The following is a 144,179-nucleotide window of genomic DNA, read 5'->3' as shown; positions in this document are numbered from 1 at the left end:
CTAAAGACTTTTTTCATTCTGCATCTCTTCACTTCCTCCTTTGGGACTGTAATAATTACTACAATCACTAGAGGGCACCGCCTAGTAACACATGTAAATATGGGCTATAATAAGTTTGTAGTTGACCTGAATGGTAATTTTTCTGATGAGGACGGGCTCGTTTAGTCACACAAACCACGTGGTTAGGGTTAGGAGAAGGTCATGTTTTGGCTTGACACAGCTGGAAATTGTCTTCATGTCTCATCAAACACATTGGATTTTATTGAGACAAACAAGCCTGGAATATGTCCCGATGTCTAGTTGAAAATATCCAGTGGTGTCATGCTAACAAATGTTAAAACGCCGTCTTGAACACTGGTCTCTGGCTTGGACGTCGTCTTGCATGTATAATATTGATTTGCAGGTCAGAGGATGCATCTCGGCCATTTTGCTGAAAAGGGGGATGTGTCCCCCCTCAAATTGCCTACTGCCTATTGGCTGCCTAAACTCGGCAACTCATGCAAAAACAATCTAGATGGATAAATAGCACTACAGATAAGAAGAAAATTATGTTGTACCAGTTTCCCCCTTTTTCCTTAAAGTGGTCTTAAAGGTTGTTAAAATCATCATATTTATTAAATATTTAGTATCAGCTTGTACCAACGGTTTTCTTGAAGCTACATTATTTTACACAGAGTGAAATATTCCAACCAAGGACTCAAGGACTTAAGAATATTATGGTGTTATTAGGTCTCTTGTAGAAATAATTTCATGCACTTTTCCCAAAATTTTAATCAAAGATATATGATATCTTTGTAAAATTTTGAACGGAGTGTGATTGCAGCCAGAAATGCTCCTTTTGACGAACAGCCTGCAGTATTTAAACATCGCTATGGAATCAGTTAGACAAAGGAACAAAGTCTGCAGGCTTTCAAATGTAAATGTGACATCAGTACACAGCTTGGCCAACAGACTCTGCATCTGTTACTACTGTTTCAAGCATTTCAGTTTTTGGTTTTTAATATATGAATCCCTGGAAAGTGGTATCAATACTGACTGTATCATCCTGAAATATATTAAGCTGATAGAAAGCACTTCAAAATAGTTTGAAAAGCCCTTATTGCTCTTGGCTTTATTCTGAATCCAACACATCCTCCACGTGGCCTTCGTGAGGGACACAGGCTCTAAATGTATCGGCTGCAGCTTATCAACTTCTCATTATGAGTCAATAAAGGCTTTATGAGCCTTTTTTTTGGAGTTTCCTGGATCTCTCCCTCCTCATTACTTTAACATCAGAAAAGCAGCTCACAGGCTTTAAGATCTCAGTAAAATATCTGTTTTAATGGATAGCGGTGAAGTAGAAGAGCACGAAAGTGTGAAAAGAAGAAGAAATAATCTGTGCTAACTTTTTATTGTTGGTGATTAAAGGCTGACTTTAGACTGTTTACCAGTCGTGAGTTTCAAACACAAACATATGTGTTGAACTGTAATGCATCATTCAGTTATGAGACATCTGGTTATGATGCTCTGGTCACTGTGATACGAACTGGGTTACTGTGACATCAAAACATCCAGTATTCATCATTTATTTTTTTCTTTTATGTTTGCAAAATGTCTTTTAGGCGCCTGAATTTGAATTTTGACATCAACGAAAAGCCTTTTGGACAAAATAATCCTTTCTTCAAATCACAAAGCTGTTGACTGCATGTTTGTCATCCTGTTTTCCTGTGAAGTGTTGTGTTTGTGGGCAGGCACACACCTCAGGTGGCACAGGAATTATCTGGTTTATTAATGAACACTAAGAGACTCGGTTACAGGGCGTCGAAGGAGCGTGTAAACAGCTTAACTGGACTGTGGCCAACAGCAAGGTTATTCTCTGCATGGGGCCAAAGGACGAGTTTGTGTGATTACTTATGATTCAAGCTAATAATACAACAGAGATGGGCATGTAAACACCTCCTTTAATTAGGTGTGAGGGTTTGTTTGTTTGTTTGTTTGTTTCCCTCAGGGAACAGGAGAACAAGCTAACAACACATCTCTGACATTCTCTCATGAAGGTACTTTAGTTAACATGTTAGCAAACAGACTTAGGCCTACACATGAGGCACACAGAGCAGCATTAGCATGTATTTATTTGGAGTTATGTTTCTGTCACCCAATGAGCATAATTCTACTCAGGCTGCATCCAAATCTCCACCCTCCGGACCTGCGGACTGTCATCACCTCATGTCTGCGAGTGCCTGAGACCAAAAGGCAAATATACCGCTGATACACAGGCCTGAAGTCTACAGAAATAGAATTAATTTGCTTACTTCTATAACCTTTACGTCTACATACATTATGTCTGTATCATGATGTGTGTTACTCCCCAAACGGACTCTCTGCGAGTCTTCAACAAAGTCCACTTGAGGACTGAATAAATTGTGAGTTTGGACAGCTAGGGTCAGTCCAGACATTCGGACATTTGGATGCAGCCTTACTCTCCTTGTAGCTCTTTTTTGGCCTCCACCAACTCATGAAAAACATACTTGGCTCTTTAGCTCCTTGATAGTTGACTTTCTTCCTGAGCGTGGGGCTAACTTTGTCCGTCATGTTGTGCTTGGCGGGTGAGTTTATGATTAAACTTTTTTTGTTGTTGTTGATGAAAACAGCTGCCAGCTGTGGCTTGAAATACAGTTCATGACAGCAGGAAAAAATTAACCACACTGTTTTGGATGTGCCAAAAAAAAAACCTGGCTAAAAGCTGCATAGAACAACAGTTTGGTGATAATTCTCTTCTGAAAACAAAAATACAAGTTGGACAGTGTGCTGGAGTTGGTAACACTTTAAAATAGCGATCATTAGTAAGTCCTTTATAATACATTAGTTAATAATGAACAAATCATGAACAAAACATTAATAAACCTTTGTAAATGATTAGTTAATACTAAATTAACATATCACAACCATGTTGTAAGTCATCTACAACTGATTAGTTAATCATGAAACATTCGTGAAATAATCATTAGTAAATGTTTACCTAATGATATGTTATGTAATGAAAGAGGTCTGTTCTTCATCTTTTATAACTCATGTGTAAATGTGTTACTGTTTCTGGCGACTTATATAGAAAAAAGATCACCAGATTTAATGAGGAAAAGTCACTGCGATGCTCAGCCCTCCTGACTGAGTCTTCAGTGAACTGATCCACGAGTGGGAGCCACACAGGGTCCGCTATTTACTGATGATGGTTATGTGATGTCATTTAGAGTCACTTTTCACGATACATGGTGGGTCAGGATCTCAATCACAACACTTCATAACAGCATCCATATGATTATAAACAGTCAGCGGATACATTTTTAGATTTACTTGAGGAAACATGTACAAAAACACACAGATGTCAACGTTATGATGTGAACCGTCACGGCTCTTTTGGTTCAGCAATGCTTGGATCAGTGTTAACAAACAAAGGTGGCGTAGAGGCGAGCCTTCAGTGGGGCGATATTGCATCATCTCTGTGTGAAAAGGGCTAATGTATAGACAGGACATGTGACAGGTGTGAGCCTGTATGTAGGCAGGTGTGACCAGACAAGGCAACTCGTCAACTGACTGACAGCTCCCACAGGTGATTGGCTTCTCCTGGGTGACGGCACACGATAGAAGGAGCCAAAATGTTGCTGAACCTGTGTTAGGTAACACTCACCTTCCTCTGCCACCTTTGACTTGTACAGTATGACAAACATTTTGCCAGGCTGAAGACTGCTGTTCATCACGATTTCTCCTGTTTGTTTTAGTACTCAAGGTGAAGCCGGCATAATGTGTTTATTTTGATTTCATGTATTTTAAACATTAGCATCATAAGGATTCGTTTGGAGTTGTGCTTCCGTCCACCCGATGATTAGTCAGACAGTTGATTTTCTTCATCAGGATTGGTGCTATGCATGCAGTGTTTATGTGCTGAAAACAGCTATCTGCTGCTGCTGAGAGCATTGTTAATTAAGGGATCAGACTAAACCATACATTCAGCGTGCTGTAAAACTACAACAATGAGTTAAAAGGTTCATAGAGTTGGGTGATAATTCTCTGTGGGTTTGTCACAACAAGCAGCCCTTTTTACACTAATCCGTCCTTTCCTCTGTCTGAGGACTGAGCTGAGCTACCACAGACATTTCTGTTTACACTTGATTTGGACGAGTAAACCCTGATTTTCTTCACGTTTGAGGCTCTGTATGAGTCATAGCTGATTTATTCGCAGAGGTTTTTTTGGACAAACACAGACATCACTTCATGTCACATGTTCCTCAGCTGCTTTGGATGACTAATACTGAAGAGTATGTTCATCTACAATATAAAAGACAAATACCAGAATGATGAGCGCACACCCTGACAAACGAGACACGCCTCAATGTGGTCAGCTGTTATTTGTGTCATCTCAGGCGTTGAGTGATATAGGCTAAAAAAAAACATGTGCATTGTTATGTGATGTTTGTTTTTCCTTTTAGGATGCTGGCAAACGGACAGCATCAAACATAATGGCTTTGAATTATTGTGCCAACCAGCATTTTTAAAGGCTCCAGTCCATATATCTGCAGATTCTCTCTGAACTGACTGATGGTAGCAAACACTTTTTGAACCATAATTCAAAAAGAGGAATTATCAAGACGACATCCAGGACAGTTAAAAGATACTTTGAAAGTTGAGTTGTCACCATCCAAAAAAAAGAGAAATCGACTGACTTTCAAAAGCGAAGAAGTGAAAGTGGTTTCAGTCGCTTCTATGGGTTTGATGTGATTTAAGAAATATCAGGAAAAAGCGACGTGTCACAGGAACAAACAGCTTTCAGATTATTAACATCTGACAAATACAAAGTCGAGCCAAGAATGAGTCCTTTGAGGACAAAGTCTGCGTGTTTTAGTTCAGATAGCACCTCATTTATATTAACCATCTGCTCAGTCATTATAACCGGAGTGATTCAAACTGTCTAGCCTATTAAAGGGATCATATGTGGCTTTCTGGATAATTGAATAAAAACCACAACCCAAAATGTCTAACATCATCTGAATCACACTTAATGGTACGTATACAGTAATTAAAATATACATATATATCCAATGTTAATATAATCCTGTTTGATATCATAAAAATACATTTACAAAACTCAAAGCTTATGATCATATTTAATCTGTGCTAATATGTTGCAAACTGCAAAACATCATTGAACAACACTTTGCTTTACTATTTGAATGCTAAGAAGGAGAATTTGACATAAATTTCATAAAAAACAACATTAATGAATGGTAAATTTATAGTGAAGTAAACTTTAGTTAATAGTTTTTTCACTGTTAACAAATAATGAAATGCGTCATAAACCATTTATTAAAGCAACATTATGTAAATTGCACAAAATGCAAATTTCTGCATAATATTGCTTTAAAGGTAGAGTGTGTAATATGTAGCGGCATCTAGCAGAACAGACTTGGCAGAAATGGAATATAATATTAATAAGTATGTTTTATTTAGTGTATAATCCCCCAAAAATAAGAGTCATTGTGTTTTCATTATCTTAGAATGAGCCTTTTATATAAAGATAGGGAGCAGGTCTCCATCCTCGTAGGTCGCCATGTTGCACTGCCATGTTTCTCCAGTAGCCCAGAACGGACAAACGTGGCACTAGCGAGGGCTTTTCGCATTACGCGTCGCTGCTGTAAATGACTGGGTTGGAAGCCGAAGAAGAAGAAGAAGAAGAAGAAGAAGAAGAAGAAGAAGAAGAGCGAGTGGCTGCAGTTTCCTGCCAAACAATCTGTATTGTGAGAAGTTCTCCCACAATCTGATTAAGGATGGATGATCATACTTATTTTGTACAAGAAAAATCACAGGAGTGTGAATCATCGTCAAAGAAACAAAAACTCCAAGACGCTAAACGAGATCGGGACAAGTGACAACATAAAACAATAATAAACATTGAGTGTTGCAATCTAGAGCCTCACCGCCAGATGCCACAAAATACTGGATATATTACAACTGCACCTTTAAGCAATTGTAAAGGTTTTTTATAAAAATTGGTTGCAACTTTATAATGACCATCCAAATAAAGTTTATAAATTAACTACATAGGATTAGTTGCAACCTCAAGCAACATTATGTAGAAATTGTAATTTTGTGTGATTTGGCGCCCCCCACAGTTTCTGAGTGCAATGCTACTGTTGTAAATACAAATCAAGGTCTGACACCATTCACTCTATTGCAAGACACTGTGCCATCAAAATGATTTAGAAGCTGTTATTTTAAGGTTAAAGTTACATAATGTTACTTTAACAACAAGAAAAGCTTGATAAATTGACAACAGAGCAGTTTATTGTTTGTTAACAGTGAAATAACTATTAACTTAAATTTGATTAACTGTAAATGTACCATTTATTAATGATGGTTATTATAAAGTGTTACTGATGCAACATTTTGCAAATATGGCCAAGATGTTTTAATTAATGTTGAAACTAAAAGGCTATAATAATATCAAAGACCTCTGTGTGTCTCTGTTTCATATTTATTTAAAGGCCAACTAAAGTTTCTAACAGGAGCTGAACTTTCAAAAATGCAAGATTAAGAAAATGTCTCGGGGTGCCATGGTAATTCTGTTTTAATATAATATGTCATTTGTAATCTTATTTTTAAATGTTTAGTTAATTAAGCCGAGCAGGGTTTCACATTTAAATTCAAATGCTCACAGAAGTCACATAAATTAAGATGTATTATCCTAATAAACTGTCACAGTGATTAAATGACCCATACATAATGCAGAGTGTTGTCTTTGCACCTAAACTGAAGGGATAAACAATTAAAGGGGGCTGAAGTTTTGAGGAGGCGACTCTGTGTGAAGTCTACTCGATTACAGGAGACTGAATGACCAGTTCATGGGCAGTAGGAAAACCCAGCGTTTTACAGTTTAATAGTCAGTCTTCACCTTATGTGTTTATTTTGCTTTCTTATTATTTATTTATCAAATTATTGTTTTCCCCTCCAGCAGTGTTAAGATGCTGCTGATGCATTTTCTACCACTAGATGTCAGCATGAACCAGCACCTTTACCTGTGATCATTGACTGCTCAATATAGACTGACCTTTTTAGAAGTTCGATGGCATCATAATAAACTAAATGAATCACTGACTTAAAACAGTAAAGGGAGGAAATGGGACAAACCTTCAGGATGAGCAACAGAAAACAGATGCTTCATGCAGGACAGACAGGTGCGGCAGCAGTGGAATCATAATGCACAGAAGAAGCAGAAGTACAGCGTTAAAAAAAACGGCAAAGTTGCAACACTGAAAAGTACAAGAAATACAAAATTGTGATATTAAATCTAGAGCAGGGCCAGACCACAGAGGACTTTATGTATAAATAAAATAAAGCACATTTGTGCAAAGCGACTGTAGTACTGAGAGGAGCAATACAACAGATACATTTTGCATTTAGGAGTGTTCCCTTGGCAAATATAGTTCTTCTGCCCTCAGCCTGTGTGTAGATGCACGGCTATGCAGTGAGCTACACACACTCCCACTAAAGGTTGAAGACGAGGAGTTGGCCTTTAAATTTTTTACTTGAAACACTATCGACACTGTGAGAACTGTGTAGGATTATACTCAATGAATTCAGTGATAGAGGTTAAAGCGCATATCAGAGGAGGAATCTAACTTTTCATACCCTTCCAAGACTGTGAAAATCTCCAAATCTGAATTCTTGCTTTAAACATTTCTGATAAACTGAAGTAGTAGCAGTCTGATACACTGAGTTAGGGTTCATTTAGGGGTTGTAATAACATCTCCCACTTCTTTAGCCTTAAGTCCTTGAAGTATCTAGAAAATAAACTTAACATAACAACAAAAACTACATTAATAAAAACGTTGGCTACAATTCTTGAATCAAGATACAAAAACAGAAATGGACTCACTATTGTAGATTGAAGCAGGGAGGGCTTTCTCAGAGCAAAAGAGCAGCAGCAGTGAAGGCAGCCTGATCTGAGGGGTGGCAAGTGGTCGTATTTTAAAAATAATATTGGTAAGAAGTAAGGGGAAGAGAAAAAAAATCATAAAATGTATTTTCAGTTTCCACAGATGAACAAAAACAACTTGAAAAATATTCAAAACTACCTGTCTTTTTTCAAATTTTTTACCCTTTTTTAACTGATTTGAAAAAAGTAGACCACCAGAATATTTTGCTCGCTTGCCTCTCCGGGCTTCCATACGAAACTGAAAGGAAAGGCTACTGAGGTGGGGTTTTTTTTGACCATGTTACCTTGGACAGTGAAATACACAATAATCTCTCCTTTGTTTTGATGATAGTAAAATCGTCACACCTAAAAAGGAACAAAAAAAAGGTCATGCGTGATAATTGGTTGTCAGAATGGCCCATATAACCTCTATAATGCTCAGTGCTTGGCATCTGTTCTGCCAGCGACATAAACATGAACTCAGCTGAAAATAATTCCTCTGCTAATCCAAAACAGTTAAAAACTAATAATAAATTCAAACCAAGATTTGTTTTCCACTCAGTTTGTTGCCTCCTGATAACAGAGACTACTTCACAGATTCTGATTGCTAGTGTTTGGGACGCCTCCAAGGACAACACAGTTTTACAAGGTTATGAATACTGTATGATGGCGGTCTGTGATTCTTCTAAAGCTGAGTTTGTCCTGTGTTGTAGAAAGATGAAGAGCAGATTCTGCCAACACCTCCTGTAACAATGTCTCTTTGTGCAGCAGCTCCACCGCCTCATGCTTTTTGACACGAGTGCATGTTATGCCTCTCTGAATGAATCCAGGAACATTACAGCCTGTTTAGTTCACTCCAGTGACCTGAAAAGTCCCAGAATCTGACCCAATAAAACACATCTGACGTAATGGAACAGGATGTTTGCAGAAAGACTGTGCTATGAGGTAAAAACGCAGTAAAACAATAAGTCATAGCGGATTAGAATTAAAAACTTTCCTGCACCTTTATTTTAAAATCAAATCTGGAAAGATCCTGGCTTCTTTCTGGGAATAATTTAATAGCTTAATACTATGAAGTTAAAAGGATTTATGGATTTACCATTTTTAATGCCAAAAATATGGATGAATAAACGCTGTTGGCAGCTTTTTGGAGCTGCTATTTGTTTGCCAAACAAATGTGCTTGAAATGTTAGCTGCACAGTTGTGGATTCATCAGATCAAGATGATTTTCAGTTACTTGATAGTTTTAATTTACGCCAATTGGCATATAAACCCTGCTGTGCAGTGCTATGAAGGTCGTGGATGGATAGTTGGGTTAAACAAGCACAGGGTTTTCTCCCAGGATGTTGCTGTTTGTGTCTAGTGTCAAAGCAGTAATGTAGCAAAGTAAATGTTAAAAATGCCAAATCACAGTGTTTTCCTAAACATAACCAAACTGCAAGCGTACGTGATACACCTGTTGGTGGTATGCTGCAGGGGTCATGCTGTTTTGGGAGTCACTTCCAATCAAGTCAAGTCAAATCATGTCAGTTTCATTTATATAGGCCAAATTTGCAATCACATTGCCTCAGATTGCTTTACAATCTGCACAGTGTACGACATCTTCAGATCCTTCCAGAAAAAAACCTTGTAGGAAGAGTAGGGAAGAAAAAATGACCTCAGGAAGAGCCACAGAGGAGGGATCCCTCTCCCATGATGGACTGATATACAGATTACAATGACAAAATATCTGATACAAGTAGATTATATAAAGTAAATGTGAAGAATATGGCTCCAGGAGGACGAGTGAGCACGCCTAGTTGTTGCCATGTGGTGCCTGAACCACACCACTTCCTCTCCACAATGGTTACAGAGGAAGTGTCAGTAATTGCCCACATAAATTATATTGGTTTTACAAATGTCAATAATTCCATTAAAAATGAGTAAAACTAATAAAAACTTCGACACAGCCTGAGCCTTTTCAACACAACATCGCCGCTCCGTCCACACTGAAATGGAGCAGAAAAACTGAAACCTTCCACAGGAATGACATCACCATCAAGTTATTAGCTGAAACGTCTGCTGCCCTAGAATCCAGACTCACACAGACTGTGAGACAGCTACAGGAAACAGGCACAGAAATAACACATCGCACACATAAGAATCATCAGGCCTACGAGGAAATATCCTGAAAGACACACAAAGGATTTCGCTGGAATTAATTCCATTGTTCCTTTGACATTTCTTGGACGCTCCGTGTGTCCAATCTGTGTTGGAAATGGTTCACTTGAAACAGGTCGTTGATGTAATCCGTGAGATTGTTCAGCCTTCCAAGACACCACTGTCTGTTTTTGTCTGTATGTAGACATCATATTTTACTGCACTGCAATGTGATTTGCAGAAAGCCACCAATTACATGGTCTAAATTGGGCTGAAGATGCTCCCGTGACTGAAATTGCTTATGAAATATATTGATTCTTTTTGCATCTGCAGATCTTCTATTACTTTTTTGTCTGCCACTTTTTTGCAGACATTTTCCCCTCTTTAATGGGACTTTTTTCTTGGCTACACAAGCCTCACACTTCTTCTTGAAAAGCCTGAAATAAAGAGCACTTTCACATATGTTTGATTTGCCAAAATGAAAAAAAAAAAATGATGCAGTGTTTTATTACAGTACATCTACTCTGACATTTGACTACTAACTATTAATACAAAGACATGCAGAACTGGGGTTGGTGCACATATAAATCTAAACAGAAGGCCCCAGCCAAAAGCAATTACTGTTGCAGGTTAAAATGAAAAAGAGGCTTGCCAGACGCCGAAACAAAAAAGTATGCAATCTTTGTTTAAGCGTTTTCTGCATGTGGAACAGCCAACAACACTTTGTGTGGTAGAGTGTGTGATACCGAAATCATGTGGTCACAGGCTCAAAATACATGATTGTGTAGTGAAACAACTGTGCAATAATCATTTTAAACTAAGAAAATATAAAAAGTTTGAAAAACACACACATCCAAGCATGTTAAAGACTAGGTGCTGGACTTTATTTTTTCTTCAAAGCAACAAAATGTAACTTCCTGAAGAAATATGGTTGATTACTGAGTCTTAATACTGAGTATTACTTGGTGTCCAACCTGAGCCACCCTGTTTTCAAGTTAGCCAGGGGCTGAACCAGAAGTTACCCAGCTAGGCCAACAAAGTCCTCAGTACACACACTCAACATTGTGGAAGATCCAGGTTATTTTTATCCACGGCAAGTCAAACGTTTTTGTCTTCATTTGCCACTTTGCAGTTTTCATAGGATTGAACAGGGCTCTGTCTCCGATACTGCATCCAGTTCTCATGATACATCCGTGATCAACCCTCCCTTTGTTTCTGCAGCCACGGTCAGGCTGAGGGCTGCGTGGTTGTGACATCACAACCAACCTGTCATCCATAATATGGGATCTTTAATATACAATTGCATCCAAAAAATACACATACTGTATAATCCCAAGCAGACCTTAAAGTAAATTGGATAAATTAACGTCATGTAAAAATACATTTCAGTCTGCTCCAGCCAGGACGTGTAAAGAAGGGTTGCGGCTGGTATTTAAATACAGTCAGTGCTTTCATATGTTTATTCAAATAACCCCAATAATTGTACTATAACAATAAAACAACATTGTAAAAGCGGTCTGTGGTTCAGTATTTTTGCTCCCAGTCAAATTTAATACCTTTGGTATTATGGAAAATGTGTCTCTTTCCACCAGCAGCATTTGCCCTGTTAGAGATGTTCATGATTTCTGAACGTTTGAGCCCATATTAGCATTTAATAGGTGTCAGAAGCCACGATTAAAGCTGTGGCCAGTTTTTGTAGATTTACAGCGACGTGGAAGAGAAAGGCCACTGGCTAACCTCGCTATAATCTTTGATCTTCTTCTACAATACCTCAGTGTTCACTTCATGGATTATATGCCCGCTGATTAGATCATTCTACATAAATGTCCTTTTGACATGCCCAGATAAAACCCAACGTGTCCAGGAAATGTCTCAAAGGCTCAATTTTACTTCAGAATCTGGAGTCATTCACTGCTTTGGTGACGAATGGAAAGAGCTGCATAATCAGCACCTCCTCAAGTTCATTGTGGGAGAACAGAATTGGAAAACCTTTGTTTCATGACACCGAAACCACAATGGGCTGACCTCATACGCTCCTTTTTATAGTTACCTTGGAATCATAGTCCACATCATTCAGCTGTGTGGCACTAAAAGGCCTTTGACTATCAAAGAGTGTTTACAGCTAGGTTAGAAAGGTATTTTACAATACCATCGAACTCCTTTAGTAAAACAGAAATAAAAAAAAACAACCACGACTAAATCCAGACACCACAATATCCATTAAACAAACCATGAAATATAAGACTTTAACATGCAAGCTACATAAAATAACATGAGGCATGATGTAAGGAGTTTAAAATAAGATTACTGAATGACCATTCAATAAAAAAACGGTTTAATAAGGTGCTCAAACTCATGAGAGCTGCAGCACAGATGTTAAAAACATCGTGTTTAACATATAACAGCCGAATGTCCAGATGGAGCCAAAGCCTGAGACATTTAGAAAATGACGCTACCGCTTGGTCAAAGGCAGCTTTTTCACACAGATCTTATGTAACTACGATGGAGTATTCAGTGCGTCATTGACCATTTACTCTGAATAGATGTCCAACCACGACCAGGAACAGCAGATCTGTGAGGATTTCTCTACTGAAGTAATGGTGACACTTCACATTATTACAGTTTGGACTTACAGTTTGGATAGCGGTTCAACCAACATATTACCAAAAACATTACAGAGAAAAAGTGTAAGGAGTGGATTAAATCGTCTAGTTGGTTAGGCTAATGTTAGCAGCTTTGTTGTGTTCTGTTCTTTGCTCTTTACATACCAACATGATCAGAAACAGCCAAATATCAGTCAGTCCTCATCCTAAGAGCTTTTGCCTTTGTAGCATTAAAAGGGAAACATACTTAGCATAGAAGGCATAACAAGATGATAACAGTAACAATTTCATTCAACGAAATGCTGAGGTATAAGCCTCCTGTAATCTTTTTCTTTTTAAGTTTTCTTGCACCTCTAAAAATCAAAAAGGCCTTGTGACCCCCCATGCAGCTTTGGCGACCCCTAGTGGGAGAAAGGACCCCCAGGTTGGGAAGCAATTAATCAAGAATCCATCAGGGGCCTTGAGAATCACACCCTCCCTGGCCTACTAATTAGTCGGTGAAAATTTTAAACAAGAATAACACTAGGGAAAGAGGAGCCCTTCACACAGCAAAAAATTCCATCTCAGTCAAATACAATGTGGGCATTAATAGTGTTGCTCACAGGCAGACAGCGGCGGGATGGGCTCATTCCCGTGGCCTGGCACCAGCGCAGACAGTCAGGATACTCACAGAGCCTCAGCCACCATTCATGTAGCAGCACGATCCAAAGATTACCGCACTGGTTACGCTGTCTTGCCAACTACCACACAAACTGCTTACAGCATATGGAAAGCATGCGTGCACACTGAGCTAAAATAAGTGACCACGTGGCAGAGATTCAAGAGGCACTCAACAACTCCATTGTGCTGCGTTTGAATGGAAGTTTTTAAAATCAGGATTATATACATTGTCAGCTCTAATCACGGTGTTTTAGTAGCTGCAGTGTTTTATTAGTGGCTCTACAATAATTCCACTCACACTTGGTGTATAAAAATTTCTCTTAAAGAGTCTGATCTGCGGTCCAAGCAATTTCTAAATTAACTCCTGGGGTTGTAAAGAGGCATTCAATCAGCCCAAAGCAACAATTATTCCTTCTCTGTGTTGTCATGCTATTAGACAAAAAAACAAAAGGAGAAAAAATCTGAGCAGTTCATAAAATCATCTTTCAACCCACATCTAAATGACTTCTTAATTTGGGGAGTCATCTCGATTAGCGACGCAAGAGCTCTCTTGTGTGTAAGCGAGCCAGTCAGGAGTGTAACAGTTAAGTTTAAGCTCTTGGCACAGACCTCCTCCTCCTGTGACCTTTACCTGAGGCTAATAAGTGTTCTTGTGTAATTACAAGCTACAGACCCCTGCGCCGAGGCAATAAAAGCATAAGCTTCATTAAAGGGAAGCCATGGCTTCTTTCAGGACCTTCAGCACTAACTTGACTCTTGCCTTCCTTCCACTGAAACACTGGCCAGACAATGATTCTTTTGACAGTGTTCTGAGTCATGTGGGAACAGTTAATCCTGTATTTCAGTAAATATGTGACTGCCCAATACAAAAGGGAGCAATAACAGTTATTATTATCATGGTTTATATTATCTAATTTAGTTCAGTCTTCAGACAGATTTGCAGAGGATTCCCTGACTGCGAATTGTTACTCATTATCTGTCAGCAGGGGCAGTGTATTCAAGAAAATAAAAGTTTAAGACTTTTCTCAAGTGATACCTGCACGCCCTGGGTTATTATTTCGCAGACAAAAACATAATTGTTCAGCTCCACAACGATCAGTTGTTTTAGGAGCAATCAACCAAGAACTCCCTGACCAGATCTATCTTTATCCCAGAAATAAATGGTTATACCAGTTTGAGAGACATGGTCTGACCCAGAACCTCCGCGAAGCATTGATAACCCAGCTCATTGAGAAACAACACGAGAGTGTTAACTAAGAACAATCATATTCTCATCATAGTGAAGGTTTTTATTTTCCTCAGAGACCATGTGTTCAAAAACCAATCTTTGAATAGCAGGAAAATACATGGACACAAAGCGGAAAACAGGTTGTTTTTGTGACACAACAGAAAGTTGACATTTTAGAGATACGCTGTTGTCACAGAACAACAACACTACAAACACATGATAATCTAATAGAATATAATGTATTACCATAGATTAATCTAACCAACTGTATGTAAGTATATAAGTAGTTAAATGAGCTCAACCTTCAACATGTACAGCAGTAAATATACATATGAATGCAGCAGTACTATTCAGGAGCAGAGGTATAGTAGCAAAACACTGGCAGGAACCATTTTACTACACTATGAGTATTGTCAAAGTTGCCCAGGTAATGTAGGTATGTTTGTAGGGGAAGTTACAGAAGTAACGCAGTGATTTTAACCTAAACCATGACCATAAACCATAACCAACTAGTTTTAGTGCCTAAACCTGACCAATCTGCCTCCATATGATGAAGATCCAGTATGTGTGTCGCTATTATGGATGGTTATGTTACCTTGGGTACATGGTTACTTTATACATTTTTGCGGGAGACGCTGACAGCTGACATGAGGAGGTGTTGGTTCAGACAAATTGTATTATTCATTCATTCAACACAAAAAAACACAAAACCTCTCAACCAAAGGTCCATTTAAAAGGTGTTCTGGAGATTTCAGTACATGTTCAAATTTCCACTTTTCTTGAAATATTAATCCCGACTGCAATCGTGGAGAATGAAAGTTCATTTTTGAACCGCATTGGCAAGCTCTCCCTCTACAAGGTTGATTTAGTTGCTGTTTTCTGTGGGTTTTTTTTACCTTGTCCAAGGTCAAAAATAACACCATTAGTGTCTTTGCAGTGAATGAAATGCAAAAACTGCCAACTCCAGAGGCCAGGTTGGCAGTTCAGCACCTGTTGGCCTGCTGACCCTACAGATGGGCTGAACATCTCCCATAAAAGTTAAATATTAACACTACTCTGTGAGGTCACCACCTGAATTGAGGACACAGTCAGATACAATCCCTGTCAGCGTGGAGCAGCTTCAAGCATCACCAGAATGTGGAAAACCTCTCTGAAGTAAAAGAAACATGCACAGTTCAGGAGGTCGAGAGGCACCAACTGAATCTCATTCAGCTCCTCTCCAGGTGAACAGCTCTCACCGATGGAGCCTTCGGTAATAATGGGGAATTTGGAGGAGTGTGCTCAGGGGAACAGTCTTATTGATCTGGATCATTGTTCTCAGACTAAGTGCTGGAAATGAATTGTGTAACAAAAGTCCCAGTGTTCAGAGCTCTGAAGACCGCTGAGGCAAATGTTGGAGCCACTGTGCAATTGTTTGGCTTCAGAATACATTGACTGTTTGGAGATATGTTAACATTTTCATTTTAACATGATTGTTGACCTTTTAATATTTCGGCTCAATGACTTGTTTTGGACAAAGTTGGCAAGACAATGCAACTTGTGGTACAGGATAGAAAATTCAATCGACATGAACATTTTGGATAAGAGGAGCTGCTGTAACCATTTCTCATAAACATTTATTTTGTGTATCGATCAAACATGACACAACAACTTAATCAGTGAGCTTAAATTGAAGGTAAGAAGTTTCTTTAATATGGACAGAGCCAGGCTAGCTGTTTTCCCCAGTCTTTATGCTAAGCTAGGCTAATCATCTCAAAGCTCCAGCTAATAACGAATGCTGCAATTTATTGTACTCAAACACGGCAGCCTGCTCAGTGGCCCTACACTTCTAAGTCTGATGCTGTGGTTACCCCTCTAGCTTCACTTCCTGAAGAGCCCCTCTGGTGCAGTAGTGTAAAGAGCAAGATAAGTCCACATTGGGCTTCGGTCGGGGTGGTTGGATTGGTCATGCATTTGACTTTCCATCTGCAGAATGTGGTTCACCTCCTGCTGGTGGCCAAGAGTGAATTGTTTTAAAGTTAACTTACATAAATTACATAACTTCCTTTATGTACTTATGTAACTCACTGACATTACATGACTGAATGTAGTTATTTTGACCCAAAGTATGATCTTTTTTTCCTAAACCTAACCAAATAGTTTTGGTGCCTAAACCTAACCAAACCGCAACATTTGACAACATTCATAAAGTCCAAAAGTCATAATATGTCATAATATGTTAACTTATTGCTAGAGGGTTAGGTAGAGCGTCATACCACTAACCAAGCTGCTGTATTAGACGGGGAGTTGGGAGTGTTGATACGCAGACTTTGGGGAAAAAAAACTACACCTGACAAGGAAAAGTGGAAGGGAATGGTCATTAAAGTCGTAAACTTGGCCAAGATCCACGTGTAAGTTTGTCAGCATTAACACAGCTAACGTCTCAGCGATATGGCGGCACTCAAAGTGAATGGTAAGAAGAATTACGTTTGTATGAGTTTTTACTTTTTGTGGTGTTTGTGTTGTGAAACGTGCTGTAACATCTTTGTAGTTGCCATTTCCAACATCAACATCTGTGCTGCAGCTCTCATGATTTGTTGTTTTGCCAGCATGCGGTACTAGCCTTCTTCTGCCTCTTTTAAATTCTGTTTAAATTTAATCAATTTATTCAATTAAAACGGACTATTATCGTAGATTTTTTAATTATTATTATTATTATTATTATTATTATTATTATTATAATTGACTTACCAAACAAACATCAGTTTGCTGCCGTCCATGTTTTCCCAGAGCAGATGCACTGGAACACATTTAGATCGGAAGTCGGGGAAAGTCGGAACTATCGACTTCTAACTTACAGCAGATTGCAGCATTATTGCACAGACATGAGAGTGGTATTGATCTTCTCATATAACTCTCGGCGAGACAACAACATCGAACTATTCTTTCAATGCTACCATCCAGTCTGTTTGAACACAACTGTTCCAAAGAAATAATCATTAACAGGTTCTTGAGTGAAGCCACAGTTAATAAAAGCTTTGACTCATGTGCGCACGCTGTCTTTTAGCTATTCTGTGGATGTTACTCTACATTTCCAGAAATCTGATTTTACTGAGGTCAAATGTAACTTTTAGAGCTTGCTGCTATTTGTAAGTAATTGTGTCCGTTTTGTGTTCAGGCATCATTAACCTATCTGCTGTGGTTGCTGTGGTGACAGCATGAGTGTGCAAAGTATGCTAATAAATACAACCAAAACAGAAAGCTGCAGGCTGATGAGGAATACAGATGTATCCTCCTGCACTTGAGGCCAGAGCATTTAGTTACGGTGTTAAACTCCTCGCACACATCAGGCTGAATCAGCGAGGATGGAGGTCGCTGATGTGCAGCCATGTTTCATACTGCAGTCTACTGTAATTGCACCCTGAATTTGGCGTCAACGTGTGTCAAAAGTGGTATGAAGATAATTTTGCACTTACACAGTACCTCTACTTTCTTGTGAATCAGTTTTCAATCGTCTATGAGTGTGGTCTTAACCTGATTTGAAGAAAATTGATATCCATGTTTTTTTTTTTACGTCTGGCCTCGATGAAAAGCCGTTTGGCTGAGATTTAGCCCGCCTTTCTGGACATACTGCTGCTCTGGAGATTTTCACGCCTGTCTCTATCGCAGCCTGTGATTTACACAAAGCCCTCGATGCAATATGGTCCATGAGTCATTTCTGTTTGTGTCCAAGTGATTCTATGGTCCATATCAATCCTCCCAACACGCTGCCAGACTGATTCACCGTGGTTAACTGAATCATCTCTCAGTCAAACCAATACTTCTTCCATTCTTCTCTTTCAAACTGCGTCTGTGTCCAGGACTCTGACTCATCTCTTAATCTTCACCTTATACATTGTGAAAAATCCCTAGCTTCCCAATGCGTTGGATTAATCTAATTGTTTGCATAGCTGGTTGAGTGTTGTTTATAAACACTCATATTCATCCTATGTTTTATATAAATGAGATTGAGTGTGTATGGATCAAATTCTGTGTGAAAATGTGGATGATTCATTTTGAATCACAGCTCTGTCTCTCCAGCATTGGTCATCTTCCTCCTCACAGAGAAAAATGAATTTGCGCTGGATCTCTCGAAAGCATCTGTCAAAGCTTGGCCATTGTTTAAAAGATGACACAATACTACTATGTGGGGGTTTTTTTTGTTTTTTTTTGCATTACCCAATTTTATCCCAATTTGGAACAAACACTGTGGTCTTTGCTACTGCGAACAGGACACAGCACAGTGGAAAACTTGGTATCTTGAAGGTTTTATGAAGTTGGATAGATCTCTTGTCTTTCTTTGCTTTTCTCTTTCAGTTTCTTTTCTCGGATCCTTTCATACTCTGAGAGCAATCAAGCAACCCAGCTGTCAGAATAAATGTTGGCAATGTACGTTTCTGCCAAACCACTGATATGTAAAAACTTTAAGTTTCTTTATGATGCAACTTTTACATTTGCATTACATTTCTTTTGATTCAACTTTCATTCCTATCTTGTGACAATGCTGTGCTTATACTCTGGTTAGGTTAGGCACAAAAAAACACTTGGTTAGAGTTAAGAAAAGATCACGTTTTGGCTTAAAATACCTGTTTTGGTCGCCACAAACAAGTCTGGAGATGTTCCAACTTTTTGCCGCCAATACACGGTGTCACACTTACAAATGTGGAAATTCTGTGTTCCCTCATCAAAAATATCCAGCAGTTTCACACTTTAAAATGTTGAAAAGCTCCATCACCATTGCCTCCAGCTCCAGAAAAATACTTGCCAACCCTCTTGCTATTCCTAGGAGACTCATTTTTCAACACCCTCTCCCGGTTTCCTCCTGGGGTCACAATTCTTCTCTGTTTCTCCCAAATTTATGACCATTTTTCCCCTTTTAGTTATCACAAACCGTTTCTAGCACTGTACAGCATGCAGTCTGCTGTACTGTTGCACCTCATCCTCCTCCTCAGTGAGAGATGGAGAGAAGAAAGAACATATCAACAAATTTCAGACGCCTTGGAGAGAAGACTTTCAGTTTCATTGCATAAAGTTTTAAAGGAAAGGGGCTGTAAAATCTGCTTCACCTTTTTTTATGTCAATCATGGGGGTCACACCACGTAAATCCTCACCTAGAGGCTGACAAACAGAGGGCAGTGGACAGACTCTCTAAGGGAAGGTGCAAAAAATGTATGAATTAAATTATTCTGCGTTGTTTTCTGAGAATTCAAAGTAAAATCAAAATGTTAAATAAAACAACATAAGTATGTCATTGCATTTTTTATTATTGTGTTGCAAATTGATGAAGGTTCTCAGTCATCCAGGTCATGGTCATTCTAAGTGCTGTATTGTAGACAACTGGACTTGTTTCAGTGTCTTGAAGACGTCTCACCTCTCATCCAAGAGGCTTCTTCAGTTCTGACTAACTGGAGGGGAGCTGCAGGCTTTTAACCTCTGTGTGGGAGTGTCCTTACTGAGTCGTTAAGGACACGTGTGAGCTCTGAGTTTCAGAGTTGTTAGGGCCACTTGTTGACCCAACCAGCCTTCATGTGGGTTGCTAGGGCTAGGTGAGCCCAGGTGTGAATGGTTGTTAAACTGTCTGGGGAGAGAATTCACTCTACTGCATTGTAGGTGGGTGATTAGTAATGTCTTAGGCCTCCTCCTCTGCTCAGAGACGGCCGTTCCAGTTTGACATAGATGGAGTCTTTTACTCCTCTTTCAAACCACCTGTCTTCTCTGGACAAGATGTTTACATTGTTGTCCTCAAAGGAATGATTTCTCTCCTTCAGATGTAAGTGGACAGCAGAGTCTTGACCTGAGGAGTTGGTCCTCCTGTGTTGTGCCATTCGTTTATGGAGAGGTTGTTTCGTCTCCCCAATGTACAAATCTGTGCAGTCCTGGCTGCATTGAACAGCATAAACTACATTAATCTGCCTATGTCTGTTTTTTTTTGTCCTTAGGATGTACAAGTTTCTGCCTCCGCATGTTGGTAGATTTTCAGTGAACCGGGATATGATGTTTATTAAAGATCCTCCTGAGTTTCTCAGATGTTCCAGCGACATAGGGAATGACGATGTTGTTAGGTTTTTCTCGTCTCCTCCTCTCTGTGGCTCTGGATCTTTTAGAAGTTTTGACAAATGTCCAGTTTGGGTAGCCACAGGTTTTAAGTGCTCCCCTGGTGTTCCTTCTCCTTCCTCTGTCTTTGTGGGTACAGTCTCAAACTGTCCAAGAAGGGCAAACTGTCTCCTCTGACACCCCCCCCCGTGTGAACTTGATGTTATTTTCCATGGCATTTATATGGAAGAAGTTGAGAGCAGAGCCTTGATTACCTTCACAGGAACGGCTCCTAGCCACTGGTTCGGGTATGTGGATGACACCTAAATCAGAGCAAGGGAAGTAGAGGCCTTCACAGAACATATAAATGCTGTGAACAAAGTTCACACGGGAAGATGTCAGAGGAGACAGTCTGCCCTTACATGGTGTCTGGTTGTTAATGCAGCCTTGGCAGAGCCTGATAGAAATGAGTTGGTTCAAAAATTCGATTTTCCATTAACTTCCTAACCTCTGAGGGCAGAGGGCATCGCATTTGACATGGAGGTAACACTCGACACAGAAAGCTTCACGAGCATTATCATATACAGTGCTACACTTTAAACCTACTGAAGTCCTGCCAGCAGCAGGTACAGAGTTAAAGTCTGAGTCTTCAATCAAACATAAAGATGCAATCCTTCATGATTTGTCTTCTCAGTCCAGTCCAGCTGATTGTGGCTGTTTGAGGATGTGCGATTAACAATACATACTGTACACAACTTTACTGTATACTATCTGCCAGTGCAGGAAATTGAAAAATGCCAAAAAAAGCATCTTTGATGTTACAATATAAAACCAAAACCTTGACGATCTTTACCTATCTTTAGCATTTCACAAACAATCTGAGCATAACCATACAAAAAGTATCTCTTCTGATTTCCTCTTCTTGTAGTGTGTGGTTTATTTTACTCTGAAGAGAACCTGGCAGAAGAACTCAAACGAGCTGATGCAGCCAACAAAATCAGTTATATAATATTTATAACTCATATGGAACCTTTCAGTGAAGGTACATTAAAGCTTTTGGATGCTCCCATGTTATTCAATCATTGCTACAAGCTGTCTTTAGCCCGATGCACTGATGTGAACTTTCACACATCAGGTCGACATTAAAATTAATCCTGGCTCAGAAATATCAGCAACTTTTTTTCAAACGGGGAATTACAAATTCACTGATCCACACATTTTGGGACTGCAGCAAGGTTTGGTGTGGTGTAAAACATTGGTTCTTAGAGTTATAAGGGTGATATTTGATTTTAAAACCGTCAATTTACCTGTTAGAGGATACAGTGAGGTGTCTTCGGAGTTTGATTACTCTTTTCTATTCTCTTTTTTCCCGATTATTTGAACAAGGAAAAAACAATGGCCATTGAAAAGAAATGTTATTCAATTATAAATCATATGTGGTGATGTATTACAGGCATTAACTACAGAGAAACTTGGCCTGTATGCTTAAACCTGGTTTGAGGTATTTAGTTTGTGTTTGTTTTCTGGCCTTTGTTTGTTTTCCTTGTGTCTATCTATCTATCTATCTATCTATCTATCTATCTATCTATCTTGTTAAAATGTGCAGATGGGCAATAATGCCACATAGGACATGGCAGTTATCAGAATCTACCTTGTTGAACTTTGATTTGGTGAAGGAAAAAAAGATTGGCTGCTCGATAGATAGACTCAATAATAGATCAATGGATTGGAATGGTATTCAAGTTGTTGTTGTTGTTATATGAAATACTTAGGTTGAGTCGAGCTTAGTTTTTGAGATGTGGGGTAAATTTGTGTTGCTGTATGTTATTTTTTGTTTCCTGGTCTTGTTCATCATTAAGATTATGGTTTGTTGCTGAGACATCTAAAATAAAACTTATTAAAAAACCTCTGCTGGCTCTTTGGATCCCAAACCTCTAAACACTCTTAATGAATATGTGGGATGCCTGCAGGAGAGTTACGGTTATTAATCAACAAAAACATTTAACCCTCTGTGAACGTCAAAACACACATGCTCATAGCTTGTGTCACTTCAGACATGTACACTTCAACTTTGACTCCATCCCCTTGTTGACTTTTTACAAAGTTTGACTTGTGCCAGTGGTTGTGGTTGTGCCAGCTGGCGCACATAAAACAGCAATCAGCAAATTTGGCTCTTGGGACTTGCTGGTAACTGTTTTCATCAGAACTGCATCATAAAGTTGAGTTGTGCTGAGTTAACAGGCTGCTTTGTATGTTTATTTTTCCAAATTTCCTGTGCTATGACTGAGGTAGTGCATTATTTATGCTTCATAAGTTAAAATACCACAAGGTCCCTGCAGTCATTATGTACTGAATGAGACATGTACCGAAATGACGCCACCCGTGACTGCATATGCAGAGCATTATCATTTTATGAATGTAGTTTTCCTGATGTTTCAGGCTGCGGCTTTGAGATGGAGAGAGTTCACATCTCAGATCTCCTCTACTTTAAGAAAAGCTATCATCAGTAGTATGCTTCTTTCCCTTTAGAGTAAATTCATTCTGCAAACACCCTTGTTTTTTATTCCATTACTCATATTGTTCAGTGGCTTCCCTTTACAATAACAAGAATCATTAGATAAACTGAGGATACAGTGTTTCAAATCAACTCTATCAAAATCAAGACATCCTTTTGGTTACAAGGAATTTATCTCAAAGCTGCTACCAATTTAACTACAAACGTTCCTCCATGTTAAGGTCCCTCCAGTCAATGTTGTGTCTTTTATAGCAGTAATTGTGTAGTTAAATTGTTGAAGTCACCGTTGGACAGAGTACAAGGCACATTATGTCTCCAATCACGCAGAGGAAGACAAGTGACGCAGGACTACTTCGACTGCAGCCAAGCTTTAAAATCTCCTAATAAATAGATTTTATTCTTAAATGTCTGAAAGTTCTTCCATTGCTCTTTTAACTGAGTAGTTTCTTCTTTGTAAAATGCAGTCGTCTTATTAAATTTCTACTCCTGGAGCTACTAACGAGGATCCGGCTTCCATTCAGTTTCCCCCTGCAGCGTGATATACTGTATTTTCTTTCTTACATTCTTCATGAGAAAAACAACCCAGTGCCACTCGCAGATAAAGCTGCTGCTCTGCTGAAGTGTTGGTTGGGATGTAATGAAAATGCAAATGACATGAATTATTTGGTAATAATTGAAAGTAATGTAAGTGGAGATATGATGTAAATTATGCGCTGTGCCTGGTAATTAACTTTCAGTTGGGCTTGTTTCTGGACTTGGAATCTGAGCGAGTGGTGGTAAAACACAAAAACAATAAATTATATCATCCTAAAGTGTTTTGAATGGAATAGAACAAATTCTTACAGCAGCCATTTTGCTGTGACTTGAAACTTGAATGCTGTTAAGTCGTATAAAACATAAATAAGATGGAATAAGACAGATGGCAAAGCAGCCATCTTGGATTTTAATATCAGGAGAATAGGAAAGTAGGGCGCACCGCACCAAACCAACTTTAGGGGGCGTTCAAGTTGAAAATGCAGACTGGAAATTCCGACTTCAAATGAAACGCACTATGACACTAATATCAATAACTTCAGAGGGAATCTGCTGGTTATCAAAGACAAGAAGTAGTTCGTATTTAACCTCCTGTGAAAGCATGTCATTCAGATAGGCTATCTGTTTGGCCCTGGTTCTAGTTTTTGTGTTAAGCTAAACTAAGATAACCGGCTACTGGTGGTAGCTTCATATTGACCGGTATATACATGAGAATGGTATCTCATTTAAAGTATAATACGTAAGAGTTCTGCATTGAATTGTGTAAAAAATTCAAATTATTATATATTTTATTTAGTTGTGTACATAAGTTGGAGAACGATACTGAATTTAAGGTGAGATAAACTTTGAAACATTATCTCGTCTGTGAACGTTTGTGCTTGAGTTACATCAGTTGGATTTTCATCAGCATTGGTGGTTGTTTAATGCTGTATATATCAATAGGGAAGTGAGCTTGATTTGAAAATAAATACATCTGTGTTTATTTGAGTTACTCATGCAGTGTTTATCTGCTGTAATCCGGCTGTTTGGCCAGATTACTTTACTGTACACTAGCCGTGCGCTTACGTTAGAGAGCAACGGCACACATAGAGGCTGTGTGGATAAATTAAGGACAACTCTCAATGAATTCAGTAGCCTACTCACCAGAGACTCTGCTTCTCCCACTTCTTTTACCCTACATTTCCCCTCCAGCTCCAGTTGGCAGTCAACACTACAGTAGTCTACATAAACACCCGAAGACAGTGTTCAGTTTCGTTTTCTTGGCAAACATGTTTTGTTTTGATAGAGGTCCTTCTAGTGGCAGAATTTACATAATGAATGATTAACTCTTAGCCAGAAAGGAAACAAGAACTGTTCCCTAAATGTCGAACTTTAGCAATGCTAAGCTAGCTACTAAGTGTGGCTGTTAATTGATCTCATGAAGAATAAAATATGAAGTTGTGTGTTCAGGCTGAAGTCATCGCTCCTCACAAGCAAATAAATGAACTCCAGCGGCCTTCATTGCAGTTTTATGTGGAGTGAATCATGTTTGGCATCTGAAGATTTTCCATTAAATATTATACGGCACTTGGAAATACAGTGCACAAACAAAAACCTTAATTTTCTCTGAAAATGTTGAAATCTGAATGCATTTAATTTCTTATTGGTCTCAACAGAAATAATGACGAAACACCCGCTGTCTTAAATCCAGCTCTTTTCTGGCGTAAGGAGGAGTTCACATGTGGTTCACTGTGGTGAAGTTTTCTCTGTTTCTTAAAGATCAATCAAGCCACACATGTGCTCGGACACACTGCCAGGACAAGTCCGTGCTTTTCTGTCTATTAGTCAGAACTGTCTCTGTTTTACACAGTGAGTCAAAGGATATGAGCTAGCATGAAAAGATGCAGCTGCCAGTGACTGTAGGGAAGAAGACCTTGATTTGAAACAGACAAGAACTTGGAAACTTTCGGGCCAAAGCACTCATAGACTGCCATGTTTTTTAAGATTTCAAATAAAACCCCAAATGTCTGACATCTAGAAGAATATCTGTGCGTATCAATATAAAACTCTTTTCATCTTTTGATCATAAAACACCTCAGAGGTTACACCTGGAGGGACGAGTTGATCCAGACCTCGAAACATTAAAAAGCCAGGATGGTCCGAGAAAGACTTAAAACAAAACGATCAAATACATGAATGTCATTCTCTGTTCTCCAATGTTTTTATCCTTAACCAATAATTTGTCGTGGTTCATTGGTTTCAATGGATGTTTTAACAGAAGATCTACTGCATCAACATATAATAATTCTTAGAAAAATATATCAAGCATGGAGAAATTTCTTCACCTGACAAAGACATTCAATTAGCAGTCACAAACCATACTAATTAAATATGTTGTGTTTCAAATTAATTACCACCAAAATAAAATAACATCTTCAGAAACATCTTATTTTAATCCTGCACATCTCTCAGGGACGGCAATTAATTTTCCTCATAAAACAAACAAGTTAAAATCGTATCTTGCAGTAAACATCCCCAAAGTGAAAAAGACCTATAAACATCACTGAGAAAGAGATCAAAAGTGGATCCATATTAGCACATTAAGACAGAAGTTCACAGCAGAACCACAGCGAAAAGAACACATGACATGTACTACACAGTTTTCTCGAGCAAAACTGAATTACCAACCATTCTGCAATGTCTTTTGTAATGACACGGATGTTGAGTATGCAGACAAATGGATTTGTTCTTGGCCCATTATCTTTGGCTGAAATGAAATAACTTCATTAGAGTGGCGGGCATACTGTGTGCCTGGGCTGCTGGACCTGAAGGAGATTGACACAAGGAAAGACACGGAAAGGAAGAAAATAAAAAATATGGTTTGAAAAAATTTGGCAGTAAATATAACCCAAGGCAAACAGCAATTATTGTAAAATATATTAGAATTCAGACGTGCATACAAAAACAGGTGTGCTGCATGTGCAAACGCTAACAGAGCACACAATGGATACCAAGATTTAATTCTGCTTTCCTAACGATTCCCAAAATTCCTTAAATATTTAGTATACAAATATGGCAATATATGACATGAAGCGATATGAAACATAGATAAAAAGGGCAAATTCTGAATCCCTCTGATTGATCAGATTAGATTCAGATCACCTGTTGTGCAGGGTGTGGAGACCCAATCCTAGTTAATGAGTGAGAGCAGCTTGGGGCCATTCCCCACAAAGAGTGTGACAACGCCCTTTTGTGAAGGCTTAAGAGAGTTGGGGAATTCATAGCTCGAGTTTTTCTGATTCCTTCCATGCCAGACTGCAGACCTCATCGTAACAGATTGTCCAGCTGAAACTCTGAAAGCACTGTTGAGGCCCTGTTGAGATTTCATTGCTGTCTTTGGTCTTTCTGTTTGAGGGAAATTTTGAGCCTTCTGTAATCTAGTTGAGGGACTATGCAGTCACCATTCAACCGGGTTACCAGCATTACGGCCGTGCAGCCTGCAGGTTTCTTTTGTCATTGAGCCTCATTGAACCCCTTTATACCCATTTTTTCCAATTAATTTAATTTGGGAAACTTTTGAAGGGAGGCTCTGGGAAGAAATGTATTTTATTATCATTTGAGATTTTGGATTTCCAGTAAATACTACTTTTATATTGTCGTGTGTTGTTAATTGAATTTCCTTGGAAGAGGCAGAAAGCTGCATTCATGTGGTCCTCGGATGATTCTGTTTCCCGAGTTGGGAAGTTGTTCTTCCGTCATGTCTGAATGCGGTTGCAACATAGCCACCAAAAAGAAGTAGTTTCCATTTTATCTCTCAGAGCGTTTGAACATGTTGACAGCTGGTTCCAGTATTTGAATGACAAGGATTGATAGATACTATACTGACTATACAATACATGACTATTAATAATTACTAATAGTAATTATTAATGTTAAAATTATTAATTAAATCAATAAAACAGGGCATTCCCCTGGAATCAGAGACCAATAACCAGACCGGACAACAGTCTGAGCAGAAGTGTTCACTTTAAAACATATTATATTTAGAATTAAAGGAACGGTGAAGGAAATGAATCTGAGCACTGACCGTCACAACCAGCAGCTACCAAAAAGCATGTGCACAAATAATCACAGAAAACTGCTCTGTGCAATATAATAGAATTTATTAATATTAGCAAACGTCCCTGTTGCTCACAAATTCCGACTTGAAGCACATGAACACACCGAAGTCGTAAGAAAGACTTCCGTACTCAGGAAGTGGGACCGTCTGAGGAGGACATAGTGCAGCATAAACACAGAGTGCAGCTGAGGCTAATGGAAATGTCATTAGCTCTGAAGGTATTTGGCCATAAACAAAAGTCTTGGACAAAATAAAAATTTGATCTGATGATAGGGAATCACCAAAGTCAGCTAGCATACTGAAAAATCACAGATTTGTTGCAGTGCACATGCTCTGCCAAAGTGTGCGCAGGATGATGGCTGGAAAAAAAAGTACATGGTAAACTGCTGCGAAAACAAAAAATCATGATCCAACACATCTGTTCATATGGGACTAAGGCTATATTATTCATTCTGCATACTACAGTTACACAAGCCCAATGTGAAGGCTGGAAAGCATCCAGGGATTCTGTCAATGACACTCACATAAAAGACTAACACTAAACCAACAGGATGGCCGACATTTATCATAGCTGTAAGAGGAGAGAACCTCACACTTGTGCTTTAACTCTCACCAGAGCAGAGAGACGCAAAAATTGATAGGAGAGTCGTCTTTACAGATACAAAGCACATTCTGCTTTACAGATATATAGTTTGAGGCTCCTCAGACAAGGCCATGCATCTTCAGCAGTGGCTGTCTCCCTGCTGTATTATCTAAATCCTCCCTGGCCGGCAATCTGTCGGGAAATACAATAGATTCGCTGACTAGGAGAAACAACTGATAATGAAAAAGGATAAGAATGAATATTGGATTTTTTGTTACATTTTACAAGGTCTGAGCGCACATAGTCAGTGGGCCTGAGTTGCTGCACAAACTCCTAAAACTCCACATGATGTATGATGTCACTGCCACCATCCAGTAGTCGCTGGGAACGCTGGGTCATCATTTCTCTGGTTAATGTCTGGAAAAACTTTGAGGCCAACTGTGACATAAGGGCTCAAAGTAAGTGATGCTGCAAGAAATGAAGCCAAAAACATATTTTATTGGATTTGTGTCTAATTAAGTGAGGCAGGGTGAGCGTGGCAGAAATTTCAGCAGACATTTCACAATATACAAATTACTCTGTAATTTACTCTGAGTGCTGGCACAAGTTGTTACATTCTCCATTCAAATTAAAGCAGATGACACATTTATGTCAATTTTTCTTTCCATTTCAAATTCCACTCTCATCATTTGAATGCTTTAATTTGACGTCCCACCAAATCATTTCAGACATGACCAGTATCACTACTACAGCACTCTGACATCCTAATTCTACCACAACACTCTGACAATGAATCTGGAGGTGAAATCTAATTTAAAAACTAGTAACGTTTTACTTCAGTTTAACTGCTGAATTTAATATGAATGATTTGCATATCCAACAACTTCGTAATACTGTTTGATGTGATTCATTTGTCAAAACTGATTTGTATATTAGATGTACAAGAATCAGTAAAATCATTTACACTTTCACAAGAGTCAACTACCATCTGTTGTACTTGATATTGGAGTAGATTGTCTTTTAAAGGGGCACTTTGTAGTTTCGGAGAAGAAATTCTAACTCAGAATTTGAATGTTTACATGATGAGGTACTAATACAAACTCAGAAGTATTTATTTTTCCATAACTGTTTGAAGCTGGAAAGGTGGCAGGGTCTGCCAGATATAAGCAAAGTAAAACAGTATGAAACTGTGTCAGTTTGTCTATTCAGTCATGAAAACAAAGGGAGGTTGTTTATTTAGTTTGTCTGTCATTGAAGATCTTTCTCTTCTGATTAAAATTTCTTTCCCAAAACCAAAAAAGTAATGTACCTTTTAACAAGAACCATATCACCGAGCAACGAAACACCCACATGAAAAAAACAGACTTAAATATATTCTTAAAAAGTGTATTTCATATACTTGAGTGTACTTTTTAAATGTTTAAAATGACTAAACTTGACGTTCTTAACTTGTACTAAATATACTGAAAGCTGCACTTGAGTAGCTGCTATCTGTATAGACCCCCTATATCCTTAGAAACTGTGTTCAGAGAGGAAAACAAGAGAGGAACAACATGGGAATGTAAGAAACATCAGGGAGAGCAGCAGTGGAGGGATCCCTGGATGGACAGTTGTGACAGGTCTTGTCCTGTCTGACCTGCAGTCCTCAGTCTGTTCCCACCAGTCATCTAATCGTCACCTGCTAGCACACCTGTTCCTCAGTCCCTGTAATCAAGCACTTTGAATATACACCTGCCCACAAATGGGATCCAACTGCCAGATTGTTCAGTGTAGCTCCACGTCATTGAGCTTCAGCCATCTTTTCCTGTTTGCTTGTTTGTAAGTTTTGATCTCTACCTGTTTTTATCCGCCTGCCTGCTCCCATCTGGTCCTGTTTGCCTTTGCTGAGTGTCAACTTCTGTCCTGAAAATAGACCAAATAAACCCCACTTTAATATCACCTGCTCTGCCTTCGTGTTCTGCTTTGAGACACACAACACCTATCAGACCTGTGATGATAAAAGGATCTATTAATCATCATGCTGTCTTAATTAAAGGGTAGATCCACCAACTCTACACATTAAAGTGTGTTAACAGGACTTGGGGAGGACTACTGCCTATGTGGAGTAAGTAAAAAGTATAAAGCCTTTTGTGGCTCCAGAGGAAGTAAGATGTAATCACTCAGTGGCTAAGTTGCATTGTGGGTAATATAGGCACCGAGTTTTGAAAAGCACTCCTATAAGACTGCTGGATCATTATGGACGGTTTTAAAACAAATGATCGAAATACAGCAGAACCAGAGATATTGGATATTTTATTCCACCCATTTTTCTTTCTTTCAAAACCACCTACACCTACATTACCCACAATGCAACTAAACCATTACACACTGCTTCTACTGGAGCCACAAAAGGCTTCATAGAGAGGCAAAGTTACACCCCGGAAAACAAATGTGCAGGATTTCACCTCTGTATTCGGTAGTAGTACTCTCCAAGACCTGTACACACACTTTAATTTGTAAACTCAGTGGAGTTACCCTTTAAATGTCTCATATTCAAACTCATAATACACTTAATCACAGATGTCGGTCTCAGTTAGTCCCAAAAATGTAAAATAAATAAACCTTCAGTGCAATCACAGGACAAACTCTTTTGACCTGATTGGTGAGTCACTTTAAGTCAAGCTCAGTTTGGGAAGCAGAGGTTTGCCAAACTGGAATCGTATCCCAACTTGGTCAATTTAGCTCAAAGTTGGATGCACTTTGTCAGAAATTAGGCTGGCAAATGTTGGTATAGCATTGTTAAATTCAAATTTCATCCAGTATATTGACTGAAAGGATAAATGCAGACGCCTCAGCAGCTCACACAGCGGAGAAGGAAAATATCTGGATTGTGCTTTGAGTTCCAGCTTCAGTGCAATATGAGGGAGGTCACAAACAACTCCTCGCTTTTTGTTTTTTATGAGACTGTCCTATGTGAGTAGGTGGAGGCCGTCTCCTCTTCAAAATGATTTAATGTAAATGTAAATGTGCCACAAAAGACGTCAAATCAAAACAGAGGGACACACCCTGAACCCATAACATGACTTCATTTTCCATTTACTTTTTTTTATTTTGTCTGACACCACATTGAAATTCCTTCCGCAGGATAATGTCACAGGGCAGTCTCTGTAATGCTTCACTAGGCTGCTATATTCTCGTTTTAGTTGAGTTAGCAGTGCAGGTTTGTCATAAAAATGCAGTTGCACACATGCCAATGCATCTTATTACTGTTGGAGGAGAGGATACAATTTACATTTGTGAATTCTTCAGAAACTTTGGAGCAACAGTGACACTGAACCAAGGACTTTTTATTCTATTGATTTATGTTCTTTCAATTTCTCAGTGTTATTGTTGAGGTGAGATTCGGACACAATGAGCTGCGGAGCATTTCTCCACATCATGAATCAGACTGATGCACACTGCAGACCTTGGTTTATGTAAGGCTTATGCAACAAAGTCATTCACTTTCTGTTTTTGTATTATAATAGAATATCTTAGTTTATACATAAATTGGATCTATAAACCTGCTTTTAACAAGTTTACCACTTAAAACTGCTCAAGCTTAATTTATGCAGGTCACAACCCTGAATAATCACTCATGCAGTGGAAAAATGAGTGCAGGACTCCTCGTAGGTAGGAAATGGTGTAACGTCTGCTGTTTCCACTGGAAAATAAATGTACAAATTGAGTGGAATTGTGGTTTAGCAAATTAGATCACTCTTAACATGTTGGTTCTTGAGATATAAGATCACAATTATTGTTCCCTTGAGGCACTGCGTTTTGCGAGTGGAGCATCTTAAGCGCCCTGGAAAAAGCATCATCATTACATCTGAATGGCATTTCTTGGATCCACAAAGTGAAATTCGCCTTCTGCTTTGAATACTACTGGTATAATTTTTCAGTACTAGAATATATTTTAAAACGGGTCTTTTATTTCCAGAGTAAATACACTTATAATCCTTGAAGTGTAGAGTAAACGATAGGTAAATTACAGTTCTAAGCTGTAAAAAAGCTTTTCAGTGCTCAACTCGACAGGTGACATGTATTTTTATTTCCTTTAACCTAAACTGGGCCTGTCATTTGATGCCAGCAGGCGACTAAAAAAACAGGTGGGCACTGTGTTAAAGGGAGCTCAGAGAATGTTTTAATGCCTCCTGAATTCAACTTGTGGTTGTAACTTGTAGTCAGACATATACATATACATATACATATACATATACATATACATATATATGGTATTAAATAATGACTTTTACACCTTGTTGCCTCCGCCAAGGAGTTTTCACCCGTGTCCGTTTGTTTGTTGGTTGGTTTGTCAGCAGGATTACAAATAGACAACTGAACGGACTTCCACAAAATCTAAATGAAGGATTGGTGTCAGCCCAGAATAGACCCCATTAACCTTTGGTGTCAATACAGATAAAGCGACGGCTCTAGCAAGTGTCTCTCTTCTTTAGCATTGCAAAATAGGACGTTTATTATTATTATTATTATTATTGTTCATTATTAAGAGAACAATGCATGAATCTTGATGAAAAAGAGATTTGATTTAAATATATCATAGAGAGCAGTCTTTTTTCAGCTGCTATATGGTAACAAATACTTATAGAAACCTGCAACTACCACCGATGTGCAGCTGAGATAATGGGAATTCAGACCAAGTACCAATGTTGAATAAACTTTGTTGAATTAAAGTGGCCTTGCCCAGAGATATGCACTCTGCTGAGTGCCACGCTCGTTATAATGTTAAATAAACACTTGAAAAAAAACCAGCTATAAAAGCCCTCATAGTCAAATTCAAATTATGTTTGTGGAGGGTAACATGAGCAAAAGTCCGATTTAGCTCTAATTAAGAGTCTATTTTTGTGAAACACTCAATTTCAAGTCAGTGTTCATTTGAACATCAGCAAAATGTACATATGTGTCAAAAGCAGAAGTACCCTGCAGCAGAATAACCCTTCTGAGAGTTATATTATGTTATATTATCAGATCATTATTACTGGTGCATAAACCTGTGAGTAGCATCTTAATGGAACAGAAAACACTTATGCAAAATGTACAGTGAGTATTTAAAATTTCACTGAAGTTGGCAACAGTACTTGATTTAATGTATTTAATTATGGATTACTGGCTTCTATCATAGACAGCAGGAGAAAAATCGTGTGTGTGTGTGTGTGTGTGTATTCTGTAATCCGCAATCAGAATCAGTTTCTTTTTCTTTCTTTCTTTCTTTCTTTCTTTCTTTGTAAAATCTGGGGTGGGTTGGGAGGGTTACTTTAAAGAAGTATTCCAATAGTTATTAATTACCTGATAAAACATTTTGTAACGTAATCCAAGTATTACAATATTAAAGTAATGTAATTTAATTACTCTCCATTACTTTTGGATTACCTCGATACCGAGCATTTGACAATGAAGAATAGAGAAAAGAAAAATGTAAATCTTAATGTCTTTAAATCTGACCATAAAATAAATTAATTTAAAAATATGCTACTTTGGCTTTGATGCAATCTGCAAAGTAAACAAACTACTAGTAACTAAAGTTATCAAATAAAAACAAGTGGAGTAAAAAGTAGCCAATACAATTTTTGCCCCCGTTAGAGTGTAGTTTGTAGTCCTAAAAAACTGAAATCAGTTAGCATTTTTGCACATCCAGTTCCCTCGTCTCAAAGACTGAGGTTTTTATTGTTATTTGGTTAAATGCCTAAAATAAGATCTGTGGTTACCACAGGTGTTCTACAGCATAAAATACATCATTAAATGTCCCACAATTTAATTATAAAATGCTTATGTGTCCTAAAAACAGCGGTTGCTAACAAGTGGCTAAATGAGACTACAGATGGTGTCACGGACATTAAACGTCATCACACCGAACACGGGGACTCATCTACTCACTAGTCCATTTTTACAAACTATTCTAACTTTAACTTTACAACTTGAAGATTGATCAATTTAAAGAAAATGTGTATACTAATTGTGTAGTAAGACACTTAGTGGTGGTGACGTTTAAGTCATGCAACCGCAACGTAGTCTGTTTATAGCCTAACGTTAGCTTTTTACTCCTTGCGATTTAATTTGCGCTTCGAAAATCAGAGAAGTGGTGTTCATCTGTGAACAGCGATAATCAGCGATAATCCAAAATCTAATTAAAAAATCCCATTGGAGGGAACCATGGCGATGCTAACTTCAGGGTTAGCCTACAAAAATACGCCATCACTACACCAATGTAAAAAGTAGCTGAAAATGGAAATACTCGAGTACAGTTTTGAGGTACTTGTACGTAGACTAAAATACTTAAGCCTACACCCCCAACACTGGTTTCAAGTTTTATTGCTCTCGCCCTCTGTGGTCACTTGTGCATTTCTCATAAGTCTAATAACTTTTTAAAAACCATCTATGCCAACTTGTCACGGCTGTGTGAATGAACACAAACTCGGTCCTTCCTGTCCTGAGTGGGACTTTAACAGCTTGGCCCCGCTGGCAGCCTCCTCCAGCCTGTAAAGTGACGGAGGGGCTGTAATTTGAGAGTGGCGCTGAGGTATTATTAGCCAAAAACCCAAGCGCGGCACTTGAGACATCCAGATGTTGCGTTTGAGGCACCAAGTGAAGTCGGCTGTCGGCTACAACCGTCTCCACGCTGAACAAACTTCCATACACAACCTTCCTGTTCACGTACAGTGATGGAGGCTGACAGGCTCGACTGAAGGAAGAGAAGAGACACTTTCATCTGCTTGGACAACGGGGATAGTGAGCAGGACGTGAAAGCCACAACAAAGCGTGAACTAACTGCGCAGTTTGGACGTTTAAACCTGACTGAAATGTTTGTGTTTCTACGCCGGGTTGGAGTTAAATAGTGCACCGGTGTGACACTTTGGCTGTGGAAACGTTTTAAACTCTTATATTTCCATACTTGTGTGCGTGTTTTTGGACAAGTGAGGGCATCATGGCTTTTCTTCACTTGCTCCTGTGTGCCGGGATGTTATCACTGCAGACTTGTGGAGCCTTTTTCACCGGACCGCTACATCCGGAGATGTCCAACGGCACTTTCCATCACTACTTCGTGCCGGACGGTGACTACGAGGATAACGACGACCCGGAGAAATGTCAGATGCTTTTCAAAATGACCGACGAGCGAAAGTGCGGGCTCGACGAGGACCAGGACGCCGTCATACGGGACGATTTCACCATCATCAAGAGGCAGATCGAGGACTCGGCCAGGGTGCTGGAGGGGATCGGGAAAAGCATCTCGTACGACCTGGACGGAGAGGACAGCTACGGGAAGTATCTGCGGAGGGAGACGGCGCAGATAAGCGAGGCTTTTACAAACTCGGAGAAGTCTCTGCTGGAGCTGGAGGTGAAATTCAAGCAGAGCCAGGAGAGCGAGCTGAAGGAGGAGCACCGGCTCAACGACGACTTTCTGAACATGGTAGTGCACACACGGGACGTCCTGAAGGACACGCTGGACATTTCTCTGGGACTGAAGGACAAGCACGAGCTCCTGTCTCTGATCATCCGCAGCCACGGCACGAGGCTGAGCAGACTGAAGAACGAATACATGAAGTTCTGAGAGAAAGTAGTTCCTGCTACACCGATCAATACAGTACTATTTGTTACTGTTTTTAAAAAATAATAATTTTAAGGGTTGAGTGTGACCATGAGGCAGGGGTGACAAATTTGTACAATCATATCAGGGATAAAACTAAAAGTGTAAAAAAGTGAAAGAACAAAAAAATAACACATTTTCTCATTAAAGGTGCACTATGTTGTTTTGGGGAAGACATTTTAATCAGGAGACACCTAAACAAACTAAATAAACCAACTCGTTGTTTTCATGACTGAATAAACAAACTTACTTTTAAGGACAACACAGTTTCATACTGTTTTACTTTGTTTATATGTGGCGGACCCTGCCACCTTTCTAACTTCAAACAGTACTCTGGGGACCTTATTTTTCTTCTGAGAACAGCTTGTTTATTCATCATGGAAAACATAAATCTTTCTGAGTTCTTATTAATACCTCATTAATACTGTAAATGTTCTTCTCAAAAACTATATAGTGCCGCTTTTAAAATCTAGAGCAGTGGTTCCCAACTTGGGGGTCGGGACCCATCAAGTGGGTCAAAAGTTTATTTACTGTTTATCTGAGATCACAAAATGATTAATGGAATCTCACATTTTTGATTTTTTTTCTTGCAAAATAGACGGACAGTTCACCTTTGCTGTAGCTGGAAATTTATTAAATTGAACAATCTGGAAGTTTTTGAAATGAAATGTCTCAGTTGCTCACTAGAAAAAAAGTCTGGGAACCATCATGCAGATAGTTTGGGTTTAATTTGCTCAGGTTTTGTGATATCTGGCTCCAAAATTGGAATAATCAAACAGGCACCACAACCCCCCAAAGCCCTGATTCACTGTGTCTTTTCTTTTTTTCTTTTTTTGCTAATTTGGTTATTTGCACATATGTTGCAAACTGACACAGCTAAAGAGCAGTCAGCTGCTTTGTAGAGGGGCCATGTGTCAGAAGGACAGTCCCCTTTTCTACTCACTCCAACCAACTAAATACACCTCATTTTTCTTCATCAACATAAATGCTTTATGCCCTAAGAAATTAGCCAAAATGTTGAAAACGAATCTCGCAATGTTAAAGAACGTGAGAAAAAATAATTCCTGGATCCGCATCAAAAGTTAATGGGGTCTGTTCCTGGTCGAGAACCACCCTACATCCAAGTTAAATGTAAATCTGCTCAGTAGTTTTTTGTGTGCCTACAAACCACCTAACCAACCAACAAAACCAACCAGTCCTTGGTGGAGGTAATTAATAAAGTTAATATTGTCCTCAGTTCTTTAAAATAAAAAATTGATACCGTGAGAAACAGCTGATTCATTCACATCTATTGCGTTCATGACAGAAATCACAAGAGTGATTGCTTTGAAAACCTGGGCATATAAAACCATAACAGTACTGCGAGTGGTGAGTAAGAAAATGTGTTGTTTTAAACTTGAACAAAAAGATTTTAGGAATCTGACACCAACAATTGTACTTTTCATAGAAACACCACAAGGGATGACATCCTCTTTCACAGTAATAATATATGACAATATTGTGATACATTTTCTGGGAAAGAGCCAGCTGACAAATCGTTAATGCACAAGATAACCATTCAGAAATGTCTGCCTCCGGCTGACCCAGCAAACTAAAATACCTAATAAATCAAAGTACTTCATCATATTGATGCAAAAGATCCAATATTGCCATAAAATGTTCCTTGTCTGTGATTTACAATTCACCTAGATACTAAATAGCTACCGCAGTATCAATGATACGGCGAAACCTCTAGACGAATGTATATCATCTGACTGAAATTGTCTTATTACCCACTACTCGTGAACGCTGTAATACTCCAATAAAAACACACAATATTGATAAATACAAATTACAGTCATATTTTCCAATACATAATGTATGGCCTTATTATCCGTCCATCCAAAAACTGTCTCTTTTCATGGTAAATGGTCATTTTTGGTCATTACATTGAATGTGCCTGTGAACCATTACAGGTTTGTGTGTGTGTGTGTGTGTGTGTGTGTGTGTGTGTGTGTGTGTGTGTGTGTGCGTAAAACAACGGCTTACAACATGAGTCAGCCAATCAAAAAAAGTGAGAACAGGAACTATCAGTTTTTAAGACATAAGTACTGTCGTCTGATGAAGGGTTTTCCAAAGCTCATTCAGTCCTTTGAGAGCAAAAATAATGAGCGACGAGTGAGTTTTGGAGAAGATTAGCAGATTCACTTGAGGATTACGAAAAATTTTGGACATGTTGGACAGCTTATGTGTCAGCGTCGATATTCACTAGTGAATGCTTCGTGTGTGGTTTTGATTCTCGCCCCAGAAGTTGAATAAATGAGTTTAGGAAAACTCAGTTGACAGGTTGGACCTCATTTAGCCTGGTTGAATGCTCCTAACATGAGCAACGTTATCGTTGTTCTTCTCTGACAATCCAGATGAATGTTTATAAGAATATCAAAAAATGTTTACATATGAACACCTATCTGTTGTAATGTTTTGCTTTATAGGCTGTAGCACACATTGCACAATTCTTTACTGTTGCGGTGCTAAAGGTTGTGACACGGTTCAAAATGCAAGGCCTTTACTGTGCTGTTGTGCACAGGCAGTATAATCTTGTAAAATGTACAGTGTATTATTATTATTAGAAGTAAGTAAATACTGTGAGTGCCAATATCTTTATTACAGAACACCTTAATATGTATTCTTTGTTTATATAAAGTTTTGAAATAGAGCTGCGTATATCTATTCTTGTTTATGTGGTGGGATGTAATGTGTGGACAGATAAGACTGCAGGCAGCACTCGTGGACTTCATGGTCAAACATTAATCTGTGTGACAACATTCTTAACAGATTGTGTTGTGTCTTCTCAATAAAGAGTTTGGGTTTGAAATACAGTTTTATTGCAAGAACATGTTTTTTTGTGCCATAACTTTTCAATTTTATGAGATATTCCTTTTAAAGCATGTGTGACTTGTTCAAGAGTTGCAATTTGGATTGAAACATTTATTATTGTCACTATTATTAGTCTTTTTAGTAGTTAAAGGATAAGCCAAAAAATGAAAATTTAGTCCCACCCTCATGCTGATGGAAAGTCGGGTGCAGCTTCTCAGTCCACAAAACATTTCTGGAGCTTTGCAGCAAAACAGAGTTGCAGCATTCTCCCATACAGCTGGAGTAGATGGGGACTTGTTTTAAAACATAAAAAAGCTCCATAAAGCTCGTTTATCATAATCCAAGTCTCCAGAAGTGCTGAGATCCCAAATTGATTTGATAAGACGTTATTTACACCATCAGCATGCGGTAGAGCTCGTGCACCTGCTTCAGTTGAGGTGGTAGCTAACACTTTTAGCTTAGCAGCTACAGGGAAGATTTCAGCTTTTAAAAGGGTGTAAATAAATCTTTTCAAAATCAATTTGGGATATCTGCGCTTCTGGAGACTTGGATTATGATAAACAAGCTTTATGGATTCTATGGTTTTTGGTTTTTTGGCTGCTTTTTGGGGGGTTTAAAACAAGTCCCCAACTGTTACTGAAGAGAATGCTGCACACTGTTTTGCTGTGAAGCTCCAGAAATATTTTGTGGACTACAAAACATCACGCAATTTTCCACTGGCATGTACATACATACTTACAAAATATGAATTTTGGGGTTAATTAATCCTTTAATGACGTAAAACTGAGATTAAACCATTCCTTATGTTGCTGTGAACCCCACTGAGCTGCATCCTGGAGGTCGTTGGTTTTCAGCCGACTGCACTAGGACTGCATACTGTAGGGCCACGTGCTTCAAAATGACAAAATTCCTCTAAGTGCTTGTTTTACAAGATTTTGAGGCCTGCTGTTAATTATACACACAGGCAGTGCCCCCCAATGAGTGCTTTGAAGGAAGAGGCTGGTCGTAGGTATTTATGAGGAAGAGACACGTAAGGAAGCTCTGTTGATGGTGTTCTGAGGGGCCTTACAAACAACTTGTTTTTTCCTGTATTCTGCTGTGGTCTGCTAAAAAACAACTTTTTTTTTCAATGCTTCAGCGTTTGAAGGTCATGAATAAGGCTGAGTAAACAGTCTGAAGCTTTGAGTCAAAGAGTTACGTCACTTGTACCCAAAACTCCATAAAACTCCATAAAACTGATAATATCGCAAAGAACAAAGACAGTTTCACAGACTAACACAGGGTCATTGGATACTTTAAGCCGTCTGATTGCACTCATGATGATAAAGACACATTGACCAGACACCTCAAACACCTTTTACCTACTTAGTATGTCCCCATGCGAGGTAACAGCCTCTGGTTTTCTCACAGGTGAACAGGTAATTGCCATTATTTTGAAGGGAAAAAAACTTGGTGACATACGTCATAAACACTACAGCTGTCGTGTGACTTACTTAGTGGAAATCCATCTTCCTACATTGCATTTTTTATTGCATTTTATTTTGTGATATCAAATCCAGTGTTGCATAAGGCAAATGACCTTCACTATGTTTAATCTTTGGATAATTTAAGACGAATGATTACAGTGAATTTATTATGCAAGTTTACATATTGTTTACACGCTGACACTAAACATCGTGTACCTTCGCCATCTGCGAGGTTTACACTCAATTCAAATTAAAGCATGGATAATACCTTACCACAAAGTTTATTCCATGATTCAACTATCAGTGTTAATGTTGTTTTTGTTCATTAACATGTGTGCACTGATATCTGTTGCCAAGGTGACTGATAATAACCATCACTTACCCTTTGAAACTCAGGACTGTCATCATGACAGTGTCACGTCAGTGTGACCAGGTGGGTGACCTGGTGTGCGATTCCGGGTTAATAATTACAAAATGAAGCTTTAAAAGTCTGAACTCAGATGTTAAACCCTTGTTTCACTTGGACTGAAGACTCTACTACACATCTACCAGGTACTGGTCACCTTCCCTATATAATTACAAATATTGCGTACAATTTCCGAAAGCATTATTGTATGGCCATTATTATATACAGCATAAAAACGTGTGCACTGCCACCTTAATTATGAGTTACTGACTTTTAAATAGCATTCATGTTAAAGTTCAAGCCTTAAAACGTTAAGTGTCTGAGAGTTAGGATTACTGTGAAAGACCAAAGTCAGTTTTAAGTCCTATCCTGAAACATACTGGCTGCTGAACATCTGCATGTTAGCATCCTCATGGTGTTAGTATTTAGTTCAAACCACCCCTGTGCTCGCAGTCTCACAGGGCTTCAGCACGGACTGTTGTTAAATTACTCATTTAACAGGGAGCCCCACTAAACCATTGTTCCCCCTGGACTCTTTGTGGTTGAGCAGCCACTGCCCTCTCTATCAACACAGCAATTAAAAGAGGAGAAACCTCTTTTGTCAGGGTGGGGCCACCACACTTTGTTTAATAAAACACAACGTTGTTGGCTCAGGACTCGGTATCAGACTGAAAAGTAGGGCAACGGTCATGCACTTGCAGGGATTATGTCATCGAGTCCAGCCTCCCGTCAACCTTTCACCTACTTTCTCTCTCACTGTCTGACAGCCGGTGTTTGTGTTGACGCCGCTGAGGGGGACGAGGAACCGACGGCAGCGTATCAGCGGTTACAGGTAACGTCTGCTGGTGGGAAACTTTTTAATAAAAATAATAAACATAAACCCTTTTAAAAAGCTGTGAGAAAGGCTCGACTGGTAGCTTCTCTGTTAGCTTTGAAAGTGAGAGCAGGATGTAAACACGACGAGCAGAGACTGACGGTGCGTTTTGAACCAGCTAGCTTACAAGCCGGTTAGCTTAGTTTTCAAAAGCTGGCTGACATAGTGGATGGAACTGTTGTCATGTGCGACGGAAGTGAACTACACTTAGCAACAGCACCGGTAGCTAGCTGAGACTCACACGCTGCTTTGTTGTGTTCAGTGGTCGTATGTTGTGAGCTAAACAAACTCAGACCCTGCCGCTGCTAGAGATGTCACAGCCTGAATAAACTGTCTAGGTAGTTTAAGAAAACAAGCGAAAGTGGAGGCGTATGTCTACAAGTAGCCTGGCTAAGCAAACAAACGCCCAAACTTAGTCGAAGAGGAAGAGAGAGAGCAGGTGCTAGATTAAAACTCAACACAAAAGCCTTTATGGTGTCAGTCCCTCAATCAACTTGTGTTTGATGTCACTGTTGTTGGCACCAATGAGAGCTGCATTGATTAATTTTTGTAGGGCTGCACAATTTATTGAAACCACAATATGGCAAAGTGCAATAAACATGGTACAAGGTCAATTTATTTGTCATTTTTTAAACAAGGGTTTAAAAATTAAATAATCTTAGAGTCTGATTCCTGCTACATCTGTTTTATGGTGTGTTGAGGATCAGGGAGGTCACAGCCTGGGGAAATAAGTTGCTCTGTAGTGTGGTGGTACAGTAGCGGATACTTGTGTATCTTTTGCCAGTTGGCAGCAGGGTAAACAGACTGTGGCTGGTGTGGGTGTTGTGTTTTAGTTACCTTTGGACTCTGTGCCGATGTCTCATTTCACCGATGTCGCTGATGCTCTGTAGATGGGTACTAAAAGCTGTTTCTTGATTATACGATGCATCGTGATGCAGACGTGAAGGATTCTGCATTGATGCAGAGACAGAGCATAATTGAGGGTCTGCAGCTCATGTTGATTGTTGATTGTCGGGCCTCAGCTGGACAATAAAGTTACATTGTGACGTTGCCATGCTTTGAACTGTGGCTAACCATACTTATGTAACTCAGAGTATTTTTTAAAATGGACATCTTGGGGCACATGTCGGATTTTATGACCGGCAGGACGAGACCCACGCTGTGCATGATATCTGCCTCACAACAATTACTAATCACGCTCGCCATTTTCACCTGAAGCTAACATCTGCAGCCATAAATAATAACTGCTAATCAGCCAAGATCTAAAGATGCGCTTTCAACTCTGTGGTCCAACTCTGAGAGAGGTGTGTGCAGCAATGTGTGAGTCAATAGGTGCCTTATCTTAAAGCTGCCATGTGAAAACAATACAATTGTACAATATGTGTACTATTTACTACAATAAACACTCAAGGCACTGCAGATGGATAAATGTTTTGTTTTTGTAAAGATGCAGCTTTTATTTTGTAGACTGCTGTAGTCTGATTATTTGAAGAACTTTCTGAATAAAAGGGGAATTTAAATGATGAAAAGTAGCCATGTTCAGTAATATAGATCACCGAGGATTCATATCCATTCAGTTCCATAAGAATCCAAAGTTATCAAGCAAAAATGATCATTCCTACAACCTTGAATCATATCATTATTGTTATATCTATCAAAACAATTACTACATGATTTTTTTACATTTTAAATACATTTTTACAATATCGTGAAGCCATAACTTTTTGGCCTCCGACTTAGTGATTAACCAGCCACGTCTTGATGACTGATTGACATTTTGGTTAACAGGATTAAATATTTGAAAATTCCAGGTTCTCAAATGTGACAGTTTGCTGCTTTCCTTGTCTTAAAGTGATAGTAAATTGAATGATATCTTTGAATTTTGGACTGATACAGTGATTCCAATGCATCACTATGGGCTGAGGAAATTGCTTATGGATTTGTATGGAACTTTTCAATTTCATGTTTTCTGATTTATCAGCGAGGAACATAATGGTTAATTGAAACCCTAGTTAAAGTGAAACTCTCGCCAAGATGCAACCTAGGCTTTTTTTGTGAAGGAACCCGAGTCAAGCCTTTGTGTAAAAGCATAATTACGACGAAAAAGCCACTTTTAAGATTTACCGTATTTTCGTTTTCGGAGCAAGCTACTGCTAGCGTGAGTTGTTCAAAAACCTTCTTTTGAGTAAACTCTGTGTACACAAACAATGTTCTCAATGCTTGTGTTCATGTGTAGAGACCCTGGTGATACTACGAGCAAAGTTTCATGTTGTGTCGAGTCTTCTTAGTATTTTAAAAATAGCGATTTTGATGCTACCATAATGTGGCCCCTAGCACGCAATTGAAAATTATTTTGACCTGAAAACGAAAATATGGTAAATCTTAAAAGTGGCTTTTTCAGCGTAATTATGCTTTTACATGAATGTTTGACTCGGGTTCCTTCACAAAAAAAAAAAAGCTTAGGTTGCATTTTGGCGAGAGTTACACTTTAAATAATTTTGTGGCTGCAACAAGAAAACAGCTCAACTAGTGCAGGAGTTTGGACTACAGTGCACCTTTTGTTGTGTTTCTTCAAATTATGCTGCTGTTTTGCTGTGCAGCTTTGCCCAGATCTTACCAACACACTGTCAGCAGCCCAGGCTCAGAAGAAACTACAGTCATAATTCCCAAAGCCCCCTGAAAAAGCTCAGAGACATTTTGGCATTGTGTGGGACCATGATTTTGCTTCTTTGATTCGGGTGTAAAGTAGATAAGACTTAAGATTTAAGCTGCAAAAAATGTTGTCGATGCTTTTCAACTCATCCGTGCATTATTTTAGCATCCTCACTCTGGCTCATGATGTACTCATGATATACTGCTACTTCATTTGTTTAGAATTGTGACATAAGTAAATTTAGCCTGGCAGGAGACTCTCGCTGTTTTGTAACTTGTAAAATTCAGTTTATTATTCACACCTAGTTTTTAAACATCACAGCTGAAAGAGTGAAGTCTTCTCTGTCTCTGTCTCCACAGAGTTGTTGGTCCTTGCTGTTCAAGAGACATAGTTGCCTGCAGAGAACCATTCAGAATGTGGATGAGTACATTTTCACGTGTCGCCCTGCCTGCCCTGCAGAGGAGCAGCTCTGCCATTGCCTACCAGGCTCTAAGGGCTAGTAGCAGACCAGGACTACAGTCTGCAGGTCAGCTGTCCTCTCGTCTGACCGCAGTGCAGCTTCGTGGGCAGCAGACATTGGGGTCAGCTTCCCTCCCTCTGGTTCCCCACTCAGTCAGGCATGCCAGGGCCCTCGATGAGGAGAGGATGATGGAGGTGGAGTGGGAGGATGGAGGCCAAAGTCTGTACCCATTCACATGGCTGAGAGACAACTGCCAGTGTCCACTGTGTACCCTGGAGTCAGCTCAGGCCCGGAAACTGTTGATGGCTGATCTTGATATCCACACAGGGGTCGACACTGTGGAGGTCCTCAATGACAACAAGGTAGGCTGCTACTATCTGACTTTTCCATACACATTTACTGACTTCGCTTGACCTGGTTTGACTCGACACTTCAGATTTGCATTTCCACAACAACAGGGGAATTGCTTGGTGTGTCTTTAACTAATAATCTGCTTCTCTTCAGTAGTGGTCAATGGAGCGACTGTAAATACTCTTCTCCCTACAAGATTATTGAAGAGTAGCGAGCTAAACGTTTCATTTCCTATAAATTCTTCACAATGAAGTTATCCAGAAGCTTTTATTATGAAGCAGAAAATCAGGAAATGTTATGCGACTTCCAGCTGAAAGCGAACATGATGGAGCAGTAAAATAAAGCAGATATCTGAAAGTACGAACAGGGATGCAGGACAGAAACTAGAGGTTCAGATAGAAGCTACAGAAGTACTGAGAGCACAGTAACTTTTAAAAACACCTGTCGCTCTGGTATCTTGAACAGACATTGGTCTTGCAATTGCAGTACAAGCTTGTTTTAGGGGGAGAAGAGGTGTTGGCACTGGTTGGCTGTGAGACGTCACTGCAGCCTGCTAGCAGGCGGATACGAAATGTTCCATTTTGGGAATGGTAATGGAAAGGTAAATCAGCGTGGCTTAGTTTGACTCGATGTGGCCAAAAGTGCCAGTGAAAAAGCCCCATAAATGTCATGATTTGTACATTTTACAGAGCCTACATCCTAGTTCAGCGTTAACTTTCTTTAATACTGTAGTTGGGTTCGGTTTTAAAATTCCCCTGAATGGTGATAATGGACATTTTGGATGTATTAAGTTTCATGTTCACTTACCGTTACGCTTGTAATAACTAAAACCTCTAAAATCCTTCATTTCATTGCACAATATCACTACCTAGTGGGATATTATTGTTATAAGGTGAATATATAGTATGATACTTTCAAGAAACTGTTAAGCCCCTTACATTTTTTATTTTATTACTCTGCATTTTTATTTATCTTTGTGTGTTAAACAACACAACTTGTACTATACTTTGGTATCATGAATCTTGTTTATTGATGGAATTTACACTTTGCTGACTGTTTGAGGGCAACTGCCTGGTGATAGACTGTGAGGTAAGACGATCTAATTTTGGCAGAGGCACACGTTCAGCCTGACCTTTAAGTCCTCCAGAGACACCACCTGCGTCCCTCTGCTCGCAAAGGTGGTTTGGCCCCTCGAGTGGGACCCAGATATAAACAGATTGCTTTGACGTGACAGTGTTGCCAAGCTACCTTGTGCCATTTGCTTTTGTTGATAGAAATCAAATTCAATAAGTATACTGTATTGTTTTTTGTTTCCTGTGCCAAGATTTACAGAGAGAAGCTTATCGTCGTGAGTGTGTGTTTTCGAATAGCACAAAAATAATTTCATCCTTGCCTCTGGCTATAGACAAAGATTAGAGGACACACTGGCCAAAATCCTCCATGAGTAGTTTTTAAAAAAGCAGATGGTAAACATTGGAAATCCTTATTTGAAAAGGGAAAAAAGCATTTCCTTCTCAGTTTTATGAATCAAAGGGCATATTTAAAGTGTATCCTTAAGGGGCAGATGAATATTATTTCCGGAAATGAGAAATAAGAAAATCTAAAATCTAAAGTATTTTTTAAAAAAAGGATATCTATATCAGTAAAGGTTTTCATTTACTCTTAACTTGAAAGAGAGATGGTGCACTTTCATTTGATGGCTCATAATTACAAAATATTAAGAGGTGGAAACATGGAGAGAAAAGAAGAGCTAAAATGTCTCGACCAGTTTTGGGATCAATAAGCCTTTTGTCTTTCCACAGGTGTCCATTGTGTGGCCGGACCAACACACCAGTGTGTTTGACGCAGAGTGGCTGAAGAAACGCTGTTTCTCTCCTGCTGCCAGACGAGCAATGCAGGAGGAACTTTTCCTCAACAGTGAGTCCAGCTTTTCTAATTTAAATTTCATTTGTCTTTAATATAAGTTTTTGTTGAAGGTGTTTTAGAGAGGTGATTCATTTTTGCAAGATGAGGTTGAGGTGCTGTTGTATTGTGTTATAGACGGGTGTTTGTATTTATTTGTCCGCCTCATTTATATCATTAGGGGAGCCTAAATAACAGAAGCACCTCTCAATATAATTAAATACAGTTTAACAGTTAAATACTGTTTAACAGCACTACAAACTACAGCTTCCAAAGTGAGTCAAAACCCTCTCTGAAACAGTTTCAACTGAACATTAAAGACTTCACACATGGAGGATTTATTACAGGACTGTTGTGGTGAACTGCATTAGTTTGAATTCAGGGTACTTAAAAAATAAATTCCAATGGTCACTTTATTGTGTGTCAGAGGCTTTTTATGCAGAGCCTTTCTGATGTACTTGAAAACTACAATGTGCTCATCTCCTCCCAGATGTATAAACTGAATGCATGCACAAATGAAGTCATTGTGGTAGTACCGATAAGATAAAAAAAAACAATGATTTTCATAGTTCATACAAACTGCTGTAATGAAAGGCCAGTACTGACTGAACCGTACTGGTGTGATCACTTTCGAATTGATTACCCTGTAGTTGATGTAATGTTTAAAGAGATGTATTTTAAAGAAGGCCATGAATCACAACACAGCTTTCCTAAAAAATAACAGCATGAACAAAACACTGTCATGAATTACTGCATTTTCAAAGTTGTATCTTCGAACAGAAATTCGTCTGCTTGCCAAGCAGCGAGTGTTACCTGTTTGTACATGAATAACAAACCGTCAGACCCGATGAAGCTCGACATGGATGACAGTTTCCTCACTGTGACCACATTCACTGTGATTTATTACAGAAAACAAGAGGATCTAATTTTCATATTTTCCCATCGCTGTAACCACAATTGAGAGTGTGTACTTGTGTACATTCCAGCATGACATTCAATGTCTGTTTTAAAGTCAGAATAAAAAATAAAACTGAAAGTGCTTCTGCTTTAGCAGTGCTACAGATAAACAGTAATTTCTGTCTTCAGTTGTATGATTTTTATGTTTTGATGTCTAGTTCTTTGCTTCCCATCTCCCATTGTTGGTTCATGAAAGAGAGAGTGAACACAGCACTCAGCTGAAATTAATTTCACCCTGACACAAGTGTAAAATGACAAAAAGTGAAATTTGTGATTTATGCACTCTAGAGGTTTATGGACTTTTTTCAGTCATCATTTCTCTAGTTCTCTTATCTTTTTTCCTACTTTTAAAATAATTGTTAATATAATATAATACAATAAGTGTTAATTAAAATTATCTGAAAAAAAAAGTCTTAATTAGGTGTTTTACATGCTTAATATTTTGAATGTAATTTTACAGTGACAGTCGGTCACTGTCAAGGATGTCACAGTATCGCCTTCATCGACTACGAGGAACCCGGCCGTAATCCACAACGACAGACTATCCTGCACCCCCAACATCAGATTTGCCCTCTACATTATCCGCACGATCCGGTCTTTCCTCACAAAGGAAAGATGAGGGCTTGAAAATTGTTTCTATTTTTAATTCTTACTCTATCGCAGTGACGTTGTGGTTTGTTTCTTGTGACAAGTGTACTTATTGTAAGTCGCTTTGGACAAAAGTGTCTGCTAAATGTAAATGTATTAGGTTAACACTTGGCATGTGGGAACAGCAGGAATTGAGTGGTATTGGACAAAAGGCTTGTTCATGATCAACATTTAATCAAGAAGCTGCGCTCTGATGTTTGTGTGTAGCTGTTATAATAAAAATTAGTGAACTTTCTCCACTAACCTCTCCTGAAGAAAAAAAGATGCCCCTGATTTAAACTCTTCTTTCCACACATTTTTTTTTCTCAGTAACATAACAGGGTTGTTAAGGAAGTAGGATTTTCTACAGACTGGAAAGAGAAGTCATTTTACAGTACATTTACAATGGCCCAATACACTTTACAGCCTGCCAGACAGCAGAGGAGAAAGTTTAGCTATGGAACAAGGTAGCGGCGTTTCAGTGGAGCGGGGGATGGACTGAAGTCGGTTTGTGTACACACACGTGGTCCTGAAGGACCCACAGGGCTGAGCGGCTCCTGCTCTGTTCCACACTGATTAAGGTCGTGTGTGTGCGGTGTTGCAGAGCTCCTCCATTCATGTTGAAGTGTAAACAGATCCCCCTCATAGCAATTTACAGACAGATAGGCTTTTTTGTAGTGGAGATTCTTTTCAGCCGTTCTCAGCGCAGAGCCAGGAGCGCTCCTGGAAGATACTGCTAAGCTCATACACCAAAATACAATACAAGATGACGTGGGCGCACACACACTCTGGGTTTAATTATTTCCTCATGAGCACCGGCCTGAAATTCTTTTGCACCAGAAAAAATCGGGAAAGGTAGCGTTCACCTCCGAGTATTTTGCTCACATTGTCACTCCTTACTTCTCCATGACGTTAACTCACTGAAGCGTAGTCCACAGTTTGAATTTCTGTTTCCTTTTTCATGCAGTGCACCTAGATTTTACAGGCCCACGTTTGCCTGTTAAAGTGTTCTCAACAGTGAAAGTTAAGCACACTCGGGACACTGTGAGGTCAATATGAAAATTGGAGCTCTGGGGATATTATTCAGCCTGTACTATACCTCCTGTTCTTATGTCTGAAGTAATGTTTTTTCTTCTGCTTTTACCGTTTCTATGGAGTTTTGCAACTCAAACCGCAGTGTGTAGTTGAACAGCAGCAGCAGGAGCAGCAGCAGTTATTATTGGAGGGAGAACTGGTATCATTCAAGGACACTTAGAAATAACAGCTTTTAACATGTTTACTTTACAGTCTTAAATAGGGAAATCAGCTAGAATGTGTTTAAGTTGTGTAGCGCTGCAACGATTAATCGTCTAGTTGTCTACTTTTAAATGAATCCCCACAACTTTTTTGATAATCTATTAATCAGTTTGAATATTTATTTAATTATATAAAAGAACAATTCTGAGTCAGCCTTCAAAGTCTTTGAATTGTGGACAAAACAAGACATTTGAGGACGTCATCTTGGGCTTTAGGAAACACTGATCGACATTTTCCCCCATTTTCTGACTAACAACAAATCGTCTAATCTAGAAATCATTAGATGCAGCACTAAATTTGTGTTTCTCACACATTATAGAATATTTTCTAGGCAAATGTTCAAGGTTACTATTAACTTTCATTCTCAGACAGTTAATCTTCCTTTTAATGACTCTCCATGCATCGTAACTGTTCTGTCAGTTCTTCAGGTAAAACTTTATTTTCAAATGTCAGCTGTAGCATATTGGAGGCACATGTGATTTATCAGCATCACCAGTTTATTGTCCTTGCACATCTACTCCAGATAAAAGTGAACCGAGGCACAGAACGTCTGCATGTGAAACATGCTAAGGCAGCGGACCCTCTGAAAAGCTGAGGTCTGTATAAATGTGAGCCTCATTCAGACCCCCTTCTGTCCCTGCCATATGGAAAACCGATTTAGAGTGAGGGTCAAGAGAAAGAAAAGAGCTGCATGTTCTTAGCAAACACAAGCACACCGTTGTCAGTATTTCCTTCCCTGGGAACGAACAAATCCCTGAGCCTGTAGGCATGTGTAACCAGGAATTTGAACTCAAGCTGCCTGGTGTCCAACCCTGAGGAGTTAACACAGACATTTTCTTGCTACATTTCTTAATATCCCAATATACCGTTATTGTTAGGACACTGTATTTTAGGTTTTTGCTGTGTTTAATGGTCCGCTTTGGAATTTTACCATATTTTGTTCCATGTTTCTTTCTTTCATTATGGGCCACTGAGCAGTTGGCAGCTTTCGTCAAAAATGTAACCAACTAGTATGTGCTGTCAGGTTTGTTGTCTCTGAAAGCTACAACACAAGTGTTACATGTCATTCAAAGATTCAACCTTTGGTATTCACACGTGCCGTTTTCTCGCTGGCATGTGCACTTTGAGCCTTTCACGTCACTCGGAGGAGAGTGATGATGTCGAATTGCTCTCGGGAACACCAGAAGCTTATGTCACTCACAGCCTTATCAGCAGTGACTCTTCTTTTCACCGATAAATCTGTCAGTGATTTACTCCAACGGCTGCCAGATGCTTTTAATATTTGAACCATGTCATCGTCTCAGGCCTCCCATTTTGCGCTTGTCATGTTTGTTTAGTCGAGGTAGGAATCATGACTAATTTCATGCCAGTGGTATTTAAAAGGCGGATGTGAAACAGGTTAAATGGATCTTTTTTCGAAATGTAAAAACATGCCCAAACACATGGTTCTCTGACCGTTTCCTCTCACACGTATTCAGCAACTTACACTGGTAGTTTGTAAGAGGAGTCTGTCGTCTTTCCCAGATGCCTTTAAGAGCATTTGCTAATTCAGAAAACTGTTTCTATTGCTCACCCTCAACAAAGCGTAATAGCATGTCATTTTTGAGTCATTTGCTTTGACCACTCAGATTAAGTGTGTTAAGTTGTGCTTATTGAAATAAGTGCCGCTGCTTGGCTTTCTTTGGCTAACCTCCCTGTCACATTATTTTCTGCTCTGCAGGTCTAAGTTCAATATGGTTTTACACATCAAGCAACAGTGGCTGAATGGTAGTTTGACAAAAGAGCTTAAAGATTTTCGCCCCTCTACTATAATCATTGTTATGAATAGTTTTTGTTCCCCTTGTTCCTCTAGTTGATTGATAATTTTAGTTTCTCATAGCAGGACGAGAGGAGTTGACCCTAAAGAATGGAAATTACCACCTATGTTCAGCTCCCTGTTTCTGATTAAGGATGAAGGTGCATTGGTCTGTATGAAGTTTATTTTATTCTTCTTATAACAACGTTTGGCACCGAGTTAGAATTGGGATTTAATTTTTAAAAATTAATTTAGCCTCAGTCTTTGAGATTGTTTCCTTGACGCTTGCATTGATCATCAGTAAAACTGGACAATACACCATATAAGAACCAAGAACCATTGTTTTGTCCTACAACGTTGATTCTTCAGGAATTTTACAATCTATTTTATCTTACAACACAGTTTAGTCCAAGGGATCGTACCATAAGACACTGAAAAGTAATACTATGTACTCAGATATTTAAAATGACAAGTATACCAGAACACACTTGAAAAATACAAAAGCTTCAACTTCCTTAATCACAAAGAGCACACTACTACAACATGACTGTGCTCACCTAGGTTTCAATTTGCTGTAAGTAAAAGCTAAGTAAAGCTCACAGTATATAGCTATTCACTACACGGTCATAAAAAATGCACTGCAAGTATTTAGAAGATTAGGAGACATAGAAAGGAGTCTGCTGGACAAATTTAGTGAAATTTATTGTTTTTCTCAAGAGTGTGATTGACAGGAAACGATGACACTAAAGGCGCAATGAGATTTCTCTCAATGAAGCAGCTGTCCCGTTATATCCTCCTCTGGCCTGCCAGAAAACGTCCCTAGTTACGAGTCACAGCCAGATCTGTGAACGATATCTAACCTCAAGCTGTAGATTGTGCGTCAAAAATTCCCTGGCACCGTACCACATCTTTACCTCAACTATCTGGGCTTAACCAGTCTTTTTGTCGCATTATCAAAGTCTCTGTGAAGCTTTCAAAAGTCTGAGAAAGGCCATGGAAAATATTCCCAAGCAGTGTGAACTTTTTTATTAGGCTATAGTGGCACTGTTCGTGGTACTTGTTAATATGTTTAGATACCAGTACAGTCAGACGATATTTAGCAGGCTTGACTTGGGTAATGCATTTATCTCGTCAAGTATAAATGCCATAAATCTGTTAAAGTTGATCTGCTGCCTGGGTGCTCTGTAGGACCAGAGGAAGAGCAAATATTGGACCCGTTTTAAAGGCTGTGATCTTGTTGCTTGTTTTTGGACAGATTTTACTAAAAGTCTTTGGAGAAAAGTATTTTTGAACAAGCCTCTAAATTGTTAGCCTACAAGGTCACAAGGATCTTGTGCTTTACTCTCAGTTGATCTCAGCTAATCCTCACATTCAAGAAACAAATGTTCGGCTTTTTTCCTTGAAAAATGACTGAAATGATTTATTGATTGAAATTAACTAATTGTAGCTCAACTGCACATACCCATATAGATAGATATAGGTGCTATAGAGGTTGTCTGTGGAGTTAGTTTTCAGTAGTTTGCTGTATGTCTTGTGCCATTGTGGATTTTCTTGTGCTCTCATTTCCTGTTTTAAAAACCTACAGTTTACATCAATTAGTGCTCCATCTGAATTAGACAGTTACAGTAAACTTCCTGACCAACTGGTCCGAGGCTCCTCTAAACGGACTCAGCTGAGTTTAGACTTTCCTCCATTAGGTCGACTGACTGATTCTATAACTCAGCCAAGTAGCAGCTGATTTGTCATTTCCCTGTCTGGCTGGTGTTTCCTTTGCCATCTGGTCTGAATTTGGGCTTCGATGTCATCGCTTGTCAGTTGATAGAAAGGCTCCTGGAAACATAGCTGCGGAGGTCCATCCATGGAAAAACTTTTCCAAACCTGACCGTCACTTCTCAGGCCGTTTTACAGCCTCAGCAGAACTCACTTCTCAAACACGTGCTTACATACACGTGCGCATGCCGTGTTATCAACCTGAGAAGAATTTGAGGCGTCTGAATTGTAAACTGTGACTTGAGTGTTTTCATTTGTCAAAATTAGCTTTTGTTATTCTGCTGTGGGCTGTGATGGACTGCTGAGGGTTTTAGCAACGCAGATTTGTCAAAAGCACTGGTGGTCAGCCAAATCTCCCACATGTAGGATGTCTCTTTCAACAGAAGTTGTGGTTCCTTTTTAGCTAATTTCACTAATTTTCACCCACACACAGTTTATTTATTCACTGTGTGTTCCTCTAATTCCTTCACGGATCAATTATATTTAGGTTAAATCCCTTTCCTTTGTCATCCCTTTTGAAATGTTAACACCTTTACATCAGACTTCATGGAAAGCTGGGTGATTATAATGATTGGATTTTTCACTTTTCTGGCAACCAAACCTCCTGCTTGGCACTCCAAATAATACCGAAAGCATTGAGCATAGGTTGGCAAAAAAAGGACGTAATTTGACAAATTACTTCAGGACTCATTTGAATTTTGTGAGCCTGAACTTGCTGATGCTGAAAAGAGTTGAGTTTGGATTCATGTTTGGACGGTCTGCTGCTCTCCAGTGAGGAAACACTGCTCGCTCTGTCTCCCCCAAACTGGGAATGCAGAGGTTGGCTGCGCTGTCTTCCAGGCGTGTTTCATAGATAAAGGTGTTTTTGTCCAATTAGTGGAGGGTGGAGTGTGTTTCATTGAGCTCCGTTGAAATACAGACACACATTATATGGACTGTGAAAACTCAAACATGCATGCTAATTATTGACTGGAATATAACTGGAGACACGGTTTCTTTTTTATTTGTCAAATGTCTGGACTGGGTCTGGTAGGAAAAGGATTATTTTGAAACTTCTAAAAAGGTTAAACCCTAATGAAGGCTACACAGACTAGAGACGTAAAGCTTTGCCACTTTGTTTATTTACTTCAATAGAGTACATTGTCTCCAAGAAGAAACAAAAAGGCTTGAAATAAATATTTTTGGCAAATGCTTTTTTTAGCTGTGAAAGAATAAACAAATATGGTGCTGATCCTCTTAAAAAAACAAAAAACTGATTTGCTCGGAGTTGTCATGCTTATTTAATAATAACTAATGAATACACGTGCTGGCAGTGCGGTTGTGTAATGGGTGCTATGTCTTCTCAAAAACACTTATCATTAATCATTTAGCAGATTTTGTACTTGCAGCAGTTTACAAGCTGAGTTGGGGGTGAAAATCTGTTTTGAATTAGAGCTGGTCTGTTTTCACTTACACATCAATTAACAGATGGAAACAAGAAGACGGAACAATGTTAATGATTTATTACTTACTGTGATTAAAGAGGAAGTCCGTCAAATCATGCTTTATTTGGTGATGGAAGAAGTATGCGGATCTTTTACTTTAGTAGGGTAGCAAAACTGCATTTTAAAAATACTGTTACAAATAATTCAGTTTAATTCAAAACTTTATTTGAGCCTCCAAAATCATAGAGGTTTTCCTCTTTTGCACTGATGTTGAAATTCACAAAAATTTGCGGTTTAGAAAAATATTTCAAAAGAGCAATACTCAGTGAAAACAAGTGCTGGTGAAGTGTTTTTGAGATCATTGTCTCGAATTGTTCCCGAGTAGTGAGAGCGCCGATCTTGAGAATGTAAAGTAAAAACTACATGTTGAAACTGTTGCTTTAGAAATCACATAAATAATATCAGCAGACCTTATTTTAATGTATCAAAAGTATATTTAATGCAGGACAATGGCTCTCTGTGGGTGTTATATTGACCGTTGCATTAATATGTAGGATTTTGCTGCTATAGTTGGCGGTTTTATATATTTATGTGTTACATGGCTACTATTTGTCTGTTTAATCTATGAAAATGCATCAGATTTTATACGATCACCATATGTTTTTTTTCTATAAAAACCCTAATTTGTAATACCTGTAGTGGAGTAAAAAGTACAGTATTTTCCTCTGAACTGTAGTGGAGTAGAAATATAATATAGCATGAAATCAAAACCTAGAAATAATAACTTTAGTAAATGTGCTTGGTTACAGTCCCACCGCTGGCTTTATTAATACTGACGTATCACTAAGATCAGATAAATGGGATATTTGGGGATCAAACTGCAGATGAAATAAGGCAGTCTTATTTTATCTGATTTCAATAAAATCTCTAAAACCTTCTGTTAGTATGAACAACAACCTGATTCTTATCTATCAGGCTTATTCTTTCTGAAAAAGGTTGTTTGTGCCCATCTGGTTCTGAGCCCTCCGCTGTGCATTCCACAGACGGCCCATTGAAGTGAGCTGATCTGAGCTCTGTGATAAAACTTAACCAAGTCAAAACAAAAGCTCTGCGGATAACTGCAGTGATTCAAACAGAGCTTTGAAGGCGCTCCCAGCTGCAGAGGAGAGTGACGCAGCCCTCTGAGCTTAAACAGAGCACAGTGAGGGGAGAGCCAAACTGCCATGAGCTGCCTGACAGCCACAGGAGCCGCGGCTTCAGGTTTCCTCATCTGGAAAAGCCACTGTAGCAGACCACGACCGAGGGGGGAACAGGAGAGGGGATTATGCACATATACTATCTTGTCAGACTGTCAGGGTCTGACAATGTTCCTTCAAGCAGATGCTAGCACAGTCCTTCCTGTGAGAACTGCAGTGATTTTACACAATTTAGCAAATTGCAATTACTGATTTTGTTGGGCCACTTGGGGGCAGCAGAAACGATCTGTAAACGACACATTAACATATCATCATCTTGGTAAAATTAGCAAACAGCTCCTTATTTTCACATTCAGCAGCTACAGAGCAACATTATCATTCGTTTGAAGCCACCTTGTTATTATAAGTTCAACAATGGCTCTCTTTAACTTTAATCTCTGCCGACTTCTGAGGAAAGATGGCTCGCCATCTAGTTCTATTTAAAATCTATGGCTCGGTGCTGAGCTTGTTATTTACAGCGGTTTCTCAGAACTTGTTAGATGAAAACGGCGACCTTTCGCTAACAAAAACAATGCTATACCCCGTTTTACACAGCGATAACTCAATACCACCACACCAGACTCCTCTTTACACAGCCTTTGTTTGTTTTACATCCAACCAAACAATGACAGCATAATGCCGCCCCAGTGTGTGATTGTCAGATAGCATGCTGGCATGCTGCAAGCAAAAGAGGCAGGAAGTGTAACAGAACAGCGACAGCAGTCAAGTTAGATGTTTTACATATGTGTTGGACAGCGCTGTCTAAACAATGGCATGAGCACAGTATAGGTTTCTGGGCCAACAACACCTGCGTCCAAGGTGTACGGAGGAGGGAAAAACACTAAAGAGGTGGCAAAACACAGCACTAACAATCCTTCACCATTCCTGTTACACGCCGGCTCATCTGGTCCTCTGTACACTTCAGGATGTTCTGTGCTGGTTCAGGGTCAAACACATAACATGTCATAAAATTGTCACACTCCTCTTCCATCCTGCCGGCTCACTGGTTCACTGTTTTTTACACATAAGTCTACTCGCCGCTGTTGCACCCTCCACTGCCGGCTCAGATGTGAAACAACAATAGCGCTCCATTCTGCCGTTGTACCTGCAGGAGGGATAAAGGTGCAACAGTCCAACCTTGAACACTGACACTGTACAGTGGGCTTGTGAGAGCACTGAGAGGGAACCAGAACAGTAAAGTTGTGTACCAGACACGTAAACAAGGAGCTGAAACTCACATAAAGCAGAGGTGGCCTTCAGATTCAGGAGAATAAGTATACAAAAAAATAACATCAGACTGACCCCTTTCATAGTGTTTATTGACATGTATTACATCACTGGGTTACAAATACTAATGAAATAACATACAAGAAGCATTTGAGGACAGACAACATGTCATATCAGATGGAACATGATGCAGCATAATTGAAAGGTAACCTGTTTAAAACATGGTAGAATAGATGCAAACAATCACAATCAGAACATTTAAACAACCGACAACACCACAAAACTTCAGTCTTCCAGTAAAACACAAGGATGCCTCACATTCAAATCATATGAAATGGAGTCTTGTCTTAAATAACCTTTTTTTAACTGTGGCTGTGACATAACTGCAGTCGAGTAGGATATACTTTTAGGAATACTAAAGTAAAGCACACGTACTTCATAACTGCACTTCAGTACATTTCTAAATAAATGTAATTTTCTACAGTTGAAGCTGTTCTTTTGCTCCAGATTTGTGTCTCCAGCAGTTTCTCGTGACGAGGTCCTTTTTTGTTCTTAAATCGGTGGCCAATGTGAGCTGACAGGAGACTTAGAAAAAGTACTTCCTTGTGATCCTTCACATCTAAGATTTGTGATTAGCCTTCCCAGTTAAAAACAAGCACATGTGAGGAGCTCATTACATGATGAGAAGGCAGATATTCACTCATCGACGCAGCCGCCACAGTGTGAACTCGCTCAGCGGTGAGCGTGTTCAAAATGAGACTGGAGCTGAACTGCAGCCAGGACTGCACAGCTGATGTATATGCACACTGCGACCAGTGCTGTGGCCTCTTTGTCACAGGTGACACCTTTAAACCACGGAGCTGAAACACTGCGGTGCACGTAGACGACGTCCAGGTCCAGTTTACAAGAGTAATTGTAACATTTAGGCTTGACCTTTGCCCCAATTTCGCATTCTCTGCCCTTGTCTCCCTCCGCCCTCTTGACAAGTTTTAACAAGCGGGGGGTTCCTGACCCTTTGAACTGTGCGGCCAGAAGCTGATTATTTGTGACAACAGCCTGGAGGGAGGTCTGCGAGTCATGATGATCACTGTGTTCCTGACTGATGTTGCAACTCTGCGTGCTTTGTGCCTCACTGCCTTCCTCACTGAAATTCCTCATCACCAGTTAATGTCTGTGCGTTGCAACTGTAAATCTTTATGGCCTTCAAAGTGAACAGTCACATTGTCTTTTAATGTTGTCGACGCTTTAGAGGACGATAAATTATGCATGAAGCTCGTCCTGCTGCGTGTCCGTCTCCTGCAGGCTGTAGCCTTGTAATCTGTTTGTGATGCAGCCGCTTGGAAAAGTTGTTTTGACGTTGGTGGGTGCTGAAAAGAGCCACAAACATCAGACAGGTACACAATCTCCTCAGCTAAACCCTCCTTCTCCTCCTCCTCCCGCAAATGTACTTAGCAGCTGTTTCTGTGGAAGTCGCTGGAGAGAGGCTGCATGGAAAAAGAAGTGGAGCCAGCTGGGTGGAGAGCTGTGGGAGGATTTTTTCCACTTCTGTCTGTCTGACAGAGACAGGCTGATTCTTTTCTCAGCGAGCCGTTCATCTTGAAGTGCGCACACTATGCGCCATGCAGTGGCAAGCTGCAACATTTTCAAATTAAGACCAATAATTAAGTTGTACATTAAAAGTTTCCTTTTCTGTAACAAATTAAACACAAAACCTGGCATGCTGCTAGCCACTTTTAAGATAATTGTCAAATTTAAGTCTCATTTTCAACCTGAAGAATTGAAACTACACACTGAGAATGTGTTTTATTCAGCAGAGTGTGTTCATACTTGTTTTTAGCACACCAGACAACACTTTCCACATATTTTTCGACATTCTATACACCATCTCGGAAAAGAAGGCGTCCTGAAGGGAGAAATGTGTGTTGATGGAAAGTATAGAGGAATGTGTATCCTCTATAGCTCATCGCTGCTGCGCACCTGGATTGCTCTGGCCCATTTTTATCGGTTGAACCACACAATCGGATACTGTCGACGCAGGTGTCTTCAGTGAAAACATTAATTATCTTTGGTAATGCAATTCTGAACGGTGTCCATCCGTGGCTATTATTCATGCCTGAGCAAATACCTGCCAATATCCTGCCAATAAACCAGTTGTGGAGATTTATTTATGTGGCATGGAGTGAACGTGCAATAAAAACAGAACATGAACAAGTCTCACTCAACAAGAAGCTAGCACAGGTTCAGACAAAGGAAAGGGAGCAGGAGGGAGGAAGAAAAAATGAATGCAATGTCTGATAAAGTTGCTATGATACAGACCTGTTGTGTTCTTGTTGTGCAGAATTTTTTCTTTTTAACAGAGCAGCTACAGGAAAGGACAAAGACTCTCAGCTGGAAAAGCTTCATGTTTGTGCATCACAGGCACGGCTTATTTTCTGTCAGACAAACAAAAGCCAAAAAGAAACAACCACATGTATGTAAATGACATCTCTTCCATGTCCTCATTCTCATTTCAGAGCGTTATTATTGGGACTCCAAGCTTCGCATCCCCACGGCTGACTACCAGGAGGTCCTCCACGACGATAAGGCGGCGCTGGCATGGCTCCTGGCCCTGCGTCGCGTTGGCATCGTCTACCTGAAGGGGGCTCCAGCAGAGCAAGGCCAAGTGGCCAAACTGGCTGAGAGGATTGGCTATCTCAGGCTAACATTCTACGGGTAAGACTCTGTGACGTTCACCCTTTTCTCTCCAGTCATCCTCAGCCAAGCCACTGTTTAATAATCGGACTCCCCACTAAATCTTGAGCTGCTGCATTTTCCACTGATCATATTTTAGCTGGAGCACAGCCCAGGGAGTGTTATTAGTAGGAATTGAATAGAAAGACCTTTATTTACATCCCTTTTCCAGTGAATCAGAAAAAATCAGCTCGATGCTTTGATGAAAGAAGCTCTCAGATTCTCACCTTACAACATTAATGTTTAGGAAAACGTCTCCGTGAGTCAATTATCTGTTGCTTTGATTCATTGTGGTTCCATGGAAACGCTTAGAGAGTGTCTGTTAGTCCTTCATCACTCTGACTAACTGCAGCGCTGATTATTTCAGGACAGAGATGAGGAAAACAACCTTAAAGCATTCCAGCTTTTTTTTTTTTAAGCCAGAGGAATTACCTGGTGCACTCAGTCAGAACAGAGGTTTGGAGCGTAAAGCTGTTCCACTGCCAGCGGATGAGCTCATAGTGCTGCAAGTAAAGAGACTGCAGACTAATGCTGAAGGCCTGCCATCAGAGAAACTCCACTGTTTTACGAGCCGGGCATCCAAACGAGGCATGCAAACAGAACATGGAAGATAACTTCACCTCATTAGAGCTCTATTCCTGCTGCATCTCAATGAAGTATCTGCTTCAGAGGCTACAGTCTACGCATTCTTGTGAAGCTGCCCAGTTTTCCCTCAGGGATCCCTGCAAAGTTCATCTCATCTCTGCCTTTTCTCCACGCAGCCTAATTGTTGCTGCTTATCTTCTAAAGCCAAAGTTAAATTATTAACGTGGAGTTTATTAATGAATGTTATCTTTGTCCTCAGGCACACATGGCAGGTCCAGGACAAATACATGGCCAACAATGTAGCCTACACATCAGGACAGCTGAGTCTCCACACAGACTACCCTGCGTTACACTTTGCACCTGGAGTGAGTAAAATCTGATTTCCGCGGTCCATTGAGTGGAAGTAAACTGCACTAAACCGATATGGTGTCACTTATGAATTTATGTGCCGCTTTTACAAGTTTGTTTTAACTGCCGGCATTCAGCTTTTATGTCGTCACAGTTGTAAAACGAGCATTTGTGCGGCGTGTGTGTGTGTGTTAGGTTCAGTTTCTGCACTGCATCAAGCAGGCTGTGGAAGGAGGGGACAGCGAGGTGGTGGATGGCTTCCACATGGCCGAGCAGCTACAGAGAGAAGACCCCGAGGCCTTCAGGACACTCTCCTCGCTCCGTGTAGACTTCACTGACACCGGGATGGACTACTGCGACTTCATGCTGCAGTCCAAGAAATGCATCATCGAGTAAGTGGAGACGGACCGCCGGATCACCAGTTGTGTTTTTATTACTACACATACAAACACATCAACTCCTTGTGTGAAGCAGATTGAGATTAAAAAATAAATTTAAATGACATGCGTTTCAAAAAGATGCAGTGGCACATCTCACTCCTGTGACTGTGTGATTTGAAGTGAGACACTGCCATCTGCTGTTCAGAAATATGAAGTTCAAATATAGTCGACATGGCCTCCAAAATCATGTGGGAAGTCTTCACTGAAGGGTGTTACAGCTGCACAATAATATGCATTGTTTTAGAATGAAATGTCTCATAGCCACATTTGTTGGGCTCTAACTTTTCTATAAAATGTAAGAAAATGGTGAAAAATGTTGAAAAGCCAAACATTACGTCCTCAGATGTCTTGTTTTGTTCATAAAACTACAAGATATGCAGCTGCAACTGTCACAGAGTAAAGAAACCAGAAAACACTCACATTAAAGAGGCTGGAAGCAGAGAAAAATAAATAAAAATATACTCAATCTGAGTAATCAGTTATCAAAATAGTTGGCGATTAATTTGTTATCTGAAAAATAATCAATTCAAGGATCAATTTATCAGTTAGGTTATCGATAGATAAATTATCTGCATCTTTTGATCATCATTTTATATTTCTTAGTAAAAATGTGTTAGACTCTGTTGTTTGAGCTTTGTTAATGTCAGTATTTGATAGCTTTTAATAATCTTTTATTCTACTAAAATCAAGTTTGAACTGTTGGTAGTATAAAACCAGATCTGAAGAGCACCAGCTTTGGATCCTATTCCACTATTTTTATAATATATCTCATACACCAAATCTAAATCCTACCAGATAACTGAGAATGAAATAGACTCACTAGATAAACCGACTAGTGAGACTGGCTCATTTGTTTGATATTTGACCTGAATGATTAATCAACTATCAGAATTGTTCCTAATTAATTCTCTTTGTCGTTCGTCCCAGCGTTGATACCGAGGGTCGAGTCGAGAGGATAAACTACAACAACGCCACCAGAGAGTCTGTGCTGGACTTCCCCTTACATCAGGTCCAGCCCTTCTACAGAGCACTGAAGGCCTATGTGGACATCATGAACCGACCAGAGAACGTGGTCACCTACAGAATGGAGCCAGGTCAGTGTGAACCTCTCCAAACTGATGAAACGTGGATGAAAAATAAAATAAAATGGGACAAGAGACAGTAAACTGTCAGTGAGGCTGGTAGTAAACAGAGCACGAAACTGCACGGTGCTGTACATCATCATTGTTCCCATCAATGTCATGATGACATCAGAGGCCAATGTCGTCTCTGTCACTGGAGACGAAATCAAATTACCCAAGACCGATGTAACCCTCTCTGTATAATCACTGCTCTGCAAAAGAGTCTGCAGCGTCAAGTGACAGAGACGGAGTAATGATATTGTAGGAGACACTAAGGACATCAGAGTGTAGCAGGATGGAGCCATTAGTAGGGAGACAGCGTTGAGACAGCAGCACGCGGAGTTCAAGCTTCCATGTTAAAAAGCATCCATCCTGATGACGCGTCCTTGAGGTTGTTTAAAGGGTTCAGTATGCCACAAACAAACATGTCGGTACGTGTCATCCAACCATGTCTGAAGGCTGAAGGCTTTAAATCTGCCGCACTCAAAAGGTGAAGCGAAGAGCCTGCGGTCACAGAGAGGGATGAGACGTGATGACGTCACCAGTGGCTCAACCTGAATAGCAATTTTCCAGTCATAGCTTAGCAACTGTAACTAAGCAAGGACCGACACATTCTGTCCACATGTTGAAGACGTGTTCATGAGGTCGTAGTGAGCGGGATGTGTGGGCATTTATTATTTTTATTTATTATTATCTGCTAAATGCAGGACAGATGTTAGCATTTCTGGCTAACTAGAGTACAGGTCGATCAAACTACATGAATCTAGGTAACATCAGGAGTACTTGCTCATCCCTGATAGAGTGGTGTAGCGATGATGTTTTATTGTAGGCCTGGTTCCCTCAGCAAGAAGCCTTATGGGATTTATGAATTTGATTTTGGATTATTGCAGAAAAAAGGCTCTGTGGCAAACACAAGTTTATGATACTTACACGTTTTGTTCAGCATGATAATCTTTTGAAACGTTAGTTAAATCGCTAGAAGTAAAAAGCTAACGTTAGGCTGTAAACAGACCACATTGAGGTGGCACGACACCACTAAGTGTCTCACTACACAATTACTGTACACGTTTTCAAACTACACCTTCTACACAGTGTAGCAACTCCAGCCAACATTAGCTAAGATTGCTTTAAGTTCCAGTTACCTTCGTTCTCTTTTCACATTAAAGTGACAACACACTGTTACTAAATATGAACAAGAATCAAAGTAAACAGCCAAACTGGGTTATGTTAGAGCTAAAATTCTTCCTCATTGTCTCTTTAAATGTAGCTCAGATCCTTGAGTCTGATCTTTGGGTGTTGATTTGTTTCAGGCGACTTGGTGACCTTTGATAACTGGCGTCTGCTGCACGGCCGCAGGAGCTACATTAGCAGGCCAGACATGCTGCGACACCTGGAGGGCGCCTACCTGGACTGGGATGAAGTCATGTCTCGCCTCCGGATACTCCGCAGCTCGGTCCAGGAGAAAGAATGAGCTCTGGAAACGGCCACATTTAAACCGGTTGCTTTACAGCCTTGTGTTAGGTGGAACTATGAGTTAAGCTAAATGTTACTCCTAAAAAACGGTCAGTGACGAGGGCAAAGTGCAAAGATATTGAAATATCTCACAACACGTCAAGAGCTAAATCTCTGACTCTGAAGCAGCCAAGCATCATAAGTGAACAATGCAAAGATTAAGAAAAAACACCTTGCTTTCAAATTCAAAGGTGTTTTTTGGATTAGTCATGTTTGACGAGTGTCAAATGAGTTTGTATATGCTTACATTGAGGAGGTTTTATCCATGTTCCTGGGTACTCCACATTATTATGATATTGTGCAGTTTATATATTCTGTCTAAGCTGGTTTATCACGGTTCTCTTTTCAAAAGATGCCATGGCTGTTTCTAGAATCACTCCCTATTTAATCTTTATTGCACTTTTTTTACTGACCACCATTTTCTATTCATTGAATGGAGAATGAGAGTGATTTTAGACTCAGCCCAGATGTAAATTGTGCTGTAATCCTTACATCTCAGTTTTCTCCCTCTTACCACCTGCAACATTATCTTGCTACCTCTACCTTTAAATCCTGTGCCTACGTAAAGGATGTGATGTCCTTGAGTTTTCCTTCAATTGCAGTCCGAATGCAAAATTACCTTAAGCCACAGTTCATTTGAAGTAGCAGCATGAGGTAACTGTTATTTGGTTAACTGACCCTTTACATTTACAATGCCAAATGTCCTGTTTGTTCATGTTTACTTCTTTATGTAACCATAGAAAGCTGAGATACACAAAACTGAAACATGGCCTGTTTATCTTGGCTAAAGAGTTGATATTTTGGTAATGTATGTTTTTTGGAGGATAGCAACAATTTGCTTTTGAAATTCCTGCTTGTGCCTGAATATGATCAGGGTGGCTAGATTTTTGTACAAATAACTGAAAAATCTGGTTGTAAAACCTAAACTTTTAGAAACAATGTCCTGTTTATGTACTTGAGCCTCCAAGATCCCAAACTATCTGCATTGCTGAGGGTTATGTGAAAAAAATGTTTTGTAATATCTGTAAATTGATGCTTCAAACAGCCATAAACTGTTTTAATGATGTTATTAAACAGCACAATGTGCTCATGTTTCAATACGGCCCATCTGTGATCAATATATTAGCTGCGAAAGATTTGATTTGAGTGCTGCTCAGTCACTGCTGTTACTGACTGAAGAGTCTTCAGCTTGATCTGAAGTAGCAAATCTTTTCCTGAAGCTCAGTCTTCTTCCCTTCAACCCTACAGTTGAATTTCTAACATTTTCTATGTGACCTATAGATAATATGGATGTACATTCCATAGCTGAAACTGTCTGATCAGGTATTCACAGACATGCTCACCGGTGGAAGGTGTGATCGATGGTTCATCCTTGAACCTGCGCAGCTTGTACACTTAATAATGTGCCTTTTTCCTATTTACTCCAGTCTTAAAAAGGGGAAGTTAACAGCTAAAATCAAAAATGGTTCCTGAAAAGCGACACTGCTGTTGAGTTTTTCAAATGCATTGCACTTTGAGCACCATAAGCCGAGAGCCATCTAGTTCCATTATATTTGATGTCTGCATAACCGGCAATTCACACCCAAACAATGTACACGAATGTGTCCACATAGCATTTTTTTTTTTTAATTGTTCCCAATGAGGAGCGAGCATCTCAGAAGTCGTTTTTCTGAGCACTCCACCTGTTTTGTGCAGCCGCTCCGAGTTGAATACCTCTCAACCTTTCAGGAAGCCGCTGGTGACGTCACCGATGCTCTTTTTCCTGGCCTAGGTGATATTCACCGTATTTTTGTCTTTTCTGCCTGGAAAAAAAAGAAAAAGCTATGTGGACATGGGCCCTAAATAGCACTACAGTTAAGAGGAAAAATATGTATTTTTGACTTTTGGGTTAACTGTCCCTTTTAAACTTGTAATGGTTGTACTGCTGCTTGAGATGGACTCGAGCTTTTTACCAAAATTTCTTTTCTTTTTTTTTTTTTTTAACAAAGGTTGTTTCAACTTGATAATAAATCTTCAAAGTGCCACAGTGCTGTCTTTCACTTGTTTACTCATTTGAATGTCAATGTTTTTCACTTCATAAAAAGGACAACGAACTACACCGAACATTATTTGCGACAACTTTATTATATTGCCAAAGCTGTACATATTCTATAAATACTTTGTCAATATCTGGAATACTTACACCTGACATCTCATTTCATTTATTCCCTCTGGTTACAGCAGCTGGCTCGTACAATGACAGAGATGAGTTGTAATAATCCAGTTTTTAAAAAAAATGTCCTTTTAACTTAAGCAGAAAGAGCTGTGTCCCACTCCCACCAACCAAACCAGTTTCAGAGCTGCTTCAGATCGAGTTCAGTCGTATTCACACCGTCGTGTGTGGTGTTATTTGTTAACGGAACGTCGTCTTCTGAACATCCTACTGATTATTTTCCTCTGCGCAGTTAAATTACTCAAAATACAAGCAAGTCAGAATCAAAAAAACATCTTCCAGTGATTGAGCTGTACCGATATATATTGCTGATCTGGAGAAACTGTCCACCACATGAACGCACGTGCACACACACAAATCTACACACACGCACTCGTCAATGTGAAAGTTAATGGGCCAGCGATAGGACCAGACTCAACCGTTCTTTACCATCACAGAACAGAAACAACATTAAGACTTGACGATCTCCTCGGGGAGCAGATGACCACAGCTGTAGGCTTCAACATGTCTGAAATGATCCATCACAGGACACAAAACTGCTGCTGTGAGCGAGGAACAGTTTGTACTTCTGTCACAACCCAATCTGTGATGGAGGCGGCAGGCGTTTCTCTTTGGCTGCTTATGGAGTGCACTCATAAACCTGACCAAACGGTGCCAGAAGTACACCATATCTTATGAATGAGTTAATGTGCCCCAATGTCTTCAGCTTCTCAAATGTGACATTTTTGCTCTGATTTTTAATTGAATAACTTTGCATTTTGTACTGATGGTCATACAAAACAGATTTGAATAAGTCAACAGAGACTCTGGGGAACTACAGTAGGTATTTTTAAATACTTTGTGGCCAAACGATCAATCTGTAATGAAATAACTGCTGGATGCAGCCTTTTGACTGCAGGAGGATGCACTGTTGCATGGATATTATGAGATCATAAAACTTTATGCCTTTTAATTTTTTTATCTACACGTACAACGAGGTTGCATTTCCTGACAACCCGGGTAGTGGAAGTGACTTCAGTTTTCTTTTACTTATTTTCTACCTTGATAGATTTGTTACGTGTGTGTGTATCATTCAGTCTTTATAACTTGTGAGGAAAAGGGCAAGGAGATGCTTTTTTTAATTTCCAGGTGCAGGTCAACAGAGGCACAGTGAAAGATAAGTCACTATTTCTGACTAAGGCCATCAGAAAATGTGACCCTGAACCTGGAAATTAAAAAAACTGATAACCTGTTTTAAAGACTGAATCACAAACCGAACGTACCACTAATGCTGCATTCAAGGACCGTCTGCAGAGTGGGAAGAAAAAACGTCTCGTTAATTCCACATCGGGACGCTCACGCATTACTCCAACATTATTCCCACTGCTATCGTTGAAGACACGTCATGTTGACAGCCGCACTGAGTATTTAAGGTGGTTCGTTAACAAGGAAAACTAGATTATAAATGTTTAGAGCTACTTACTGACTTTGTGTTAATATTGACAAAAGTTAAGCAGCCGTTTTTCAACTTGTCTGTTGATTCATTTGTAGTTATCTTTAAGGGGGGGGGCAAGTTTACTGTCAATATGTGAATTATTATTGAAATGGCAGCATGCAATAGATTTAATATACAACATACTATTTGATACTTTAGATTGAATTATTCATAAATTGCTGACTTGTTTGAAAGACTGAATAACATAAAAAACATCAACCATGCAACAGCGCCCCCTGCAGTCACATATTTGACAATGGTGTAACATCAGTTCGTGTCAGGTGTTTCACACAGCTTGCAGTGTGAGTTCAGAAGGAAAACGTACTGTACCGTCACAGCATCTCCACCACCTGCGCTGTTTAAAAACACCTGCTGTGACATCACTGATTGGGGGCGTGGCCTGAGTGCAAAATGTTCCACAGTTCACTCCTGCAGAGCATCACAGCAGCTGTTTGTTTTTTTCCTGTCGTCCATAGTTCAAAAGACAAACTTTAAAACAGTCAAACTCAAGTGATCGTATTCACTTCAATCAAAATGTACTATAGACAAAAAAGTTTTTTCTTACATTCGTCACCCTGTGAACGCCAGTGAACTTAAGAAAACCTGGCTCTGGCAATGGCTAACTACTTATTAAGTATTGCACATCAAGCAAATCAACAATTTGTAAGATTTTTTTTTTCCAGAGAAATGTACAGTCAATATATGTATATATTAAATAAATACTATATATAGAAATATATATAATATTTATTTTTTTATCCTCATAGTAACATGCAATTGATAACAGCAGACCACAGACGAGAAGTTTTACAGTAGAACTAGAACAGTAATTCAGCCTGGCGGGCAAGAGAACACATCTGAGAACACTCACATTATTTTAGGGTTCAAACACTTTGAAAGCGTTTACATGCGGTGCTCTGGTGCAGTATACAGTAGCGTTTTCAGCATGGGATGTCCTGCACTACGAGAGGGTCTCTGGATGCTTCACCAGATTCAACTTGGACAGACTGGAACTTTACAGTAACCACATATCACAGAATAACTCACACAGTCGTATGGAGACGGGGTAGGAGGGCGGGAAGCTACTCTGTAGTGACTGATCAAGGCTGTGCACGGGACCTGCATGCACTCTATGCCTCGAGGCCATCCCTCACATCTCCTCCTATCGGTAAAAACAGTTGGGTGTTGGCAGCGGGAACGATAGAAGACTTTCACACTGAGGAGAAGAGCTCGAGGAGAGTTGCGTCTCCCGAGTTAAGGAGCAGGCAAACATTTAGCTAGTTGGTATGATCATCAGGACGACAGCAATGAAGAGTATTTACACGACATCACAGAGCAAACACGGCTACACAACAGGGTCGAAAAAGGGGTCTTAGGCTTGTATATACAGGAAGAGGGAGCGGGGGTTGTGTGCTTAGAGTAGAGTTAGGGATTGTCAGAAGTCTCTGGTTTTAGAGCTGAGATGCCATTTCAAGTAGAGAGGCACACCGAGGACAGAGGGGTAGAGGGTGAGGGGTGTAGACTAGCTAGGAAGGGGTCTCGGCGACAGGAGCTTGGGTTTTCCATCCGCCTCCTTCCCCTTCACTGCCGCCACGTAGGAGAAAAGGCAGAGGACGGAGTAACAGATCTGATGTGCCTGTTGAGGGAAGAAGGAACCGTGAGGAGGATGACAGTCCAGGTGTGAGGAAACATCTGTGTAGAGTTAAAGTAGCACAAGGAACAGACCTACACAAGAGGCCCCCCTCAGTCTAAACACAGCAGGAATGTGGACTGTTGGATACTTCGGTATTCAAAGGTGACCACTAATAAGTAGGGGTGTCACAATTAAAAGTACACATTTCTATTTGACTTTAAATGTAAAGTTCACAATTTCATTTTTGATTTAAAAAATGTTCCAGCACAGACAGTTATGACATTGTAAGACTTTCACATCTGGATTTGTAAAAGATCAACAGTTCATCATCAGTTCTCTACCCTGACAACTGTTAACAATGACAGCTTGGCTTTATCCTGTAGTCTGAGGCAAGTGTGGATTCAACAATAAACAACAAAAGACAGTTTGGTTTGGGAGATCGGTGTCTGAAATCTGTCCTAAGTAAGTCCTCTTCCCAAACAAATCATACAGGATCTCTGAAAAAGAAATTAAACTCAACATCTCGGACGCTGTCGAAGTTTCCTCCTGTACCAGTCAGCTTTGTGCACACGAGATAAGTATCTCAAAGTGCAGCTGTGCCATCTTTGAAGTGTAATTTATTTTTTTCAGATGCAAGTAAGTAGTCGCTGATCCTGCTTTTGATTTCAATGATCCAAATTAAAGCACATTTTGATTCTGAATCAAAATTGTGACACCCCTACTAATAACACTATTGAGAGGTGAAGTCCTGCCCCTGCTGGTGGACGACCACAGGACCTTATTTCATGAATATATTGTGTCATGAATTACACATGTTTGTCAATTTAAACAATACTCTTACAACTCAAGAAAGTCAGTTTGTCATCATACTAATGAAATATATAAGACATGAAAATATGTAATTATAAAGACCACACAACCAACAGTCGCATTAGTGACGTCGTCTCGTTTAACATTCACCAAAACTCACAACTGAAACACTGTAGAGTCGTCCTCATGTATTAGCTAGCTGCTCAACCTTCACATGACTGTGACTGATAAAACGACCTACCTTGTGATTTTTTTTTTTAAACTTTTTCTCAACCAAGGTGTCGGCCATGTTGGTGTTGGTAGTTACGCTGATGTGTTTTTGACAAACTGGGACTTTCTTGATTTGCAAACATCATATGTGTAATTCACGACACAATTCAAACAGGATGGAGAGGTTATCGGTATCTGGACATTACCCACCATACATATATTTTCTGAAGTAAGGTCCCATGAGGGAAGCCAGAGGGGGAGGGACTTGGCCTCTCTATGGAGTAATGTTTCTATGAGTGAGGTCCTGTTTTGTTTGTATCGTGCACTCTGCAATCACGATACACATTCCTGCTGCCAGTTTCACGATGTTCTGCTGATGGTTGGTTGCAGTAAAGTGCTAAGAAGTGAAGCAATTCACCAAAGACTGCTATCAAGTAAACAAGGATGTGAACAATTTAAACTCTTTCAAAATAAGCTCTGCAAATGTTTTATAAGGAAGGAAATGCATTCAGCATGTTTGTTGGATCTCAAGGGTACACACTGTGTGTTTTTGTGAGAAATGCTGAATGGAAACTGAGCTTATGTTTACAAGCTGGCCCCTTAAATCTGTGTAATCATCATGCTTTACTCTTAAGTTGCACACAAATAATAAAAGCTTTTTAAAGTTACCCATTAGCTCCAGTTAGTGCTCACCACAGAATATCACTGGTCATTAAATGTGACTAACTGTCCAGTCTCACGGCCACTAAAACTTCTTCATTTTCTCATTTAGAATTAAGCTCCGAGTTAAAGTGGAGCTACGGTATTAAGAGGAGGTTCCCAGACTGCAGTCGACCTCTTTTATTCTGCAGTTTAGCTCGTAATCATTGAGACTGAGGATAAAACGACAGGGTTATAAAACTATTAGACAGGATTTTACAACTCTAGGAAGTTATCACAGACTCTGCAGTCTTTTGGCCTCTGATGAGGCTCATCAGAAGCCAGAAGACTGCAGAGTCACACTCGTCAATGTATTGCTCAAACTGGATTTTTCCATCTTCGAATCAACGCTAACACCAACAGCAACGCTGCAGACCTTAAAGGCCCTGACCTTCGAAAGGTGCTGTAATCCTTTAATGACCAGAGTGAGTCAAACTGCTGCTCCACAGTGGTGTCGGTGTGATGTTTACAGACACAAACGTCAAATTTAGTGTGGCACATTTCTGCCGTGCACACCTTGTGACTAACTTGTTCTCTACATGCACTGGTACAAAAGGATTGACTCTGACAGAAGAAGCGAGGACTCACCATGGGGGTCTTGTACTTGTGGATCACCACTTCTTTAGTTTCAGGAACTATGCCGGTGCAAGAGACAAAACAAAGAATTCAAAGGCAGCAGGAACCTAAATGAGTTACTGTGGGGAGCTTTGGGGGTTACAGGGGTGGAATACAACAAGGTGTAAAATGGGATGTGGGCCAAGAAGAGTCCACCTCAACAGTCAGGAGTACGTTTGGACAGGGAGGGTGACGAGGGCAAGAGTGGCTTGTCTACTTCAGGTTTAGACAAAGTTCTGCTGTTAAATCCCGGTTATGTTTAAATATTTTAAAGGGGACCTTGTGCTTTGCTTATTTTCCGTCATATACTTATAATATTACCATGTCAGATGTTCATTAACTATCAAAAACCAGAACAGCTGCTGTTAGCTTGTTAGCTCAGTTAGTAGCGCAGTTAGCAGTCCTATTAGCTGACTCTCCCCACTTGCCCTGAAAACCTCTTTGTCCTGGCTATCTAACGCTTCTGTGTTAGAGGTGTGAAGCAGAGTCAGTTAGCTAACAGGGCCACTAGCTGTAGCTGCTTACTGAGCTAACTAGCTGCACAACTAACTGAGTTAACTAGATAAGCAACAAGTTAAGCTGTCTGTCCATCAGGAAATCTCCAACACATTTTTTCAATAAAATTAGATCTGGTTTCACAAAAATCTTTGGATGATGCCCAGGAGCGAGATTCCAGAAGTTTTCCTGATTGAAGAACAATGAACAATGAATCATGCGAAGCTTCTATATTGGAGTCCCAGAATAAAGATATATAGCTGTCAATGAGCACAATAGGTCCCCTTTAATATTATGAGTGTACGAATGGAGAGTGTCATGATTAAACTGTTTATCTGAACTGTTGGTGAGACGTTCATGGCCCAGAAAATGAACAAATGACAACACAAATGTCTTATAACAAGAGATTGCAAGGTCATAAAGTTTTAAATATGAAAAACAAAGAACGCAAGAAAACGAAGGGGACAACCTCCCCTCCCCAAACCCTTCCTCCCCTGTGAACTGAAAGTTTAAAGACATCACAGAAAAGCAGCTACAAGAGGCCAAACTCCTTTGACCCAGGACCACGTCACTGTCCACAGGACAGGTTGACTTTTCATTAGTAACTGTGAACCCATAGCAGAGATGAGAAGGCTGAGATCTGGACAGATGTGACATGTTAAATCTGCTCAACAGCCCCACCACAGATCTCCACTTTCTGAGGCACACACTATCAGAGAATAATGGACCACATGAGAGATGGGGTCTGGGGTGATCTCCGAAAATGAAAAGCAAGTGATGAAGGAAGCAGAAGAAAACTCATGGTACAAGAAAAGAAAAAATAAATGACTCAATGAGAAGGGTCGAGTGAGGAAATACTCTGCACAGTTTGAATAAGAAAGGAGAAAGGTGACAACACTTTACCTGCTGGAGAATGAAGGTTTTCATAGTGGCAAAGATGAGGGCAACATTACAAAAGCAGCACAGAGACACGACAGTAACCCAGCCTGGCTCTCAACTTCAACCTCTGACGATCACATACTGCACCGTCATACTGGAAGTCAGCTCGTTTCACTTGTAAACTGTGTACTAACCCTTAACACTCCATCTACAGTACAAACCCTCTTTACTCTCTTCTCTCCATTAGGTGACTTGATATATCTGACTCTTTTTAATGAAGCAATCTAATAAATGAAAATATGAGCTGTAGATTCTTTTGGATTTAAATCGTCGTTCTAAGCATGGCTATTGCATTTGTGAAATATGTGACTGCTCACTGTGGTAAAACCTGGTGAATTTAGATTTTTTCACTGTCAGTGTAAATAAAAAACGTCTGCTTATTATTTGTTGAATTTCAATTAGTTTTAGTTTTAGATGAAACGATTATAAATCAGTACATAGCAGAATATTTGTAACTATTGCCCTCATTTTTTGATTTTGGCGTCAAGTCAGAGTATTGCTTTTGTGTCTGGGACTTGCTTCTAACTTCAGGCACAATTCTTTTTAAATCTTTTTTATTTTTGTAACGGTTTACAAATCTGTTACATTCTTTGGGAACTATTTTCCGCTGTGGATTAATACACATTTTGGGATCTGGTGAGTGAGGATAGCATTTGTGGGATTGAGTCAAAACAAACTACAGTGTGTGTTCATAGTAATGAAGGAACATGTCACCCAGTGCAACAGTGTGGCCCTGATGTGTTTATATACTTTAAAAACATGTGTTTATAATACTTTGTGGGTTAGGGTTTGTTTTATTAACATTTTAGTGTTGGTTATAAAAACTAATTTTATTCTATTAACAGTTTATATTCTACCTTCAATAAATTTAACATGTGGTATTTCACAATTTTATTTTTAGCATTATTAGCATTTGTTGCTTGTTTAATCTTATTAGTATTATCCTTCCCATAATAATAAGATAAAATAAGCAACAAATGCTAATGTTTTGCATATATATTCTATATTCTGTTTGTTTTTTTGGAGTGCATTAGTCATTTTTGTTTTTCTAATATCCTGAGAAATACTTTCTATGGAGGCTTTGGATACACAGATTATATTTTTTAAAAGATATATAATATCAGCTAACTTATCCTGTAAAGTTTATTTTATTTTTTAGTATTTTATATTTAATATATCATGATATATGCTCACATTAAAAAACAGAAGAATTTCTACTTTTTCTCAAAACAGTTTTCGATTTTAGATCAAATCCTGTTTCACCTTCACAATTTAAAGGGTTACTGATACTTTGATTAGATTTGTATTTCATGTTACTGTATATTAAATTATGTGACAACCTCCAAGATTTCTTCTGATGGAACACTGTAGTGTTAATTTCTGCTTGTGCCTTTTTGTTGTAAAATGCAAAAATATGTGAAAAAGGCATCGAGACTCTGTGTCCTCACACTTTTCTTTTACACTTAAACACTAGCTTCCTCACCAGCTCCATCCATCTTTACCAGATAAATAAAACGTGCTCTTAACTCCGAAGCTACTGTGTGATTTAAAGAAAGCTACGTCCTCTGAAGAATTCATCACCTACAGACATCAGTGTCTCAGAGCTCCTTTAGGAGAGCGAGTATCCAATTTAGGGGACCCTTATTAGCTCTCATCAATACATTTGCCATGGCGCTGAGTTACTGCCGTGCCGAGTACAGGCCTAGAATCAATAGATGGTGTAATTACCAAATTCCTCCAGGACAAAGACTCCCTTCACTGTATTGCACTTTTTAATGTGACTCAGCTCTATGAAAACCTAAAAACAAACAAAAAACAAACAAAAACAAGACAGAACATTATTAACTCAACAACACTGGATGAAAAGTAAACACTTCATATTTAAAAATTAACCATGTTAAACTTGTTTTATTCAGTGTGAAAGGTAAAAATAAAACAACTACACATGGAATGCAAGCTTTTTAACAGCTAACCAAAGAAAAGAAAAGCATACTATGAGAAGTTTCCATGATCAAACGCATACATGGGCGACGGTTAAATGAGGAGAAATGCATTTAGTCTGCTCAAAGCTCCAAACTAATTCAACATGACTTGTGTATCCGAACTGGAATAATTTATCGTTATATTTAGATGTAAACAGCAGAAGTAGTTCAAAAAAACACATTTCTTTTAATGCTCAGGGATGCAATATGAGCCCATATGATGCATACATGGAAGTTCCATATAAAAATGTAGACAAGGACACAAAATTAGATTTGCCAAACAGCTACGACAGGTTAAAGAAAAGATAGAGAAATCAAAAAGGAAAACCCAATAAGATGTAACTGCTAATAAGCAAACACAGCAGAGGTTGTGTACCTTCCGCTCCTTGCAGGGGGAGAGAGCATGGGAGAGAAATGGTTTGGATTATTATCGGACAGAAGAGCACAAACACTCGACGACACTCCTCCGAGAGGGCGCTATCCACAGGAGCCTCGTACTGATTCAAATCAAGAATCTAGCTAAAGTAGTTACCAGAGCCAATAAGAAAAACCCGTCACAGCCCCAAAGACTTCTAAAATAGGAGAGAAAAAATAAACGAGGTGTAGAGGTTTGACTAGGCTATTGAGAGCTGGATTCACCTTTGTTTTCCCGGACTTTAAACATCTCAGTCCCCCAGAGCCCTCCATGCCTCCTCCTCCAGCAACAACGGCTGGCACCAAAACCACTTGCTCACACAGCAGAAAAGATAAATGAGGGCAGTCACCGATGGACAGGAAGTCCCGATGCTACGGTGTATAATGTCACCTCTGACACCATCTCACCCCCGACTCAGTGCTCACTCACTGAAATACTAAATCCGGTGCTGAATAAACTCCTGCTGAGGGTTTGTTGTAATCGTTCCTCTCAAATACCACGAAAACTTTTCATGAGCTGAACTGAAAATACTTCCAATCTAACAACTGCAGCCAAGCTGCTAATGACATTTGTTTATTCTGAAAGTGTGGCGCATCTTTGAGAAACTCACATCTCAGGTTAATTGTATTTTGCTTGTCTGGTAATGAAAAAGCTTTTCAAGTGTGACACTCTACCCCCTTTGCAATATGAGTCGCAAAAATTAAACTTGAGTTTAAAGAGCCTGAGGCTGATAAAGCAGAAGCGGCAGGAAAAAGCAGTTAGTAATTATAACTGTGTTACAGTGAAGGAATCTCCAAGTTGAAGGGTCAATTTACCCAAATCATAAAAATACATTATTTCTGGCCAAGCAGTGAGTTTTGGTTTTAAAGAGAACTGGAATTTTATTTTTGACGCTCGCAGCGATGAAAAAATAGATTTAAACCTGTACTGAGGAAAAACAAGCCTCAAACACAACACTGACATAATCACCTTTTAATTTGTTCCCAAGTAGTTGCTCATTTACGCATTCGGCAGACAGAATACTGAGCAACATTATCATTATTTGAAGTCATGTTTCTGACTATTAGATATATCTAAGCCCAATACTGACTCTCCTTTGAGCTCCCCTTTGCTCTTTAGCTGCTAAATAATGCTAAAAAGATGCTAAATGGTACTTGCTTGCTGAGTCTGTCCGCTGTTTGGTGCGGGACAGTGGGGTACAGTGGGCTTTACGGGGAGAAAACAAAGCTATGAGAGCACTGACGTTACGGGACGGTATTCAGAACGATGAGTTGAAAGTTTCTAAAAGGGTCTGTAGAGCTCAGAGGAATCTGTGGGTTCATGAGTCTGACTTTGAGAGACAGTTAATACATAAATAATTATTATAACAGATTTAAAGTCCAATTGAAATTACCACTAAAAGTGAAGTGAGAAGATCTATTTTTTATTCTTAAAATTTGGGTGAACTGACCCTTCAAATTACTTCTGTTGTTGTGAAATCAGTTTGAAGAGGTCTGATGAGTTACTCTTTGGTAGCACGTCTCTTTTGTTTTCTTGTTGTTAATATGCCTCATGAGTATAAAGTGTCTGTCAGCTGCAGTGGGTTCCTGATCTTTCAGCACGGTCACTTCTCCAACTATCACGTACAGCTCATTGTTCAATCACAGCTCCACATTCTAACGAACCTGAAGAAAAAAAACAACTCCAACTATGACTACCTGCGCAGGTGTGAAGACAACACATGGCGATGTTCAAGGGTCCAAACTTAAATGTGGAAGTTGCTATTAAAATAGCCAATTATTAATGAAAAGTCTTTTTCTCAAGGTCATCCGTCTTACCACTGATGCACAACACACACACATTAACACTTCATCTCCTCCCACACAGTATATGAACAATGAGGTTCCAGTACCATGGATGTCAAAACAAACTCGTGTGGAAGGATGTGTTAATACTGTTTGTGGGAAACGCATGCATATGAACACACACACATACACAAACAAACAAACAAACAAAAACACAAACTGAAAAAAGCAAATCAAAAAAAGCAAAAGCACAAACAGGAATTCTTCCTCTACGGGACAAACATCAGGTACGATTAAATGCCAATCAAACATGTTGTCAATCATCGCTAATATTTTGACTACTGAGATTTGTTTTAATGACAATAGAGGAAGACGTCACAGGATGAAAGGAAATGATGCAAACGGGAGAGATGAGCAGAAGGGTGGACAGAAGGACGGGATGAAGTCTGAATCATCATGAGTGATTTTTATCATCATGCCTTTGTGTGAGATGAAGAGCAGTTTCTCTGCTGTGGTACTGGCCTCTTACCTGGCTGTGCATGAATTTAAGGTTGATTCCTTCCAGTGTGACCTGCAGCAGTCCACCTTCACCAGTTTTCATGTCCTGGACGGGGAACTCTCCGCCCAGCTCTGGACCTGAAGGAAACCACAACTGAGTTTACAGCTAGTATAGATAATACATCCCCCCCAAAAAAACATCAAATTTGACGGACTAACAAAAAAAGCCTTTACACACTGCTAGCATGTTGGCAGGAATGTTTTAAACCAACTACAAAGTACTAGGATGATAAGAGAATTGTCAAAAGGACAAAGAACAGCAGGAGTGTGATGATGCTTGTTTCCTGTTCATTACTGTACCTTCAGTTTGGTATGACAAGTACGAAAGAAAGAGCCAAAATACGTAATAATAAAAGTACGAAAGAAAGAAAGTACGAAAGATGAAAATATGAAATGTTATTTCAAAAAACAGTGTGTGTCCAGCAAACATACACAACATACAAACACACTCGCACACACGCTCCCTGAAGAAGAATGACGATAAAGGACTTTGGAGAACCTGGCTTGCTGTATTGTTTGTAAAAGCTGAGCTGACGTTCTTGCACATGCACAACCACAAACTTTTAGGACCATGGGTACGGCTTCAGACACAGATGAAGAGCAGAAAGAAAGAAAGAAAGAAAGAAAGAAGAGGACATAGGCTCAGCCTCCTCACTCCCTCCGTACCTGGTTTAATGCTTTGCTGTCTCGCTGCAGCTCTTTCCATACTGTCTTTAACACAGTAGTAGAGTTCACGACACTAGAAAGCAAAGAGTAAAGTCATTTGAATTTCTATTTTATGTTCTCTGAAAAATGAATAAAGGCACAGGCTGCAGAGAGAGAGAGGCAGTTTCTGACCTTTTTGGTATAGAACTTGTTGAGCTGTGTCTCTTGGCCGTTGCGTCTCCAGAGACACAGCACCTTGGTCTTGGGACAGTAAGTCATGTTGATGAGCTTCTCGTACCACCAGCGTTCGTAAACTGTGCCGATGTTGCTGCGCAGGACTATACAGTCATCACACACCTGAAGAAATAGAGAGTTTAATATTAGTAAAATGAGCACCAACATGACATAGTCACAGATGCAGGTAAAGGAAGTACACTCTGCGTACCTCCATGAAAAAGATGTCTCCTGTGGTGTCAGTGCCAGCATGTACAACAAATGTTTGCTTCTTGATGTGACGACTTCCACTGGGCCTGATGGGAAGCTCACGGCCATTCTATAAAACATAATAAGGTCCAAATAATTACAAAAGGATGAATAGAAATTGAACTAACTACATTTAAATTAAGCCAGATATTCACCATGTTGGCCAGTTTGTCCAATATCTCATTGATCTCTTGGCTGTATGTGAGGCCGATGTGGGACTTCCCCATCAGACGCCTCACTTTCTTCCTGATGTCATTTTTGTTCAACTAAAACAGTCAAATACATCCACATAAAAGAAAAGTCGAGAGGTACAAACAATGTCAAATCCGACATAAATCAACAATTATGGTGTCACATGAATAACACGACAAACAGGCCTCCGTACTTTTATCATTAGCATGTATGCAATCATGTTGTGCAGCAGAGTGGCCAGAAGTCGGTCTTCATCATCCTCCAGACGCTTCCGGTCATGATCTCCTAATGACAAGTATCTGTGTTGACAAACACAAGACAGAAAAGCAAGTATTAACAGTCCAGGACCAGAATCACAAAATTATCTAGTGACTGTGACAAAATGTATGTATGACAGATAAAATAAAGCCATGTTAAACCTTTCAATCATCTCCTGGGGTCCCTGGTCCATCCCCATCCCCTCACGCTCCAACATCACAGCGTCTAAGTAGGCATCCTCCCAGAACTGCAGCTGGTCCCACAGTGTGGAGCGCTCCTTACCTGAACACATGAGACAGGACACATGTAGCTCCTAAAATGTGCAAAGCTGCACAATTTCAACACCATACGCAGCCACAAGCACACAATCTAAGTTCTAAATAACTTATTTTTTAAAAAAATGCTATTTTATTGGAGGAGTTGGCAATATAAATTGCATATCCAACTATTATACTTGCAAGTTGCTACAAGAAGTAATTAAGTACTTATATTGCAACATTTTACTGAAGCTCTCCATTTTAACTGCTGTCAGAAGATGAACAAGCAGTACACAGTTTGGGTCATGCAGGGAAACAACAGTAGTCAGTTACACAGGGAGGTCTGTGATGAAGCTCAACTAACAGGTAGCAGGCTAACAAACAGGCTGCAAATAATTATTTTCATTATTGATTAATCCGCTGATTATTGTCACAATTAACTAATTCATTGTTTGTTTCATTGCTTGAAAAATGCTCATCAAAATGTCATAGAGCTAACAGTTACATCTTCATCTTGCTTCCTTGTCCAACCAACAACTGTCTAAAACCCAAAGACTTTTCATTTGCTTGAAAAATTAATTAAAAGAATAATCAATTATCAAAATATCGTTCCTTTCGATCAGCTAATCTACCACCAGGGCCAATAAAACCTTCACTTTGATTTTTTTGATTGATTGATTAATTAATTAACTGCCCACCTCTGTGGAAATTTGTTTTGTTTTGCTTTTCCCAACAGCGAAAGTACATAGAGTACACTACACACAGGACAACATAACATTAAAAACATACAAAATATACAACATACAATTGTGCAAATGGGAAGGTAGCAGCTAACAGGTTATACAAATGATCCCAAAAAGCAATTGTTTCTTGATGCAAAAGCATTCTGTGTTCAATGCCTGTCTGGCATAGAGAATTAAAGATGTCTTGCTGGCCCCTAGGACCCTAAATCGACAAGTGCAGTGACTATGACTGAAGTATCTGCAGTCGAATGTTTATTCTCTCTGTGCAACACTCTGTCAATATATGGCTGCCAGTTTCTTTGACTGAAATGCACACTCAGGTACCAAGCTGTTATGTTAAATGACAAAATGCTTTCAACCAGGCTCCTGCATGCCATTTTAAGTATAAGCTGGCTAACAGTAAAGCTCCTCAGCTCCTAGATTAGAAACAATCATTGACTGGCTCTCTTAACAATGCTCTTCGAGATCTCATTAAAAGTCAGAGTCTGATCAATGATTGTGGCCAAGTACTTGTTCGACTCTTCTACAGGCTGGTTATAGAATATGACAGGGAGGATGTTACTGGTTCCACTTACAGCTGTTCTTTTTCTTTTTAAAGTGCCATTATTGCATTTGCAGAGATGTCGGATGCTGGCTTTAAGTGCTGCTATTTGTGAACTTACTGGAACTACAAGTTAATGTGAACTGGGGAAATTACATTTTCTTCTTCCTCGAATTTAAAAACAAAGTTGTGAATGGTCACATAATAATTTGTAATATCAAACAAAAAGGCGTGACATAAATTACTTTTACAGGATGCAGAAGATGAATAAAATATTTCCCTTCATCCACTTTGTCCCCACCTCACCCTGCAGAAGCTTATTGAAAATCTTGACATTTCCCAATATTATTTACCAGCTGGTGGCTCATATTAGTGTGCTTAACTCATAATTACGCTTCTGGCAGCACTTGAAGGCGCTCATCCCATATGCAAACCCAGGGAATGTTAAGCTTCTAGTTCAACATGAAAGTAAGTCAGAAAACTAGTTGAAAACGCAGGTGAGCAGACATTAAAATAAATGTTAACAGAGCAAAGTGAGCGGAAAGCACACACATGTTGCCGTCTTTGATCTCTTAGTGAGAGAAAACTAAGGCTCAAGTCTGCAGGATTGCTTATATTTTCCACCCATACCTCATGTTCAGAAACACACAGATGTGCTCACCAATGCACAGAGAAAACACACATCACATCAAAGATTGAACAGAGCTACTCCATGTGAACAATGGACACACCTCCCGGCACACACTCACACACATACGTACAGGAAAAGGGCAAAGGCAAGAGATTTGCCCTACTTAGAGAAAAGGTTTCCATGGCAGCATCCTCTAGTTGATCCCAAACGGAGCTCTTATCGCGGCCTGGAAGAATTTCCCAGGAGGAGCAGCAGGAGGGACGACAAGCAGCGAGAGCAGGAGGGGGTTAGGCGAGGAAGAGGTGAGAGGGTTTAATGGCAAAAACAAGAGCAGAGCGAGCCGAGAACCACACCAGAGAAACAAAAAAACAGGACCAAGACGTATCACGTTCATTTAAACACTAATTTATAGCTTGTCCTTATACGCAGGTTGTAATTTTTCAAAAAACAGGTTTAGCCAAAAGTCTTGTTCCTGCTAATTGTGGTGATGAGGCTGAATGTTTATCAACTGCTTATATACGATATTGACTTTGAGTTCTTATTGTTTTTAAGTATTTAAAGACTTTAGTTTAGTTAATTATTGCAATTTGTTTTGTTAAACATACGATTACAACTAAACACCAGTAATTACTCTGCAACAGATGCAGTCATGTCTTACCATAATGAAAATAAATATTCCTAAAAGAAGCAACCCAGCATTATTTTTTCTATTTCGTCCTTTCCTTTAATGTTAATCCTGTTTTCACATGCTTACACCTGAATTACATATTTTTAAATTTTGCCAAACCTCACAGAAAGCAGTGAATATAATTTCTTCACAATGTAAAATTACATAGAGTTACATCAGATAATAAACATCAGGGTATAACCTTTCACCTTTTAACAGAAGTTCAGTTCACCATTTCATAATAAACATTACACTACTTCTGTGTAATCACATGTCTGACTTCTGCTTTAATAAAAATAATTGTTTCCAGGGTTAGTGAAAGTTCACCGTGGTCACATTAATAGTAACAATGACCCTTCACTCACTACAACTTGCACAAGTTGTAGTGAGTGAAGGGTCACAACATGTAGCAATAGTTCTATTAGTGGATGTTCTTTTCATATTTAAGGTTGTTTGGCTCGAATGAGTTTCTGTGACAAAAGTAATGTTAGTAAAGCAAAGCTGTGACAACAATTTAGTGACAGACAAAGTAAGGAAACACTTAAGATGAGAAAATAATTCATCGCATCACACAGGAACGATAAATGTGAGCTGTTTGACAACACTGCAAGAGGAAGTAGAGAAGTGAAGTCCAGAGCAGAACATACCCAGCAGGCCTTCACACAGGTAAATCCTCATACTGATGTCCTCCATTGGCTGTGCTGGCGGCCCCTTCGCCATAGCATGTACATGGTCTTTTGCACCTGGTTTCAGAGTGTGGGTCTTTCCCTGTGGAAATGGGACAGGGTCAATGCTTGTGATCTGTCAGCGACCAAAAATACAGTTTTATCTGTTTTTGTCCTTTTTTCAGCATCAACTTACTGTAAATAATTCAGATCAAATACTGTTCCTAACGATAGTCTGGCTCTAGGAATATCAACTCTGTGACAGATGGACGACGGAAGTGGACAAGGAAGCGTTTGAATTGATTTAAGATATTAATCTAGACAAAGTAGTTCCTTAGCACAATTCGTCAATAATTCAATAAAGACAGCTTCACTTTATACATAATTGTTGTCTGTACTTACTAATGAATCAATAACAGCGAGTAACAAATCATAATGCAATTAAAGATAGAAATGCTTTTTCAAACTATAAAACAAAATAAACTTGCATATCGTGTATACATTTAAAACTTCTGATAGTCACTGTCATCAGTGGGAAAACTAGTTGTCTACATAAAAGGACTACAGAACTGATGTTAACTTGTGTTTCTATGTTGTAGAAAACTTATCTGCAGTCTTCCACTTTTTGTAGTATGTTTGGGACGTTTGTAAGTAAATAGTGTCCGTTTAAGTTGGCGATTATCTAAAGTAAGAACTATGCTCATATATAATTTACTTATAGTGGGTTTAATACTTACAAATACTGTGCTGGTGGCTGGATTGGTTTCAATCTCACTGTCGGAGAGAGTCCCTCTGGACTGATTTAAATGAGGAGCAACTCTTCCACCGAGGCCGTCTCCTGCTGTGCTGCTCAGGTCACTGTCAGCTCCAAGAGTCTCTCCAGAACTATTGCTTATCTAAAATAAAATAAAATCCAGGTGTAAGAACAAAACACAAGTGGTGTTTCACATGCATACATTTTAGGGTTTCCACCAGAATTTAAATACAATTCTATGGTTTAAAACAATATAAGGCTAGACATCATGAGTTTATAATGACCTACACTTGCTTACTGGTAAAGTTTTACAAGTTACAAGCAGATATACAGTACATGCTGTATGAAGTTATATACAGTTATAACCTTATAATAGTAACACCAACTTCCTAGGCTTTAAACAGAGGGTACTATCAATGATGTGTCCCATTTGTGAACAACACTGCAAAACACCACCCATTATTCTGATTTCTCCTTTTTTTCCCTTTTTTTTTTAAGGGAAACAGATGAGAAGACAGACTATAAATGGTCTAAACCAAATATATATCATCCTGGCATCTGCAGGTAAAACTTTGAAGTACCATGTACTGTAGCTGGAATAGGCAGCAAAAGTGCAGAATATCTGAGTTGGCTGTGCCCTACCACTGTGCTAGCCTCTGAGTCCTGGCTGGTGCTTCTTGTCAGGATCGGTGGCTCTGAGCTCGTTACAGACTCTGTGTCGCTCTTCTGTAAACCCCCAAAAATAGAAAAGTCAGTAACAGACAGTAAAAATGAGCTGCACACCATTAGCAGTTTTTAACAAACAAACACCGACACCATAGACTGTTCAGCGCAACAGACTCTGGGGAAGGCCAAAAGGCTGTAAATCAGGAACTGGACACTGAAACTGAAATTAACCTTCCTTCATTCATTCATTCACCAAATCTTCCAGGTACAAACCTGAGATCCAGATGTGACACTGAGGCCACTGTCAGCACTGATCTGTGACTTCTTCTCCTCTGCATCAGTCACCTGGGGGCGCTGCTGCTTTGCTCCTTCAGACCCTGAAGGACAGATGTGATTATCAGCATGTATTCAGCAAAGTACGACATCTTCTTGCCTTACTTAGAGCCGCCTCACTCAAAGCCAACACAGCACAGCAACACTGATGCTACGTCCATCTAAAGTGCCAAAGCCTCATTTTTAACACAGCAAAAGCATAAATATAAGACTACCTTATTCATGTTTGTGAAATGAATTTTACCTCTAAGACTCAGAGCCTTAAGCTGCCTCTAGCTAAAAATACAGGGTGGCTATAGTAAATCTAATCTGAAGAGGAAAGAGAACTTGTTTCATAATCTTTTCACAACTTCCTGTATAAAGTAGCAGCAAAATTGAGTAGTAACAGATGAAGCTTTCAAAGACCAGGCAGAGAAGTTACGAAGGGTCAAGCAGAGAGTGCCATAAAACTGGGGGGAAAAGTTACAAAAGAAAACAAAACTGCACGAGCGCGACATTAATTCTCAAGTCAATGCTGCAAATGTGGCCCAAGTTACACCAAAACCACAAACAGACACAGGCAGTTAGGCATGCAGACAAACTGATGGACGGTAAAGGAGACATTTTCTGTTTCAAGTGTGATTTGTACTTCGTTATTTATCACCTCATGTGGTGACAAGTAGATCCTGACACTTCCTTGTTTGTTGTGTCACTTAACGTTTGCAAACTATTTAGTAAAGCCTCAAAATGTGCCAGCAACTACAGAATATTGGCTGTCGATACACAGTTTGAAGAAAGCCACTTGAAACTGGAAAAAACAGTTAAAAGAGCAGGACAGGGCAGCAGGTATTCATTTCTTCTCGTCTTGATGCGGGGTGTCAAGGGGAAAAAAAAAACACACTGGAAAACAAAATGACACATTGCTTGAGCTAAAGCCAGTGAATAAAACATAAAATTCCCATTTTTTTTAATAACAATAACTTTTAAACATTTGCAATTATTTTAAATGTAAAAAATTAAATAATGTTAAAAAAAGAATAAAAAACTTTTATACAGCACTACTTTCCTACACGTGTTGGCTTCTACAGTATGTTCTGCATCCCACCTTGTGAGCTACAGCTATTAGGCTAACACAGCTGAGGTCATTACATACTGTATCATTGGAAAAGCTAGCATTCACTGTAGTAATGCCTGCTGGAAGAACTTACCCATCTCAAGTCTTGATGAACTAAAACAAGGGTGTAAATTCTCACAGCACCATGTTTGTAAGAAATTCTATGACCCTGTTTTTTATTCAGCAAACACAAAATTACAAAACATACAAAATGTAATACCACTAGAGGATACCAACACTACTGCATATAAGTAATGATAATGCAGTGTACCAAACTAGAAAATCAATAAAATCCTCCTGATCCACATCTCATGTGTAGGGCATAATAGAGAGCTGCAGGAATGAGTCCTGAAACCTGAAATGTCAAAGCATTTTTGCACTTCCGGCTCCCTCGTCTCAAACTTATTGGGTTTTCTGAATGGGTTTTCAGTTACAAAAGACCTGAAAAAGGTCTGTGGTTAACACAAGCTTAAGAGATTTTCGTTTTTTGTTCTACAACAGTAAATACCCCACCTGTAAATTAAAAAGTTTTTACTTGTATCAGAAAAGTTGGTTGCTGACAAGTGGCTAAATGAGTCAACAGAAGTTGTCGGGGACTCAGAGAATCATCTCACTATGTGAGTATCATTAGCTTGTGTTTGCCACAGAGCTTATTTTTTTGCAATAATCCAAAATTCAAAAATCCCATAAGGCTTCTTTGTGAGGGAACCAGGGCGATGCTAACTTCCAGGTTTAGCCTGCAAAATTACATCATCCCTGCAGCACTCTATCAAACTACTATAAAAATCTTGATCTTGGTCTCACATCAAGACTCTTCAACCTATTTTTAATATCTTATTGGGAGCACTCCTTTTTATTTATTCAGTAAAAAAAGACACTGGAGAGTTTGAAAAGGTGGGGAGAGGGGGGTAGAAAAAGGTCAACAGCTGAACACCCCAATCCTTTTTCTTTTCTTTTCCCTTTTTTTTGGTGTGTGAAAAGTCTCTTACTCTGTGGTTTTTCCATAGCTTTTTGCTTATCCTGGTGCTTGCTCCACAATTCTACCCAAGATGCATTGCAAGCAAGGAGAGAAAGACAGAGAGAGAGTCAGAGAGCTGGTTGAAAAGGCATGTATGGTGGATGAGCATTAAAATCAAAACAAAAACAAAATAAGCATTGAGAATCTGTCATTATTGAATGAAGATGTTTTGTAATGTTTGCATGTAGCTGCACTTCAATCTGGACAAAAAAAGTATTTTGTTGATTTGATTGGATCCACTGAGTCTAACAGCTACTAAGGTAACATTACAACACACCCAGAGCTCCTGGCCCAAAGTCCTGGAGAGCCACACAGTGACGTCAGAATGAGCTTTGGCTCTGACCATTGGATACCGACTGCATTTGTCTGGCTCTCCAGAGCAAAGGTGAGAGAGAAAAAGGTTGATTCGGAAATAAGAGCATGGGATGGGGTTGAGAGGCCGACTAGCCAGCAGGTGAAATGGAGCAGTTGCAGAAGCCGGGATGCAAGTCTCAAAGCATTCTGTAGAATTGAAGGTGCAACTTCTAACAGGAAAAGAAGGGGTGCGGGTAAGAGAGGTGTCAGGGTGGTTGACTGAAAATGTCCCCCGTACACAGACCCAGAGTAATTAAGCCATAAAGAGATTATGAAAGAATTGTAAGTACGTTGGTTCTTTAGCGACCAATAGAAACACTTTCTGCAGTGAAATTTGTCTCTTTACTGGGACTGTTTACTGGGGAGCGATGCTTCCACCCTCCATGCTGAGAGCAAAGGGAGCTGCCATTTACTACAGCACGCCTCGCAGAAACCTGCAGTAAAGGCAAAGACAGGCACCGATTTGACTATCGATGCGCATACCTCTGGTTTCCCTCGTCCACTACTGCAGATTTAGGTATTGGAAGACCAAAAGAAAGACATGCAATCAAGGTGCTAAGAGGCTGACAACACAACTCCAGAGAGGAGGCAAACAGGGGCACAGATGTTTCAGGAAGGGGAGACAAACACACGCAGTCCAGCCTGGAAAACAGGGAAATATTCCAGACACTTTTCAAGGCTACTTCATATTTGCAATGAGAACATGTTTTATGTGTGAAAATCATACACTTAAGTATTTGGTTTAAGATCACAGTAGAGTAAATTTTCCTAACATGATTCTTTTTTTCCGCAGAGCCTACCCCAGTGATTATCACCAGTATTTGAGGTCAAAGTGTGTGGAATATTATAACACCTGTGAGGATCGGTCTGGGACAAGTGAAGGGATCTTTCTTTGAGACGGTTGGACAAGGGGGTGGGGGTGGGGACTGGTATTTAAGGTTGATGAGCTTGTAGGGGACGGGGTAGAGGATCTCACAGTGCACATGCAACCGGGGCTGGAGTGGTGTACACACCAATCGAGGCAATAAAGTTCTCCTCGTTCAGACTCCGGGTATCAAAATGGCGGGCTCCTTTGCCCGTTGTGTGGTGCGGCAGCTGCAGGTGGGGAACGTTCAGAAGGCCCTGAGGTCTGGCAGTCTCCATACGACCAGAAGGACTCTCTTTACTCCCTGGGCTGCCAGCACTGTCTGTGGGGCTTCGCTTGCGTTTTTCTGGGTCTACCAAGTTACCAAAATTAAGGGGCCAGAGACAGAGTTTATAAAAATTACATAAAAAGAAAATATGTAGAGGTTTAAACTGGGAGAGGATTAACAGTATTAGACAAAGAAGGAAAAACAGAAATGAAATCGAAATTTTACAGTTATTGTTGATGTTTTAGTAAGTTAACATATAGCATGCAGCTTAAAGCTTAATTTAAAGACATTGCAAAGACGTGGACAAATATTAGTAGCACAGGCGCTGTTTTTATGCTTTCCAGCATAAAAAACACTTCTTTTTTTTATAAATCAGAGACTAACAATAAATTTGGGCATTCCAGCTAAATATACGAGACATACCTTTGGTTTGATAATGTGTGCGCGCTATTTCCAATAAGCTGAAGACACTGGCCATTCCTCCAAGGCCTGCGTTTGTGTACGAGTGCTCCAGACTGGAAACGGTGCATTTCAAGATGTCCAGCATGCCTTTGTACACCTTTCTGCTCACCTCCTGGAAACGCGACACATTAACAGGGTTTATAATGACTGCACAGACTATAATCTCAGACAAATGTGTGATGTTGGAATATACATATACAGTATATATATAAAAAAAAAAGCTGGATTAAGTTGAGTCAACTCATGGTCCAGTGAGTTCACCTGACTGGCGTGCTGTTAATGTTAATCATCAAGTAACCTACAGCTGTAAAACATCACTCTAAGCACATTCAGACTAAACTACAGGCAACTACTTTGATAATGGAGAAATTGCTTATCATAGATTAATACACACTTAATCATGCATTTATTAACAGTCAATTTCCCTTTTTGCACCTTCTGGATCTAATGCGAGAGAAATGCCTTATTAGGGTTAATAAATCCTTTATTAGGCACTTCTTAACTTAACATATTATTTTTGAGCACTTATTACAAGGACCTTAATATAGTGCTTAACCTGGTTTTCTTTGTTACGTGATAGTAAACTGAATATCTTTGGATTTTAGACTTTTAAACTGCCAGTTACTGAATAAGCCAAGCTACTTGAATACATCACTCTGTGCATATTATAATAGCAGTTTTACATACAAAAAGCTTAATCAGGTTAATCAACAGAGAAAATTATCATCAGCTGCAGCCCTAACTGAATAAATACAAATTTACTGAACAAACAATCTTGAGAGAAGAGAAAAATCTCCAAAACCTCCTTTAAAGACAAGAAAATGTATCAAATAAATTGTCGAAATGTTATATTTGTGCTGTTATTCTTCAGGTTTTGTTGTTAATATTTCGTATTTCTTGGCGCATCAGTTCACAGTGAGGAGGGCAGAAACAAGTATCTCACCACATCACGTATGATCTCCTGTCTGGCGTCCTCCTCAGACTGTATGGCTCTGTTCAGTTTACTCAGCACAAAGACGCGAAGCTGCTCGTTCTCCAACAGGCGGCGCACTTTTTTCATGTTGAGCCAGCCGACTCCCTGACCATCCAGGACACTCTGCACCACCTCTTTCAAGAACTGCTGGTTCTCACTGAATCAAAACAACCGTGTTTCAGTCATATTTAACAGATGCATTTAAACCCAACTAAAGACAGAAGTTTTACATAATGACAGAGTTCATTACCTTGTGTTGTTGACTCGACCCTGAGGAGAGGGCGACTCTCTCTTCACTGTTGGACTGTGCTTGATCACTGAAGACTTCTGGTCCACAAGTGCTCGAGGTGCACGTGCGCCTGGAAGAAGAGCCAAAACAATGAGGTTTCTGGACACCACAGAGCAAGAAAACCAAAATATCAAAACAAAAACACTGCAAACTACAAGGTCACTAGACAGGAGAGCACTCAGTAGAAGTGGACTGGACACATACAAACGCTCACCGGGAACTATAAACCAGGACAGGAAACAACTTTCAAACTTATTTCTAAGCTACCACATCAAATAGAAAAGAAAGCAATTTACATCTTTGTGAAGAGGACAGACACACCGGGAATCTACTGAAGGTTATCTACTGCTGAACAGACAAATTACTGGAGCTGCTAGAGTCTATTATTACAACAAAAGAGGTGAAGGACAAACCAAAGTGCACACATACTGACACACACACACACACACACACACACACACACACACACACACACACACACACACACACACACACACACACACACACACACACACACACACACACACACACACACACACACACACACACACACACACAGGAGTCCAAATGGTGCTCTTGGTGGTGGCATCAGACATTAGCAGCAGAGAGATGTGAGGTCAGACGGAGGACAGTGTGTACACAAACTGCATCAGTGATCTCATGCATGAAAGAAAAAAGGATGTATGGATGTCAAAGAGAATGAGCTCCACTATAACTTTGCAAGCTGACTCATTTTATTGCTCTCCTGCAATGCTGTGGGATTCTCGGCATCTGCGAGTGAATCACTTGTGGGGGTTGGGTTTATCATTTCAGTATTATAATAATGATGCTCAGAATATTTTAGCAAGTCTATCTATTTTCTCATTTCCCCATATTGGTTTTTCAGAGCCAGGAGTGACTATATTGATATAGATAGGGTAGAGCCTGGGAGGATATGCATTGCTATGCTTCTAGCCTGATTGGATCTGACTGAGAACCAGACGACACACTATGGTAGCAACTTGTTAACTATGAGGCAGCTCAAGGGATCTCGCAGTGTTCAATAAAAATGCAAAGGACTGTGGAAAGAAATGGGAAACTGTCATAAAACCAACCAGCTTCAAAGACACGAAAAGAAGAAGAAGAACTACGAGACTGCCACGCCCTAAAGCAAACACTAATTTGACATATATTTTACTCTAAATGGGACCATTTTAATTTACAAAATGAACATCATGTTATCTTGAGGACAACTTGAAACTAGTGATTGAGACCATAACCTCATTAGTAAATGGTTCACTGAGGTAATAAATCAAGTCATAGGTAGGGTAATTTTCTCCTAAGCTTACATACAATCGGATTTCTTTTTGGCACCAGTGAAGGAGCCCCCCGGTGGTCATTAGAAAGAATGCAGGTTTAAGGCACATCTGCATTGGGTTCACGTTTCACACCCATAAGCTCCAACCCCTTATTTGACAGTCTTTGGACTTGAACAAACATGATGAATTTGAGTCCAAACGGAAGCATTTAATGAAACTGGTCATTAATGAATATCATATATTTATGTGGAAGTCCTTTTTATTAATACTTTAGAGATGCCTTGGATTTTTCACACTGCTATTCATAATCTCAAAGATGTTGCAAATGCTGGCATCTGAGGACAATATGTATTGACTTTCCTCTGACTTCCTCCTTTCAAGCCGAACAGACAATTTGTATTAATCATACATGTTGTGATAACTCACACTACAGTTTAAGATATGCCTTTCTGCAACCTCTATGACATAATATAAAAACATAATATAAACACTGAACCTCTAGTAGGTCTTGTCCATTGACAATTCCTATGAAGCTTAATCAAAAAGACTGCTGAATCTTCAACCATGCTGACCAATAAAGGCATGCAGCATTACTCATTTTTACTATGAACGGAACGTAAGAAGAAAAACATTTAAAATATAAGAAGCTGCAGATAGCAAGAAGATGCAGACAATATGGTGTCTTTATTGCAATGAAGTTAAGTTTGTTACCACATAAAAACCCAACTCATGTCCCAACATCCAGACTGTTGATCTTTCAAGCAATTTGGTAGGTATCCCCCCCTCAGACTGCACATCAAACAACAACAGATCCAGCAGCAATTTGGTAGGGGTGACCACTTCTGAGCTAAAAATCAAGCTCATCAACACACTGTCTGCTCTGCAGTTGACACGTGAAATCACAACAGATGTGACCACGTATGAGCAGGCATCAATGCGTTCATGCACACAACCTCACAAAGGCGGCAAAAGTGTGTGTCTGTGTGTGTTTTTATACAAAGTTTAGTCGTGTTGTGTGAATCAGAAGTTATGCGCCTTTTTGTTACGGGCCACTTACTGCCACACCACATTTTATCCAATTGGCTTGAACACAAACACACACCTTCACATTCACCTGCATGCCAATTTTCAGACTCCTAGGGTGAAAATTGTGGTTGCTAAAGGTTGGGGAATTTTGAGCGAGTGACCAACCAAATTCTGACAACAATTTCACTTTGATTGCAAAAACAATAACTCCTTGTCAAAAATTGATATGAAATACAAGCACTGAAAGTTGTCCAGGTTATCCAAATACAGTAATCCACAGCTCTCCTGACCAACAGACAGACTGACCGAGCAATCTATAGAGCTACTAGCTGCAGCTAAAAACCCAACCTGATCAGAATCTGAGATAAACTAACCAGGCAGAAACTCGTATGTCAGTTTGAGGAAACATGTAAAACATTAAAGGGTTTGAGTCATTATCACAATCTTCTTTTTGTAACCAAAGATCTTCTGCAAATGTAACATCTACTGTATGTCCTCAAGATCAGCTGTGTATTTCACAGCACAGACGAGTGCATTTTGTGAGAAGACCACATACAGTATATACAGACATATCTAAGGGTAAGCTGAGCTCACAGTTTCTCTATTTTGTTACTTGCTGATTCTGTTTCCAAGGCATGAAAGGACAGGGGAGGAGTAGCCTCCTACAAGAGGACAGAAAGCTTTTTTGATCTGACATCTGTCATTACAGCCTGCTTTATTATCACTTTTATGTGACAGCGGGGATCTATTGTTTATTATCGTTGCTGGAGTCTCATGGGGACAAGAAATGATTTATTATTCCCAATACCAATATTTTCAATTGCACAAGCAAAGTCTTTCATCAGGTTTTAGTTTGAAAACCAACAATGCACAGCTGCTAGGTTTTCTCCATGACTTATTCCGAAACTGACAGCAGTAGAAAAAAAGACTTGAATGTTGAAACCCAAAGTCTTTTTAAAGTATAATTAACATTGACGGTGGAGACAGCTTATAGATTGTGTCCACCATGAATATTGCCAGATGTGTCTTCGGTTCAATAAAAAAGTTCATAGTAGTAGCTCTAGTTGAGTTTCTCGCCTGAGGTTTTCATCATCAATTTTTACTGGATGGCCTGCAGGGCCAGACCTCAGCTTTTAACTGTGGCTTTTCACAGCGGCAAGAAGAGCCCAGAGGCATATCAGTAGAGGATACTTTGAGTCCTTAACCTTAGGGGTCAAATGATTTTTCAAACAGATCAACGAGGGAGAGGTTGTAGTGAAGCCAATATGGATCCCAAGTCTGAGCCAACAGAATCTTAAATGCAACTGCACCAACACAGAATGCGGTTAAATTAGCCAACAACCATAACATACTCATTCTAGTATCAACATCAGTCTGATTTTATGCCTGAAAATATGTGGCCAGGTTGAAAATTATGATATCAAATCCAGTCAACAAACACTCAAATGACTGACTCACTCATTCTGTGTAGCTTAAAGAGACAATTGAGAATTATCTGATGGATAGAGAACCATTCACACCGAAACAAAACCCTAATTGGAAGCCTTCGGATACAAAGAAACAAAAGCCTGAAAATACTTCAGCGAGAGAGACCTGCAAACTCAGTATATTAACTGTTAAAAACTGTGGGTAAGCTTTTATCATGGCTGGCCAACCTAAGAGAGTGACTGCAGCTCTGCAGATGGCCGTAAAAGACAAAGAAAAACGGGTGTGCAGCCAATCACAGACGGGGCGTGGATAACTAGTTTTGATGCTGCTTGTTTGATCAGATGCGTTTTTGATACACATATCTACACAGCGACTGGTTACGATGCCAAGTTGCTCCATTAAAAAAATGTTTTGTACTTTAGTGCTCACAGCTTTGAAACACTGGATTACATCTGATACTTGCCTGTTTCCTGAGATAGAGGTTGTGTTTTCTACATTATTTGCTCTGTCAGGCGCATAACTAATGCTTTTTAATTTACTTATAAATTGATTAATTGTAGTAATATCCTGTCTTTAAATTTAGTGTGTGGGCAGTCTCTAGAGATTCACTAATGTCCTCTTGAAATATGTTAGTTTGTGTGATGGTAGAACTACTAGGGGTAAAGCGTTTATCGGCCCTGGCCTATTACCGGGCCAATATTCAGCATTTTTCCCCATTAGCGGTATCTGTGATTTTTATTGCAGATTAAAAAAAACAATTTTAAAAATGTGCTACTTTGGCTATGATACAACATACTTTCACACCATGTCTCACCTACAACACAATATAACTGGTAACACATCACAATTATTAGCCTATAAACTATAAAATAATCTGAATCTGAAAAGTAAGTGTAAGTATACTAAGGCTAACCCCATAGTATAACTGGAGAAATAACACAGGAAATTGAAAAAGCCTTGAAAGCATTTTGAGACAGCTCTGACAAACACTGACAGCCTCAGCTCAAATCCAACCAGAATCTCCTATGAAACACACAAAATGCTCCAGATTATATGCAATATTACACCTTAACTATGAGGTCTAGAGTTTTTTAATCTGAATAACTGGAATGCTAACTCAAATTTATCTGCCAAGTCGTAGTTTGAATGACGTAAGACAGCCAGTATCTCGCCTGGTAAAAGCCTGAATTTATTTCACTGATGATAAAAGATTTTCACCAGTTGGGCTCTAAATTTGCATAATTTGACTGTAGTCACTGCTCACTGTGTGGAGCACAATTACAGCATGATTGGGCCCAACCCCATTTGTACACTTTGTGGGAGCAAAAAGGACAAGAAAATAAAGACAAACGATGGATGTTGGGAGATTATCTGATTCTATTCTGTATCTCCAACATCATTTTCTGTGTCTTTTGCTTCATTTGCTTCCCTGTGGTTAACTGTTACATAACATTGTTTTACTTCTTCTTGTGATTACCTGATGTTAGATCTAGGTACATTTCTTCATTGATTCATTTGAAACTAGTTTGTGATGGGGCTAGTTCAATAAATAAAATTAATCATAAAGTATTGTGGAATGAAATTAGTCTGAGGAAGGGGAACAGTCACTATGAATGGTGACGTGGTAAGACAAGACTCGATGCTCCACTGGATCACTGATGACACACACAGTGACCGAAATGAGGATAGACAAGAGGGGGATGCTGGGAGATGTAGTTGACTGGCTTGGAGAAGCATGCAGCTCACTCGATAAAAGGGCAGAACCCACCTTCTCCGCTCCCCGGGCCGGCCTCTGTAATTATCTCCATTAGAGAATTTAGCCCAAATACTGCACACAAAACCCAGAATTAGTGCCGCGAAAGGTGGACAGAGAGAGGGACACCGGCCCAGACACAACCAGTCTGAACATCAACCCATAACACAACATGCACACTCAACATGGCGCCAAAACAAAGAAAATTAAAAAGTAAAAAAGAAAAGGGCAGACAGAAAACAGCAGAGGACAATATGTTCTGAGAATGGTGTTAACTCTGAGTGTTTGATTAGATGATCATGTGTTCGGCAACACATTCAACATTTACAGTGCCAAGTAGGAGTTGTGTATAGCTCATACTTTGTTATATACATCAGCCTGAACCATGCAAGTAATGCTGAACAGTGCAGTCCAACAATGACAATGTAAATCTTGAAGAATGAATGGAGTTGTTTCTTTACAATGTCTGCCCGATGTAGGGCAGAAATATTGTTTGGAGCACAAAAACACAAAATATAACCAAAATAACCATGACACACTCATTGGAAAACCTGTGATATTCAAAGTTTCATCACTTTTTTGGGTTATAATAGAGCGTGACCTCAAAAAAGGGAAGGAAACACTCAACAATGGGAGTCACCAAACCAGCAAGCAGGGAAAGAGACATATGAAAGTCAGGAGGAAGGAAATTAATTCCATTCACTGAGGACAGATGTTTCTGTGAACGTCATCCACAGACATAAATCTAACTTCATTAAAACATGAATTAAATGCACTTTAAAAGGACTGAACATCCTTCTTGTAGCAGTAAGGATGTGCAGATGCCACACCACTAACAGTTTGTAGTCACAGAGGGAAAATGTGTGCATCATCAAGAAGACTCCCACCAGTCACACAGAACGCAATGGCAAAGGAACAGAGGGGAAGGTATGGATATACACGAAGAACACTAAAGGTGTGTCTTCTATCCTCGTCCTACACTGAGAAACAGGGTGTAAGATAGGTATAGGTAACTTGAAGGATAAAGAAATGCCTAGCCAGGGGGCTAAAACAAACTACCACACAAGACAGAACATACCCGGGCTGTCAGGGGCATCTGAACAACAAAGACAAAACACATCATAATCAAAGGAACATAACATTTTCTATGGCAGCTATTCCACATGGAGTGGAGCTATTGAGTTACAGTACCATGCTTCACCTGTTTTTTCTCTCAGTTAAAGTGAAAATCCAGCCCAAACAGAATTCATATTAGCCACATAAGAAATATTAGCCAGTTCAATAACTCTATTCCCAAGTGCAATTTTAGTCCCTGTAAGTTCAGCAAAGAAGGACAGATTTGTCTACACTCTGCATAATTTGCCTGCTCTCATGTTCATGACAGATAAGACTTGAATAAAAAGCTGAATATGAGCCTCAGCTGCGACTGTGGTTGGAAATTATTTTGTTATGCTTAGGTTTCCATTCATGTGTAACGGCACTCCTTACACACACAAACTATATTACTTCCTCTTTGGATTGCTTCCTCTTTCTGTTTGCTGCCTTCACACATTTATCTGAATCCAAATGATGCCCGGGTGCAGATTTGTACCAATGTATTGTACAAACTGCTCCAAACATGATTCATATGAACACATTCTACACCATCAGCTAATGGTTTAGTAGAAAAGGAAAATCAATCAATAGTCCAAGGAAAACTGCACATGACAACAGAAGAGCAACAAGAGTTGCTGTGTGAGACCATGACAACAAATGTGAAGTCTGTTTTTGAGAGGATTTTCCTGTTACTCTTGAGAGAAAAACTGTTTGATATAGCCTCAATATTCTCCTTTAAAATAGTGCCATATCTGTTTGGCAATCCAGTGGGAAGTAAGTCAGGCTATAAATAAAACAGCTCTACAAACCTGCTTGCTCCATTTCCTCCTCAATATCAATATTGAAATATTCTTTTTACCCGACAGAAATAATTTTGAAAAAAAAAGGAAAACAAAAAGGCAGAAAAGGACAGACAATAAATGAGTTAAATAAGAATACTAAAGTCAGAAAATACTTAATAATAATGCTATGTTGTTCTGTTTAGACAAGTGTACATTAGGAATGGTGTTAGTGTTTTTAGTGGGTAAGCAATGCTGGCCATAAGCGTATGTATAATGAGCTTGTTAATTATTAGAATTGTATATGTATTTCTCATGAGGATTCAAATCATGGTATTTGTGTATAATCTTAAAATGACAAAATAGAATTAAAAAAATAACAAACTTAATAACCTGTTACATGACTGCAAACGTGAAGTCAGTGATTTAAAAAAATATAAAATGAGTGGTTCAAAAAACAAAAATTTCAGCCCTTTCACTTTATCAACTCTCAATCCACATGTGTCTTCTCAACAAGACGTTTTATAATTTTTTTTTTTTTTTTATTACCCTTGAAACCACACTGAACAACTGTCACAGAGAATAAACAAAAACTCAATCAATTTCATGATGAGCTTGAACAGATATAAATTGATCAGGTTAGCTGTGCTGTCCTACCTTTTAAGCTGGGGAAAGGAGTTGCTTTGTCCCTCGCTGCCTTGTTGGGAAGGGCAAGATTGGACAGACTGAAACTGGTGCCATGGTTCTTGTACAGATTGCCTGTAGGGGCGTGACGGTATATAATATGATCAGAAAACAGAAATAAAATTCAAATGATCGTGAAAAACAAAAGTATTATATATAACATTATTCAGCATTCACATGAATTTTAGAGAGGGACGTTTAGTCTCATCAAAACAGTAATAAATCAGCCTTTGGTAACAAGAGCCTGCTTTTTTTTGGAGTTGAAACAAGCTCTGAACACAACACTAACTAAAACTTTCTTTATAGCTGATATGGTCAATGTGTTGACTTTTAACACATCCAGAACAATATAAGCATTCATTTGGAGTCATGTGCTCCTGTTAAACTAAATACATTTAGGTCCAATGTTTGCTCTCCTGAGGGAAATATCTTGCATTTTCGCTGCTAAATGCCCAGCTACATTCACTAGCTGGATGTTAACTATGTCTGCTTGCCATTAGGTGCTGAGCAAGTAGCATATAAGACATTTAATTTCACTGCCAACAGTTGCTTGCTGAAGCCATAAACAACACTATTCACACAGTTTGTGTGAAGCAGAACAATGAGCTAAAGATGCTAAAACCTTCCACAGAGCACAAGGTAATGACAATTCTCTGGAGGTTTGTCACCATGACCCCCTTCACATTACATTACACATAATAATTCAATCAACTCTCAACTTAAATATACACATTACAGTTACAACTAACACTAAATCAATTTTCTGTGTCAGATTAAGATTGTGTCCTCTTGACAAAAGAAAAATACTGACAAAATTCTATAGGCAGCATCATCTCCACTCTCAGTTAGGCAACACACTATACACTCTGGATTTGATGCATTATTGAATTTGTATGATTGGGTCTGTTAAAGCTTTAAACTGTGCATTACGTCTTTAGGAATGGGTGAATTGCTTCTGACAAGTACTTTTGGTTTGGTGCTCAAATTCATCATCACCCGCATAAATCAGCCCACTTTACATGTTTTACAACCTGGACTCCGCTGAAAGAAACTAAATGAAATTCAAATGTTCTTACTGGCAAAGGACATGAGTCCTCCGAATCCGTCATTGCTGCTGTTGGAAATGGTGGAGTTTGGCGAGCTGTTGCGAGAGTCTCCCTCTCCATCAGACTCTCCAGGGAGCCTCAGGCTACTGGGACGTAATGGACGCGCTGCCCTAAAAAAATTATCAAAAGACATTAACCGTGGGTCTCAGACACAGGAACGTGTGTATCATATGATATATGAATATGGGAATCTCTCAAGCATTCAAACCACATCACAACATAGCACCACCAAAGATTCAAGACCACCATGAATGGAGAGATTAATTTGACATGCTGGGTTTTGATAGAGAACTTTTCATGGTTTGGTCAAAGAGCCCATTTGAATGATGATTATGCATTCATTCAAGTGATGAACAAGTTTAACACACTTGTTGCCATTGAGGTTCTGGTTGAATCGAGGGGTGTATGACTCCACTTGCTCTTCTGCATCAGGATCATCCTCTGAGGGGAAGCCATACTGAGGCTCAAAGTATGGGTTATCATACTCTTGCTTTTTGTTGGCTGGGTCCACCAGGCCTGTGTCAGCTGTAGGTCTGAGGAACGGCTGACTGGCCAAAGCGGGGACAGGGTTCTGTAAGGCAGCACTTGCTGATGCTTCAATTTCAGGTGCTTCCCCCTGTTCCTGGAAAAATAAGCACACTGATTAATGTTGTGTAAATGTCTTCTTGCATTTGTGTAAGTATTTTTCTCCTTTCCATAATTTTAATCAATCAATCAATCAATCAATTCTGCATTACACGCATATACACACATATTCCGATGACTAGTTTGGACAGGGTTTTATTTATTAATTATTAATTGCCTGTATATTGGTGTGTGTGTGTGTGTGTGTGTGTGTGTGTGTGTGTGTGTGTGTGTGTACATATATATATATATAGAGAGAGAAAGAGAGAGAAAAAAGTGAATTTCAGCTTTGTACTGACTGGAAAGATCACACATAGAGCTGGAAATATTAGTCGACTAATCGATCAGCTAATGGACAGAAAAGGAAAAAAGAAAATCAGTAATTATTTACAGTAGATAACTGATTAATTGTAAAGTAATTTTTTCATGCAAAAATGGCAGGAAATGTAAATCAAATATTGGGATTTTCTGCTTTTCTCTGTATAAGACCATATTGAATTTTCATTGTTTTCTGACATTTTGTAGACCCAACAATAAATACATGAATCTACAAAATAATCAGCATATAAATCGATAACAAAAATAACTGTTAGGGTTAGCCCTAATCACATACATTGTTGACTCCCTGGATGATTGTGCTGGGACTTGAGCTTGCAGTCGTGCTGGAGCTTGAGCGTAGAGGCTGTCCATCAGACGGTTCGGCAGGTCCGTCCCCACTGGATGGACCCTCCAAGCCCTGCCCTTCCCTGAAGTCCTCATAGTGTTGAAACTCAACCTCGCTAGCGTCTCCCAGTGCAGCGTGGGTAGGGGGGTCCAAGCCTATGGCATCATGGTAAAATATTACAAGGAAGGAAACTGAATGAATATAGTCAGAGCACATTTTGTAATGAAACAGCGACTTACTTGGTGTGTCTCCCTGGATGTCACCCTGGATCATCTCACTCACAAGGTCTCCAAGTGAGGAATAGGACGAGCTGGAGTCATCGTATGCCTCGCTGTCACTACCACTGCAACAAATACAATTTATCACCAAGAGCTACCTAAACAAAAAGTACATACTGCAAATACTAAAATAAGCCAATAACTCAATAAGAAGATTACATTAGATTGTGATTGATCTGTCTTACCTGTCTGTGGGGTCAGACTCGTTGGCCTCATCCTCTAAGGGACCAGCCATAGCTTCAACCAGCTGGGAGCTCCCATCATACACTCTGTAGTTCACTGGCTGCAGCTGGTGAGCATACCACTTGGGCTTGTCTCCAATTAGGGAGGGGTCAAACACATCTGAAGCAGAAGGGTGCAGAATTAATTCCTTATTACTTTCACACATTTTTCGAGGTGCATATTGATCGAGATAGAGACGATTACCATCTTAAATGAGTCTTACTGTTATGTATCCTCTGAAAGGCCAGGTTGGTAGGATTGAGAGCCCATTCTCCATAAAACTCCACTGCCTGGGTGTGAGAAAGTTTATCTGCAAAGCTGGAACGTCGTGGCCGAGATGCGAGAAAAGAGGTTGACTGAAAAGCCACCACAGGCCGGGGGAAGAGGCGCAAGGTGCGGGTATGCATCTGGAACCCCTGGAGAACATTTGGGGAGTTGAAGAATCGTACCATGGCGACCCTGTAAAAGAAGTTAGTTAGTTTTGCCTAATATTTCTTTTAATCTTTAAAATTAAATACATACAATATAACTATATGTTGACTACATGTTACACCAGCAAATTAATGAACAAAAAAAAATAGTATTCTTGTATTGCATTTCTAATAGAACCGACTTTAAAATTCTATTGCTTGTCCATAAATCACTGAATGTATTGGGCCAGGTTTGTCAAAAATACTGAAATATCGATAAATATTGATACTGAATATTTGAGACTGTTTCAGTACTCCTTTTACACAGTATCGATACTGATGGCAGCTGAGCTTTCTCGCTCTCTCTTCTCTCTGACAGCAGGTCGACACACACCGCAATGCCCATGTAGGCTCATCTCCTTACATCCAATTACCTTAAATGCCATTGCTCTTATCACACAGTACACAAGCCTTACTATATGTAACTTTTAATAAAAATACAATATTTTATGCCCTCAAAGTTGTTTCACTTCTTCCCCATGGTGTTGGACATGTTATCAAATATCGATATTTTGTATTGTATCGAAGTTAGACATTTCAGTATCTGACAGTAGTTAGGCCGTAGATTTCTGTCTCCTGAGCCTGTAAGAACCTCGTGGACCTCTCAGCTCACCTGGTTCTGGATTAATGACCAGAGTCAAAACCAAACATGGTGAAGCTGCCTTTATAATTATAGTGCTCAAATGTGTAACAAATGTCCAGAAGAGCTAAGACTTGAGATAATGCTGAAGACCTACCTGTTTACCAAAGCTTTTAAATAATTTTCTTTTTGATCAAAATTATTTATTATTAACAAATTTGTCATAATGATTTTGTTCACTGTCTTTATCATTTCTTTCACAGGCTTTTACCTGTGCAATCTGGAAAACACTTTGGCTTGCCTTTGGGAATGAAATGTGCTATATAAATAAATAAAACAATATACACATTTATTCTACTTACATTTTTGCATTTATAAGATTAAAATTAACATCATTGCATAGGTCTGGTACAACAAACAAATATTTATCAGATATTCCATTTTGGTGCATCTTTAAATATAATTCTTTTTTTTTTCCCTTTTCAAAGTTCTTCAAATAGACAGATAGAAACATGACAAATTGACGATGAAAAGAGACATTCAAAGCTTGCCTGGTGGCTACATCCACAGAATCAACGTCATTGCCATAAATTAGAGGGTTGAACTCTGTGGAGGATGGCGACGCTTTATCTCGTCCAGGTGGCAGCAGGGGCATCTCCTGACCTTCCTGGAACTTCTCCAGGTTCAGAATGGGTTGGGTGTTCAAACTCATACTGGCCAAGGCCTGGAAAGGTGACAGTGACATAAATTAATAACATAGCAGTGGATCTAAACATAAAATAATACAGCGCTAGGATGGACCACTCCCACAATTGGCATCAACATTTTTTTTTTAAATTTATTTATTATAAATTTCTACACTTAATGGGATATTCTGTAAATGTTTACCCTCTCTGTAGAAGTAAAACAATCGGGGGCAAAGTGACTGACTGCTTGAAAAGGGACTTGGAAAATCTGGTTTAAGGGATTTAAAGGGATGATTCAAATTGCTAAAATTGATTTAAACAGTAGTCCCTCTTACTACCAAGCATCTCTGCTGCCCAGTAGTGAGCTTAAGAGATGATAAACTAAAGGGTCTTCAACTAGGTTTTCTCCATTTTTACTGTTTTCACAACTACTTCATTTTACTCTTGTTACATATGGAGCTGAAGCATCAGTTTTGTGCATGTTGATGCCTGTAGTGGGTGTGTCATTTTGGAGAGGAGGGGCACAAGGGAAGTAAGTCACTATGCATGGTTTGCTTTGAGGGAACTGCTGCAGACTCAAGTGTCAATGTTTAGCTTAGCATAATGGAACATTTAGTTGCTGGGTCTGGATGAATGTTAACTCTGTCAAAGTGATTAGCTTCATCGTATCTTGTTTTGGTTACGAGAACACTCACTGATGCCAAGATAGATGCACGCACATTCAGTCATGCTCAAGCCAGAGCTAAGCAGTGTATTAAAAAACTGGTCCGCTGCATTCTGTGACACTGTTATGCATTTTGTTCAAGTCTTGAAGAGTAGGAGATATAAGTAGTAGTGACAAGCAAAATAATGTGAGAGAGAGAAGATATCCGTGCAGGGGCATTACACATTCCACAGGAGGAGAAATGAGTAACCTTATTTTCAGAGGAGAAGATCTGCTTTTGGGTGATCACGGTCAACCTAACCAGACACTAGGAAGGGGATAAGAGAGATGCGAGGAGAATCACATGAGGGGCTGGGATGATTACTTCGTGACTGACACTGGAACAGCACATGACGGAAGGGTCACCACCATGGCCCTTTCCCTTTCTTTTCTTAGTCTCCTTTCAACAGTACTTCCCATTTGCCTTTTTTGCTGACAGCAATATAAAGTATATTTTGGTGCCACGTAAATGAGACTCAAATAGATCTCACTTCATGAAAAAATATGCTGATGTTATTTGTGATGTGCTGCACAATAAAAGCAATGTCTTGCTGTTTCATCACTTCCATTTTCAATTCTGCAATTTACTGAAGGAAGGAGATAAGAAAAGATTAATTTGTGCTCTTCTTGACACGGTGAAGGATGGCCAGTCGTGCAAGAGAATTTGCAAGACTGAGTGAGAGTGAAGAAAGAGAACGACCAAGAGAGAAAGAGGATTGTGAGGAAAGAAGAGATGTTTTCTTTATGCTTAACATGAAAGACAGTGAGAAACACGGACAAAGCAATAACGTGACACGACTTCACCTACAGAATCCAGCCACTAAAAGACACATGAAGGCCATCCATGGTGACCAACTGGGAGAAAACCAGTGGTTACAATGGAGTGGTGATGACAGATACAGAACAGCAGATCTTTTGAGAAACATAGATAAAATACTTGCACAATAAAGCACCTGCAGCTAAATATAAGCCTTACTTCTAACTTAAAACATATCAGGTGAGCCTAACTAATAAAACCACCAATTTCGTGAAAGTAAATAAATCAGTCACTCATTAGGGACCAATTTATTTCACGTATCCAGCGTTAAGTGCAAGTATTTTCATTGACTCTCACATCAGCAGCATTCTGCTTTGGCATCGCAGTCTTCAGATAATCGGTTAAACCATCTCCAGCGACCTTTTCTCCATTCACAGATATTAATATTGTGTGCTTGTTTCCAAATACACAACTGCTAATCTGAGGCTTTGCAAACTCCTACACACCAGCCTCGCAATCACACATCCGCACACAGGGAGAGAGCTGCTAATCACACATGGCTAACGAACCTGCTCTGATTCAAGGCATATTAAACAAAGTAAGTGTATGCAAGGAACAGCTTTTTTTAAATCAATGTAAAAAAAACATGAAGCAAAGTTTGAAGATAACATACAAGGAAAGTTCGATGTTAGTTGTATGAAATGAGACAATAAAATAAAAAGTTAAAATATTAAAAGATCATGTTAAAAATGGTGTTTTCACTAGTGCATAAACACCTGAAACTATGAATTACTGTGCTTATGTTACTTTACAATGAGCCTTTTATATATAGAAAGGGAGCCCCACTTCTTCCACAGAGTCCCAGAAGGGACAAACCAAAAACTGGCCCTAGATAGGGCCCTTTCAAGGTTGACATGTTTTTTCGTGTTCATGTTTTTAGCGGCCTCTTTGGGAAGTATGACACAAAGGGTGTTCAGTTGGTTGCAGTCTTCAAACTCACCACTATGTGCCACTAAATTCTACGGACTTGACCTTTAAATGTTAGGTAATTTTAGTTTGTTTGTCTTGTTTTACAATGAAGGGAAATGTGTAAAATCAGTACAAGGATTTGTGTTGTTTAAATGTTTGAAGCATTTCTTCCTTTAGTCATGCAAATAGGAGTTTAAGATAACTGGTAAAGTTATAATGAGTGTAAATAACCTATTACCATGCAGAGGTTTCAGGATAACCATGGAAAAACAAGGATGCATGGCAGTGTGACTATCAACAGCCAATGACGGCTGAAAATTTAGCCATGCTAACTTTTCTTTGCCAATCGGCACACTCAGTGATCATATCAGTAGTTTTCACATTTGCTAAGAAGGGATTTTGTGTCCTATGTTATTGATGTTGCACGCATTGTGGAAGTATGAAAAGAAAAAGTTGTGCCCATGAATCAGAACCAGATTCTGATGTTATGTTAGATAACTGGGTTGGGGGGGCAAGTTAGTTACTACAATTATGACTAAAGGTTTTGCTTGAGAAGCAGGGTCCTAGGATCTTTACCTCCAAGAGCTACAGCATGCAAAGAAAACAGGAAAAAAGGAAAAGAAAAACATTTGTTTGTGTTAGTGCACTACAAATCCCATTTCAAATGCTCACACACTCTACAATACATACAACTGTGTTGAGGAAGGAAGCCCCTACTCTTCACACTGCTGGAAAAGAAGTTTTACATTCAAATAAGAGTACATATCACTGAAAGTCAAAGCTCAGCTCCAGAGCAGTAACTGAATTATAGAAATTTCTTTGCAAAATGCTCATATTGTCAGTAATCCCACTGGTTCTGGGCTGAGCCCGGGCTGCAACAGTGCAGTAGAATCAGAAAATGTTAAGCTGACAAAAACTTAAGAGGAATCAGACAAATCACATGCAGTACCTGTTTCAGGTGTTTCTTAAGCTCGCCTGCTTCAGGCTCTGGAAGAGGTGGTAGTATCTCTGCATTGGTGGGTGCTATAACCTGAAGTCAAAGAAAACAACAATCTAAATTAAGATAAGATAAAAAAACTAATGGTTCATTTTAAAAATCTGGACATAATCAAAATAGGCAAAAACAAGATCAGAAAGAGAAGTAGAAAATCATATGAGTGTACTAACCTTGCTGCTATCAAGGTCCACAAGCCACACATCATCTGGCATTTTGAAATCAGCTTTGTAGAGGAAGAAGCTTGCTGGTACACCTATGATGTAGGGAGTGGGAGCAAGAAGGAGCTGTGGGCAGGAGAAAACATACCAGTCAGTCACAGTTTCATGTTTCCAATTAAAAACTGCATGTTTGGTAAAAATCATCAACTTCTTTGAAATATGTTTAAAAGAAATGACCCGTTGTACCTGCTCAGCAGAGGCCATGCACGTTGGCAGTAAGGGGATGACAGGGAACATGTACTCCAGAGGGTAGATCATGGCCACAAAGGCCATGACGCTCATAGACAAAGCATTGTAATCTCTGGATTGAAGAATGACCTGAGCAAAAAAGAAACGGAAGAAGACTAAAAAACACAATATACAGGTTTCTGTGTTAATGTTTATTTTAACACAAATGTGGTGGTTGTTCACTGCCTTGTTATGCTAATATAACATAATTAAATAGACAAACACATGGTCACTTAATTGACCTCTTGCTCTGGTGTTATATCACACTATTATTTGACCAATCAATCCTATTTCCTCTTTTTGTAAGTAACACAAATGTTTCAAGGTTAAAATTTTGCCTTTGAGTCATATCCGCAATATTAAAAACTGAACCGTTATGAAAAATTCATTTGGCGGCAAAAGTCCTTGAAAGGAAGTCACTCAGAAAGCTTTCAGACAGCACTTAGTTCAACATGACTGAATTTAATGATGTATTGAATTTATCTTCAAAAAGCCAAAATGGATGAATGCAAGACGGCAGCATTTTATACCGGCTGCGGAGGTTAACCAGGAGGAGGTGGTGGGTGGTGGGGCTGCAAATAACACTAAAGCTAACTAATGACTGCACTTGGATGCAGCATTCAGAAAGATTTTGCAATCAATCTGCATTTTAAGCTGATTCTTTTAGGTAGGTGGACATTTATTTAGGTAGCTGGCCCAGATAAATTCAATATTTGAGAAACACCAACTGACAGAAAAACAGAAAACCTATCCAACACTTATCCAGCAGTATGGCCTTTCAGCAGTGTGACTGAACATGTGAATCTGAGGTTTGATATGTGATGGCTGCAAATGAGTCTGTGTATCAATGTCACTGTAAACCAAGAGCAACAACAGAACACTACACCAGCACCAGCCAAGCAAGGATTTCTATTACATCCCTACTAATGCTTCAAGTGTTAATGATAGGAGAGACAGAGTTGAAGAGTCTTTCCTTTCGGTCACATGGTGTTTACAACCTCCCTTTTACCCATCATACTTTGCCCACACTGCCATAAAATGGCTGCAGTGAGCCTACATCTTTAACAGAAAATGTCTGATGAAGGTCACTCGGGACATTTCTCCCGAAAGGAGGTCTCAGTCCAGGAGTGGACACACAGCTGCACTCCAGAACAAAGCACTGACCAATAACAACATATTAAATATAGCTTTGCTTATTAGTTCTCCTTGAAACAATCAGTTAGACCTTTAATAAAATGCAGCTGAAGACAACCACACAACTCATTCCTGTCTTTAAAAATACAAAGGAAAAAAAGAGACAGACTCAAGCGATCACCGATAAGACACAGTTTCTATTCTGAACCCACCGCTGTGCCTGTCATTACCTTGTGCTCTAGCAGGACACAGCTGAGGACTTGAAGACATGCGTCCACACCCAGCAGCTCTAAGGGCAGGTGCAGGGGGAAGTCGACCATGGAGAAGCGAGAGTTGTCAGGCAGGGCAAAGGTGAGTGACCGTTTGAGTTCATGGGGCAGCACTTCCACATCCACACGCCTCTGACCCGCCAGTGGTACTGGTGAACGCAGCAACCGGTACACCCAGGACTCAATCTCCCGCAGGTCTGCCAGCAGCTGGCTGCCTTTCTCGTCCACCGACAGCGCCCCCGTGAACACTCGCCACATGGTGTCCCTAGAAAGAAGAAATGCACCATGAACACGCATTTGGAACATTGCACAGGAAAACAGGTGATAGTGTCATGATCAGTTATAAACTAGTAAGGATGGGGCGAGGTTTACCACAGTGAAAAAAACGATTGTATGAAGGACATATTACATGGGCTCAGGAACACTTCGTAAAGCTGTTGTCAGTAAACAAAGTTCGGAAAGGATTGCATTCTGTTTTTATTTACGTTTTACACAGCATTCTAACTTTTTTGGAATCTGGGTTATAGCTGAAGTGGCTTTAGGCATATAACACAGGATGAATTACACAATTTGGTCTTATACTGCTCGTCTCCCTCAAAACTTAAAGGACCCCTTAAAGTCAATGCAAAAGCGACTCTTAAAATGCAGACCATTACTGAAACTGATGGTGTCTCAAGTGCCAAGCTGAAAATTACACCTGACATTTAATACAGTGACTCTTATAAGCACTGACATAATTAAAAATGTTTCACTGACATTTAAATGCTACGCTTAATAAATAACACATTGATTTCAGTAAACAGTCATTTTAAAATTAAAAACTGATTAAACTAAATAATTTGCTCCTTTTAGTACTGCAAACAGCCACCACGATGCCTCAGCAAACAACCAGTGAAATCACTAATATGATGAGCAAATGAGATTGGAAACACAGGAGAGGCTCTCAAGCAATTGACGAAATATTGATGTGAAACCCTCCACTCAACACACATGTGGTGCCATTAAACCCTTTCTAGAGTGTATAATCATTGTGTGTCTAGCAAGGAGGGAGATAAATCATTAGTCCTTTGAAGCCCTCCCACCAACTGCAGCTGCTACCCAAAGGCAGCCAGAGACCTCAATCTGTCAGAGCCGCCATAGCACACAGCGCTCACAGCCTTTATGCAATGGCTCTCCTACTTCTCTGTCATCGTTGCCACACCACATTTCCAACAACCATGGCAGGAATGAAAGATTCTCAGGTCAGTTGAGCCTGTGGCATGAATGGCCTTTTCGAGGCTGTCAGAGAAACCACAGCTCTATACTGATGATATGTGGATCTGCTGCAGCATTTCACCAGAGGAAAACATGTTAAGGTATGGAAAAGATTAGCTGTGCATCAGACATTCCTGCAATCCCTTGTAATGGTGATGATGAGAGGGAAAGCTGCACTGGTTTGACAGCTATAAATAGATGACTTTGGAGAAAACGTGCACCATCGGTGACCAACAATCACCTAACACTGGGACCAAGCCAGTGTGAAGTGACAGCCTAATTAACAATTTGTCACTCCAAAATTGTAATCTACTGTGTCACCCATGGCAACAGAATAGCCAAAAGACCTTGGCAAATTCGGCCACATCAAAACACAATGTCACAAGAGAATACAGTTTACAGCTGTGGGTATTTTCTGCAGCTTGAATAAATTATGAGTCAATCATGCCTGTTTTGTCATTAACAAAAATCTACATACAGTAATGGGGCGGCAACTAACAATTGTTTTCTCAATTTGTCATTTAGTTGTTTGGTCTACTTAATGTCACAATATGGTGAAAAATGTCAATCAGTGTTGCCCAGAGCCCAAGATAACGTCCTCAACTGTCTTTGTTTTGTCCACAACCCAAAGATATTCACTATTCCCTATTGATTGTAGTCTTAAGGAGTAAAGAAACTAGAAACTATGAACATGATGACGCTTGACTCAGAGAATTTTGACTCTTTTTTAAAAAATAAGCAACTCAAACCAATTAATTTATTACAAAACTAGTTGGCAATTAATGTAATAGTTGACAACAGATCGATTAATTATTGCAGGTCTTAAGTCTTATAATCAAAATACTGTGCTAAATGCCACTTCATATTGTACACAGTGGGCACATAATGCAGCTCCCGCACACTTTCTCTGCTTTAATGTTCTGGTTCAGGGTTCAAACTTTTGAAAGCAAATAAACTGAAAAGCAACTGAAGTATCAACAACATAGACATTTTTGGTCACATGTTGAAGAAATAACATTACCGCTTTTAACATTAACGATTCAATTTAATTCTTAAAATCCCATCTGTGTACCTCAGATGTACCTATAACTCTGGAAGAAATAATATTTGCTGCATTATAAATCGCTCAAAACAAAACCCTTTAAGTGCATCGTGGATATTTTGTTTGCCATTATTTATCATCTAGGTGGAGTGTGATAGCATAAAGTGTACTGTGAAAACATGACACAGGCTGCAGATGGCCTGCTAAACTACATGGGGGCCACTGACAAAGGCTCTCGTGTTAATTCTGTAACACAAGCATACACAGAACAGGCGGACAATGAGAGAAGCAGATGGGAGATAAAGAAAGCAGTGGGCATTGCAGAAAACATTAGTAAGAAGACTGTAAAAGCAACACATTTTTGCTATTCTGGTAACTTTTTTAACTTTGAAAAAGTGAAACTGAATTATAATAATAACTCAATAATTTGCATGCAATGACACGTCAACAATAACCCACTGATGCTATTCAACAGGTTGCAGATGATGAAGACAGGTTATAAATGTTGATAAAAGGTTCTCAGTCATCCAGGTCATGGTAAATCTAGATGCTGTATCGTAGGCAAGTGGACTGGTTTCAGTTTCTTCAAGAAAATGAAACAAGTCCAGTTGCCTACGATACAGCACCTAGATTTACAGGTTATAAAGTACGAACTTTGTTTAATTATCTTGGATTTTTAAGTAATGCTAGCCTTTCGTTTTACAGAATTTGTAGGTGTGCATGTACAGATCTACTGTGGGTCAATTGCATTTACCAAAACTTACCTCCTAGAGGCTGCAAAGTTAATTATGTTCCACAATACACACATTTTGCAAGGAAGAAAGGTGTGCTGATCAAGCCGAGGACTAAAAATGGATGCCGTGAAAGTAAATGTCAGGGGTTGATTAAAATCGAAGGTTTTAAGCCCTTGGTAATTCAGCAAATTTCAGGGCAATCTGTCTGTTAGATAATGAGCTCTCCTGATCAAAGTTGACATTCGGCCTAAGGGTGGCACAAGAAAAAAAGACATGGAGTGTCAGAAGCTATGAGTGTTCATCATCTGAAAAGCATAAACGTGCTCAGCAATTTCTCATCGCAATCAATCAGATCAGCCATGTGCGGGTCCTCTTTAATAGTAGGTATGTTTTAATGTGCACCAGGGTGAAATGGGAGTATTCTAAGAAAGAAAGAAAAGAGTTGCATGTATAATTTAAAAAACAATCTTAGGCCTCACCTCTGAGTGGTGCGAGGGAGCCCAGCTCGTTGAGTTAGCCTCTGACTGCAGCAATCCACCAGCCTCTTGAGAATATATAAGCATTCCCTAAAGGTGGAGAAGAAGGGATAGTGGCTGAGTATGCACAGCGAGGTCAGTGTGCTGTTGCGGTTCCTGGCTGCCATCTTAGCAGCGCTTCGTCTGTGCTGTGGGGACTTCCCGGCATTTTGCTCGGCACCTGGTTTGCCACTCTCTTCCCCAGAGGCAGGCGGAGGTGCTGACTCAACATTTTTAGGTGGAGATAACGCGGAGGGTGGGCCTCCACCGCTGCCATCAGACCCTTCACTAGTGTTCTCCGCCTGTGCTGCTGTCTCTGTGTGGCTGCTCTTGTCCCCTCGAGGACGGTGATGTCCTCGCTGAAAGGAGCGGTAGAAGTTGACGCAGATTCCGTAGCGGGTGATTCCTGAGTCCTTGTCGGTCAGCGTGAAAACAAATGAGGAGTCGTCACGAAGGCTAACTCTGCGCTGGCGTATACTCAGGCAGCCTTCTGGTTGGCAGAAAAACACCACATCTGGTGGGAGAGGGAAGTCATGGTGGTCCTCCAGCGGGTAGCGGCGGAGAAGCTGAGGTGTCTGGGCCACACTGTCACTACTTGGTTGCCTGGAGGGGAGGCGGAAAAACATTTGTTTAGTTTTAATGTAGCCTGTAGAGCTGCACACATCATTAGTTCTATGTGATTTAACAGCTCTGTGCATTTTACAATTCATATCTGATGTATCTTCAGAATAAACAGATTTGATTCAATTTGAAATGGTCTTTAACTGATGGAGCGTTTCATAAAGGAGGAATAAAAGTCACTGAACTCTTGACAGTGCAGCACAATGACTAACAAAGCCCTGACCCACCCTGAAGGTTACAGAAGCAAATTTGTATCTATACTATATTTAGACAAGAATCCAGGAACCGTTCACATAATCGGGTCAGGAGGAGTAAACAAATAACACCCTACAACTCTGAAACTGCCCTGAAGGGTAAATGTTACATACCTAAATGCTCCAGTAGAGATACTGACTGGCTAAAAAGCAGTGGCAGACTGGACGGTTCTACTTTCACTGTGTTCATGTGAATCATCCTTTTCCCCTGTAGCTGCTGTGCTTGAAACAATGTGCTTCTATGCTTCATTTTGAATGCTACATCATGTGGGCAGGGATGTAGACCACACCTCACGACCCACAGGAGTCAAAGGATCTGGTGTCAAACACTGAGGAACAACCCCAGAGGTCCTGTGTCCAAGCCTTAATGGGTCAGAGTCAAGTCCGATTTACAGTGGTGCCTCATGGATCAGACTTCTTCCAGCATGTCCTATGGAAGCTTGATTGCCTTCCTCAATTAGCATCACTAAAATTATATAATATTTACAGCCACCCGTTTGACTATGTTGACTGAGATATTCCTTCTACTTCTCAAAGTCAGATTGAGTGCTCACCTTGCTCCGACAACCACCAGGTAGTCGAGAAGGCGAGGGCACGGTTTCTTTTTCTCCATCTTGGATTGGCCACGTCCTGTATGTCACGGCATCCAGGATTTATGTTCCCTCTTGAGTCAGTGCTGTCCTTTCATCACAACTGTGCAAGTTCAGGTGTGAAGTTGAAACAAAGCTCCTTGATTATCATTGTGATGGTTCAAATAAATGAGTCAAACCTGTAACACAAGAAAAAGACAGAAAAATAGTAGTTTAAGTCATGTTTTCCTATAGGCACAATTAAATAAATGCTGAAGCGTAAAGCAATTTAAAACTATGAGGGAGCATTATGGAAAAATCTAGTTCACTGCCACTGCACAAAACCAACCAGCGACACTGTTTTTCAGAGTTGCAAAATTAAATATGTGTCAAATAATCATGATTTATAGTCTTTGACCTTTTCTAAATGTCAAGGACTATAAAGAGTCCAAGAAGCAGTCTGCTCACGTTTGCAGTAGTCTCCACTTTCCCTGTACATATCTCATCTATTACTTCAGTATTAACTACTTGTCATAAGGAGCCTTTCAAACCCACATGACAGTTGGTGCTTCTCATACAGGCAAGTTAGAAGAGGCATGAGATTTTTCAGGGAAGAAAACATGAGAGTAGAGAGAGAACAATGCTGTGTTGTCCAAACAGCAGATAATCCATTAAAGAAGCAGATTTATGACAGATGTAAATGTAGTTGCATTGCATTTTGGTTAATTGAGGCTACTGCCAATGAAGAAACTTGTTTTCACATCTAAAACTCAGCATTGTCCCTTTTTGTCTGACAGTCCAGTATTTGTGAAAAAATCTGGCTCTGAGATGTTTTCTTGCTATCAAACAGAATTGGTTTACTCTGCAATAAATTAAAGACGACAATTATGTCATGCTGAAGTTACATATTGCCATTTTCCAGGAGACAACGAGACAAAGCTGGAGGAGCACAAAAGATGTCAGACATGACAAGCTTGCATCATCATCTCCAGTGTAAAACTGTGTATACATTTTATTCCAAACAATACAAAGGCGATAAAAGCAAAGTAAGTGTTTTGGCGTTGATTGTTCTGTTATGACGGTTTTGTCAGCTGGTTGTTTTTGTTGGAGGATAAAGAGTTTTCAGGAGAGGCTTTGCTGATAAACTAAGCAGCTTAGGAGCCTTGGTGGAATAAGCACCCTTCACAGCTTGTACTATGCCCCCTCCAGCCCTGTCATTTACAGGTAACTGCAGCAAACTCAACCAGCAACCTCTACAGATGGCTATCCCCCACCATGGAGCAACTTACAGCTCCAGTCAAGCACCTTCTCAACGTGCTATAATCCTCAAACTATGGAATTTAAACAGCAGGGTGAAAATGTCTTACATAAACTGCCAAAACTTGACAACATTACAGCATTAAGAACAATATTTCTGCAGCTTATCGCAAGTGAGCAGGCTGTGCTTAAGTCACACAGAGCTGCAACAACAATACTGCTGCTGCTTTATCATATCATAGAAGCAGTGTTCTGGATGTACTCTTGTAAAAGGTAAGATGAGAATGCATGAGACACTCCATTTAAACAACAATCAAATAAACCAGGAGAGGATAGGGATTATGCTAGGCTCAATTCTTGACACTTTTGCCTCGAACTATTTGCAGAAATAGTTGTTGTTTTCATATTCGCAGATGTTTCATGTGTTGCTATTAGCTGCAATTATGTGATACGGTACTTATATCCCATGGAATTGCTTCTCCCCCACAAAAGGAGGTCAGAATCTCACTAGACATGGATGTAAATTACACAGTATTTTAGTTAGCTACTGTGATTAACCATTGTGTTTTACATCTACAGCGATGCAGTACATGAACAGCATGGACAGAGCATAATGAACAGCTTGTGGCTGAAGTGAAGACTTCAGTCAGAGCAGAACTTGGTAACTGTGTCTCCTCCACAGCAGATTTCTCCTCAGCATGATTGTGAAACGTTTTTACAAAATGGCGGTTCTATAAAGGAACGTTTTCATTTTGAGGGACAAAAGAAAAAACTCCTAACTGCTGATGCTTTAGACTGCTGAATTGAATTATATAATACTTCACACATTATACTGTAAATATCAATCACAGTGAAGCAAGGACAATGAAAAAAAAACCCAAGGTGTTAAAAAACATACTGACATGGGGACAAGCCCACATTAGCAACTGCCATACATATATGTAGTGAAAAGTACACTGAACAATGTGCAGTGACGGGATCGACTTCTAACACAGCTAAACAGCCTTTACTCTTACAGCAACAAATGGCACATGCAGAAACTCCACCCTGAAACACAAACACTTTACCCAGAGCGTTTTTTCGCTGTCTCTTAACGGCCATTATCCTCGTACTGATAAGCTAATGGGCCAATAATTTAGCCAGTGGTTCATATATACTACATATCACTGATTCGTTCCAGTTAAAAAAGTTGTGAGTAACCTAAGGGGAAAGGACTAGATGTGGCACTGGTTTAAAATGATTGGACCTCTATCACACTTGTTAACAAGTAATTGTTAACAAGTAATTGTTAACGTCTTGTTAACGTCCAAAAAACAAAAAGAACTTTGTTATATTTTGTTGAGCTGTGTACTTACATTATCCCAAATGTTTCCAACAATGTTCAAGAGAAATCCGTACTTTATTTAAGGTACCAGTGCAAAACACCAGATGATACCACAGAGAGTGATGAGGGAAGTGGATGAATGTGACCAAACATAAAGTAAATAAATACATTAAATCATCATGATTAGATATTAACGAATGACATTTCACAAGTGAATTTCATGCTTCTTGTCGGGCAAGAACAGACCAGGCAGGCACACAAACAAGTCAGACAGGCTGCATACAAGTCATGAGTGGGCAGCCAGAGCACAGTCAGTGTGTGATTAAACATCCTTGCGTGTGACGCAGCTGTATCCAGTGGATGTTATGGGTGACTTTATCACAGAAGGCTTGCAATGCATTATGGGTCTAATTATGTCTAATAGCTCCAAATGTGAGCAGAGGAGCCATTCACAGAGGGGCTTCTTGATGGAACAAAATGGACAAACTCTTACTTAACTACCAAACAGATCTGAAATGAAGAATGCTTACACCATTATTACTGACATATTAGTGTGAAAACATAGCCACTTTAGTTACAAAACACTTTTAAAATCATCTTTTTCATCTTTGGGAATAAATTAAGCTGGTTCACACTTGAAAGGGTTACCATAAAGAATGAGTACATTGGGTGAATCTTTCCAGTGCTAAAGTGTTTGATGTGTGCAATGCTATAAGAAGACATGGTTCAAACAGCACTACAGAGAGTGGGCTGAGACATCTCTTGTTGAGTCAGCTTATGTCAACAGCCATCATATTTTGTTATTCCGAAACACTGCAATTCTGACAATCTCCGACTTGCTTTTGCATGTGGATGAACAGAAAGACCAAAGTTAACTGTCACCTGCTCTGAGAGACTGGTAAGAATACAGACACTCCTAGTTCTTTGTAAATTTCTAGCTATTTCTACACACGGCACAAATCTGAGTAGCTAAATATATTCCAACAGTGTGGGCTAGGCCTATGCAGAATACAGATCTAACCCTATTTATCTTACAACCCCATCAGGACAATGAATCAACGTGCAGGTCTGGCAACATGAACGCTTCCTGGTGCAAAGCCAAAATGGCTATTTCATGAAGCAGCAGAGCTGAAAGCAGAGCTGGAGGCAGACTCATCCAGCACAAAGATACAGAACCACAGCATTATTTTTAGATGACAACGGAAGCACTACGGCACTTCACTGATTGTACGTAATGAGTGAGCTTGGTATTGAACCTTGTTTTGCCTCTCTACAAAAAAAGATAAAAAAGGATCACCACAACACTGTGTGATCTTCAAAGGCAAGATAATGATGTAGGTTAACACAACAGATGAATGTGGTCAGAGTGGTCTGCAGGCAGCACTCACTGGTTATATAAGCACAGAGAGGAGATAGATATGATTCACAGACCTCCAACATGGACAGCATTTCTCGCCAGTCACAACGAAAAGCAGTAACAAGCGATGGACACACACAAGAGAGGGATGTAGTGTAGATGAGACTGTATTGATCACTGCAATCTCACTTTATGATTACAATCTTTTATTACAGTACCAATGGTACAAGAACTATTTTGGTCCACTGTCAACGAAACTGGTGAGCACAAGATGATGGCCTTGAACTCTCCAGGCCACCACTGATAAAGTACAATACTATGCTATATCAGTACTATCAAAGAATTTTACACGAGTACTTGTACCAACAGAGTGACAATAAACATCTTGAATCTATCTTCTGTATTTATATTTTCGTTTCTATCCAAATAGACGGCAGGTTTCTTTCGACCTTGCCAGCCTATGACCCCAATTTTCAGTCCCAAACTTCAGAAAAATTAAGAACTTAAAGTGATCTCTTCTCTGCTGACATGCAAATTGTCAACTACAAATACATTTTCACATTAACAGGAAACATATCTATGTGATACCCCTAACATCTATAGCTGCTTATATTTTCCTTCTATTTTGAGACTAGGGCTGGGTGATATGGCCTTAAAATAGTATTGTGAAAAATTATCTCGAAAATATTTCATGAATGCTAGGACTGGTCAACAAATCAAATATCATGATATTAGTATTAATACTAGTACTAGTTTTGATACACTGGTACACACATTTTTTATTCCATTCACAAACATTTTTCACAATCCCCAATAATTCATTTAAAACCCCAAAAATAATGTCCTCAAATTTTCATACAATCAATACCGTTCCATTTTTTTGCTGTAATACAACCAAAGCAAATACCTCGATATTGATATAACGATACAATATTGCAGTGATGACTATTGGACTATGATTTTTTTTATAAGTAATCAGCAGTTATGTGAATATAATGACTTGTAAATGCAGTAAATGCAAGTATTAGAACAAGTAGAACAATCCGGTGAGTTCAACAAAATAACATCACTTTAATGTAATGCAGCCTTTAAAATCAGGAAAAGACAACATGATATCCAACATGTAAGATAATATATTGTCTCATATCATGATAACATGAGAGGGATGTTGAGGATGTTTTTATATTGATTTTACTGTTTTTTATTTTTATTTTATTAATTGATGACCAAACTATTTATTAACATTTTCCATTTATTACACATTGTTTTTTCCACTGAACTCCTTAAAATATTTAATTTTATTGTATTTTTATTTGTTATTTTATTAATTACTCGTCTATCTTTATGTCTACATCTTACGGCATGTTTTACTGTAGTATGTGTGCAAGGCAAGCAAATTGCCCCAGGTGGGATTAATAAAGTTGTCTGAACAGGATATATTATTGATAAACTGCCCAGCCCTATTTCAGACAGAGCTTTCTCATATATTTGACCTGATTTTTGCCTGACATTACATTAACATGTATACTGAACGAAATGTTACGTATAGATATCACAGCTAATAAAACATTTATCACCATGATGATATGAGTCATTCATTCTATACTATTCCATGTGTCCATTACTCGCCCCAATGTCACGGTCGTTCAATCCACTTACAATTAAATTACCTGCCTTATCTCATCAGTCGTGTTTTCGTCGGAAGCTGCTTTGACATTGTATAAGATAATACAACTGCAAAACGATGCTATAGGCGTGATGAGCGGCTGGTTTACAATGACACACGACTTAAACGGAATGGCTGTAATTTACACAGTACAAATCCAATATGAGCTGACGTTAGTGACGAGGTGTACTGGGGGTTTTACTACCTAACAAGCTAACTGTGGAGATTAGGGTGACAGTTAATGACATGGGGGGGTAACAATAGGATAGGAGCGTTATAACAAATATAAGGCGATGCCAACGGCTCGTGTTAGCTCCCAGAGAGCTAGTCGTGTCTCTTGTGGCTGTGTTATCATTTATTTATATTTCTAACAAGCTGTCAGGCCTCGACTTGTCCTACATGTTCACCTCAAAGATGCATCATCTCACCTCCACTCTGCTAGCTTTATGGTTTCCTACGTCACTGATGGATTAGCTAGCTAGCTAGCTGCCTGGCTAGCTGCTAACAGTAGCTTCACCGATATGGATAACACATGCTAACCTGTCACATTTAACGGGCGGTGGCGACATGAGAAAACAGTTCAAAACAAACGCCATGAATGTTGTTGAGGGGTTTAAATGGCACAGGTGTTGAGTAAGAACATCCATACCTGCTTACATTAGCCGATTAGCCGCTAACGTTCGCAGCGAAGCCAGCTGCTGAGGACGGCCTGGGTGGTGGGTGCCTTCTTCGGTCACTGAGGGAGCAAGACAGCGGTGTTTGTCTGAATTCAGCCTCCTTTCTTTAATATAACGGTTTATCATTGGAGACATTAGACGAGCACGACGGCTAGAAAGGCTCGCTTCCCTGTCTGACAGCTTCGCAGCATAGGAAATGATGCGAGATGTGTGTCCGCCTCTCTGCTCGATGAACGGGTGGCTCGGTCAGTTACAACCTGCCTTCACAACATCCTCTTCATCATCATCTGCAGGGAGTTCCGCATACTCACAGCCCGACCAGACGGAAGCGACTAGCAAGACCGAAGAAAACCACTTCAAGCTCCCCACAGGAACTAACATATGTTTCTGTGGTGGTGGTAGTTCTTCATTCGGTTATCCGTCTGAATATTTTGCAGTATTTGACATGTTTTATTCCCTAGCAGGGCCGGCCAAAGCCTTTTTGGGGACCAGGAGTATGATGTGATAGCCACCCTCAACCCCCAAACTGTGCGATTATCAACCGCGATTTATGACAATAAAATGTACTGAAAGTGCTGGCTGCAAGATACTAACACATATTTAAGATATACCATATGATAATCCTTTATTACTCCCACAACAGGGAAATTGGCATTATTATAGCAGCAGAGGGCATAGCAAAAGTAGAGAGCATCAGTTAAAACAGTAATAATACATTTAATTAAATAATATAAGTGAAAAAGCAGTAAGAACAATATAAACAATATAAATAAGAAACAAAACTTCAAAAATATTTACACCATTGTACATTATTTTGATGCAGTGATGTCACTTGAGTCAGTGTGGTGAGGACTGAAGACTACAAGCTTGTAGTGAGTTTATATAACCACTGTAGCTTCTCCTCATCTCTGCTTGAGGCCAGCAGCTCGACCCCACATCAGCTGCTGCTAGCGTAACGCACCTGTATCTCTGACAGAACAGTCAGTGGACGAGTGGCATTGTGGGTAACTTAGGTGCCAGGATTTGACAAGGAGGTGGGTATCTCTCTGGCTCTACTGCATCAATTTGTATACTTAAAAAAAGCTGTCCATCATGATTGTGTTAATGTCATAGGATTGAGTACCTTTTTAAGACCGTATATATTTCCAGTTAATTCAGGCCCTTGATCCTCGTCATTACATTTAAAAATTCCTATCATAAATGTTTAGTATGTCTTAGCATATGATACAAATTTGAATGCCCTAATCCCCCATGTACCAGTTATAGGCCTATACTTTTAATATGATCCTGATGCTTTTGTATTTTATCTATAACTATCATCACCTTTTCATACTGATTCACTGCTATTTGGTTTTGTAGTTGTACGCCACATTATTCAGAGATCATCCTCTGCAAACGCTGAGGATATCTCAAATGGCATCTTAAACTCATCATATATATTTACAGTAACAATATATACAGTTTGACAGCCAAAATAACCAAAGTGACCTAAGTCAGTAATAGTAATGTTTCACTTTCCAGCAAATAAACCAAGTCGGGAAGTTGCCCATTTAAAATATGAGATAAATCTGAGTACATGTAAACAATCACCAACGTCTAATCTGCTCTTCAATTTGTTAGGTTCGAGTCCCTGAACATCAACACAAAAAAAAAAAACAAGTGACTTTGATTCCAAACGTATCAGCACTACAGCGTAGCTTTAATATATACTGTACATACAAAACAGAAGGTCTTCAGGAGTTACAGTATTAAAATAGGTTTGCATTTCTATATATCAATAATGTTTACAGTGCCACCCTTTGAAGACAGGAATTACATGAGCTCAGATGACAAATACAGTATATACAATACATTTAAACTTGATACCTACAGCATAAACATAGAATGTACAGTCGCAAAAAAAAAAAAGATTTACTGTAAGAGTCAACAACTGATGCTTTTTGCACATTTGATCAGAGTTCAGCACACCATTACAAATTGGGGTTATGGTGGAAAATTCACCCTAGTATCACAGAGGCCACTATAAACTGAATAGTCAGTGTTTCGCTAGAGATAGCATAAAAGCAGCAAACTAAAATCCAAAAGCAAACCTCACATTACACTGCAAAGGGACCCAAAAGACAGTCAACTTCAACCAATCACTGGTACGTTTTAAAAATGCTGCACACTTCCACTTTAATCTGCTTCTTTTAATATTGATTAATTTGATACAAACAAGAAGGATGTAAGAAAATCAATAACAAAAACATGTTTCCATTTTAGAGCATCAATAAAAAAGTAGATCAAATTTTGACAGGGAAGGCAAAAAGGTTTTTATACAAAACGTGGTCAGGAAATACCAGGGCACCATTGACTTTTGCCTTCATGTGTGCCTCTGGATCTTCTTTCTTACTCTGTGAGTATAATTAAGTTAACTGCTAACAATTTTGACATTTGATTAATGGGAATGAAACTTAAAACTCTTCATGTTGTCTCGTATAACTGCACCACACTTGCTTCCAGTAGCAGAAACAATTGCATAACTGGAGCCAGGTCAGGTGTTTTTTTTGAGCAACTGTTGGGGGAGAGGAAGAATAACACTGTGGTTCCTATTGTTTCAGTGATGATCTTGCAGGCTCAAGAACATACTGTACCAGTGTTAATACAATAAAGAAGGTGGAAGGAAAACATCCTCTTGTTTGTATTCATTCAACCAACCAATAGGTGGAGCTCCATTTACAGTCTTTCATCTTCTGTTGCAAGAGGTCAGTCTTTAAAATCAACCAGTGTTAACCCAGCTAGAGCACCCAGCAGAAGAAGTCAATCTATGGCTCAGATTAGCCACCACCATGATTTATGTCATAATTAAATAGCAAATACAACCTATGCAGTGAACTCACCAATACATGTTTTTAATGCTTATTTTGTTAAAGGGTAAGTTCACCAAAAATGAAGATTCAATCATTATCTACTGACCATCATGAATATGGAAAGACGGGTAAAGTTTTGAAGTCAACCAAACATTTCTGGAGCTTCACAGCAAAACAACATTGCAGCATTCTTCATTATACAGTTGAAGTCGATGGGGACTTGTTTGAAATTAACAGCAGAAAACTGAAAGAAAAACACATAAAATGGCTCGTCCAGCATAATTCCACATCTCCGGAAGCCCGAGATCCCAGATTGATTTAAAAAGCCTTGATTTACACCCTCTATGTGTAATTAAACTTGTGCACCCACTTCATCTGGGATACAAGTTATAGTGTTGGCAGCTACAGGGCAGATTTTCGACCAAAAAGGGTGGAGACAACATCTTTTCAAATCAATTAGGGATTTCAGTGCTTCTGGAAATGTGGATTACACCAGACGAGCTCCATTTTCTTTTCCTTCAGAAGATTGTTTTATGTTTTAAAACAAGTCCCCATCTACTTCAGTTGTTTAGAATACTGCAACGTTGTTTTGCTGTGAAGCTCAAGAAAGGTTTTTTGAACTATGAAACTTCACCCAAGTTTCCTTCAGCATTGAGTAGATAATGAATTTTCATCGGGTGAATTTATCCTGAAGATTAAGCCTGGGTCCAAAGACACATGCTCCAGTCCTGTCGAATCAGCAGGGATGTAAAACAATAACTCGTTGTCATGGAAGACATTTTAACATGTCACAATAGAAGGAGCACATGTGTCAATGATAAAAGTAATGGCTGCTTTAGCGTCCTGCTACTTTGCATGGTGGCTAACCCTCCACATGGCTTACTGGAATACTTGGATAGAATAGAGCCATTCTTTTGTTTTTTTTAAAAATATCATTAACACCTGTGCTTTTCCTACTGTGACAAGTCAAAATGTCTGCTGTGAAGAAAGGCCTGTTTTCAAAAAACATGGTTTTAACATCTGGGATCCATAGCAAGCCATTAATTTAAACAAAAACATTATGCAATACAGACATGGTGGTGGATGAAGAGTAAAAAAAAGACAAGTCTGACACTGAAAACCAAAGGATCAAAACACACAAGATAAGATTCATCAGAAGATTATCTTATATGGATCAAATCAACACTCGTCCTGCTTGTTATGATAATTGAGGACAACTCAGAGTCGAACGCATTTGTATTTCTGTGCTTATGTCAAGAGTCATGTAACATATTAGCTGTTAAATACAATTTTATTAATTAAAAGCCATTAAGAAATTGTAGCTGAGGGTGGAGAAAAACAAATTACAATCATTTATAATGCCTGATTTTAACTGGCACTTAATTTACCATCATTTCAAAAACAAGCTTCAAAGACATGTTGTCAAGTTTTCAGCCCTCTTGAGTATGAAGAGAGAATAAACTTCACAATTCTGAATTTGCATTGACATTCCTTTATCATCCATTACGCATTTCAAGTTTACACTGCACAGGAAAATGCATGGAAAACACAGCATAAATATAAACATCTAAAAAGTCTGTACTTTTCATCATAATGAATAACTTTTTGTTTCTACTCATTTCCTGTTCTCTGCTCCCTGTTAATAAAGATTTTGGTACAGTTTTTACCAAGGATTTCCAGAATTTGACCAGTTAAAGCCGTTAGTGTCGAGTGCCCCTTCGAGGAAGACACTCGAGAAAACAGGTAGACCTTTAGATTGAGCTCGTTTTCCAGTGAATATTCAGCTGTACACCTTTTCCTCAGTATCATTCATACAGTATATTATCAAAAATAAAAGCCTGTGAAATTCTCTACATCTTGTTCAAACTACACGCATGTTGCTTGTACATTTCTCTCACCTCTAAAAGCTTGTGTTAATAAACAGAATCAAAATATGAAAATAACTGTACTGCCTTGTAATGAAATGAATAAATCTCACATGAACATAAAGACGAGTAAGGTGTTAATAGAAGCAATCGTTTCGTTTTTGATTTAAGAATACAACTTTGTCAGAGTGGGATATTATGCATTTGAAAGGAGGCTCACAGAGATGATGGTTTGACTTTCTTTGTTAAACAACATTTAATCTTTACATGGAATTTGAGGACACATTAGTACCACCTATTTCAAGGTACCAGTGCTCTGTGTGAAAAAAAAAAGAAAGAGAAAGATTTAGTCGCATCACCATTTCCTGTAAATGAGGGCGCAGTCTGCCAGCCACCTGCAGTGAGGTTTACCTTCTTGTGCGCTAGTATGTGATTGTACAATATTGTGGATACGTTCCATCGGTGCACTCTATACAGTTTTCTTGTGAAAATAAATATACAATTTACATGAAAGTTAATGGGCATCTATAAATGACCAAAAGGGTCCCTTATGCACTTGGAAGAAAACTAATCTAATAGAAATTAAAGAAGCCTCCAGTTCCCAGAGGTCTACTTCACATTACTTTACCTGAGCGACTACACCAACCTTTTGATTTCTGCACTTACGCCAAAAGGAACACAAACTATTTGTTGCCATATCGCTATGCACAACACCAGCCAGATGGCCTACTGTTTTACCCGAACATCAATAAAGTGAACAGCAGATATCGGTCTGCTCATGCTTATCCTTTTCCACCTATTGCACAACTGCAAAAATCACTATTTCAACTGAACGAGCAGCTGTAATCCTGATGTTTGAGATAGCCACAGCTAAGACCTGCTCAGAAATTTTGCATTATAATTCTTAGAGGATGAGTACAGAACTGCACTAGAGATCAACATAACTTCAACAAATATTAAATCAGAGATAACTGGCTAAAGAGCCTGATGCTGGTATTTAACGTCGCCACAATCATGTCAGCATCTACACAAAAAGAAAAACAACAAAATCGCTCAGAGAAAACTAGGTGTTCATGTTGCTCCTTATGAACACAAAACCATTTAGCAGTCTTTTTGAGAGCAAAGGGCAATGACGCTCTCCTCCCACAGGAAAAAAAAACAAAAAACACTATAACCAATCCCTGACCAGATGGGCAGAAAGGAGTCAGTGTTCCTGCTCAATGCAATGTCTGTCTCAGTCTTCACACAGCCACATCAGGTCTGCAGTCACTCATTGACGTCCCAGATTTCAGATAGCAGCGGGGGAAGCTTCTTGTCCTGGAGGCGAAGTGCAAAAACCTGCTCCGAGTGGACGCTACTTAGTGTACGAAGACTCACCAGCTTCATCAGCATACGGGGAAACATCAAGTGATCCTGAGGAAACCATTGAAACACATTTTTAAAACACTAAACAGTAAAACAGTTTAAAAGTTTCCGCAAATGTCTTTCTCATTCACTTTCTGTTACTGTTGTTCTAACCATTCTGACCTCAGCCCTGACCCAATGTGCTTGTTGTGATGACTATAGCCGGTCATGCTGACATACTGCCGGTCAAAGAGGTTACCACTGAGCACTTACATTTGGTCTCTTTATCATGATGTAAGAGCGCAGTGCGTCCACATAGGGCTGCTGCAGCCGCTCCACCAGATCATGATCCTGCACATTCGGCCGATCTAAACAGAGTTTACCAAACAAAAAAGACACCTGTTAATATCTTTTATTACAGATTATTAGAAATAATTGACAGTGACGGCATCAGCTCTAAATATACTTTCACTTTGAGCCCTGCATACTTAGGATTCACTGCAGGTTGTGTAGTTTATGATTCTGACCTGCAGAAAAGATGTTGATGGCGATGAGCAGGGCGTATTCAGCCTCGTCTAGATGCAGGTCGTTCATTCCTTTTGAGAACTCAAAGATGGGATTAATGAACTCGAACTGAAGCCCTGAGGAGGTGAGAGTAGAGAGAGAGAGAAGGAAGCGTTTAGTCACTTTAAAGAGGAAATGTGGTGCAATAATACATTGTGTGCTTTAGGGCTTCCTTAGCAGGAGTATTGTTATCGGAAACAATAAAGCAAGAGCATCAAATGTTTCTTTTTCTATATAGATTACATATCAAATATACCCATTTGTGACAACTACACACAGCATTTATGATATTAATATATTGTAGTTCATATCTAATGGTGACTGTCTAGTTGCTGCAATAATTAAGGCATGATGGTTGAAAAAAAGCTAAAAAAAAACGCAAGACAGGTGAAACACATGTTATCATCTTATATCATACCTAATGTTTATATCTTCCCTTAAAATTTGACAGGAAGTAATTAGCAAATCTACCTGCTTTGGCAAAATCCTCCTTATTATAGCTGAAATCCTTCAGAAACGTGATGCTATCAATAGCAGGGTTGTACCGCCGAGATGTCTCGAGCAGCATGATCTGAGGAAGAAAAACACATCTTGTTAAGTGTAATATTAACAAGCAGCCAAACTAAGACTAACTGATACGCAGAGATATTCAAAGTTTTTGCCACTAGCAATTAGAGAATGTCTACTCTGCATCTACTGTCTTGTCTGCCAAAACTGCAAAAAATTAAGACCTTACTGCCATATTTTTCAAAGAGTCAATTGTGTATTAGTTTACTTGTGACATAATCAAGTAAGTGCTGATTTCAAGTAAGTTATGTACAGTTGCAGTACCTACATTGAGAGCTAAGCAAACATTTTAAATCTAAAGCTACAGGAACACGAACCTCAATGGTAGATGTCTTCAGTAGAGCAATCTGGTCCTCTCTTGTGAGCTCAAGGAAACCAGGAAGCTGCTTAGCAAAATCCACAATCTCCTGGACCGACATGATTGCAAGCTCAGTGAAGTGGGCGAAGCGCTGCTGACGCACTTCTCGATTCTGTAAGTCCTGACTCTGTGGCCACGGCTGTTGGACGCACACACAAATGTATGAACTGGTTAACAAATAATAAACATCCCCTGATGGGTTTTCAACAGCAAAGCAACAGACACAACATATGCTAAGTTGAACCTGGAAAGCAGAGATGCTCATATCAAGTCTTTGACCATTGACAACAGATGTTTGTGACTCTCAATGTACCTCCACACCTCAGCACAGTCATGATATTTTGTCTCTACAGAGGCTATTTTTTCTGATACAGCTGCCATGTCCTGCAAGAATACTGGCCACCCACACTGAATATCTACTCTGAATGTAGCCCCTGTTACTTATTCTGTTCAGGGAAGCTTTTTTATTGTCCAGATTAATTGTTACTGCCACAAACATCAAACAGTTTGAAGGTATTCATGCTTGGTTTCTTTGGCCGTTTTAAGTAGGCCTACTGACTTCGGCAAAAAAATCACATGAGGGGCCCTTAACTGGTCAAAACCCAATTCTACATATGTTCTCTTACTGTGACTTTTGGCCGGTCAAGGAACGACCTCTTGTTGCATTGCTTCTGCATGGCCACCAGCTTCTCAATCATCTCCTGCTGCTGTGGATCCAGTGCGGCTGCTTCGAGCGGAGGGGTGGGGGTGACCACCGTGGACGAGCGGGCCGTCTCCTCCTCGTGCTGCTTCTTCATCTTCTTCAGTCGGATTTGTTCCTCGGAGAGCACACCTACAGGTCAAAGAGGGATGCACATCTTGACTAACGCTTAATGTTACATTTTATACTCGTGATTTTCTCCCACAGCTACAACCCCATAAGCCAAACTGCAGTGAAATCAAAATTTTCTCCATCTCTGATTCATCTGGCATGCTGACACTCACACTGCTCCAACATGCCCGCCTCCCGACACTTGCGCAGGCGGCACTGCTGGCACTTGCGGCGCATGTACATGTCCATCTCGCAGCGGCCGTTGTTCTTGCAGGAGTACTGGGCACTTTTAATGACGCTGCGTCGAAAGAAGCCCTTGCAGCCCTCACAGCTCAACACATTGTAATGGAAACCAGAGGCCTTGTCACCGCATACACTGCACACCTCATTGCCAAGCATCTTCGGAGCAGGACCTTTCTTTCTTTTCACTGGCTGACCATCTATACACAAAAGAGAGGGAATACATCAAATTAAGCACTTTCAACAATTTCAGTGAAGGGAAATCAGAGGCAGTAATCTGTATACAGAGGGTTATTAGATGTGTGCTGGAGCCGGGCCATGTCTGCTTGTCTACCTTCATTAGCATGAGGAAAAGATGAGTACTTCTAGGTCAGAGATGGCTCTATATGCAAAACACGCCAGCACATAATGTAGGATATACAATGCAAATTCCCTGAGTCAGCAACATCCTGACATATGTCTTTCTTGCAAGTCCAGATCTGCATATTCAAAGAAAAACATTTAATTTATAAATTAAACAACCCAGAGAGCACCAGCTGTTGACTTCTAGTTAAAAACCGTTTGATATTCAGTCTGAACGTCTTTGGCCTTCTTTTCAACCAGCTAAAACACAGTTGCAAAATCAATGTGTCACATTTTGATTATTTGTTCAGTTGTAGGTTCAAAGAGAGACACTACTGATTCGTATTGAGGTATTTCTCCAAGCTCTGGTGGACTAAATGTCCACACGAAGGTGTAATTTCAACGTATTCCGTAGTTAGAGGGACCATCCATCAATTACCGGCTTGATGGTTCGATTCCTGACTCCTACCCTGGAATGATATTCACATTAGGTTATTGCAGGATGTGCATTTTCATCCTCTACAATGTACCAATAATAGTCTATCATGATTTTGGAGCAGAGGGTCCCTTGGATTTTTCGAGAGCAGAGACATCACAAAGTGCTTCACAGAGGCAACAATGTCATGTAAAGTGCGACTGAACTTTAAGGTTTAACGTCTCAAATAGTCTGTGAAAAAACTTTCACTTTTGAACCAGTTTTGAATATCTGTTCACAGGTGGCCATAGACATTTTTTAAACGTCTTTTCAATGGAAAAAAAGCTCACTGGAAAAGATAAATCAAATCAAATACACATAACTTCATCAACCTTTAAGCATCTGAGAATAAGGACACAACAGAGTAAATACACTGAACTACTAGATTAGATACACTTGTACAACTGATCCAATTCAAACCAAAACTTTAATTTTGGTGTCAGATATGTTAATTCAACTGTTCAAGGCTCTAACTAGTCGTAGACTGCATTACAGTTTTGCAATATTTTCGTCACTCCCATTAATATACACAAGGTACAATATCAGTTACATAAAAAAAAAATGTAGCTGCATTAGGCTGTACAGGTGTAGCTTACAAACTAGTGTCTACCTCAGTGTGTAACTATTCAAATGAATTTGAAAGGCTGATTCTGCAATTAAGATAGAGATTTAAAGAAGCCTTTAAGCTAAAATAAGTATGTCAACAACTGTAGCATAATAATGTCAAGACATGTCTGTGATTAGGACGACATTAGCAGAAAAATACTGGTTAGGCTCGTCTGTGAAAGCTGTCACACAAGTCCAATTACACACACAGACGCAGAAGAAACACACACCAGAGACAAACCACTATCATATTAAAGCATATTGCGATATGATTCCAGATAATTGGGAATGATCATTTTTGTTGTTATTTTCACTGAAAAAACTTTTAAAATCATGATGATGTGACATTTGTTGGGGTTTGTACCAAACAAACATGTTTTTTTACAAGACTTGTAGGCAAGGACATCTCTCACACATTTTAGCTCGATCAAATTTCAGCTTCTTGTGCTTTAGATAATGCACTTGGCCATGCTGCCATTTTGACTTTGATTAATTGCGCAGCCTTAATCTTGACCACAATCACACACATCATAAAAGGAAGCTGGAATTTAGCCACGTCTGCTACGACTCTTTCAGAATGGTGATGCACACAGTGATGCCTTGTTTTCCCCAGACAATGACTAATGTTGACTAAAGCAGCAACATTTACAGAAACTGCTCATTGATCTTGCAGACAAGCAATCTGGCACTCCATCTAAAAAGGCTGTGTGCCATTTGTTCAAAGATTCAAGGTTAATGTCAGTTCTGGAGAGAGGCATCAAACTTCTGTACTACAGCCATTTAACAGTAAGTACTTCTCTCTCACCTGTGCTGGCAGATGTGTCACCTGCAGCTGGATCCAGCTTAATGTCACTTGGCTCTATCGCCAGAGGGCTGCTCATATCAGTCAGTGAAGGGCCGTTGTGAGGGGGGACGGGGAAGTCATCTGGGTGGGAGAGGTCAGCCAGCGACAGCAGGCCGTCGTGCTTCATTGTGGTGCTTCCACTGTTTTCCTCAACCATGCAGTCCAGCTGCAGCTCAGAGGCCCCGTCAAACACCTTACTCTCATCTGAGGGAGGAGACGCAAACACATTCAAAACCACCACCAAACACCTTGTGACAGTGTGACTACTTTTGTCAAATGTATACTATATTTCTGCTCTGACACTCTTTTGTTTGGATACATTTTAGAGCGCATATTCAGCACACAAACATGTTCCTTTGACAAAGTAATAAACAGCTTAAACAGACCAGGCCGAATACTCAGAGCACACAAGGAGAATATTCTGGCCAAACATGAAGCAAAACAAAGACTGAGAGAACTGATCCCTGTCCAATTTGACTCACACAGTGCACTGATACAGAAATGGTTCCTCTTACCATGACCAACATCTGGGATATCAGTCATAGACAGCGTGGACATCTTCTGCACAGCAGCTTGTCATAACGAAATCAACGTGTACCTGTGCAATAAAAACACAAATCTTACTCAATTATGACAGCAATTTCACTAACTTTGTTTTAGTAGGAGCCAAAGTATAACCAAAAACCAAAAATTCCCCTTTTGTTAAAAGGAGCCGTCACTGTGGTAGACTGCTCATAGTAACCAAATGTAGGCTGTGGATTCAAAACAGGGATGTGGTTGAGTTACATCAATGGAAGACATTTATGATCTACACGGCACAATGTGCTTCTCTCAGACTCAGATCCTGTCTAAAATAAATGCGTGAGCAGGAAAGCCAACTGACTGCGAAAGCAGAAATGAAAGTTTGTCATGTGACACACACGGACGCATTTCAGGAAACTGATTCAGCAGACACACACATGCATGATTTTCGGCTATTCTTAGCCAGCGTGCAAGAAGAAGAGCCCAGTTCGAAAAATGTAGGCTGTCTGTCATTTGTGTGACAAATAAAAATTATAACATAAAAAGACGTTTATTATTATTAGCTGATATGATACAAAGATGTACTTTCTCACCCATTCAATGACCAATTCTAATTATTTCATCAATTTTCAATTTACATTCATTGATATGAATTCAGGTTGAATTAATAACCACATGGGAACGTCGAGTTCTGTAGAATGAAAGTTAATTAAATCAGGTTAAACTTTTGAAAATGTGAAATCACTCAGAGCACTTAACAACACAAGTCAGCATTAATATCTCACAAATCAACGTACTTATTCACATTTATGCAAAAGAATCCTGCATCTTTACCATAAGACAGCTCTGCTCATTGATTTGTAACATAGACTAGGTGAGCTTGCTGTTGCATTGAGCTCCTCGATTTTATTGAAGATTAATGCTGTTAGAAACAAGTTTTGCCTAACATGGCGACAGTGGACAACGTCTGTCTGAGCATTGTTGTATTAGGTGTCAAAATCAAAATGAGCCTCAAAACTTTCAAAATTTGTGAAGACTGTGTCACAGAGCTGCTGGAAATCACCTTTATTCTATGTGCTTAAAAGATAGCAGCTTATGTTGCCAAGTGTGAAAAAATGTTATTTTGAATAAGAACAGACAGCCATGACAGACAGAAGGGAAATCTTCCATTCCTTTTACTAAACTCTTCAGATTGAAGACCTGAGAGCTCCAGACTTACCTTGTTTTCTGCATCTACGGAGAAAAATGGCTAAAATCTGACAGACTAGAAATCAGTTGTCCTAAATAAAGTACATCGCAAATGCACAATCAAAATTTAGTTTGCTAATATTTGTCTATCGCAATCAGTAAAGTTGGACAGCTTGCCAAGAGCCCCATTCATTATGAGTACCTGTTTGTGTCTCTCTCTCTCTCTCTGCGTGTGTGTAAACAAAGTTGCATTATGTAACCGCTTGTGATGTCACTTTTTCTTCACTAAACTATAAGATATAATTACCCAACACTGCTGCAATTCTGAACAACTACTCTATCAACTATGTCAATCAAAAAGCTGATAGCAGGTGCTGACCTGGTTGTGATTTAAAAAACTAAACGTCAGGCCCTGAGAGTCAACACTGCTAGTTACAAAAATGATCCAATGCGATTACTCAACGACAGTCACAACAAAAAAAAAAGGGAATGGATGAATGACCAACTGTGATTATGCTTGACTGACGCAAATTAGATAACTTAAGTCAGACTATCTATCCTAGAAATAAAGGGGAAAGCCGTCATAAAACAGAAGACATGAAAGAGCCACAATAGCGGTGAAGGAAGTAATTTTCCACTGATAAGCTTCTGAACAACAGTTAACCTGGAAAGTGGTTATTGTTGCAGCAGTCCAAGTTAAAAGCGTTCACACAGGAGGTAATAATGAAGGCTACACTTGTTGACATAAAGGCGCCTGGTGACTTTTTTTTCCCAGCTGTGACTGTACTCACCTAATGTTGGCTATTATAACTCTAAAGTGAAGCAAAGTATGACTAATGTTTGCCTTTTGAATATCCAGGTCGGCATCAAGAAGCATAGTTGTGCATTTGCTAAAGAAAGAATGCAAGTCTAATGGGATTTTTTCAGTAATAGCCTTAAACTACTTCAATGTTTCCACTGATTACAAAGCATTTTGCCCTAAATAACGTCGAGCGATGCCTAAATGAAAACAAAAACATTTTAACACAAAACCCCCCTTGACTCAAACTAAACAGCCACTGTGAGTCTGTGCCAGGCGTAGTATCGGACTGACCTTACCTCTGAAGCTGATGTCTTATTTATCGCCTATCCATCTCGCTCATGTGAGTCCACAACCACAGTCTGTCGATGTTCCTGCGCTGATGGATGACTTTCTTGCCTGAGGAGTCTTGAGGATGCCAAAACCCCTGTGGCTCACTGGGCGGAAGTTTAGTGACTCAATATCTTGAAGCGAGTGAGTAGGAAAGAAGTCCCTTTCTACAATGCCCAATGGGAGACAGGAGGGAAAACAGATAGAGAGACAGAGGGAGGGAGGAGGAGGGGGGGTGAATGAGGGAACACAAGAGGTTACTATTGGTCATGTGCATGGCTCTTAAATCCCCACAGGGCTGTGGTGTTCCTGCCTTTTCCTCTTGGAGTTTTTAAGCAGCCGATTTTACTTTAATAGCCTAATACCATCCAGACACCTGTAGATGATCTCATCTTTTCTCCACTTCTTTCAAAACATAACCAGTATTGTCGTCCACTGCCCGAGATCCCAATCTATTAGGGCTCTAACCACTGTCACAAAAGTGTCACACAACGTTTGAAATCAACATTCACCTCTTACATCGAGCTTGAATGTGTCTATCATTTAACTGCAAGAAAAAGACCAACCTCAACACGCACATATTGAGTAACAACAAATCAATATGTCAAACTCCATGTCAGCACTGCGGATCAGAAGTCGAAGCTTGTTCGACTTGTGTTATACAAGATCCGACATCTGTTCTTGCACACAATAGGTGTAGTAATCAAAAGGTATCAACTTTTATTGGGTGAATTCACATTCTTGGGTTGTAAAGCCTTTCTGCTCAGCCGGTGAACTCATGTCATCTCCGCCCCGATCTCTCTGTTCAAGTCCAATGTCCCCTGCATCTTATCAGCTAGCCACCTTTGTCCATGTGCATGTTTTCATAGACTGCTGCAAATTAAATGAAAACACCAACAAAATCAATAGAAAGGCACTGAATAAAGCAACGTGGTTGTGCCTAAAACGGATAAGTCATTGTTATTTTCTACAATTAATTACAAATATTTGATATCGTCGCCTTAGCGTCTGACTTAAAAGACAGGGATGGTTCTTATCTTACACAAATCTCAGATAAAACAATTGTATAATTCAACTGCATTTGTGATACCAGGACAATATCTTGATGGTGACTTGTTACAAGACAAGAAGTGTAAATAGAACAACTGAATCGAGATGATTTAGCAACCAGTGCTCGACCAGTCCATCAAGAGCAAATCAATCAGAAATGATTTAGATATTATTAATTACTCATTTGGTCATCTTCAAGAGAGGAAAACTAAAAATGTTTTGGTTGCAGCTCCTCAAATGACATTATTTGCTGGTTTTCTTTGTCTTCTACAGTATGTTTGCTAACTGGACAAATTTAGGGATGCACAATATGGATTTTTTTCCACTGATACAGAAAACCAATAATTTCCTGCTTGTCGTGGCTGATACGGATAAGATAACCGATAATATCACCTTTTCGTATTTTAAAAAGAGTTCATACCCTTTAGTTTGCGCACAACTGAGCGTATGAAGGGCTCAGAGGTAGTGAGCAAAAATGGATGATTTAATCGTCCAGAGCTCTAATAAGACTTCTTGTTTGAAACTCCCTTTTCTTCATCTTTTTCTCTATGGTCCGCATATCGCTAACTGCCAAGTGTGTAGATGCTGCACTGGTTAAATCAACTAAAGGAGTTTGGCTTGATATAATCAGCTCTTTGCATCGGCTATAAATTCAACAAACACCAATGAATAGTCGATAATATATATTTTCCAATTTCAGGCATATCATGTATCTCTAAACAAAATAAACCGTTTTAACAGAAAAAAATTATAGTTCCCATTTTTCACAATCTTTGGACATGTTATAGACCAAACAATGAATTGATCCATCAGAAACAATGGGCAGAGACTCTTAATAACTTTAGCTGTCCCAGTCACTGTCAGTGACCACGCTGGTGGCTTGCAGAGTGATTATGAGAAAGCAGTGTTCATCAATGTCTCCAAGTCAGTGTACCAGACATTAAAACAGTCAGCATGACCGGGTGGGAACTGTTCCCTTCTCAAAATCTCAGGGTACCAACGGATGTAACTCCCTCCGGTGAAGCTAAATCAGGCTGCCACACTCAGCAAGAACTTAAATGTGAAAGCAAAGAGTCAGTGCAAAATGGATCAATGTTCCCACCATCACACTGATGGAAGAAGAAGTACAGTCAGTGGTTGTGGCCCTTGCAGACCCACCCAGATGTTTTCACTTCTTCACACCAGAGACAACTGCTCAGGTTGACATTGGGTGGAGCCGTGCTGGGAATTATGTGAGGTCAGTAAATTAAGAGAAACGGTGAAAAAGACATCTGATAGCAGGTGCAACAGATGTCAAGTCTGTACACAGCCACACAGAGGCGGAATAAGTGAAACCACCTGTGTGGTTGGACCAGAGATGTTTAAGATGTTTTCAGTTAAACCCTTTTAGACACTACAACGAGACACATTTAGCGAGATGCAAGACCAGCAGTCACAGCCTGGCATCCTTTGTCAAGCTAAACTAGTTAGCTCAAATGCAATTAGCCTCGGTGGCTAGCTCGTTGGCTGTCAACAAACACTTTACGTCAGCACCATCAGCGTTGTTTCGTTAGAGTGTTATGAGGCTAAATACCTGAAAAACAAGTCGCAACTTCAAGCACATTTGACAAGTTTCGTGTTGACACTGTTCTGTGGTGGTTGTTTAGATTTGCTGCTAACATTAGCTCGGTAAGTTACTTTACTAGCCTTACTGTCAGTGAACTGGCAGGAAAACAAACGCAGCTAGTCGGCTAGCTACAAAAGCAGCTTGTAAACACTAGCTAACGTTAACGTATTTTAATGGACCGAGCGTGAACTCGTTAGCCTTCAGGTATTGCCAATTAATAACAACGGGATGTTAAATTAGGTGAGCTTAGCTCCGAAGTCAGTCTAAACAAGGCCAATATCGTTCGGCTAACACCTCCGCACGCGATGGCAACTCCCTTTTAACAAGTTCAACTTAGCTAGCTTTGCTAACTTCACATTTCGGGAACAACAAGCGGGACAAAACGCAAAAGGGATTCACTTGCCAGAGACTTCACGAGTTTGAGACTACTTGTGAGTGAGGGCAGGCTACTCCGTCCGTTCTTGGCCGTTGACAGCGGCTTTGACAACCGAAGCTAGCATGTTAGCTCGCTTGCCAGCGTAGTTGCATCATGTGACTGAGCGGCCCTGGGTAGCTCCGCTCAGGCTGCGGCTGGAGCAGCAGGAGGCAGGAGACATCAGGCTGAGAGCTGCAGCTGAAGGGTTTATCCCCAGTGTCGAGTCTTACAGGCAAGGTTAATATGTTTAACTTTCCAAAGGAAAAATATTACATGGCATGGAACATTACCAATGACTGCCAAAACAAAAACAAGGCATTGGTTTTATATTGATTTTTGAATAGAAAAACTTTATTGTCCAGCCAGGAAAATTGTCTCAACAAACACAAACATGTCCACTATATTAAAAACAAAAACAAGACACATCACATCAATAAAACAAGATCTCCCGACTTTACAACAAGTGCATTTATACCCGTAGTCTTCAGTGTACACTATCATCTATCTATCAAGTTTACTGTCATTGGTTGGCTACATAAATTGTAAAAGAGGCCGGAAGGGATAAATAAAGATCCATCTTATCTTACAACCAGTACAATAAACTAAATTAGAAATAACAAAGGAAAGGTTGAGTGTGTTTGTCTGAAAAAGAAAAACAACCAGCCTCTTCCTTTGTAATCCATGAGAAACATCTATTATACCTCTGTATATGCACACACTGATGAATTACTGGACACAGATACAACACTATCAGTGTCATATTTATACCAGCAGTAGCAGAAGACGTATTCAGATCCCTTGCTTATGTAAATGTGGATATACCCCAGTGTGGAAACATTCACTTAAGAGTAAAACAATTCAAGTATCAGCAGCAACATGTACTCAAAAAAGTCATAGTTATACAACAAGAATGGCCACTGTCAGTATTCTCAAATAATCTACTACTGGATTGTCACAGTTTGAGTAAAACAGTGTATCAATCATATGCATTTTTCTGAGATGCGGTGTGAATAGCAGAAATGCAATGTAATGAAAGTACATTGCCTCAGTATTGTGAAGTAAAGGTTACTCTCCACCCCTTTATACCAGCAGTCCCATTTCATTTCCAATTTGCAAAAAAAAAAAAAGAATGAAGTATTTTTGCCTGTTCCAACAGTTTGAGTATAACACCTCAATAAGATAACAGTTTTATCAGTGATTGTTTCCAGATATCCAAAAACAGCTAGTTTTGTATGAAATGTATTTAAAGGGGCACTTTGTAGTTTTGGAGAGAAGTAATATTTACAATATTAATGAGGTTATAATTCAAACACAGCAATGTTTATTTTTTACATAAGTGAACAAACAAGCTGTTCTCAGAGGGAAATAAGGTCCCCAGAGTACTGAAGCTAGAAAGGTGGCAGGGTCCGCCACATATAAACAAAGTAAAACAGTATGAAACTGTGTTGTCCTTTAAGATCAGTTTGTTTATTCAGTTTATTCAATCATGAAAACAAAGAGAGTTTGTTTATTAAGTTTGTTTAGGCATAAAAAAAGATCAGTCAGCGAAGATCTTTCTCTTCTGATAAAAATGTCTTCACAAAACTACACAGTGCAGCTTTAACGTTCAGAGCTGTCTCAGACCTGGACAGCTTTGTTCACTCCTCTTTGATAAAGAGAAAATGATGATCCTCAGTGCGCCGCTAGAGGGCAGACTCGCTAAAGACCAAACAGGAAGTTCAGGCGAAGAAAACGTCCATGATTTTAGTCCGCCGAGGAAGAAGAAGAAAGAAAACAATCACAAGTAGCTGTTTGTAGAACAGTTTTTGTTTGTATTATTGCGTTGTTTCGACAAAAAGGACACCATGCCCGTCATTTGTGCGGCTACAGGGTGCAACAATAAGTTTGTGAAAGGGTCGGAAATACGATTTTACAGGTAGGTTTCTGCCGCTGCAGCTGAAGTGTCTAGTTAGCTCTTACGTTAATAGGGCACAGCACAGACTTGAATAACTTTGCTTTAAAATGAACTAACTTGTACTTCCATTCTCTATATCTCTTCCCGGCCACTTTAAGTTTTAAAGTAACGTTATAAGTGCATGTTCAACGTTAACAATGAGCGCGTCCTGTTGTAGCTTAACTAACATTAACTCATGGTGCATCCGAGCTAGCATCATGGTTTGCCCTCGGAGCTGTGACAGCCTCATGTTACCTGCCAGCAACATCGTGCACTTCTCTCGGTGGCATCTTATCTGATATTAATGTGCATTTACTGGACACTGAGTGATGATGGTCGCCAATGTAGCTAAATCATACCAGAGCATGAAAAATTAGCTCGCACATTTAAGTAATTGTATCTATTTGCGATTTAAAGGTGCACTATGTAGTTTTGATGAAGACATTTTAATCAGAAGAGAAAGATCTTTTACTGATTTTTATATGCCTAAATAAACAAACTCTCTATGTTTTAATGACTGAATAAACAAACTGACCTTAAAGGACAACACAGTTTTATACTGCTTTACTTTGTTTATATGTGGCGGACCCTGCCACCTTTCTATCAGTAGAAATCCAATAATACATCATAAAGACTGTCCGTCCACTGCTGTATTTCATCACCTATGACTGACTCAGACTATCCTGATAATGTGAACAGACCTGACAGGTAACCAGTTGAACTGTATCAGGTGCTCTATGTTGATGCTAACCAAGGTAAGCACATACCAACTTTCAAATTTGTTGTTTACATGGTTACAAAAAAGCTCTCTGGCAGTGTAATAAAGATTGACATAAAGTAATATTGGGCAGTAATCAGAGCTTGACCGAGGTATCTGTTGGCTGATATTATATTATATATTATATATATTATATTGGCCTATCAAAAGATATATAGGTATCAGTTAGATAAGTGCCGATATGAAAACTTTTCTCTTATAATGAGATTATCGTTATCCCGGTGGACTTTACTGTTTCAGTGCACTGATGACATTTTGGACAAGTTTATTGATTTCCTGTTAAATAAAGTAAAATAGCCTGCCTTCATTACAAAACACATTTGAGGGATCATTGCAAATAAAGGTTATATTTGGTCTTTATATTGATTTTTTTTTTTTTTGCTCCCTAATATCAGTATTGGCCTAAAAAATCAAGCATTGGTGGGGCTGTAGCAATAATAACCCACTGAAACAAATATGATTAATAAAAGATATGAAGAAATACATATGACATTAGTGCAAAGACTCAACAAACCTGCACTAAAACACCAAACCCTTTCGGACTCATGATGTCTTGATAAAATGTAAGTGTTCAATTTTGTGCACTGCTTGAGGTTTCATACAATTACATATGTGGTGTGGTATATTTGGTGTGTTGTTAAGACAGCTATGAATTATGCTTTATGTTTCTGAGAAAGCATAATTTCCCTCCCTATAACTGCGTCCACTTACTGTTAGGTTTGTGAGACATTACCTTAACAGCTGTGATGGTTGGAAACCTGCGGCCTGGTTTGAAGCCATCTCCTCTCTCTCCTGTGTATCAGGTTTCCGCTCAGCAAGCCACAGCTCTCGAGCAAATGGGTGCACAGCCTGGGGATGAAAAACTTTGTCCCAACTGCAAACACCTGCCTCTGCTCAGAGCATTTCCGGATCGACTGCTTCAGGGACTACAATGGCAAACAGTTTCTGAGAGAGGATGCAGTGCCCACGATGTTCACCACTACGCAGGATTCATCAAAGGTGTGGATTCTTTTCTTACAGTTTTTTTCAGTCTAAACAAGTCATCCTGTTTTACTTTTATATTAAATGAATAAATAACTGATATTTCCACAGATTGAACTTCGTAAAAGAGGAGTGGTACCAAAGGAGACAACCGTAGTAAATCCATTGGGAACACAAGTCGAGCGAGACCGAGTGAGAGATGTTGTCGGTATACGCAGAGACAAAAGAGGAGGAATGAGGGTGAGTTTCTGTTACTGTTGTCAGTACTGTGGGTAGATAAATCCACCGTATGAATGTGATAACTCATTTACTTTAAATCGTGTCTAAATACAAACTTTTTACCTTTTTTCAAGGATACTTTAAGTTATAAGTAGCAAATGGCGCAAAACCTGTAAACAAAAAAAACTGTGACATTTAACTTCCCGTGGTGCCATAATTGTTAGACACGCAAAACAACCCGAGAATGTAAAGATGTTCCCATTGTTGAGATTCATGAGCCATGATCACAACTGCACACTGATGTTCCTGCTGCTGCTTCTTCTACTTCTATTATGAACAAAAAGGGCTGCAACAAAACATTATTTTCATTATGGAGTAATCCCCTGATCATTTTCAAAATTAACTGATTAATTGTTTGGTTTTATGAAATGTGAAATCTTTTTGCAAAAATTCTCTTCCTAGAGCACAAAGTGACGTATTTTGTCCAACCCAAAGACTCTTTATTTATTATCAAGAATGACAAAGAAAAGCAGCAAATCCTTCCATTTAAGAAGTTTGAACCAAATGTTTGATGTTGTGGCTTGAAAAATAACTGAATCAATTAATTGATGAACAAAATAGTTGGCAGTATTTTTTTTTCCAAGTCATAATCATTAATAAATCAATTAAAAACACAAATATTAAGAATAAAATCTACTCATTTCCTTTGTCACAGGGTGGACGAGGAAGCCGTGGAGGAAAACAAATGTCTGACAGGTGAGACAGTGTGCGTGCACATTCATTATCTCTACTGAATTGTACCATAGAAGTATGTCATTACAGTGTTCACCTCTTTATCTGTGCTATTCAGTGAAGTGAAGGAGTGTAATTTGAAACATGTAGTCCATTCCAGATAAGCCTGCACCAGCAGGCAACAGTTTGCATGAAACAACTGGAATCCATTGAACATCCCAATCTGACTGTATAAATCATGTAGTAGTTTTCAGAGGGTACGTTTTCCTTTAGGCGCACCGGGCTTGTTAATGAGATTAATTCAAGCTGAATGTGGATTTGATCATTGTTTCATAATGCTGTGAAAGACAAAACTGTCCCCAAGTTTTTACCCCTCAGAGAATGTTTTGTAATATTAATTGTCATTGCCAGAGTGCTGTATACTGACGGTGTGGAATCATTAGGGATGTAAATGTATACAGAGTTTTAATTCAGCTGTTATCATTTTGTTTTGTTGGATATAAATGAGCCTGAAACAGTGATAAAAGAAAACCAGCAAGAGGAAAATACTTTAAGGAAACTAAATGAAATTGTTGCATGACAGTGAATACACGTCCATGTTTCATCTCGTGCATGCAGGCAGAGCCTCGGAGCCAAGAGCAGAGTGTACGACAACAAAGGCCGCCTGCTCTCCAACAGCAAGGACATGTGCGACTGTCTGGATGTGGATTGTATGGGCTGCTTCTACCCCTGCCCCGAATGTGGCTCACGCAAGTGTGGAGTGGAGTGTCGCTGCGACCGGAAGTGGCTGTACGAGCAGGTGGAGGTGGAGGGTGGAGAGATCATCCGGAACAAGTTTGCTATTTAGATAGCAGTGACTTTTGAGGCTTCAAATGCTCGATCAAGGTATCGGTGTTTGTGCTCTTTCCCTGAACTCAGCTGCAAAGTCAGGCTGACGGACTATTCAAGACTGATGTTTTCAATAATCTTCAATAATTTTAACTGATATTGGTCAGGTTTTGCAGCTACAGCCTGTGGTAGAAAATGGTGCTGAGCAATTTAAGTATTCTTCTGAATGTGCAGTTTGTTGCTTGTGTTGTTTTTCCTGTTTCCTTTAAAAAAATATATATTTTTCCATTTTATTCTTCTGTAAAAACGCTGCTGATTCTTTCCATGCCATTCTTTGTTAATAAACCCTTTTTTTTAAAGTCTGCCATCTTGATTTGCTGGAACATCTGCAGAGGTGGGTACAACTTGATGTTATCACGTCCACTGCCTCACATGAAATCCTTTGTCTCGACGAGTTGATATTTTGAAACTTACATTTATTTATGTTGCAACCTTACGTTTCTTCAGATTTAGTTTCCAATTTATGTTGTGACAATGCTGCTTATGGTCTGGTTATGTTATGTCCAAAAAACACTTGGTTAGGGAGACTGAAGAATTGATCATGTTTTGGCTTAAAATACCTGGTTTTGTTGCCGCTAACAACACACAGTGAAACACCATATCAAACAGTGGGCTGTGGCTTGGCAGCTGTCTTGTCTACATGTAATTTGAATATAATTTAACATATCAGTGTTTGGCAGACATGTAAAATGCCAACATATTATTCTGCCGACTGGGCTGGAGTTATTTCCATTTTTGTGGTTAATGTACTTTAAGACATTTTAGATTTCTTTCTGCTTAAATCAATTACAGAAGAGACGCAAATACATCTGAAATAGGCAACTGACATCAGGACACAAAGATTTGACGAGTTATAAAGACATAAAGGGTTTCACATAACTGTCTGTACTGCATTTGGTTTAATGTGATATTTATGAGTGAAAGAAACGTGTATAAACACATTGTAAAGTTTAGACAACCAGCTACTCTTCAGTCATTTCCATTTATTTCCCTTCTCACTTTGTCATAGTGGGTGGCGGTGAGGCATCTTAACGCTGTTTGGTACATGCCATAAAAGAGAAAAAAGAAGTAGATGCAGTAACAGACAAGAGCTAGACACTCTACCAGCACCTGCATAAAGCCTGTGCAGCAGTGTTTCAAATTCTTTAGACCTTCTTTAGATATCGCGATATCATCCTTACCAAGACTTCTTTAGGCTTCAGTAATTGTGTAACCAAAATCTAATATCGTAAATATGCATTCAGTAGCTGTTATAAGGACTATTTATTTGTTTTTTGCAAGATCTATGAAATCCCTGACAATATTTTATAATAAAAGTAGAAAAACAATCCTTTGTATTGCTCAAGCTTCAGAATATCTCCACATGTATGACTTCTCTTGAGATACAGACACTGAAACATCTTCAGGGACAGCTCATCACAGTCAGAACTCTTAATCTGGAAAACTACACACAAAGCTCAGCAAGATCCCTGGAAAGCGTCATGACCAGTTCTTCAGGAGCTGCTGTATAACACTAAATTAGCAGAATCTTCTGTCTTCAGTGGGGAAAAGACTAAAAAGCCAGTGGTTCAAAGGTCAGGGCCCAACCTTCACTCCCTTTCCACATCAGTCCAGTGTTCAGGGATAAAAGGAGGTAGAATAATTACTTTCTTACTACTAATCTACTTAAGTAAAAGCAATAGAAAAAAGTAGAAATACTGTTAGAAGGAGGTAGTCATGCATTAAATATTTAAGTATTAATATTGAAAAATATACTTAAAGTACCAAAAGTGAACATACTCATGCATCATTTTCTTTGTTGATTATATTCTGTATTAAACTAAATCTGCCATGTAACCAGTAACTACAGTTTTATCAATTAAATGTAGTGGAGTCAAAAGTACTGTTTTGCCTGAGAATTTTGGTGGAGAAGAGGTATAAAGTAGCAGAAAAGAGAAATATTACAGTACTTGAGTAAATGTATTTAGTTACTTTCTGCGTAGGGTAACTAATCCTTCCTCAATCACAGCATACGCTCTTTTTTGACAGCTAAAAGTCATATTTTCTTTATGTGTGCTGTAGAAAGCACCGTCAGCGTGATGTTATATGAAGTCCTTTTAACAAGTAAAGACATTAATTAATGAGTATGTGATTCATCTCATTAATCCGACCAGTAAATTAATGCCCTTTAAAAATGTAATTAATTATTTCCATTAGGTCATTTTTGCCTGCTTACCACAGACTGGACACTAGAGGACTTGTGTTTTTACATCCTCCTACACGCTGACCAGAGGCAGCAGGCGAGCAGCATGACACAGCAGTTCATCACGTCGGCTAAGGAAAGAGTTGCAGAAATGCTCAGACAGTAATGTCTCATTTATACACATCCAGCTGTCCTTGAGCTCAGCTCTGGGTCATATCCTGTGCTTATTTCAGGAGATCGCTGGCAGCGATGGCTGGGAAACATGCTCCTGCCAAATCTGAACTTTGAGGAATAACAATGGTGGATATTAATGTAAATTAAATCATTGTCTGGTAGGAAAATTTGGTGTTCAGTCCTCTTACCGTAACATCACAACAACTGTGTTGTTTTAATAAATGTAATTCTAATAAAAATATGTTATTTCTCAGTTATTTCAGCAATGTTTTCTTTGCTACTA

General features: G+C 39.4%; 5 protein-coding genes and 1 long non-coding RNA gene across 27 annotated transcripts; 3 read left to right on the top strand and 3 right to left on the bottom strand.

Moving 5' to 3' along the window:
- Nucleotides 1–28,985: 28,985 nt before the first annotated feature.
- Nucleotides 28,986–42,588, bottom strand: LOC311251222. The gene is made up of 3 exons (XR_014621371.1): nucleotides 42,418–42,588; nucleotides 30,194–30,259; nucleotides 28,986–30,061 (listed from the first exon to the last, which is right to left on the bottom strand). It is a non-coding gene; the product is annotated as an uncharacterized lncRNA (long non-coding RNA).
- Nucleotides 34,804–38,836, top strand: fibinb (fin bud initiation factor b). Its single transcript, XM_084352060.1, has one exon. It carries the CDS (start codon nucleotides 35,319–35,321, stop codon nucleotides 35,940–35,942), a length of 624 nt encoding a protein of 207 aa, XP_084208186.1. The 5' UTR covers nucleotides 34,804–35,318; the 3' UTR covers nucleotides 35,943–38,836.
- Nucleotides 40,704–65,111, top strand: bbox1 (butyrobetaine (gamma), 2-oxoglutarate dioxygenase (gamma-butyrobetaine hydroxylase) 1). Of its 4 annotated transcripts, none has more exons than XM_084343226.1 (9): nucleotides 40,704–40,852; nucleotides 41,474–41,538; nucleotides 44,593–45,055; nucleotides 46,847–46,961; nucleotides 59,791–59,989; nucleotides 60,852–60,957; nucleotides 61,136–61,332; nucleotides 62,308–62,474; nucleotides 63,812–65,111. In XM_084343226.1, the coding sequence occupies exons 3-9, from the start codon at nucleotides 44,648–44,650 to the stop codon at nucleotides 63,970–63,972; spliced, it is 1,353 nt and encodes a 450-aa protein (XP_084199352.1). In that variant the 5' UTR covers nucleotides 40,704–40,852; nucleotides 41,474–41,538; nucleotides 44,593–44,647; the 3' UTR covers nucleotides 63,973–65,111. The 4 variants fall into 4 exon arrangements, with proteins under 4 accessions (XP_084199352.1, XP_084199355.1, XP_084199354.1 ...); XM_084343229.1 differs by having other exon boundaries at nucleotides 41,474–41,551; XM_084343228.1 differs by lacking the exon at nucleotides 40,704–40,852 and adding an exon at nucleotides 41,363–41,381.
- A 1,003-nt stretch (nucleotides 65,112–66,114) lies between these two features.
- Nucleotides 66,115–119,669, bottom strand: madd (MAP-kinase activating death domain). Of its 18 annotated transcripts, none has more exons than XM_084360686.1 (37): nucleotides 119,207–119,669; nucleotides 112,939–113,153; nucleotides 111,474–112,112; nucleotides 107,926–108,229; nucleotides 106,520–106,651; nucleotides 106,286–106,399; nucleotides 106,068–106,148; nucleotides 103,604–103,660; nucleotides 102,555–102,727; nucleotides 101,177–101,412; nucleotides 100,917–101,073; nucleotides 100,693–100,796; nucleotides 100,403–100,608; nucleotides 99,534–99,787; nucleotides 99,136–99,275; nucleotides 98,033–98,134; nucleotides 95,517–95,576; nucleotides 89,958–90,066; nucleotides 89,678–89,864; nucleotides 88,696–88,846; nucleotides 88,153–88,356; nucleotides 86,757–86,807; nucleotides 84,615–84,718; nucleotides 84,321–84,401; nucleotides 83,659–83,817; nucleotides 82,904–83,024; nucleotides 81,753–81,815; nucleotides 79,579–79,699; nucleotides 79,353–79,458; nucleotides 79,123–79,233; nucleotides 78,930–79,037; nucleotides 78,677–78,841; nucleotides 78,506–78,578; nucleotides 77,811–77,917; nucleotides 74,829–74,898; nucleotides 71,640–71,686; nucleotides 66,115–69,335 (listed from the first exon to the last, which is right to left on the bottom strand). In XM_084360686.1, exons 2-37 carry the CDS (start codon nucleotides 112,995–112,997, stop codon nucleotides 69,222–69,224), a joined length of 5,070 nt encoding a protein of 1,689 aa, XP_084216812.1. In that variant the 5' UTR covers nucleotides 112,998–113,153; nucleotides 119,207–119,669; the 3' UTR covers nucleotides 66,115–69,221. The 18 variants fall into 18 exon arrangements, with proteins under 18 accessions (XP_084216812.1, XP_084216802.1, XP_084216813.1 ...); XM_084360676.1 differs by having other exon boundaries at nucleotides 84,318–84,401; nucleotides 99,651–99,787; XM_084360687.1 differs by having other exon boundaries at nucleotides 84,318–84,401; nucleotides 99,534–99,781.
- Nucleotides 119,670–120,912: 1,243 nt separating this feature from the next.
- nr1h3 (nuclear receptor subfamily 1, group H, member 3) lies at nucleotides 120,913–136,236 on the bottom strand. Of its 2 annotated transcripts, none has more exons than XM_084355371.1 (11): nucleotides 135,998–136,236; nucleotides 132,903–133,811; nucleotides 130,615–130,697; nucleotides 130,061–130,303; nucleotides 127,766–128,032; nucleotides 127,408–127,613; nucleotides 126,741–126,920; nucleotides 126,328–126,427; nucleotides 125,820–125,933; nucleotides 125,566–125,660; nucleotides 120,913–125,361 (listed from the first exon to the last, which is right to left on the bottom strand). In XM_084355371.1, exons 3-11 carry the CDS (start codon nucleotides 130,655–130,657, stop codon nucleotides 125,215–125,217), a joined length of 1,395 nt encoding a protein of 464 aa, XP_084211497.1. In that variant the 5' UTR covers nucleotides 130,658–130,697; nucleotides 132,903–133,811; nucleotides 135,998–136,236; the 3' UTR covers nucleotides 120,913–125,214. The 2 variants fall into 2 exon arrangements, with proteins under 2 accessions (XP_084211497.1, XP_084211496.1); XM_084355370.1 differs by having other exon boundaries at nucleotides 132,908–133,811.
- A 1,485-nt stretch (nucleotides 136,237–137,721) lies between these two features.
- arl14ep (ADP-ribosylation factor-like 14 effector protein) lies at nucleotides 137,722–141,853 on the top strand. Its single transcript, XM_084349976.1, has 5 exons — nucleotides 137,722–137,924; nucleotides 139,524–139,719; nucleotides 139,813–139,941; nucleotides 140,636–140,676; nucleotides 141,271–141,853. The coding sequence occupies exons 1-5, from the start codon at nucleotides 137,854–137,856 to the stop codon at nucleotides 141,497–141,499; spliced, it is 666 nt and encodes a 221-aa protein (XP_084206102.1). The 5' UTR covers nucleotides 137,722–137,853; the 3' UTR covers nucleotides 141,500–141,853.
- Nucleotides 141,854–144,179: the final 2,326 nt, after the last annotated feature.

The sequence above is a fragment of the Pagrus pagrus genome (assembly GCF_965226575.1).
Source record: "Pagrus pagrus genome assembly, chromosome: 1".
NCBI classification, from domain to species: domain Eukaryota; kingdom Metazoa; phylum Chordata; class Actinopteri; order Spariformes; family Sparidae; genus Pagrus; species Pagrus pagrus.
This window is presented reverse-complemented; position numbering and strand designations above follow the sequence as displayed.

Excerpts from the sequence above, each read along its gene's own strand:
- madd (XM_084360675.1), bottom strand. The coding sequence starts at position 112,997 with ATGGAGAAAAAGAAACCGTGCCCTCGCCTTCTCGACTACCTGGTGGTT. Across the intron at positions 99,788-100,402 it reads TCATCCAGGGAGTCAACAAT|GAACAGGGGGAAGCACCTGA; the intron begins GTATGTGATTAG and ends TTATTTTTCCAG. Across the intron at positions 79,700-81,752 it reads CATGGAAACCTTTTCTCTAA|GTAAGGAGCGCTCCACACTG; the intron begins GTAGGGCAAATC and ends TCATGTGTTCAG.
- fibinb (XM_084352060.1), top strand. The coding sequence starts at position 35,319 with ATGGCTTTTCTTCACTTGCTCCTGTGTGCCGGGATGTTATCACTGCAG.
- arl14ep (XM_084349976.1), top strand. The coding sequence starts at position 137,854 with ATGCCCGTCATTTGTGCGGCTACAGGGTGCAACAATAAGTTTGTGAAA. Across the intron at positions 139,720-139,812 it reads CTACGCAGGATTCATCAAAG|ATTGAACTTCGTAAAAGAGG; the intron begins GTGTGGATTCTT and ends ATATTTCCACAG. Across the intron at positions 139,942-140,635 it reads ACAAAAGAGGAGGAATGAGG|GGTGGACGAGGAAGCCGTGG; the intron begins GTGAGTTTCTGT and ends CCTTTGTCACAG.
- nr1h3 (XM_084355371.1), bottom strand. The coding sequence starts at position 130,657 with ATGTCCACGCTGTCTATGACTGATATCCCAGATGTTGGTCATG. Across the intron at positions 130,304-130,614 it reads TATCCCAGATGTTGGTCATG|ATGAGAGTAAGGTGTTTGAC; the intron begins GTAAGAGGAACC and ends CTCCTCCCTCAG. Across the intron at positions 126,921-127,407 it reads TTGACCGGCCAAAAGTCACA|CCGTGGCCACAGAGTCAGGA; the intron begins GTAAGAGAACAT and ends TGCGTCCAACAG.
- bbox1 (XM_084343226.1), top strand. The coding sequence starts at position 44,648 with ATGTGGATGAGTACATTTTCACGTGTCGCCCTGCCTGCCCTGCAGAGG. Across the intron at positions 46,962-59,790 it reads GGAGGAACTTTTCCTCAACA|AGCGTTATTATTGGGACTCC; the intron begins GTGAGTCCAGCT and ends TTCTCATTTCAG. Across the intron at positions 60,958-61,135 it reads CGTTACACTTTGCACCTGGA|GTTCAGTTTCTGCACTGCAT; the intron begins GTGAGTAAAATC and ends TGTGTGTGTTAG.